Source organism: Leucoraja erinacea, chromosome 17 (assembly GCF_028641065.1).
Source record: "Leucoraja erinacea ecotype New England chromosome 17, Leri_hhj_1, whole genome shotgun sequence".
NCBI lineage: Eukaryota > Metazoa > Chordata > Chondrichthyes > Rajiformes > Rajidae > Leucoraja > Leucoraja erinaceus.
In genome coordinates this window covers 11,137,119-11,281,297 of record NC_073393.1, presented here as the reverse complement: position 1 = coordinate 11,281,297, position 144,179 = coordinate 11,137,119, and the positions used below count along the sequence as shown (strand labels likewise).

Below are 144,179 nucleotides of genomic sequence, written 5' to 3'. Positions count from 1 at the left end.
TGAATTATAATTTCATTATAAAATAATTTTGATTTGAACTGACGAAATGCGGCAAATTTACATAATGCAGTTTTTTTCATTTGTTACAATGCTTCTGTTAAAATGGTTATCAATTTAACTGCAGGTGGGGTGGAAAGTTAAGGGGCTGTCCCACTGTACGAGCTAATTCAAGAGTTCTCACGAGTTTCCCCTGATTCGAACGAGAATTACGTTAATAGCCGCTCGTAGGTACTCGGGGCTCTCATGGACATTTTCCAACATGTTGAAAAATCTTCACGAGTCTTCATGAGCTTACCGTGTTTCCCGAGTACCTGCCGTTAGCGTTACAAGCCGCTAAGAGACGTCCCATGCTCCGACGTACCCGCTACGTACATTCTACGTGCTTACCACAAATTTGATTTTTTTTTTTTAAACTCGGGAGAGCTCTTGAATTAGCTCGTACAGTGGGACAGCCCCTTTAGAGAAAAGACTTACTTCATTGTCTTTGGGTTAGTCAATGAGGTGCTTTCAATGACAAGTCCACTAATGCCAACTGGCTGAACGCTCATATTTTCACTAGTCTGGAAAATAGAGAAATAACCATTCCATTTTGAGTTTCTGCCTCTATAATAATCTTCACTAAAATATATGCTTCTTTCAGTGACCCGGAGATATTTTGTTTTTAATTTACTTTTTATTTAACATTAGTTTATTAATCCAGCATTTTTCCTTTCTCAACCTCCTTTCTCATCAACAGGGCAGCAGGGTGGCATAGCAGCAGCGCCTTACAGCGCCAGAGATCTGGGTTCGATCCGGACTCCGGGTGCTGTCTGTACAGAGTTTGTACGTTCTTCCCGTGAACTGCTTGGTTTTAAACCGTATGCTCCGGTTTCCACCCTCTCTCCAAAGACGTACAGGTTATGTAGACTAATTAGCTTGTCCCTCATGTGTGTACGATAGTGGTAGTGTACAGGGTGATCACTGGTCGGCGCAGACTCAGTGGGCCAAAAGGCCTGTTTATGCGCTGTATCGCTAGACCAGGGGCCTCCAAACTTTGCAGTACGAGGGCCAAATTATATATTTGGCACATTTTTGCAGGAGATAGGAAAAAATAAAGAAATGTCAGTTTTATCAGTTTTATCAATTTAATCAATCTCGCTCTCTCTCTCTCTCTCTCTCTCTCTCTCTCTCTCTGTAAACTACTGCGGGCCGCGTCTTCTCCAGCAGTGCGGCGATAATGTCGGGTGGGGGGGGGGGGGGCGAGCGTCCCTGGAGCCGAGGGAGGGAGAGGCCAAGGGTACCCGGAATGGTGTCTCCCCACCCCCGGATTGCAGCAAGTGCGGGGACTGGGAGCGGGGAGAGGCCGCTCCGGGTACCCTCGGCCACTCCCTTTTCCAGCTCCAGGATGCTCGTCCTCCCTGATGCAGGGCGGCGATGGCCTGGCCCGGGGTTGGGGCAGAAAAGGAAACTTACACGTGGAGCTGTCGGGTTCCCGAGGGGGAAAAAAAAGATTTTGACGCCAGTCAAGGAAAGACGGGGGAGGGGCGGTCAAGTGGGGGCACTGTTTTATCTCGCTAGCACAGAACCCACTAGCACAGAACCTGCTAAATAGCCCGCTGCACGGAACGTGTTGAGAGCTTGCTGCGGGCCGGATAAAATCGCGTGGCGGGCCGGATGTGGCCATAGTTTGGAGACCCCTGCTCTAGACTAAACTAAATAAAATCTTGGATGCAAAACAAGAACCTAAAATTAAGTCTGCCTCATATGAAGCAATTGATTACAGAACGGAGGAATATAAGGAACAATGTGGAAATCTGAAACCAATCTGAAAAAATTTTTAATGTAATAAAAAGAAACAGTAAATGCTGATTTATACCAATGATAGACACAAAATGCTGGAGTAATTTAGCTGGTCAGGCGCATCTATGGAGAAAATACATAGGTAACGTTTTGGGTCACACTGAAGAAGGGTCCCAAAATGTCACCTATGTATTTTCTTCAGAGTTGTTGCCTGACCCACTGAGTGACTCCAGCATTTTGTGTTTATCTTTGAAGAGATTATTTTCTGTTCACCTGCCATCGAACTACATCAGAACAAGAGCTGCCACTGCTCTTTTAACCCACAACAAATATTTTAATCCGCTTAACCCGATAACACACGCAAAAACTTTCTGAACATGACAGTATCTAAAAATATAAACGGCCGCACCACATTTTGGAAGACTCACACTTTCCTACCTGAAGAGACGTTGTGGGTGAAGCTTTTGGATTTGAACTTGTAGTTGGCATTGTATCGGGACTTGACTTTGGCCTTGCATTTACAGTTGGAAGCACGGGGGGAACTTCTGTTGCACGCAGTCGACGCTGGCGCATCACATAATCAAAAGTGCTTATCCGGTACCATACTATCAGAGAAGAATAGAATCCAAGTTATGTACCATCTGCAGTCACAAACTTCATAAATGCTTCATAAACCCAGCATACGACCTTACCTTTATTAAAGAAACTTTGTGAAGTTCATGCGGTAAAAGCCAACATGTTTATTTTGTTTACACCTACACCTGATACAGTGGTTTTGCATGCATGCAATGTTTTCACTGTATCCATGCTTAAAGCCTAATTTTTGTATGGCCAACCAAACTGCTTCCCACAGAAACGCTGAAGGAATCTTGATGGAATATTGTGAAGATATTTTCCAGCTCTATGCTCATGCCTGAATGACTGGTACACATGGGTCAGGGGTACCTTTTTAACTCTCTGGGATGTACTGTATAATTTAATGGACATAAAAATCACAGGCAAAACCTCAGTTAAGCCTAATTTTCATGCATATACCAATGTTGAGTGCCCCAGTTCATGACTGGAAGTCAACAAAGTGCATCTGGAATGTTGTAACTGCGAAAACACAGGAATTATACGCAGGGTTACATTCTTGAAAAGCAGTGCATAAATTCAAAAAAGAGTAAATTAAACATATACACGACTACACTGCCAGGTGTAAAATTGTGTGCATTATTCCAAAAATACAAGCGTGTAAAATAAACTTTGGTATTAAATGAAGAGCACTATTTCAAAAACACATAAAATCAAACGCCTGTAAAGCACGAGGTGCCTGTACTGTATTTGACTGTACTGGTTTGTATGGTCTGTCGTCATTTCTATGATCTATCTATGATGCAAACTACGTAATGGCAGAGATTTGATCAAGTTTAATTTTTAACAATCGTTTACATGTAACAGAATTTTTAAGAGATATTTTAATATTTGTCTTAATTTATTTAACAAAGCAGCATACAAGTGGTCGATCTTATAGCCAAAAATAGTGGAGTAGACATTTAGTACATTACTTACACAGGTAGATGTGGAAGTACAGAAGCTGAATTTCAGTTATTAGTGAACCCAGACCTAGTCCAATGGCGATCACAGTGATAGTAAGAAAAGTAGCAGTGTTCACATAAACATGAACTAGTGGGAGAAATAGAATCCAGACCTCAGGACCACCTACGGTTGCTGGAATTAAGAGTATAACATTTTAATTAGATTTAATCTCCACCAGTTTTCTCCTCCACTTACCTCTGTATGGTTCATGGTATAAGTTCTGACCACTCAGTGTAGAGGAACTTTCAATATTTCCATTCCAACAATCAGTCTCTACCCCCATTACATGTGAAGATCTTCTGCCAGATGATGCCTTGCGTTGGATAAAACCCTACTTCTTCTCCTTCCCAGTTTTCCCAGGCTAACCCCTTCAATACAGACTCAGTGCTGCCACCAAGACAATGGGCCTTTGAGTGACTGATATCTTAGTTTTAGTTCAGTTTAGTCTAGGGTGGCATGGTGTCGCAGCAGTAGAGTTGCTGCCTTACAGTGCCAGAGACCCGGGTTCGATGCTGACTCGGGGTGCTTGTTTGTACAGAGTTTGTTCACTCTCCCAGTGATCTGCGTGGGTTTTCTCCGGCTGCTCCGGTTTCCTCCCACACTCCAAAGATGCAAGGTTTATAGGCAGGGTATAATTGTAAAATTGTCCCTAGTATGTGGGGTAGTGCTAGTGTACGGGGATCACTGGTTAGTGTGGACTCGGTTGGTCGAAGAGCCTGTTTCTGTGCTGTATCTCTAAAACTAAAAACTAGAGATACAGCTTGACCTCAGACAAATTTTTAAAAATTTCCTTGCAAAATTCAGTTGATAAATGCATGGAGCCAAATAACCCATGATTGTACAATGTCAGAAATGTTCATAACTTCTAGGGGCGGAATTAGGCCAGTTCACCTATCAAGTCTACTACGTCATTCAATCATAGCTCATCTATCTTCCCCTCTCAACCCCATTCTCCTGCCTACTCCCCATAACCCCTAAGAACAGATATCATGTTACTGAAATTAAAACTCAATGAGGTAAACTTACACTCATATAGTGGGTTGGTCCGAAGAATATCTCGATTCAGAAAGTAGCCAATGAACACAAAGGACGAAAGGCATACAATTAGTAGAGCACCAATTATACCTGAGATAACACAGCCCAGAAAAAACCTACACCAGAAAGAAAGTCAAATGTTAATAATGTATGACATGATATTTATGAACCTTAAACAATACATTGTAATTAATTCAGTGCTTTGAAACTTAAAATTCCATGTGTAGGAAATAACTGCAGATGTTGGTTTAAATCGAAGGTAGACACAAAATGCTGGAGTAACTCAGCGGGACAGGCAACATCTCTGGAGATAAGGAATGGGTGACGTTTTGGGTCGAGACCCGTCTTCAGACCATGAAAATTCCATATATTGTACTCATCAAAAATGTTTTATGGATATTTTCTGTTATCAAAGACTACAGAATTAAATTGTATTAAAAGAGGTACATGTGTAACATAATGTGTAAATATAATTGCATAATCTGAATGACACATTATAAAAAAAGTAGAAGCAATGAACTGGAGATGCTGGTTAATACACAAAAGGACACAAAGAGTAACTCAGCGGGACAGGCAGCATCTCTGGAGAACATGGGTAAGGTGACGTTTGGGTTGAAGGGTCTTGACCTGAAGCGTTACCTTTCCATGTTCTCCGGAGATGCTGCCTAACCTGCTGAGTTACTCCAGCACTTTGTTTCACGTTATTAAAAAAAAAAGGACTGACTTAATACCGAATTTCCTTGCAAATAAATTTAAAATATTTTCAGTCAAAATATAAATAATTATCTTCAAAACGTGGAAGCTCTCCATGTGGAATCTAACTAGTGATCTAACTGATTCTTATTAGATCGATAAGATCTTTGATTATTGAGCTATGTTAAAAAGGTGAAAATGCCACTTTTGATTCTCTATCCCACTTTTGATTCTCCCCACTCCCCAATCTAGATTTTTCTTTATTAATGCTAGCACACAGATATCAGACTTACCAGTAATTCCTGACTCCTACGCAATTATTGAGCCATTTACAATGATGATCAAAGTTAGCTATGCATTTGTTACACATACTGCAATGCTTGGTCTTCATACCTCTGTGAATAAGATATCAAAAAAACCTATAAATATCTATGATCCTAAATTTATGACAAATAATTGAATATGTATATATATATACATATATACACACATACACACACAGTACTCTAAACATTATAAACAAACATTCAGTATATTATTGTATAGTTGTATGCAATATATTAAATATACTTTTAGCAGCACAACAGATAGGCAAGGATACTACTCTGTAAACATTTATCATGGTGTTTATAGAGTAATATGTAGTAAATATATTTAATACGTATTTAATACATGCATGCCATAATAAACAACTACAAAAAATTCAGTATACTGACCTTTTTCTGTTGTTTATTATGGCGTTTCCAGAGTACTATCCATTGTGGCAGTGCAAGAAAGGATTACATTATTCTGTTTCGGGACATATGACAATAAAACACTCTTGGCACTTACACTTCAACTTCACAGAGAAAGCAGTACTCATTTTCAATGACATGTTGATGAAGGTTGCGGTCAAACAAAGGCAGTATTCTATTATAGCGTTTGGCTCGAACTTTGACATCGGCTGGGTCAATTGTTGTTGCAAATGTGTAAAGTATGATGTGGAATGAAAACACAACACCAAACCACTGTAACAGAGTTAAGGCTCAACATACTGAATGGATGGCAATATTATATTATTTTAAAACTTTACATATCAGTTTTGAATCTTTGACATAAAACTAGACATGAAAAACGCTAAGTGGCCTTCTCCAAAATATTTAGTTGAGCAGGTAAAGATTGTCCATTTAGTATTTTAATTACTTAAATGATAACGTTATAACTACAATTATAAAAGAGTAAAAACTAAAATTAGAACTTAAACACCAATTTCCAATTTTAAAATATACCGTGTAATGAATGGAGTTGTGCACACAACAAAATACAACACATATGTAAGTGGACAAAGTCCACTTACATCATTGGTCTGCAGAACGATACAGTACCTAACAGCTACTCAGCCTGAATTACGTAAGCAAGCTCTTGGTAATATAAATCGCATATTAGGCGGAGTAACTACTACACTACAGCTACTCAGCACTACAATTGGTTAGTAGGAAATAACTAATCTACAGTACCCCATCCCTCCCCCACACACTCCTCCCCAATCACCACTTTCACACCCACTTACACTACCCACCCCCTCCTTGCTGCCCAACATCAGTCTGGCCACTTCTCCATCACTAACAATAGCAATTGAGGTGGTGGAAAAGCCATTCACGAAACAGAAAAGCCGGAAATCTCCAGAACCAGACAATGTTTCTCCTTCTACCTTCAAGCGCTGTGCCGAACAACTGGCACCAGTCTACGCAGATATTTTCAATTGGTTCCTGCAAACCTGCACCGTCCCTGCCTGCTTCAAAGTCCCCATTACTGTTCCTGTACCCAAAAAGCCAAGGACTACTGGTCTTAATACTGCAGGCCTGTCGCAATGACCTCCAAAATCACGAAGACCCTGAAAGACTTGTGCTGGCACACCTGAAAAATATCACAAATCCCTTGCTGGACCCTCTATAGTTAGCATACCAGGCAAATAGATCAGCGGATGATCAGTCAACCTAGGCCTGCACTTCATCCTCCAGCACCTAGACCGCCAAGGGACCTATGCAAGGATTTTGTTTGTGGATTTTAGCTCTGCTTTCAACACCGTTGTGCCAGAGCTACTACACTCCAAACTCTCCCACTTGACTGTGCCTGAACCCCTCTGTCAGTGGATCATCAACTTCCTGACTGACAGGAAGCAGCCGCGAGGCTGGGAAAGCAATCTCGGACCCGCAGACCCTCAGCAAGGCAGCGTACTCTCCCCTCTCCTTTACTTTCTCTACATCAATGACTGCACCTCCACAGACTCATCTGTTAAGCCTCTCAAGTTTGAGGACAACACAACCCTGATTGAACTGATCCAGGATGGGGAGACAGGAGGAACCGACACAGACAGGAACTGACACAGCTGGTGTCCTGGTACCATCGCAACAACCTGGAGCTCAATGCTCTTAAGACAGTGCAATTGAGTGTAGACTTTAGGAGAGCCCCACCACGCACCATCAACAACACCACAGTCACATCTGTGGAGCAATTCAAGTTCCTTGGAACCATCATCTCCAGGGACATTAAATGGGAGGCCACCATCGACTCCACAGTCAAAAAGGCCCAAGGGGATGTACTTCCTGCAGCAGCTGAGAAAACACAATCTGCCACAGGCAATAATGGTCCAGTTTTATACTGCCATCATAGAGTCTGTCCTCACCTTCATCATGGTCTGGTTTGGCTCAGCCACCAAGCATGACAACCGGAGGCAGCAGCGCATCATTCGCCCGAGAAGGTTGTTGGATCCAACCTTCCCCCCCATTGACGAACTGTACACTGCAAGGGCCAAGAGAGCAGGTAAGACGATCTCTAACCCCTCTCATATTGGCCACAAACTCTTTGAAGCACTTCCCTCTGCAAGGCAACTCCAGACTGTCAAAGCCACCACAGCCAGACAGCTAAAAACAGCTTTTTTTTCCACGAGCAGTAGCTCTACTCAACAGCCAAAATTCTGTAGGCTCCTTGTGCTCTAGTATTTTATTTAATTCTTCGCGTTTAAATTATGTTTTATTTTTAATTGTCTACTGTATATTGTGTTGTTACTTGTGAGCAAAGCACCAAGGCAAATTACTTGTATGTATACATCCTTGGCTAATAAAATGTATTTATTCATTGATGTTGGAATCTATTACAATCACTTCCCGTTAATCCAACACAATCTCTTACACCTTTTATATGTCGTATTATCAAATATTCAATAATGTCCCGTTGTAGTGTTATTCGATGCAAAATTATATAACTGGAAGTGGATGGCAGGTACTTGACTGGATCAATAAGAGTTCTGACTCTAATGCTCCCTGTTGCTATAACTCAGTTGCTTAATGCTAGCACAGTCCAATGCATTTTAGTGGCCAGTGGGGTCTGTAAGGGACTGAGAAGTTAAAGTAACAAGGAGAACTGCAGTGACCCAGAGATGGAGAGTAGGAGACCTGTTGTTTTACATGTCACCCTCCTTGGTTGTGGCCAGCAAGGTTTGTGGCTGCATGATCATTGATGCAAGCTGATTTAATGGAACATCCTATATAAGATTTTAGACATAACCACCTTCCTGAAGGTAAAGGGGAGCTTCAGCAAACTTTCCAGAATTGTTCCATATAGATACAAGGAATTGCAGACATCGGTTTACAAAGTCTGCAGAAGGGGCCCGACCCAAAACATCACCTATCCATGTTCTATAGAGATGCTGCCTGACCCTTCCGAGTTACTCCAGCACTTTGCGACTGTTTAGTCAGTTTTTCAACTTTCTTGATGGACAATTCTCACATCATATTTGATTTTAACATTATTAATTTGTAGTCTATTCCTGTACCCTCTTGTGCCATCTTAATTATAAAATGTTTTCAGTAGATTTTACACAAATATGACTGCCTGCTTTAAATCACCTTTTAAATTTTGAAGATTTATTATTCTATTCATGAATTAGTTTTGGTAGAAGAGGCGACTTATCAACATGCAACATTGAACTGAAAGGCTGCAGAGTAATGGCAACTACTTCCCGAAAAAGTATTTTATAATACAGTTTTATGCTTGTATTGAAAAGGATACAATGTACATAGCATACACCCAGCAAACTGGAATAACTGGGATAAGAAAGCCAAATATGGCAATAAAATCAAATAGGTAGAGCAACCAACAAAGTAGTTGATATGGATGCAGCGGCCAACTCCATCCATTCCTTCTTGATCGTTTTCTGAAGGTCACAAATTTAGGCTGCGGTTGTGATACCCAAATTTTGCTGAAATTCCTGAAGCAATTCATCTGTAATGTAATATTAAAAAGTCACACCTAAACCAACATTGATACAGCAACGTTTATGGAGTTTCACTGAGGGGGTGAAATTCAATTTACAACCATAATAAACCACAAAAAGTTTCACTTCCAACTGCTTTGTGTTAAGCACATCGTGATACTTGGCAAGGAAGAAGGTCTCGACCCGAAATGTCACCCATTCCATGTTGCTTCTGTCCCACTGTGGTACTCCAGCATTTTGTGTCTATCAAGGTATAATGTGCTCACTATAAACACTGACCCTTCAATGCAAGGAATCAATGGTTGTTTGGTACTTTGCCATGTTTAATTTTGTTGATAAACAGATGAAAATATTACCCAAGAAACTGCTTGTGGTTTTTAGAATATACTAGACCAAGTGCAGACCCATTGGGTCTGTTCCCGCAATGCGCGGTTGCGAGGGGAGGGGGCGGCCTGAGGCGTCACACACACTAACCACCCCCATTGATATTATATTAAGAAGGAAGGGAGGAAAGGGGTAGGGCCGCCCAGCAGCCGTTGGCCTCAGAGTGAGCGTCAGCTCCATGGCCTCGCATCCTCGGCGCTTCAGACCCCGAGTACAGGGGGGAGGGGGTGGGGTGGAGCGGGCGTGATGTCAAGTGAGCCTGCGGGCCGCCAGCGAGGACGGCGAAAAGCAGCGGGGAACCAGCCGATATGTGGCTTCGGCCAGCGTGACAGAGCCGGGCCGGGGGGGGGGGGAAGTGGAGGAGCGGGCCGCAGCAACCGTTATGGTCGCATGGGGCAAGCGATGAGAAGGTGGCCAGCGTGAGGCAAAAAATGAGTGAGTGGGGGGAAGGATCTTATTAAAAATGTGTACAGAAAAATGACTACATTTAATGAGTGGATTAGCGAATGTAAAAGTAAAATCGCTAGCGAAATGGTAAAAATCTCGGCATTTTTGCGTCTGGTTTTCACGGAGTAACGAATCAAAGGCAAAATAAATGACATACACCCACACACACAGAGCTTTAAAAGTATATAGATGTACTGGAATTAGATGGGTTTTTTTTAAAGAATAGAATTGTCTCAAGATGCATGCATTCAAGAAGAGATCAATTTTGATGAAGACTGGCCCATATACACACAAGCGTTTCTTGAGGTCCTCTGATGAAGCGCTGTATTTATGTATGTATTGTTAGATCTATGTACCACTGTATGTAGCACGTTAGTACCTGCACTGATGTAAATCACTTTGGTCAACGAGTTATTTTTAAATGCGCTACAGAAATAAAATTGACTTGACTTGACATACACCTTAGGATGGAAAATTTCAAAGATTTATAACCATTGGATTGAAAAGGTTGACCCATTTCCAAATGCGAGATAATTATTGCAAGAGTTCCACACAAATAGAACAACTGTTTGTGAGAGAAGAAATAAGTGTAAAATGTGAACATTAAATATTGGAGAGAAGGGCACACTACACCCTCTTCCTTCAACCTGGTCAGTTCAGCAACTGTTTTTATTGATTTGCAGCCACTTTGAACAAAATATCCCAAAACTTCTTCGCACATATGCAAAAAAATCTACAAGTAACAATATGCAATAATAAGTGACATTTCCCAAAATCTCCAACACATCTTTTTTGCGATCATAGAAGACTCCCCACTAGAAAAGCTAGGAAAACCCTTACCATCATCTTGCTTTGGCTGCCAATAACCCCACTCATTGTAAGATAGGTACAAGGGAGCTGTTGGTAATCTTGCAACAGGCAGCTTTGCATTTCCATCCTAAATACAAGGTAGTCTCAAGCCCAAACAATGAACACTGTCCTTTGGTGTATCTATCCCATCAATACATATATATATATATATATATATATATATATATATATATATGCAATATGTCAGAGTACTTTGCTATGGCACCTTGGCAACATATCCAATTCAAAGGCACCACACAAATTCCTCTTCAATAATGAACAACTGTCCTTTATACAATCTTCTAGGTAATTGCTCTACCCAATTACGCATGTCAACCGTCCGCAGATTAAAAACCAAATGACAAAATGCACCACAATTTGTTATGATCAATTTAGATAGGAATTGAACTTTTTCTTTATTGTTAAAATGATGTACTGGAAATAGTAATAATTTAGTATTGGGCCAGTAAAGCAAAAAAATGAAGGCCATCATAATTTAAAGAACTTCCACTTTCCATTGGTACATGTTCTGGTTGATAGTTATCAAGAATGTAGCACAAATATATAAGCAACATGCAGGAAAATAAGAAAACCAATTTAAACAATATAACTTAGCACATTAATTTGTGACCTGAAACATAAAATCTGCATGTATTGAGTTTAATTGCAGCAGTGATTCACATTGTAGCAATGCTATAAAGGCAAATGGAGAATCAACCAAGGCAGACCAGAAGGAATCCTATTCATAACTATATCATCTAGTTATATTTCAATCAGACTTAATAATCTTTAATAAATTCGACCTTCACAAATACTGAGAGCAAAAATTAGGGATATTTTGCAAATTAGATAAATTACCTCTTCTGTAAATGCAAGTGAAATGGGCGTTTTGAAGTTGACAAACACACTTCTCACTGAAGTTCCTTCCGTTTTACTCAAACCCCAGCAAAATAATGAAATAGCAAAAAACATCAATTTCAACTCCAATGCATGACATTTCAATATATCATGGGCATACTGTTTTCTCTATGAACTTTCCTTCGTCCTAAGGTCCCGTTTAATTTGTAATTGTTCATTGTAAACAATCCAAATTTGTCCAATGTCTCCTTCCAATACCCCTTCCTAACCCACGCTGCATTAAAAGGACTTTCTCCAATGCCTCCACATGCTTCCTATAATGGCACGACCAACTGCACACAATCTTGTCATTTAGTGTGTAACTCTTTGTCCCTTGTTTCTTTCACCTCTGTGATCTGCACCCAGGCTGAATGATGCAAAAACCCCCAAAACCCAGTGACAAATAGGTCGTGAGGAACCGCGGGACGATTATAATCATCATGAATTGGTCCCTGTGGCAAGTCATCCCGTTCCATTTAAATGTAAAAATGTACCATTGTCGTCTTCCCATCTCCAGGCCAGCCCGGACCGGCCGGGGCCACTTCCCCGCTCAGAGTTCAATGGCCGGCAGTAATTCAACGTTGCATCTCGGTGTCACCATCAGCCAACGCCACTAATATATGGCCGGAGCGACCGACCGCTGGGGCTCGCAACAACATCCCATTGCATCTGTCTTTCTGCATGGTCGCGATCAACTCGCGCGCAGCAACCCTGATTGACGCTCCGTTCCCCGCGCCATGGCAACGTCTGCCGCGACCCTAGCAACGCCGGCCGCGACCCTAGCAACGCCGGCCGCCTCTAAGATCTTTGGCGCCGTGGAAACGACCCGCTGACGTCACAAACACCTCAGTGACCCCGCAAACCAAAGTATCTTTGCTGCAAACCGCCACGACGCGCCTGCGCGGTCCACACCTAGCAGAGCGCGGGAAAAGCGCCGTCCGGGGGAAAGGGGGACTGAGGAGAGAAGAAGGGTCTCTACTCGAAATGTCACCTATTCCTTTTCTCCAGAGATGCTGCCTGATCTGCGGAGTTACTCCAGGTTTTTCTGTCTATCTTCGGTTTAAACCAGCATCTGCAGTTCCTTCCTACACAGAGTTAACCATGTGCGATCTTTCGCCTCTTGCCCCCTCACACAAAGTCCAATCTTTCACCACAGCCACGTCTGTTTTCTACCACTTATCTCAGAGGGTCCCTGGCTGTGGCCACCTTCTGCTTGTTTCCGTCTCTGACTCTGGTCATTTGGCCGCAGGAGGTCACCACTTCAATTTTCTATCTGCTCAGGTAACAAAGAAGGGTCTCGACCTGAAACGTCACCCATTCTTTCTCTCCAGAAATGCTCCCTTGGGTTACTCCAGCATTTTGTGTCTAATTTCAGGTAATAACGTACTTGCCACTTGGCTGGTCCCTCGTTTCTTCTTGCTAACTAACTGTCCTTCATTTGTTGACCAGTTGAAAATAGTTTGCACAATCATCAAGAAATCTCCACTACTGCCTTGTTATTGAAGATTCAGCTCAACATGTTAGACCCTATCCAAATTGGGCATCAATACCTGGGTTATTGGAATGCAAGTGTCATTTGACTGTGCCATCTCTCTGAGAGAAAACTGCTTGGCAAGTAATAGCTGCAACAGCTCAGCCTTGGTTGGTTGGGAAGGCAGAGGAACAACTCCAGGACTACTTGGAGTCTGTGGACTGGGCAATGTTCAGGGACTCGGCAACGGATCTGAATGAATACGCCACAGTCGTCACAGACTTCATAAGGAAATGTGTGCAGGACTGCGTTCCAACAAAAACCTTCCGAGTGTTTCCTAACCAGAAGCCTTGGATCAACCATGAGATCCCACCTGCTTTAAGAGGGCATAAATAATACCGGTGCCCAAGAAGAGTAAGTGACGTGCCTCAATGACTATCGACCAGTGGCACTAACGTCTGTGGTGATGAAGTGATTTGAGAGGTTAGTTATGGTGCACAACAACTCCTACCTCGACAAGAACCACGACCAACTACAGTTCGCAAACCACCAAACTGGTCAACGGAGGATGCAATTTAACTGGCTCTCCACTCCGCATTGGACTACTTGGACAATAAAAACACCTATGTCAGGCTGTTGTTTATAGACTACAGCTCGGCATTTAATACCATCACCAAGTTGGTTACCAAGCTCACGGAACTGGGCCTCTGTGCATCCCTCTGCAATTGGATCCTCGACTTCCTCATCCACAGACCACAGTCTGTTCGAATTGGAGGAACCACTTCATTCTCCATAACAATTAGGACGGGAGCACCTCAAGGCTGCGTGCTCAGCCCCCTGCTTTACTCACTCTACACCCATGACTGCGTAGCCAGTCATAATGCGAACTCCACCATCAAGTTCGCCGACGAGACCACTGTGGTTGGATGTATCACAGATGTGGTTGAGTCAGAGTATAGAAGTGAGATCGACCGACTGACCAAATGGTGCCATCAGCACAACAACCTGGCTCTCAACATCAGTAAGACCAAGGAACAGATTGTGGACTTTGGTAGGGGAAGGATGAGGACCCACAATCCTGTTTATATCAACGGGACGATGGTGGAAAGGGTCAATAACTTCAAATTCCTGGGCGTGCATATATCATAAGATCTTTCCTGGACCCAGCACACTGATGCAATTGTAAAGAAGGCACATCAGCAACTCTGCTACCTGAGAAGAGTCGAGATCCGGCATGTCGAAGAGGATTCTCCTAAACGTCTACTGGTGCATGGTAGAGAGCATTCTGACTGGTTGCATCGTGGCCTGGTTCGGCAACTTGAAAGTCCAAGAGCGAAAAAGACTACGAAAAGTTGTGACCACTGCCCAGTCCATCACCAGCTTTGACCTCCCCACCGTCGAAGGGATCTATCGTAGTCACTGCCTCAAAAAGGCAGCCAAAATCATCAAGGACCCACACCATCCTGGCCACACACTCATCTCACCATTGCCATCAGGAAGAAGATACGGGTGCCTGAAAACTGTAACATCCAGGTTCAGGAACAGCTTCTTCCCCACAGCCATAAGGTATTAAACACTACGAATAAGCTCTGAGCTCTGAACTGCAAAAGACTATTATTATTTGTTGTTTGCACTATATTTGTCATTTATTGAACTTTTTCTTTTCTTTCCTGTTATGTACAATGTTTACATATTCACATATTCTGTTGTGCTGCAGCAAGTAAGAATTTCATTGTCCCGTCCAGGACATATGACAATAAAACACTCTTGACTCAACAAAGCCTCTTGGTCTTAGGTTCTGAGAAACATACTAATGCATCCTCGCAAAAAGTCAACCAGCCCCACAATGTATCACTGCCCGTTTCCCAACACCAGCCTGGCCCTAGGGTTGGCGCTTGGTGAATCGACCCAGCTGTGGCCACTTCCCCGCACCACATGGTTCAATGGCGGGCAGGTCAGTTCACATTGCAGCACGATGCTGCCGTCAGCCAACACCACTAACAAGGTTTCCCTGTCCCTGTCTCTGGTAATTTGGCCAGAGGAGCCAAGTTCAATTGCGAGTTAAGATCAGGAACCTCCCTACCGCTCGGAGGCGGAAGCGTCCGACAGCTTCTGCTTGGATCACAGCATCGCCCATGGCATCCACCTTTCAGCGCGGTTGGGGTCAACTGGCATACAATCGCCTTTGTTTACAGCTACATTCCCAGTGCCACGACAATATCAGCTGCGTCACGGCAACGCCGCCCGTGTCACAAACACCCCTTTGTGACGTCACAATGCCACATGTTGCCCCTGAGAGGCCCGCAGGAAGAGTGTGGTCAGAGGGAGAAGGGGACGTAGAAGAGGAGAGTTAACAATGTATGATCCCTTCCTCCTATGCCCCACTCTCTTTGAGTTCTGCTCTTGGCCCCATGCCCACAAACTCCAAACTTTCCCCACAGTCACATCTGATCTTCATTCACTGATGCATACAGACCATCTCTGTGGCCACCTGCTGCTTGTTTCCCTCTCTATCTTCATTGATTTAGCCAGAAGAAGCCACAGATTGTATTTGTAACTCCTCAGATAATAATGTACTTGTCACTTAGCTACTCCCTTGTTTCCTCTCGCTAATTGCCCTATGTTTATATTTGCTGAGGAGTTGAAAATAGTTTGCCCAATCATCAAGATACCTCTTCACTTCTGTCTTGTGATGGTAGGAAGTAATTGAAACAACTCAAAATGTTTGGCCCTACCCAAATTGGGCATCATTACCCAGGATGTTTGGAGAGCATGTACCATTTGACTATGCCATCACTCTGCTAATAATTGACTGAAAAACAAATGGCAAGGTGTGACAACCCAGCTGACTTACTGCCATGTCACTTTAAAAGGGCTGTACTATATACAGCGACAGATCAAATCTGAAAAAGGGTCTTTACCCAAAACATGACCCATTCCTTCTATCCAGAGATGCTGCCTGTGCCGCTGAGTTACTCCAGCATTTGTGTCTATCTTTGGTTTAAACCAACATCTGCAGGTCCTTCCTACACATGCTGTACTAGGGAGAGTTCATTTTAGGATGAAACTAAGCTTAATAAAAGAGATAAAATACATGAATGTGATTAAACTGAAAAGGCACAATGGAAGGCTGCTTTCTGAGGGTAAATAGTGTGTAGGGTATAAAAAGGTATGGAAATCACTCAACCACTGACATGATGGTCATGACAATAATCAAATCCGCTTTTTTTCCTAGCTCCACTACCAAGAAACCTGAATTTTTAAATTTGTCATCTGATCTTCCAAACACTGGAATTGACATATTAGCTTGAATAAACCATCTAATACGGAACTCTGACGAGGGAAGAGTTCCATGTGTTTGGTACAGTTTTCCTACAATGCCATGGGCAAACTTCCAGCGACAATAAGCATGACGGACTCAAAGGAAACACTAACTGTGAATGTCGTTTATGGGCGGAAATCATGGCTGGGGCCTGCCCCCTGCCCCCCCCCCCCCCCCCCCCCCCGTGTTTTGAGAGGTGGGGGATAACTTCGGAATTTAACATTTAAAAAAAGTGAACGATTGGACTAGTTTCTCTTGATTCCTCTGAGATGAAAACGATTTGTTAACTACCACTGTTAGCGCTTGTTAACTGCCAGTAGTTAAGTAGCTATACAATGTGTTACCAATACATCGATATGCATTTCTCAGTGAATATAATTCTGTTTTGAGAATGTCTTAAAACTGTCATTAAGGGCTCTGGACCGCGAGCACGGGCTTCTTCCTAGCGTGCAGGTACAGTCCCTCATTCACCCACAGTTATTTAGTAATTTGTACCCATCATTTAGGGATGTTATATGTTTTTTTAAGTATGTTTATTTTTGTTAGTTTATCTTTATGTGTGTTTTGTTAGTTTGTGAAAAGTTTATGTGTGTTGTTTTCTCCCTCTCTCCCTCTCTCCCCCTCCAGTTATGTTTGCCTTTATTTGCTTCAGTTGTATTTAGTGCTATTTATTACATTGTGGTTGTAGCTTTTAAAAGATTTAAATGGGTATCGGATTTTTAAAATTCATCACAAAATGTTGGCAGGTGGGTCTAGTGATGGCCGGTTTGATGGTAAGCTGGGTCGAAGGGCCCGTTTCCACACTGTATTACGGCTGCCTCCATGCTGAAAATCTCCAGTGCCAGTGTCAAGAGATACTTTCACGTTTGACTCCACTAATGCAGTGCGGCTATGGAAGTTGGAAAACTGGCAATGACAGTGCTCACTGTAAAAGGTCAGCACCTACTAACAATGAAGGCACTATGAAACTCGGCATTAAAAATCAAAAAAGTGTTACATTGACTTAAAAACAAAAATGGTACATTTATAAATAGTTCTTGCATTCGGGAACCTGGTTAATTAAGTGGTGGGATTATTTCCCTGTCCTAACTATGCCTTTGCTTTAGCTGGTGGTTACATTCATTCCATCCCTCCCTCGCAAAGATGCGAGATTTCAGAGCACACTTGGATGGATAGATGCAAGCAGCATGTAAACATGTAAACGTCTAGCGTCTCTTCCATGCGATGAAATGAATCAACTGCCACACCAAAGATAGACACAAAATGCTGGAGTGACTCAGTGGGACAGGCAGCATCTCTGGAGAGAAGGAATGGGTGGTGTTTCGGGTCAAGACCCTTCAGACTCAGTCTTCAGGTCTGAAGAAAGGTCACCCATTCCTTCTCTCCAGAGATGCTGCATGTCCCGCTGAGTTACTCCAGCTTTTGTGTCCATTTTCGGTTTAAACCAGCATCTGTAGTTCCTTCCCACACAACTGTCACGCCGAACTAATTGTCCAGGTTGGCTTGCTGAATATTGCATAAGACACGGTCAGAAGAAGGGGGAGAATATATATATAATAATAATAATAATGTTTATTTATATAGCACTTTTCAACAAAACCAGTATTTGAACCAAAGTGCTTTACAGAGATTGATTAAAATTAATTGAACAGATTATATATATATATATATATACATGGCCGTCCGAAGGGGGGGGGGGGGGGTTGCGTTGGGTACGTGTCCAAATGTCTCTTAAACATTAGGATAGTCCAAGTCTTAACTACCTCCTCTGGCAGCTCGTTACATACACCCAGCACCCTTTGTGTGAAAAAGCTACCTCAGATTCCTGTTAATTTTTGAAATATTGGTCATAAATTTGGTGCAAAAATGGTCCAAAACAAGGCTCATAATGGATCAGAGAGCATCTAAAACCCCTGAGCTTCCAGGGCCCTTAAGCGGGCCCTGGACCCCGGCATCGAGGGACTTCACGCTCGTGATGTGTGCGCTGCACACATTATTTCACATTACGTTTTTTGTAACCCTGTCATGCCCACCCCCCCCCCCCCCTTTTTGAAAAGTTTCGTATGGGCTTGTATATATATAGAAATAGGCAACGTTTCGGGCCGAAATCCTTCAGCCGTCTGAAGAAGGGTTTCGGCCCGAAGTTGCCTATTTCCTTCGCTCCATAGATGCTGTTGCACCCGCTGAGTTTCTCCAGATTTTTTGGGTACCTTCTTTCACTACTTGACTGGTGCTCATGAGATTGATTTCAAGATGCTCAGATGATCTTCTAATGCGGTCATTGTTCCGAGCGCCAAATCCCGAAGCTACGGGTGGATTAGTAGATCTTGAAGAGGCATTGGCTTGTTTTTATGTAGAGGGGTAGAGGTAAGGTATGTGATTTGGGAGTAATATATCGTCGGCGGGCGGAAAAACAAGTTCGATTTACTCGACATGGCACTGTTAAATGCGCAAAGTTCAAAAAAACTATTGAACTGTAAATAAACAAAAAAAATACTGATTATCTGGTGTTTTATGCGTGGGGGGCAGATTGTGTGCGTTCCGCAGGCAACCAGACGATAAATAATAAATAAAATGTGCTTCTTGTTGTTAAGGGGGGGAGGAGATAAAATTGTTAGCTGTCGTGCATAACTGTCACCGGACCGCCAGGAAATTTGTGTGCCCCCTCCCCTCCCACGCTTTAAAAGCGATTTCCGCCTATGCCAAAGGTCAGTTTCGCCGCTTCCTTTTTCACTCTTTAAAAAAAAATCGAGAAAATGAAACTTTGGGAAGAACTGGACGTCGGCAGTAGATTAGCCCTCGGCTTGTATGGATTCATCACCGTGGCTCTCGGGGCAGCAGTGGTGACCTATTTCCAGAAATCTAAAGCTCGTTTCAATCTAAACCTCTTCACTTGTAAGCCGCTGCTGTGGTTGTTTATCGGCTTCGCCCTGTCTCTCAGTTACCGACCGCTAGACGCGGGGCTTGTATTTTTCACCCTATACTGTTATCTGGTTTACTGGTCCATCCGTTCCAATGCAATTCTTTCACCTGAAGGAAAGGCCGTCCTTATTACTGGTAAGCTAAACCCGAATTAGTCGCTTGCTGGTTAAATTGTCGCGATTTGTACTGCTCGTGGACATGGTGGTAAATCATTGTTTGTATTAAAAACCAACCTAACATTGTTAAATTAATAATCACCATTCATCTATTCATGCCAAATATTGAGAAGATCAAAACTAACGACATGCTGATAGTTTTCCTAACACTAAGCCGCATCTTTTGCAGTGTCACGGAGTCGAATTTTCATTGGACTGGCAACATGCCGTGCGGCATGCATTTTTTAGTTTAGTTTAGGGATACAGATTGGAAACTGGCTTTTCAGTCCAACCGGGTCCACGACGACCAATCACCACCCCGCACACTGGGGGAAATTGTACAGAATCCAGTTAACCGGCAAACCTGCAGGTCTTTAGAGTGTGGGAGGAAACGGAGCAAACCCACGCAGGTCACGGGGAGAACATACAAACTCCGTGCAGACAGCACCCGGAGTCAGGATCAAACCCGGGTGTCTGGCGCTGTAAGGCAGCAACACTGCCACGTTTGGTTGGTTACTGATTTTGGGTATGGAGGAGCAGCCTCTTGCACCAATTGACATTGACAGTGGAGAAGGGCATAATATCTTATGTGTATCTTAAGGGAACGAACGTTGAATCAGGAAAGGAATGTGACCAAGAACAACCAATGCGAAATGCCCTTGGTGAGTAGGGATATACCTCCAGCACACTCACCGCTTTCAAATCTAAAATTCCCACTCAAGGAATAGTTGAGAACACCACAGAAGCCTTAACTGCTTTTCAGTCTCTCTGCGTGAATTTTAGGGCTGGGATTATAAAGATTCTGAAGTCATGAGCTAAGACACACATTGGCAGGCGATGGGTGGACACGCGACATAGGCTGACCGGATCATTTGAGGAGAATGACGAGTTTAAGCCACACTTGCTAAACTGACACAAATGCCTAGGTGCTAATGTGAGGCAGCAGCTCTCCTGCTGTGCCACGGTGCCACCTCTGATTTTTTTGCTATATGAAGAATTAACTCGGGTTTTCCAGTCTTCCCGTGTGAACATTTCATCTCTTGCACCCAGTGGCGGACCCACATTTTTGGGGCCCTGAAGCTTGAACTGTTATGGGGGAACTGAAGCTTGAACCTTCGCAACCTGCAACGAGGTCTGGGCAACCACTGTTATCTTCTTCAATGGATTTGTTCCACGACATATCACCACGAATTTTTAATTTCTATCATAAATGTTAATACTGTTTTAAATTATTTATAATTATTTTTTATTAAATATATTTAGAATGAAACATCCTTAATTTGAACGTTTTTTCATTTACGGTTATCCTACATGATACTTTAATAAACTTAAAAAAATTATTTTAACTATTATTTTGTATTGAATTACACTATTATTAACATTATTATTATTTTTTTAAACCTTCTCATACTGCAGACCCACATTTTTCAAGCAATGTGGGCTAAGCATGATATTCACCTCCAGAAAAAAAAGTAGGAAGTATTGGCCGGGGGTCCAGGAGGCTGGATAGCCCCCTGGTGGTAGTTTACGTAACAGAAGCTTAGACTTTTTCTGACACAAACAGTAAAATATTACCCAAAAGATATATATTTCATGAAATAGAAAATAGATGCAGGAGTATGTAATTCGGCCCTGCGAGCCAGCACCGCCATTCACTGTGATCATGGCTGATCATCCACAATCAGTACCTCATTCCTGCCTTCTCCCCATATCCCTTGACTCTGCTAACTTCAAGAGCTCTATATATCTCTCTCTTGAAAGCTTCCAGAGAATTGGCTTCCACTGCCTTCTGAGGCAGAGAATTCCACAGATTCACAACTCTCTGCGTGAAAACGTATTTCCTCAGCTCCATTCTAAATGGCCACCCCTTATTCTTAAACTGTGGCCCCTGGTTCTGGACTCTCCCAGCATTGGAAACCTGTTTCATGCGTGTCCAAACCCTTAATAATCTTATATGTTTCAATAAATGGCCTCATACAGCTAAAAAAAATCTTTACAAAAAATATGTTACCTGAAATGTCTCGTTGCCTAGCACTGAGATGAGAAAAAACTTTTTCACCCAGTTGTAAATTTGTGGAATTCTCAGCCACAGAAGTCTTGTCTCCCTGCCAGAGCTCAGACACACACTTCTCCTCACCTCACCTACGCTCATTTCCCTTCCCCTCACCTACACCTCAACTAAACCCCCCGCCTCACTAAACCTCCTGCCTCGACGATACCTCACTACCAAACTTCTCCTCACACCTAAACCTCGTCTCGACTAAACTGTACCTCACTAACCCTCGCCCCTCAAATAAACCTCACACCTTAACCCCACCTCAATTTAACTAAACCTTCCACCTCGCGTCTAAACTCCATCTGACACCTAATCCGCGCCTCAACTACTCGCCACCTCTCTCCCGCTCCCACTATTTATATCCCCCCCCCCCAACAATAGACAATAGGTGCAGGAGTAGGCCATTCGGCCCTTGTGATTCAGCACCGCCATTTAATGTGATCATGGCTGATCATCGACAATCGGTACCCCGTTTCTTGGCTTCTTGGTCCTCCAAAATATTCCAAATGGAATTTAAACTGGAGGTGGTGAAGGGGGGGCTTGAGCCAGAAAGGGTTATTGGGAAGAAAGAGCTACTTTAAATGTAGTTGCTGCCTTCTCCCCATATCCCCTGACTCCGCTATCTTTAAGAGCCCTATCAAGCTCTCTCTTGAAAGTATCCAGAGAAATGGCCTCCACCACCCTCTGAGTCAGAGAATTCCACAGACTCACAACTCTCTGTGTGAAATAGTGTTTCCTCATCTCTGTTCTAAATGCTATTCCTTCTATAAAATTGTCCCTAATGTGTAGGATAGAACTAGTGTACGGCTGATTGTTGGTCGGCATGGACTCAGTGGGCCAAAGAGCCTGTTTCCATGCTATATCTCTAAACTAAACTAAACAAAACTGGCAGTCAGATTTCTGAACACCATTCTAAGTACTCACTGCTCGCTGTACACTGCTCACACAACACTGACCTCTCCTGGCATCCAAAAACGTTGCTGTGTATTAACTTGTAAAGACCATTTGTTTGCAGATGTAGTCAAAATTGCCAGGCATGGTCAATCTCCAATGAGTCTAACCACATATTCAGGCGTCAAATAGCTTGCGTACCTCAATCTGCCCTCATGACTTGCCACCCTATATTGTCCTCGTACCGCTTGGATCTGCTTTCTTCTGAACGATCAAGTAGAAATTAACCCAAGAATGGACAAGGGCCACAGAAGAAAGAGTCTTTTACAATCTAGAAACATGTGACAATTTTGAGCAGGTTTCATATGAATTCATTATGTGCTTTGTAGTGATAACAACACAAACACTCCCGTTCCTATTGTTGACTTCTCTTGACTATGTCTGGGTAAGGAAGTGAAAAATGAAAGAAAAAAAAAAATCTGCAGCCAGTTAATTTGAATGGCTTCATTCAGAGATTCATAAATGGAACAGACCCAATTTTTGAGCATTTCCATGCAGATTTGGAACTTGCTATCCTGTATGTTACATTCTGGTGCCAGCCTTGTGTCTGCTGGGGAACTGGCTCTGAATTACAAATGGCCTCCCAGGATGTTTGTGAGAGGGTCGGGCACAGGAGAAATCCTGGCATCCAAAGAAAGGGCAGAAACTTCAGTGTCTACACTGCCACCTACACTCATGAGGCACCAACATAGTTATGGATCAGTTCCAAGCTCCTAGTCACTTCTTGGATAGAATGTATGGATTAAAGTATTCAAGAGAGAGATAGATATAGCTCTTAGGGCTAATGGAATCAAGGCTCTCTGACCCACTGAGTTACTCCAGCACTTTGTGATCTGCAGTTCCTTGTTTCTTCTCCTGAGAGTTACTCCAGCACTCTGCCTTTTTAGTAAACCAGCATCTGCAGTTTCTATATTATTTATTTTACCTGATAGCTCTTCTAACCTAAACACTTCCCTTGAGCTGCCAGTATCTGAACTGGTTCTCTTACAGAACAGGCACACTGACACAATAGGGTGTTCTATTAATGTTAGGTGCATGGTTCTATAGGTCATCGCTCTTCTAGTACCTATAAGACTTCCTTTTAAAAGTGATGTAAAGTGCAGAAGTAAAACTTCTTCCCTGCGGCTATCAAACTGTACAACTCCTCCCCCTTCTGTCGTGGAGTAGACCGACTCACATCATCGCCCCCCCCCCCCCCCCTCCCCTCAATTCCCAATCCATTCTACTCGTCACTTTAATTTTATGTTTCATGTATTTAGTATTTTTATGACTGTTGGCTGATCAATTTCCCTCCTGGGATAAATAAAGTTCTGTTGTATTGTATCGTTTGGACCTGTTGCTGGTGCCTCCAAGACAACTTCAAACTGTAATGTCCCCGGGTTTCAGACCACACTGCTAAGAAAAATAGGTCTTAGTTTAGTTTAGAGACCAAGCATGGAAGCAGGCTCTTGGCCCACTGAGTCCACGCCAGCCAGCAATCCCCATGCACTAGTACTATCCTACACACTAAGGCTAATTTACAATCTTTACCAAAGCCAACTAACCTACAAACCTGTATGTCTTTGGAATGTGTGAGGAAACCAGAGCACCCAAGAAAACCCACGTGGTCACAGGGAGAACGTACAAACTCCGTACTGACAGCACCCGTAGTCCGAATCAAACCCGGGTCTCTGGAACTGTAAAGCAGCAACTCTGCCATTGTGCCGCCCATTGATTCTTGGTATTTAATTCATCTAGACTCTTCATAATTTCATACGGTTCAATTAAGTTTCTCCTCATTCTTCTCTCTTCCAGATAAAACATTTGTAGCTCAACTGATTTTCTTTTTCTCACAGTCAGTTCTTTGTCATATTCCATTCTTAGCAACATCCTTAAAAGTCTCATCTGTACCGTTTCAAGTCTAGTGCTGCACACAATAAATATTGATCAGTCTTTAACCTCTGTTTCTTTTTCCACTGATGCTGCCTGACCAGCAGAGTGTGTGCAACATTTTGTATACACCGAAGGCCAGCAGCCATGAGGTCCAGGACCCTCCTCAAATGGAGGTCAGTTGCTCTGCTCAAGTGCACCCTCCCCAGTCTAAATACTATTGAGTATTTTGAATGTTCTCTGTATTATTTCAGATCGTTTTTATAATTTTCTCGATTATTTCAGAGTCTTGTCTTCATTCTGCATCTGCATACATATAGCTGCATTCATTACAGACATCAAACAATGTCCACTGGTTCTTGAATCCCCTACGTAAAAGGTTTTGTGCATTCACTATCTACTCCCAGCTTTTATACACCTCTATAAGATCACCCCTCGCCTTCCTGTGCTCCAAGTAATGAAGGTCTAGCTTGCTCAACCTTTGGGCAGGTAGAGGAAGTGATTACTCTGCTGTATCTGTCTTCATTTGCTTTTGGATTTGTACAGCTGTAAACTAGCTTCCAGGTTGGACAATAAATTCACAATTACTCCTGTTTTATGATCCTTAAACAATTTTGCATCTATGCTGTAATTGTCATTTTTTCCCCCTGTACCTCTAAAAATGTTACCACAGGATACTTTGAAAAGAATACAAAACGGAGCATATTCTCAGTGTTCTTTATTACTTCATCAGAGCATTTAAGTCAGCAGCAGTGTGACTTCAAGGTCAACTTAGCCAAGTTGATGGATAGGTAATGTTTCTGGTCGGATCCCTTCTTCAAACTCCTTCCTTAAAGGATCGGCAATAAACATCTCAATACCAACTGAAGAAGTGACCGAGCCCGATATGTAGTAAGTCCATTCGCTCCATAGATGCTGTCAGAACTGATGAGTCACCTCAGCATTTTGTGTTTTGCTCATCATACCAGCATCTGCAGTTCCTTGTGTCAGCCAAATAGCTGTTTTTCTATACTTTTTTCCCCCCTCACATTTGTGCTTAATTATTTAGGATTTCCACGTTTTCCTCTCTCTGATTTTGTCATTTGACATGAGCAATAGCTATTGTATCAGCAACTGAATAATCACTTCCCCTTCCTGCCCAAAGGTTGAACAATCTAGGTCTTCATTCCTTGGAGTGCAGGAAGCTGAGGGGTGATTTTGTAGTGGTGTATAAAATAATGATGGGAATAGATAGAGTGAGCACACAGAACCTTTTACCTAGGGTAGGGGAATCAAGAACCAGCGGACATTGGATTAACGTGAGGTGGGCAAGATTTGATAGGAACCTGAGAAATAACTTTTTCACTTAAAGGGTGGTGGGTATGCGGAATGAGCTGCCAGAGGAGGTAGTTGGGGCAGGAAACAATTAGAGGGATATGAGCAAATTGGACTAGCTTAGATGGGGCATCTTGGTCAGCATGGATGAGTTGGACCAAAGGGTCTGTTTCCATGTTGTGTGATTCTATGTCTCCGTAAATGTATTCTTCATAAGGTCTTTTCTTTTCATTTAGGTTGTGATTCGGGCTTTGGTCACGCTTTGGCCAAGCGCCTGCATTCTCTTGGCTTTCATGTGTTTGCAATGGTGCTCCATGAAGAAGGAGATGGAGCAAAAGTGCTCAAGTCATTCCGTTCTGATCGACTCACTGTAATTCAAATGGATGTTACAAATTTGACAACCGTCCAAGAAGTCGAGAAAGAAATTGAGAAGCAGTTGGAAAACAAGGGTATGTGAAGGATCTGTCTTGGTATCTCTCAGGGATTCCAGTTGATTTGTGGGTGATATTCTGGCTTGCTAATGCAATTTGAATTGGGTATCTATGATAAGACTATTATTCATAATGGCATCTTATTCATAAGATAAGGTTTAGGAGAGTAGTTTTACAATCCACAAAAGATCTTTTAATGAGCAACTTCGGAACTTTAGTTTAGAGATACAGCTAGGAAACAGGCCTTTCAATCCACCGAGTCCGCACCGACCAACAATCCCAGTACACTAGCATTATCCTACTCACTAGGGACAATTTCCAAATTTTTTATTTTTAACCAAAGCCAATTAACCTACAAACCTGTACGTCATTTGGAGTGTGGGAGGAAACCGGAGCACTGGAGAAAACCCACATGGTCACAGGGGGAACAGAACGTGCAATGCACATACAGCACCCGTAGTCAAAATGGAACCTGGGTCTCTGATGCTATATGGCAACAAATCTGCTGCTGAGGCACCGTGCCACAACTAGCAGTGTGATTTGTGAGTTCCTGTAAACTTTGAAAGTAGATCCAACACTGAGCGGATATACAATTAATTGGGTCGGAAGGAGTAAATCCAAACGCCTCCAACATCCAGCTGAATGTCATTTGAGTTTTGGATTGTACAAAGGTATTTTTGAAATGGCAAGAAAATGTTATTACAACTATAAAAATAAACTCCCAATGGGATCATTCACTCTCATCACTGCCATATCCAAACATCATTAATGGCCCCGCTCCACGAACTGCACCTGACTGAATACCTCACACTTTATCATAGAACATCTTGCTCTATTTACAAATGAATACAATTATTATCTTTATTCTTTTATTTCCCACCTGCATCTCAGTATCAAAATCTTAAACAGCAGTGAAGAGGTTTAGGGTAGGAATTACTGAGGTTAAGGTATTGGCAGCTACCAATGGTGCAGGGAATACAATTGGGGTATTGGGGTGGAGTATTCAAGAATTGTGATACTTTGAAGGGGTTTCGCGGCAGAGACCATAACAGTGAAGGCATTATTGCAAATGTGACACGATGGCGCAGCGGTTGAGTTGCTGCCTTACAGCGCCAGAGACCCAAATTCGATCCAGACTATGGGTGCTGTCTGTACGGAGTTTGTACATTCCCCCTATGATCGCGTGGTCTCCCTGGGTCCTCCGGTTTACTCCCACACTCCAAAGACGTACAGGTTTGTAGGTTTAGTTAGCTTGGGTAAAAGATGAAAATGATCCTAGTGTGTAGGATAGTACGAGTGTGTGGGGATCACTGATCAGTGCGGACTTGGTGGGCTGAAAGGCCTGTTTCCGCTCTGTATCTCTAAACTAAACTAAATGCTTTGATTAGTTTGAATTGAGAATTAAGGGACAAAGGTTTAGAGGTAACATGAGGGGGAACTTCTTTACTCAGAGAGTGGTAGCTGTGTGAAATGAGCTTCCAGTGGAAGTGGTGGAGGCAGGTTCGGTTTTATAATTTAAAAATAAATTGGATAGCTATATGGACGGGAAAGGAATGGAGGGTTATGGTCTGAGTGCAGGTAGATGGGACTAGGTGAGAGTAAGTGTTCGGCACGGACTAGAAGGGCCGAGATGGCCTGTTTCCGTGCTGTAATTGTTATATGGTTATAGTTGTTACCAAATAAAACCAATTCTTATTCTGAGGTAGAAAAATCATCAATACAGGATTTTTTTAAATTTGAGATCTAATTATTGCTCTCTCTTTATGTAGGACTCTACGCTTTAGTTAACAATGCTGGCATTATACCTTGCATTGGTGATACCGAAATCATCCCGACAGATGCTTTTAAGCGATGCATGGAAGTCAATTTCTTTGGAGCAATTGAAGTTACTAAAACATTTCTACCTCTAATTCGTCGAGCAAAAGGGAGGATAATTAATATTTCTAGTCCATCAGGTACGTATGTTTTATATAGTAAAAGCATATTATTGTTTACACAAAACGTCCAGAAAAACTGCATGAAAGCCATCATTGTACATCCGGTGGCGCTGTTGATGGCTGCCTCCACCTACAGTCTGTTTGTCTTTTTATCTTTTTTATTTTTGGTATGTTTAAAGTATTTTTTTTTTTTGGTATTTTATGTGGGGGAAAGGGTTAGGGTAAGGGGGGAACCGTCCTACAGTCACTTCCTGGTGAGGATGTGACTATTATCCGAGACGTGTCCTCGCCCCCCTCCTCGCGACCTGCCAACTGGATTGGCGCGACCTTTCCTGCCGGGACTGGACCAGAGCTTCAGCAATGGTGGCGCAGTGCTGGATACATCACGGAGTGGGCGATGCCTCACCTGCAATCGCCGTTTGAGGCTCCGAAGTGTTGGGCCTGCTGCATCGACATCGCTGAGCTATGGGTTACGGAGCAACCAGCGCGGGTGGCGCTGACCAACACGGTGGAGTCCTGGGACCCGTTGCCGGGGGCCACCAGCATTGAATCTCTGCCCAGCTCGGCCTGTGGACTTCGGGAGCCGCGCACTCCGGTGGGAGGTGGCTGATTCAGAGGTCCAGGCCGCTGAGGATGTTCTTCCATTCGACGCCGGGTTCCATCTTCCCGGCATCAAATCAAATCAAATTAAATCAAATCAAATCATTGAGACATGGAACAAATAAATGTTAAGGACATGTAGGGACTATCTCATCATTTAAGAAGCAGTTAGACAGGTACATGGATAGGACACGTTTAGAGGGATATGGGCCAAATGCAGGCAAGTGGGATTAGTGTGGTTGGGATATGTTGGTTGGTGTGGGTAGGTTAGGCCCTGTATGACTAGGACTCTAAAATGCTGGAGTAAGGCAGCGGGTCAGGCAACATCTGTAGAGACCACGGATAGGTGACGTTTCGGGTCGAGACCCTTCTTCTGAAGAAGATGCTTGACTTGAAACTTCACCTATCCATGTTCTCCAGAGATGCTGCCAGATCTATTAAGTTACTCCAGTACTTTGTGCCCTTTTGTGTATTAACCAGCATCTGCAGTTCCTCATTTCAACAAATAACTCTTGTCTGAATAAATCACCCATTCAAGAACACTAACTAGAGATGAGGATGATAATTGTGGGGCCCTGCCAGAAGTACTTGACAGCCATGAATAAGTTACTTTGCAATAGAGAAACGGAAGACTGCAAGCACTGTAACCTTCAGCAAAAGCAAACAAAGTGCTGGAGGAACCCAGTGAGTTAGGGGGCGTCTATGGAAAGAAATGGACAGGCGATGTTTTAGTTTGGGACGCTTCTTCAGACTGTTGCAATGTTCACCTCAAAACAATGCAGTCCTATTAAAGCAAATTTCTTAAGGTGGCAGTGGTGAACTATAGTTGAAGATACAGTTTTGAATTCCAAGGTAGACAAAAATGCTGGAGAAACTCAGCGGGCGAGGCAGCACCTATGGAGCGAAGGAAATAATTCCAATTCCAAATCGAAGAATCGAAATAATTCCAATTCCAAATCGAAGTTTTGAATTCCAATGTAACTTGGGATTTTCTCAGTGCAACGAAGTCACCTACAGACTGTGTTAAAATCCAGTGCTCACAAGATACTTTGAAATCATTTACAAGTGTTGAATCTTTGTTAATGTTGCATCAGAGTGAACATTCCTTACAATAAAGATGATTAACAGGAGTATAGCAGTTACACATTATCTTTGAGTGCCAGATCTAGGGATGCAATGATAATAAAAGTGTTATTGAACCAGATGCATGGTTTAGACATTAGGAACAATATGCGTATGCTAGACAAGTGGAACTTCTGATATATTAAGGAATGACGTATTAATCTACACTTCAGCTTGCAGATTTGTCGTCTTGAACTTTCCATAAACTGTTCTCTGAGTTATTATGTAAGCAATCAATGCTGAAAATATCTCGGGATACAAAATAATGAATAGACCTTTTGTGCTGAATGAATTATAATTGTATGGGGGCTGTTTCCCTGGAGCAAGGGGTAGCTTTTCCACATGTAACCAATTAACCAATGGCAATTTCTTTTCTAATGTAGTTTGAATTACTCAAGGTCTGTAACGCTTATTTGTTCCAGATGTGGAAGTGAGTGGCATTACATTTTAAACAGTTTTCAAAGTAATATTGTAGTCGATTATTATACCAATTAAATTTCTCCCGGATTTACTGGAAATCACAGTGGATTGATATCAATAAGAATGGAAATGGTATCCAAAATAATTTTTATTTTAATTTTTTTTAATTTTATTTTTATTAGAAGTACAGTAAATTACAATAATACACATCACATATCTTAATACATTTGTTGTACTACTTTTTTTCACGCTTTAAAAAAGATAGAAATAAAAGAAATAAGGAAAGTGAGCAAGAATCGTGAAGGTGCAGGAAAGTGTTGGGAAAAGAAAGCCCCTTAGGGAAGATGTTAGAGAAGGAAGTAAAGAAAGGAAATTAGACCCTAGAAAGAAAAGAAAAAAAAGGAAAAACAATCGCTCTATTGTAAAACAAAACTCCGCAAAAAAGGATATACCAACCGTATTATTATTATTTTTTTTTTATTTATTTTATACCAGATCCAGGTACCATTTATATTTTAAATTACTATTGCACCTTATACTTGTAATAGTTCCATAAATGCAGACCACGTCTTTTGGAAGTGGTCTGCTTTGCCTGCTAGGAGGAGTCTCATCTCTTCCAAGTGTAGTGTTTCGAACATGTTTGAAATCCACATTTTTATTGTTGGTATTGGAGCATTTTTCCAAAATTTTAGTACAGGTGCACAACCTTTTATCCGAAAGCCTTGGGACCAGACACTTTTCGTAATTCAGAATTTTTCGGCTTTCGGAATGGAAGATTTTTAGCGTAGATTTTAACGGCTGGCTCAGTGGTAGAATGCTCGGCTCATATCCGCATGATCGCGAGTTTGCGCCTAGATCCCGGCAGTTACTCGATTGCGAGTTTGAGTCTTCAATGTAGTTTTTTCTTGCAGAATAGGAGAGAATAGGGAGGGTTAGGCTGGGATCATTCTCTGCGAGATGATCTTAGTGCGGGAGACAAGTGTAGGATAGGTGTACTGACTGTGTGGGCAGAACTTTGGAAGTGATTGCCCACCATTCTCAAAAGCTGCTGTGTCTCCCTGTCCCTTCAACTCCAGAGGAATCCGCTTCCCGATGGGCCGCTACGGCGACAAGTGGCAGTTCGCCCACAGCCCGAGCTGCACCACCCCAAGAACAAGACGTACCTTGCACACCATCAGCTTCTGCCCCTACGGGGAGCGTGTTCCTCTGGAGTTGGAGCGGGGCTGGGCTGGGGTTGCTGATCTGGGATCTCCGTGCTTGCAGTGGGCCTGGGGGTCGGTGTCCCGATGAGGGGGCGCAGCTCGGGCTGTGCGTGAACTGCCACATCGCCGTAGCGGCCCATCGGGGAGCGGCTTCTGGTGGTCCTGACGTCTCTCAGCTCCTGTCCAGGGGGACGGCCGGAGACGTCAGAACCAACAGGAACCCGCTCCCCGATGCGCCGCTACAGCGACAAGTGGCAGTTCGCCCACAGCCCGAGCTGCGCCCCCTCATCCGCAACCCGGGTTCCTCTGGAGTTGGAGCAGGGCTGGGCTAGAGTTGCTGCTGGCTGTGAGTCTCTGGGATCTCCGTGCTTGCAGTCGGTGTCCCGTTGGTCCTGACGTCTCCGTTCACCCCCCTGGACAGGAGCGGAGACTGGGAACTGTACCGCCCTTTACCCCTCCCTCTGCAACTGCAAACAACCCAACAGTTCCCAGTCTCAGCTCCTGTACAGGGGGGTGGCCGGAGACGTCACAGCCCGAGCTGCCCCCCTCATCCGCAACCCCAAGACCAAGACGTACCTTGCACACCATCAGCTTCTGTCCCTACGGGGAGCATGTTCCTCTGGAGTTGGAACGGGGCTGGGCTGCTGCTGGCTGTGGGTCTCTGGGATCTCCGTGCTTGCAGTGGGCCTGGGGGTCGGTGTCCCGTTGGTCCTGACGTCTCCGGTGACTGGCACTGACCTGCTGGCATCGCCGATGTAAAGACAGTGCAAAGCCCCTGCGCCGGTGCAATGGGTGGGGAGCTGGAGAGGGGAGGGAAGGGGTCACACACATGACCGGGAAGCAGAGGGGTGTAGGTGGGTTGGAACTGAAGGGAGCGACAATCTGCTGCTGCCTGCCCGCTGAGTTAAAAAGTTCCCACGCAAGACTCACGATACACTGTGTATCGTGAGTCTACCGTGGGAACTTTTTAACTCAGCGGGCAGGCAGCAGCAAATTGTCAATTATTAACCCTCCCGCGCAATATACCCTCACCTTCTCTTTTATGAATGGGGATTTAGTTCCCCTTTCTTCGAGGACCGACCGGAGGTTCCGCTGTCACCTCTGCAGGCTGCCCTCGGTGAACGTCTTCAAGGACCTTTCTTCAAGGACCGAAAAAATGTCCGCTGTTCGGAGCTTTTCGTTATTTGGAACTTCGGATAAAAGGTTGTGCACCTGTATAAGCTTTTTTCCCATTATTAGCCCGTAATTAAGTAAGTTCTTTTGAAACACGTTTAATTCGGGGTTACCTTCCGATATTCCAAAAATGATCCATTCTGCTTTTGGTACAAGTTTTATTTTAAATAATTTTGTGAAGATTTCAAATATTTAGTTCCAGAATTTTTGTATTTTTATACAAAAAACAAAAGAGTGCGCTATGGTAGCTTCTTGTGACTGACATTTATCACAAATGGGTGAGACATTGGGGAAAAGTTTATTTATTTTAGTTTTTGAATAATATAGTCTATGTAATGTATTGAATTAGAGTATGTCGTACGTTGATCGAGCATTTATGCACATATAGTAAGTGTTTATCCCAGCTCCCTTTTGAATTTTTTTATAGCTAGTTCTTGTTCCCAGTCTCTTCTAATACCATCGGTTGTAGGTATTTCTATATTTAAAGTAATGTTGTATAAGTATGATATTAGATTTGCTGATTCAGCCTTTGTCTTCATGGCTTCATCCAATAAGTCTGGGGACATGTTATGATAGTCTTTTGTGTATTTTTTCAGATAGTCACGGATTTGAAGATATTTAAAATATTGATTATTTTTCAAATTATATTTCAGTTGTAATTGTTGAAATGATAATAATTTTCCTAATTCATACGTCTCCGAGCGTTTTGATTCCCATTCTTTCCCATTGTGTAAATGATTTATCTATAATTGAAGGTTTAAACGATGGGTTATTAACCATTGGCATTAAAAGAGATAGATTTCTTAATTTTAGATTCTGTTTTATTTGTTTCCAAGTTCTAATTATGCTAAGTATCATTGGATTTTTATTATAATTTTTATTATTATTATAATTATTCAGATTCATTGGTGAGAGGAGAGTCGCTCCTGTATTACCCGGAAAGCAGTCCTCTCTCTCCATTACGATCCAGCCCACCTGCTGGGCAGAGTTGTCCAGCAGGTGAATCATATTTTTAATATTTACTGCCCAAATATAGTACATAAAGTTAGGGAGCGCTAGATCACCCATCTCTTTTGATTTACTAAGGTGTGGTCTTTGTATTCTGTGGGATTTATAATCCCATATAAAATTTGTAATGTCTGAGTCTAGTATTTTGAAAAACTTTTTTGGAAGATATTTTGGAATTGATTGAAATAAATATAGTATTTGTGGTAAAAAGATAATTTTTATAGCATTTATTCGACCTATTAAAGACATCGGGAGCGTTTTCCAGAATTTGATTAGATTATTTAGTTTCTTAAGTAAGGGGCTATAATTGGCGTTAAACATAGCATGATAGTTTCTAGTGATTTCAATTCCTAAATATTTAAATTTTTCTGTGGCTATTTTAAAGGGGAATTTCAAGAGATGTGTTGAGTCTTTCGGTTTTATCGACATAATTTCACTTTTGTTCCAGTTTATTCTGTATCCTGAGAAAGATCCAAAGTCTTCAATTAGATTTAATATGTTTGGTATACTGATTTGGGGTTTTGTGATATACAGTAATACGTCGTCTGCATATAAGGATATTTTGTTATTTGAATATTTTGTATTATAACCGTAAATACCCGGGTGTGTTCTAATTTTTTCAGCTAAAGGTTCAATTACCAGAGCGAATAACAGCGGTGATAATGAACATCCTTGTCTGTTGCCCCTTGTTAATTGGAATTTCGTAGATAGTATATTATTAGTTAATATTCTAGCCGTGGGTTTGTTATATAATAATTTTATCCATGCGATGAAGTTCTCTCCCATTTGAAATTTTTGCAATACTTTAATCACATAATTCCATTCTACTTGATCAAACGCTTTTTCTGCGTCCAATGAAATGATAGATAACTCTTGTTATAATAATTATAAAACTACTATAACAGAACTACTTCACAGGGAAAAATATAGACCAGGAAATTCTTGCACTTTGTACAATGCTTTATCCAAAATATCAACAACTAGGCAATGCATAGATTAAAAAGATCACTAAAATGCTAATATGTATGGTGAACTTGTGTACAGAGGGCCAAGATATTTAGTTTAGATGGGCACAAGGCGGGCCAGGCAGCATTTCTGGAGAAAAAGGATGTGTGACGTTTCGAGTTGTAACCCTTCTTCAGAGTTTAGTTTAGTTTACTTTTCTGTATTGTCATGTGTACAGTGCACAGAAAGACTACATATGATTACAATCAAGCCATCCACAGTGTACAAAGGTAGACAAAAATACTGGAGAAGCGCATCGGGTGAGGCAGCATCTATGGAGCGAAGGAATAGGTGACGTCTCGGGTCAAGACCCTTCTTCGACCCGAGATCGCCTATTCCTTCGCTCCATAGATCGGCTGCCTCACCCGATGCGCTTCTCCAGCATTTTTGTCTACTTTCGATTTTTCCAGCATCTGCAGTTCTTTCTTAAACATCCACAGTGTACAGATACAGGATGAAGGGTATAACGTTCAGTGCAAGAGATAGTCCAGTAAAGTCCAAATTAAGATAGTTTGATGGTCTCCAGTGAGGTAGATTGTACTCAAGACTGCCCTGTAGTTGTAGGATGATCCAGTTGCCTGATAACAGCTGGGAAGAAACTGTCCCTGAAACTGGAGGTATGCATTCTCACGATTTTATACCTCTTGCCTAATGGGAGAGGTGAGAAGAGGGAGTGTCTGGGGTGAGACTGGTCCTTGGTTCTGCTGGTGGCCTTGCCAAGGCAGTGTGAAGTGCGATGGAGTCAATGGAAGGGAGGTTGATTTGTGTGATGGTCTGGGCTGCGTATGCAGTGCATGCCATTTCTGCAAGATTCCATTGCACACACCTATGAATGACCCAGAGCACTGCTGCAGAAAGTACATCGTATAGCACGTAGCTTCAACACAACTTAATGGTGTGGCAAACAACAGAGAGCAAATGGAGGGAAATAAACAGTCTGGCGTCTGTGGAGGGAAATAAACTATTGCGTTTTGGGCTGGGATCGGAAGTCTAGAGGGTAGGTAGTCAGTATAACGGTGGGAGAGGAGAGCGGGAAGATCTATCAAACCGGAGGTGGATCCAGGTGAGGAGGGTGTCAATCGGCAGGTAACAGTCAGGTGGAGTGAAATGTGGGGATAGCGACAGAGACTGGGAGATGCCAAGTGGAGAACAAAAGGCTTCAGATTCTGGGACTCTGGAAGGAAGGAAAGTGGAGAATGGAACTGAATGAGGCGCAGTGACAGATGGGAACAACGGAGGGAGGGGTGGGCTGTAGGGGGGAGGGGGGTGATCAGTGGAAGGTGAGTGTAATGAAAGGGGGAGAAGGCAACAGTCTGATTGGGGCCTGATGGGTACTGTGTGAAGAAGTTTTAGTGTGTTGAGAGTGGATGCGAAAGTGGGGTAACATAGAATAGTGGAACAGGTGGCCAATGGTCATTGTGGACTTTGTGGGCTAAAGGACCTTTTTCCATGCTGTATCTCTAAACTAAACTAAAGTAATCTAAACTAAAGAAGGTGTGAGAGATGACCAGGATAGGAGGAAAGAGAAAGGGATCGATGGGGTGCAAGTAACTTGAAATTGGAGAATTCAATGTTCGTGTGTTGGGTTGCAGACTACTGAGACGGAATATGAGGTGCTGTTCCTCAAGCTTGCGTTTGTCCTTGCCCTAGCAGTGGACGAGGTCAAGGACAAACAGGCCAGTGTAGGAATAAGAAGGAGAATCATATTGGACAGAGCATAAGTGCTTGGCAAAACGTCTGCCTAGTTTGTGTTTGGTCTCACCAATGTAGATGAGACCACGTTAAATGTGCACAATGCAATAGATGAGGTTAGAGGAGGTGCAGGTGAATCTCCATGTTACCTGGAATGGCTGTTAAGGTCCCAGGATAGAGGTGTAAGGACTGGTGTTACAACTTCTATGCTGCGGGAAATGCCTGGGATGGGGAGGGAAGAGTAAATCAGGGTGATAAGGTGCAGTGTGTGTGTACACACACACACACACACACACACACACACACACACACACACACACACACACACACACACACACACACACACACACACACACACACACACACACACACACACACACACACACACACACACACCAAACAAACAATAATAGTGCAAAACGATAAAACCAATGCCCCTAATTCTATGTAGTTCAGAGCTTATTTGGCGATTGTAGTGTTTAGGGAAGAAGCTGTTCCTGATCCTGGATGTAAGTCAGTTCAGCTGCGCACAGTTCTAGTTTCAATACTGTTGTATAGCAGAAGGCCCAAACACAAACCATGCCTTGGCTCATTGTACCTCACCAGTCTGACATAGATCTCCTGGCACTGTATAGTTTCTTGGTCATTAGTATCATACTGTGAGAAAAATAAACTATTTTGTCTGGTCTGTGATTAATTATTTACTGGATTCCTTCCTGATGGTTGCCATTTGCTGAGAATGACATTTGATTGTTGCCTTGAGGTTTCTCCAAAATACTGAGAAAGTACATGACTGCTTGGCAAACCTGCGACATTAATTCATTGAATAGTTGTTTTAATGGGAGACGCAAATGTTTAGTATACTAATATTAAACAGGGAGTAATGGCAACAATTAAAGGGTAAGTTGAATAGTTTCTACAAATGGCAAGCAGATTATGGTGCTCCATAGCAAGTCTGCTCAACGGGATTGTTTCCAGAATGCTGCATTAAGTCTGGTGCACAAGACAAGAACACATGGGTGGCACGGTGGTGCAGCGGTAAAGTTGCTGCCTTAGTGCCAGAGACCCAGAATCGATCCTGACTCTGGGTGCTGTCTGTAAGGAGTTTGTATTTTCTCCTTGTGACCTGCGTGGGATTTCTCCAAGTTCTTCAGTTTCCTCCCACACTCCAAAGACATACAGGTTGGTAGGTTAATTGGCTTGGTATAAATGTAAAATTGTCCCTCGTGTGTGTAAAATAGATTCAGTGTGCGGGGATCGCTGGTCAGTTCGGACTCGGTGAGCCGAAGGACTTGTTTCCGCACTGTATCTCTAAAACTAAATATTAAAACATGCAATTGGGGGAGCCATATTAGCATGGATTGAAGACGTGTTATCTTATAAACAAATCCATCAATATTATTCAGGCTGGAAGGATGTGCCAGAACAGCACTGCCTTACGGTTCAAGCGATCTTGGTTTGATAATGATTTGTTTAAATTTAGTTTGGAGATACGGTGTGGAAACAGGCCTTTTGGCCCATCAAGTCTGCGCTGACCAATAATCACCCGTAAACGAGTTCTATGTTATCCCAGTTTCGCAAGTGGCAATTTACAGACGGCAAATTAACCTACAAACCTGCATGTCTTTGGAATGTGGGAGGAAACGGGAGCACACGACCACAGGGAGAACGTACAAATTCCGTACAGGCAGCACCCTTAGAGAGGATGAAACCTGGGTCTCTGGTGCTGTGAGGCAGCAGCTGTGCCATCCTGATCTTCGGAGTTGTTTGTGTGGAATTTGCACGTTCTTCCTCTGACTGCATGGGTGTTTCTCCTGGATTCCATCAACGTTCCCAAGATGAGCGGGTTGGTGGGTTGGTTAGCATCGTAACTTCCACCTCGTGTGAAGGAGAATGGTAGAATGGGGGGGTGATGGGAATGTGGGATGAGTAGATTACAGGGAGGTAAGTGGAAGAATGGAATTTGTGCTGAATTAGTATTAATTTAATGGGCTAGAATGGCCTTCTATGCTGTCATGAGATATTGTTATATGGCAAGATGGCTGAATGACTTTAGGATCAGTTTTTGCTGTTTCTATTAATGATCTGGAAGAGAGAGAAGAATATTTGGGATCCAAGTTTGCTAATGATACAAAAATAAGTGGGAGCACACGCTCTGATAAGAATATTTGGACTTTGCAATCAAGATATAGATTGGCAGGTTGGGTGATTGCGGGAAATGAGTTTAAAGAGAGAAAGAGCAGATTATAACATGAATATTGAGAGACTGAAGGGAGGACATGTTCTTGTGCGTATATCAGTAAAGATATACTAACAATGGAGGCAGTCCAGAATAAACTTACTTGGTTAGGTTCTGGGATCAAAGGGTTGTCCTATCGTTGAGGTCCAGAGGGAACTTGCTATCATTTAATTTATTAATTTTCCAGAAAATGCAGATCATTGTCAAAATTAGTTATGATTGCAAGGTATGGCACGGAGTCCACGCCAACCATCGATCACCTTTCGCACAAGTTCCATGTTATCCTCCTTTCACATCCACTCTCTTACACACTAGGGCCAACCTGTGGTGGCCAATTAACCTACAAACCTGCCCGTCTTTGGGATATGGGAGGAAACAGGAGCAATTTGAGGAAAATCATGCAGAATTAAAGCACGTTCCATGAGGAAGGAGATGAGGAATGTCTTTAGTCAGAGGGTGGTGAATCTGAGGAATTAATTGCTACAGAAGGCTGTGGAGGCCAAGTCAATGGATATTTTTATGGCAGAGATAGATAGATTCTTGATTAGTATCGCTGTCGGGGTTATGGGGAGAAGGCAGCAGAATGGGTTTAGGAGGGTGAGATAGATCAGCCATGATTGAATGGTGCAGTAAATGTGATTGGCTAAATGGCTTAATTCTGCTCCTGTCACTTATGAACTTGTCTGGTCTGAAGAAGGGTTTAGGCCCGAAACGTTGCCTATTTCCTTCGCTCCATAGATGCTGCTGCACCCGCTGAGTTTCTCCAGCATTTTGTGTACTTATGAACTTGCCTTTGGTAGTAGAGTTCGAGGGAAGGAGGGTGCTGTCATTGGAGCTTGAATGATTAACAGAGGATGGTAACACTGCAGCCACTAGTGCTGTGCTACTGGTGGAGGGAATGCATGCTTAGAGTGATTTTTATTTTAGAGTTATAGCACGGAAACAAGCCATTCAGCCCACCAAGTCCCCGCCGACCAGTGATCCCCACATTCTAACACTATCCTGCGCACACTAGGGACAATTTACAATTTTACTAAGCCAATTAACCTACAAACCTGTGTGTGTTTAGAGTGTGGGAGGAAACTGGAGCTCCCGGAGAAAACCCATGCAGATCACGCGGAGAATGTACAAACTCCGTACATAGTCAGGATCGAACCCGGGTCCCTGGCGCTGTAAGGCAGCAACTCTACCGCTGGGCCACCAGGCCACCCTTCATAATCATATGTTCTTATATCTTCTATAATTCTTGGAAAACATAAACATTGAAATAAATAGTTCTGTTAAATTCTGCAATTATTGTACAACTGGCAGACAGTGAAATACCTTCCAACTCTTCCTGCAGCTGAGTCTTAAAACGTAGCCCTGGCAGATGGCTGTAGATCTGTAATCTCACATAGTGCCAATCCATCTGCCTGGAAATCCCATATAACCAGGATACAGGGTCTGTTCTATAATTCAGTGAGTTTAGAAAGTGCAAAAGAAATTCCAAGCACATCATTAAATTGCAAGTTTCTATTTCAGTTCTAGTTGATATACGAGGCTTGGATACATTTCAATACATTCTGAATCTCTACTTCCAAGCAGACTTTCAGATGAAGCCTCATAAAAAGCTGAACCGGCCAACATTTATATAATTACGATTTGCTACAGTTGTAAATCCTTCGTAAGGAGGGAATTGTTTAAGAACCTAGACTTGAGTGACACAAAGGGGCAATCTGGTTTATTTAAAGGATTTGGCAAATAAAGCCCCCCCTAATTTTCATAGAGCAAGAGTTAGAACTGGAGCACAGATTTAATACTGCCCGGTCCAGTTGGGGAGGGTCAATTGGAACAAATCACTGGTTTACTCTTGAAATAATATGAGGTTAAATATCCATGCCTAATATTTATTACACTTGTTCAATGACACCAGATGTCCAGGGCAGCTCTGTGGCACAGCGGTAGAGTTGCTGCCTTACAGTACCAGAGACCCAGGTTCCATCCTGACTATGTGTACTGTCAATACAGAGTTTGTACGTTCCTCCTGTGACCATGTGGGCTTTTTCCGGATGCTCTGGTTTCCTCCCACATTCGAAAGACGTACAGGATTGTTGGTTAATTGGTTTCTATATATTGTCCCTAGTGTATAGGTTAGTGCTAGTGTACCGGGTGATCGCTGGTCGGCACGGACTCAGTGGGCCGAAAGGCTTATTTCCACACTGTCACTCTAAAGTCACTGACGTTGAATTGTCTTTGCCTTTTATTGTTGTTTTAAATTATCTATTCTATCTATATTATTCAATGTTCTTTCTGCACACATATTACTATCTCCCATTATCTCCTTACAGGGTTCTTTATTTCTCCCTTTAGTAACTCAAAATAGACAAAGTAATGTTGCAAAATTCTGTGCATTCTGATGTTAATCATTCCATTGTTCTACCTTCAAGCTTCCTAAACTCGCTGTAAATCATGTCTCCCTACAGCACTGAAATAGTCTTTTATCCTGTATGAACTAATCTGCAATTATACTATCATAAAACACAAGGCAGTACAGTAGAGGAACAGGCACTGCACATTCCCTGCGTATCATATTTTGTCTATTTAAAAGCATTTAAACGCCACTCAACAAACACTTTCCCCTCGCATTTCCTTTAAAATTTGACCATCTCACCTTAAATGGATGCCCTCTAATCTTTGAAATTTCCACCTGTGAGAAAAAAGGTTTGATTATCCAAATAACGAATATGCTGATTTTCTTATCGCTTTTTCTCCTTATCTGTCTTAATTTTGGTAATTAAGACTTCCCTTACACCATTTTTTTTCTTGTTTGTTTAGTGGATAAAAGATAATGAACATACCAATTATATCTTTGACTTTGCCTTCTTTTGCAGTTATTTGCCAGAACATCTATAATTACCCATTATTGTTTATTTGTGTTGATAATTGTATGGGCGGCATGGTGGCACAGTGGTAGAGTTACTGCCTGATGGCACCAGAGAACCGGGTTCGATCCTGACTACGGGTTCTGTCTGTACGGACTTTTACATTCTCCCCGTAACCATGTGGGTTATGTCCGAGATCTTCTATTTCCTCCCACACTCCAAAGACAGACAAGTTTGCAGGTTCACTTGCTTGGTATAAATGTAAATTGTCCCAATTGTGTGTAGGATAGTGTTAATGTGTGGGGATCGCTGGTCGGCACGTACTCGGTGGGCCGAAGGAAGGACCTGTTTCCACGCTGTATCTCGAAATCTCTAAACCAAACTAAACTAAAAAGAGGAAGGATCGAAGCATATGGTCTTTATTAGCTTTACACACTGCAGGGCTGCCTTTTCTGTGAACCATGATTCCAATACCTAAATGCGAGATTGATGTACAAGCCCGAGGGGACAATAAGACTCTGTGTGTGCTTGTCAGTTCCATGCCCTACTGTGTAGACAAGTAGACTTGAACTTAACTTTGAATCATTCCATTGTCGTCCCCGTTGAGATTGTTGTGTTGCCATAACTTTTGTTCCGACTATAAATGATCGATTATGACTGGTGTCGGTGGTTACTTCTATTGTTTCTTATCTGCTCTCACTGTTTTGGTGGTTTGGGGAAATGTTAGAAGCAGAGGGATGATTATCTGATTGTAGCCACTGTATCGAGGTACTGGGATCAGTTGTTGATTTCACTGCTTCGTAGTTATATTATGGTGAATGGAGGAATCCTCAAACAGCTTTTCTGTTCTTAGATCTTCCAGATAAAAATAATTTGTTTCCTAGAAGACAATGCTGCAACCAATAAGTATTTTTTTTTTTTTTTAACAAAGATGGACACAATATACTGGAGTAACTCAGCAGGTAGACAAAAATGCTGGAGGAACTCAACTGGTGGGGCAGCATCTATGGAGAGAAGGAATAGGTGAAGTTTCGGGTCAACACCCTTCTTCAGACCAAAGATCTTATAGCGAAGGTAACCCATCTTGCTTCGCTATAAGATCTTTGCTTCAGACTGATGCGGGGGGGGGGGGGGGGGGGGGGGGGGGAAAAAAGAAAGGAAGAGGCGGAAACAGTAGGCTTGTGGGAGAGCTGGGGAGGGGAAGGAGGAAGTGAGGACTATCTGAAATTAGAGAAATCAATGTTCATGTAGCTGGGGTGTAAACGACCCAAGCAAAATATGAGGTGCTGTTCCTCCAATTTGCGCCAGACCTCACTCTGGCAATGGAGGAGGTCCAGGACAGAAAGGTCGGATTCGGAATGGGAGGGGGAGTTGAAGTGTTGAGCCACCTGGACATCAGGTTGGTTAATGCGAACCGAGCGGAGGTGTTGAGCGAAGCGATCGCCAAGCCTACGCTTGGTCTCACCGATGTAGAACAGCTGACACCTAGAGCAGCGGATGCAATAGATGAGGTTGAAGGAGGTGCAGGTGAACCTCTGACGCACCTGGAAAGACTGCTTGGGTCCTTGGATGGAGTCAAGGGGGGCGGTCAAGCGACAAGTGTAGCATTTCTTGCGGTTGCAAGGGAAAGTACCCGGGGAGGGGGCGGTTTGGGTAGGAAGGGACGAATTGACCAGGGAGTTACGGAGGGAACGGTCTCTGCGAAAAGCAGAAAGGGGAGGAGATGGGAAGATGTGGCCAGTGATAGGATCCCGTTGGAGGTGGCGAAAATGTCGGAGGATTATATGTTGTATGTGATGGCTGATGGGGTGGAAGGTGAGGACAAGGGGGACTCTGTCCTTGTTACGAGTGAGGGGATGGGGAGTTAGAGCGGAGCTGTGGGATATAGAAGAGTCTGTGGGATATAGTGAGAGCCTCATCTATAATAGAAGAGGGGAATCCCCGTTCCCTAAAGAATGAGGGCATCCCTGGTCTGGAACACCTCATCCTGGGTGCAGATATAGATGGAGGAATTTGGAGTAGGGGATAGAGTCCTTACTGGAAGCAGGGTGGGAAGAAGTGTAGTCCAGATAGCTATGGGAGTTAGTGGGTTTGTAGTAGATGTCGGTCAGTAGTCTGTTGCCTGCGATGGAGATGATGAGATCTAGAAACGGTAGGGTGATGCCGGAAATGGTCCAAGTGAATTTGAGTGCGGGATGGAAATTAGTGGTGAAATGGATGAAGTCAGTAAGTTCTGCATGGGTGCAGGAGGTACCACCAATGCAGTCGTCAACTCAGCAGGTCAGGCAGCATCTCTGCCAACACATCCTTTTCTCCAGAGATTCATTTTCTCCAGAGATGCTGCCTGGCCCGCTGAGGTACTCCAGCATTTTGTGTCTATCTTTGGTGTAAACCAGCATCTGCAGTTCCTTCCTACATAGCAGATTTTTTGTCATTGTTATAAAATGATTTACATTCACAGTCACAGTCCCTTTGGAATTAGGCATTACCTGAGAATTAGGCATTACCATAGCAACTTTTAATACAGATGTGGTTTGCAAAAATCTGAATTCTTTTAACATTCCATTTGAATGTTTCAAGAATCATACAATCACAGAGGAAGCATTTTTATATATCCTTATACCTTACTGAGTCCAAAAATTTGAGGGAAAATTGTATGTTTAGTTTTTTTTTTGAGATACAGCATGGAAACAGGCCCACCGAGTCGGCACTGACCAATGATCACATGTACACTAGTTCTATCCTACACACTAGGGACAATTTGCAGAAGCCAATTAATCTACAAACCTGTACGCCTTTGAAGTGTGAGAGGAGACCGGAGCACCCGGAGAAAACCCACATGGTCGCAGGGAGAATGTACAAACTCTGTATAGACAAGCGCCTGTAGTCAGGATCGAACCCGGGTCTCCGGCTCTGGGAAGCAACAACTCTAAAGCTGCGCCACAGTGCCGCCCTGAACACTCTACAAAATAGGTGGATTGCTGTGAGTTAAAATATCATTCAGGTACAAAGAAAATACGAATCACCTGGTAGAGGAAAATATAAACCACCATCTGAGGATTAATGCAGTTCCAATTGAAGTGATATTATGTTAAATGTGAAGGCTGATAGAAACACCTGCAAGATTTATATGTTTAAGGTATGATTTACCTCACAAGAATTCAGTAAGTATATTTGCCTCGATAAGACTTGCGGAGTTTGGAAACCAAAGCCTTTGAGACATGGATTAAGAAAAATCTGTAATGTGACAACACAATCTAACCTTTTGTGCAAAACTCCCAGCTGTTGGGAGGAAACAATTCCAGTCCTTTGCTGAAATCCTTCTACCAATTAGTTTAAGTTTGCATCCCCTGTACTTTGATCCTTTTGTTAAGGAAAATAGGTCTTTTTTTTTCTCTGGATGGACACAAAATGCGGGAGGCAGCATCTCTGGAGCGAAGGAATGACTGACATTTCGGGTCGAGATCCTCCTTCAGACAGCAAAGACTTTTTTTCTTTACTCTGTCCAGGCTCTTCATAATTTTATATGTTTAATTTAAGTTCACCTTCAACCTTTTCTTTTGAAGAAAAAAAGATCAAAGAGTGTTTAAATGTCATATGTTCCGAAAATGGAACAATGAAATTCGTACTTGCAGCAGCATAACAGGCCTGTAAGCACAATACTGACCGATAACACAATAAACAAAAGAAAAATCAATAAATTAATCAAACCCCAATATTATTGCAAACAGCCCAAAGTCCTTGGTGCAACCAATGCAGTTTGTAGTTCATTGTTTAGTTAGTCATTCTAGTGTTCAAGAGCCTGATGGTTGTTGAAATAGAGGCATTGATGGGCTTTCTTTGTGATTGCATTGATGTGCTGGACCCAGGACAGATCTTTAGAAGGTACACAAAAATGCTGGAGAAACTAAGCGGGTGCAGCAGCATCTAGGAGCGAAAGAAATAGGCAACGTTTTGGGTCGAAACCCTTCTTCAGACTTCGATTTTCCAGCATCTGCAGTTCCTTCTTAAACAGATCTTTAGAGATCAGGTACTTAAGGTTGTTGACACTCTCCACTGCCGACCCATTGATGAAAATAGGTTTGTGGATCCTCGGTCTTATCTTCTAATATTCAGCTTCTTTGTTTTGCTGGCGTTGAGAGCAAATTTGTTATTCTGGCACCATTAATCTCCCATCTATCCTCAGACTCATGATTACTCATAGGTCATCTTCAATGGTGGTGTCGTCGGTGAATTTAAAGATAAAGTTGGGACTGCGTCTGACTTCCCAGTCCTGGGTATGTTAATGGGTCTCTTTATAAGGAGTTTGGTTACAGTGAATGGACCTACTGACGGCTGATGATGCCACTCCTGGCCTTCGCCTCCCCCATAACTGTCCACCCCACTCCTCGCTGCCCTTACCACCCTCTGCTGTTTCCACCCCCAGCTATCCATACCGCCCCACCCCCGGCTCGCACTACTTCCCCCGGCTCGCACTGCTCACACTGCCCCCCACCCCCAGGCTTGCACTGCCTCCCCTGCTACTTACAGGCCTGGCAGCCCACGCCACGCATGGCGGCTCACTCCACCCCCAGCTCGCATCGTCTTCCCTGCCACCAACAGGCTGCGCCTATCATCGCCACCACGACCGCCGACCCTTACTTCCACTCCAGCCCCCGCGAGCCACATTGACTCCGCCGATCCTCGCCGATCCTCCGCCGATACTAGCGCTCCAGAAAGCCTCCCCCCACTGGCCACCAATATTGGAATTGGTGGAGAGATGGAATATTGCGTTGGGTAATACTGTAACAATATTAGTCCATCTAGTTCTGAGCTTATTTGGGGGTTGTAATGTTTAATAGCCTAATGGTTGTAGGGAAGAAGCTGAACCTGAACGTTACAGTTTTCAAGCTCCTGTACCTTCTTCCTGATGGCAGAGGTGAAATGAGTTTGTGGCCAGAGTGGTGTGAGTCTCTGATGGTGCTGGATACCTATTTGAGCCAGCGACTCCAATAAATCCTTTCGATGGTGGGAAGGTCAGAACCTGTGATGGACTGGGCAGTGTTCACAACTTTATGAAGTTGGGCCGAAGGGCCTGTTTCCACACTGTATGACTATGCATGCTACAGCACATTGATCGCAATGGCAATTGATTTTACAAAACAAGTCAGTCATGTTAGGCATAAGGACCATGGGCAACACAATGGGATTTCTAAGCCTATCATTAATTTCTTGACCATAATATTTTAGCTTCTCAGAATGGGAGAGATTTAAATCACATGATTTGCAAGAGGGACTGGCCCTTAACTTGCCAAACTGACTTTGGACATCTCAATACATTTGGCGTTGGTTCATTGCATTTAACGGGTGTTTTCATATCTCAATCTTGGGTGCTTTTATGTAGGTATTAAGAGCAATTCTTCTTGAATAGGGTGAATGGATGGAGTCTTTTACCCAGCATCAGATTCAAGCACCAGAGGACATAAGTTTAAGGTGAGAAGGTAAGAAAGATTTAATTGGAACCTGAGAGGCAACTTTTTCCACTCAGAAGGTGGTGGAATTCTGGGGTTACCAGAGACCTGAATTTGATCCTGACCATGGGTGCTATCTGTACGGAGTTTGTTCGTTCACCCCGTGACCTCATGGGTTTTCTCCGGGTGCTCCAGTTTCCTCTCTCATTCCAAACACATGCAGGTTTGGAGGTTAATTGGCTTTCATAAATTGCCCCTCGTGTGTAGGACAGAACTAGTGTATGGGTGATTGCTGGTCGGCGGGGACGTGGTGGACTGAAGGGCCTGCTTACATGCTGTACCTCTAAACTAAAGATGGAACGAGCTGCCAGAGGAAGTATTTAAGAAGGAACTGCAGATGCTGGAAAATCGAAGGTACACAATAATACTGGAGAAACTCAGCGGGTGCAGCAGCATCTATGGAATGAAGGAAATAGGCAACGTTTCAAAAACGTTGCCTATTTCCTTCCCTCCATAGATGCTGCTGCACCCGCTGAGTTTCTCCAGCATTTTTGTGTACCTGCCAGAGGAAGTAGTTAAGTCGGGTACAATAAGATCATTGAAAGGACACTTGGACGGGTACATGGATCAGAAGAGTTTTGAAGAATAATGGGCCAGATGATGGGATATGGGACTATCTTAGATGGGGCACCTTGGTCGGCATGGACAAGTTGGGCTGAAGGACCTCTTTCTGTGCTGTATGACTTTATAACTCAAAGTACGCAGACTACCATTATGCTCAGTAAATCACAATGATTGCACGCCGACCTCCTCCTGGGTGCTCCCTTATCCCGAGCAAAAACCTGCAGTTGGTAGATTGCCAAAAATAATTGACAAGCAATATACACAAGGTTGGCATCAGCTCTGCAAGATCCGGTTTCAGCTCTGAGACTGTTGCCTGCCGCAGTGTAGCCCTGACTCCATCCTAATCCCTTCCTGATTCTATTTCTGCTTGATCTTGGCTGGCTTCACCGGCTGGCCTTGATAAAGAGGTGGGTGGTCTGTGAGCGGTGACATGAGATATATCGAGGATCAGGGAAAATAATGATTCACACCACTTAAGAGGGGATGGAACTCCTGAGAAATGTACAATCAGCAATGTTAGATCTTTGCCCAGTTTGCTGACACCTCACTGGGAAGAATAAACACCAACTTTTAAGAAGGAGGAATTCCATATTTGTGCCAGTTTCATTTGACAGCCAATATATATCTGGAATACTGCTTATTGGCCATTATTCTAAATGTAAGTAAGTACAGCCTGGAAATTGACCACAATTTGATTTGAAGTTTAGCTATCCAAGGTAAAATTGTCACACAAATATCAATCAGTCAAAGCAAACATTAAAAGCAATGCTTAGCAGTCGATTATATAGTATTTTTGTTTAGTTGGTCTCTTTTTCTTTAGAGCATTCGATATAGAGATATGTTTTGGTTTTGGTTAGTTTTCTGCTGTATTTTCTTTTCTCATCTTTTTCACAATGACTTCCCATTTGGGCTATTTAACTGATCAAATGTTGGTTTAGTTTAGTTTAGAGATGCAGCATGGAAACAGCCCTTTCGGCCCACAGAAATTCACGGCGACCAGCGATCACCCGTACACTAGTTCCATCCTGCACACAAGTGACCATTTATAGAAGCCATTTAACCTACAAACCTGCAAGTCTTTGGAATGAAGGAGAAAACTGGAGCAGCCAAAGACGTACAGATTTGTCTGTTAATTGAATTTGTAAAAACAATTGTAAGTTGTCCCTAGAATGCTAGTGCTAGTGTATGGGGATCATCGGTCGGTACGGATTTAAAATTATAAGGGCAGCATGGTGGCGCAGAGGTAGAGTTGCTGCCTTGCGGCGCCAGAGACCCAGATTCGAACCCGACTAGGGTGTTGTCTGTACAGAGTTAGTACGTTCTCCCCGTGACCGTGTGGGTTTTCCCCCGGTGCACGGGCTTCCTCCCACACTCCAAAGACTTACAGATTTGTAGGTTAATTGGCTTTGGTTTAAAAAAAATAGTAAATTGTCCCGAGTTTGTACGATAGTGCTAATGTACAGGGAGCGTCAGTCGATGCAGACTCGGTGGGCCGAAGGAACTGTTTCAGCACTGTATCTCTAAACTAAACTAAACCAAATCTTTCCGCCCTTTGTCCTCTGGTTCTCAATTCCGCTACTCTGAGCAAGAGACTCGATCTATTCCGCTCATGATTTTGTACGATCACCCCTCGTCCTCCTGCGCTTGAAAATTAAACACTCTTTATTGCTGCATACAAACTGCACTAAAAAGTGGGCACAACTTTTTAAAGCACCGTCGGTACACAGAGGTTTAATTTGATGTGTATCTGCCTTGGCCTCGGTCAGCTGAGCAATTGAAAGTACTTGTTGAAAACTTACAAAGCGTAGAAGGGCCAGGGCAGACCTCAACGAGGGAGTGCCATAGTGACCTCAAGTGGTCTTTCTACTTTTCCTAGTTTAAACATGCCGTGGAGAAGATGTGGGCATTCGTTTGTGTATTTTTTAGACTATGTACTTTAATTGCATGGACTGCTGGTAGTAAAATTTCTCAATTAGATAGCTAATCCCCACTCCCCAGAAAGTGAATTCTGCTTACTTTTGATTCATTTTGACAGCGTAATTACTATGACTGTTGTTGCAGGCATGGGGAACAGACTCCAGGTTTTGTGCATGTCTGACGAGAATGTCTGGAGAATTAAAATCATGCACAGATTTTAACTGCAGCTGTGAGATTTCTTGGTGTGGGGAAAACTCACTCACTGCCACTCAGAATACTGAAAAAAACATGTGCTAAAAGCTCTCAGATACAGTGCATTCAGAAAGTATTCAGACCCCTTCACTTTTTCCACATTTTGTTATGTTACAACCTTATTCTAAAATCCATTAAATTCATTTGTTTTATCATCAATCTACACACAATACCTCATAAAATAAAAGCAAAAACAGGTGTTTAGAAATATTTGCAAAGTAATTAAAAATAAATAACTGAAATATCACATTTATCTAAAGTATTCAGACCCTTTTCTGTGACACTCAGAATTGAGCTTTGGTGCATTCTGTTTCCATTGATTATGCTTGAGATGTTTCTACAAGTGGATTGGAGCCCACAAGTGGTAACTTAAATTGATTGTACATGATTTGGAAAGACACACACTTGTCCATATAAGGTCCCACAGTTGACAGTGCATGTCAGAACAAAAACTAAGCCATGAAGACGAAGGAATTGTCCGGAGTCCTCCGAGACAGGAGTGTGTCAAGACACAAATCTGGGGAAGGGTATAAAACAATTTTGGCAGCATTGCAGGTCCCGAAGAGCACAATGGCCCCTGTCATTCTTAAATGGAAGAACTTTGGAACCACCAGGACTCTTCTTACAGCTGGCCACCCAGCCAAACTGATCAATTGAGAGAAAAGGGCCATGGTCAGGGAGGTGACCAAGAACCCGATGGTCACTCTGACAGAGCTCTAAAGTTCCTCTGTGGAGATGGGAGAAAATTCCAAAAGGACAACTATATCTGCAGCACTCCACCAATCAGGCCTTTATGTTAGAATGGCCCGATGGAAGTCACTCCTCAGTAAAAGGCACATGACAGCTCGCTTGGAGTTTGCCAAAAGGCTCCTAAAAAAGATTCTCTGGTCTGATGAAACCAAGATTGAACTCTTTGGACTAAATGCCAAGCGTCACGTCTGGAGGAAACCAGGCACCGCTCATCACCTGGCCAATACCGTACCTAAGGTGAAGTATCGTGGTGGCAGCATCATGCTGTGGGGATGTTTTTCAGCGGCAGGAACTGGGAGACTAGTCACTATTGAGGGAATGATGAATGGAGCAAAGTACAGAGAGATCCTTGATGCCAACCTGCTCCAGAGCATTCAGGACTGGGGCAGAGGTTCTCCTTCCAACAGAACAATGCCCCAAAGCACACAGCCAATACAACACAGGAGTGGCTTCATGAAAAGTCTGTGAATGTCCTTGAATGGCCCAGCCAGAGCCCGGACCTGAACCTGCTAGAACATCTCTGGAGGGACCTGAAAATAGCTGTGCATCGACGCTCCCCATCCAACCTGACAGAGCTTGAGAAGATCTGCAGAGAAGAATGGAAGAAATTACCCAAATAATTGTGTGCCAAGCTTGTAGCATCATACCCAAGAAGACTTGAGGCTGCAATCGCTGCAAAAAGGTGCCTCAACAAAGTACTGAGTGAAGGGTCTTAATACATATAAATGTAATATTTAAATTATTTATTTATAACTACTTTACAAAAATTGCTAAATACCTGTTTTGCTTTTTCATTATGGGGTATTGTGTGTACATGGATGATAAACAAAAATGAATTTAATCCATTTTAGAATAAGGCTGTGACATAACAAAATGTGGAAAAAGTGAAGGGGTCTGAATACTTTCTGAATGCACTGTAAATCTTACTAACCACTCCCCAAGTTGACAAATGTTGTCAGTTCTGCTGCTGAAGTATACAGAGTACAACATTGTCACGTTTAAAAGGTGCATTGAGATTATGGTGACTTTGCTGGATCATTATCTGGCAACAGTTTACACCAAGCCACGTAAGCAGTTATGAGAATTGATAACTAAAATGTTATCCATAACTAAGCCTTAAGGGAGGAAGGCTCCAGGACTTCAGGAAGTCCAGAGGCGGCACGCACACCCCCACCCACATTAACGGGACGGAGGTGGAACGTGTTTCTAGCTTCAGGTTCCTGGGAGTCAACATCTCCGATGACCTCTCTTGGACCCACAATACCTCTACTCTGATCAAGAAGGCTCATCAGCGTCTCTTCTTCCTGAGGAGACTGAAGAAGGTCCATCTGTCTCCTCAGATCCTGGTGAACTTCTACCGCTGCACCATCGAGAGCATCCTTACCAACTGCATCACAGTATGGTATGGCAACTGCTCTGTCTCCGACCGGAAGGCATTGCAGAGGGTGGTGAAAATTGCCCAACGCATCACCGGTTCCACGCTCCCCTCCATTGAGTCTGTCCAAAGCAAGCGCTGTCTGCGGAGGGCGCTCAGCATCGCCAAGGACTGCTCTCACCCCAACCATGGACTGTTTACCCTCCTACCATCCAGGAGGCGCTACAGGTCTCTCCGTTGCTGAACCAGCAGGTCGAGGAACAGCTTCTTTCCGGCGGCTGTCACTCTACTCAACAACGTACCTCGGTGACTGCCAATCAGTGCCCGGGTCTCTGGCGCTGAGAGGCAGACGTTCTACTGCTGCACCACAGTGTTGCCCTAAAGTTTTGATATACTTAAGGACTGCCAATCACCACCCCCCCCCCCCCCCCGGACACTTATTATTTTTTATTCAAATCGTTTGCTATGTCGCTCTTCAAGGGAGATGCTAAATGCATTTCGTTGTCTCTGTACTGTACACTGACAATGACAATTAAAATTGAATCTGAATCTGAATCTGAATCTGAGGAGAAAGAGGGAGAAAGGCCAAATAAGTTTTAGGTTTTAGGTCAGCCCACCGAGTCTGTGCCGGCCACGATCACCCCTACACTAGTTCTATTATACACACATGTCACAATTTGCAGAAGCCAATTAACCTACACACCTGCACTCTTTGAAAGGTGGGAGGAAACCGGAGTTCCTGGAGTAAGCCGACGTGGCAACAGGGAGAACATACAAACTCCATACAGACAGCACACATAGTTAGGATCAAACCTGTTTCTCTGGCACAGTAAGGCAGCAACTCTACTGCAGCGCCATCGTGCCACCCCGGGGTTTGCAGAAGAAATTCCAGCCCCGGCCTGAAAGATTGCCAGTCCATTCTCTCCCCAGTCCCCACTGAGTTCCTCCAGCGTTTTGGGTATTACCGCTTGTGGTTTATTTTTCCTGAATTTTTCAATATTTGCCTGATCTGCCATCTGCCTATGCTAATCATTTTTTTAGTTTTGATGAAAGTTTTCTGTATTACTACTCTACAAATCAGGTCATTTGCCCTTCCTACTTTCTCCAACCTGTGACTTGAGTCACTTTTTCTTGATCACTCACTTGAAAATTGCCAACAAGTTGTGATATTGTGATGGTTCATCCTCAACAGTGATACAACAATATTTCAACTTATAATCATCTATCATAGTCCTTAAGGTAAGGGTGAGTCCCACACACCAAAGGTATGCAGGTTTGTAGGCTAAATTGCTTGGTATAAATGGAAAATTGTCCCTGGCATGTGTACTTACAAAATTCTTAAGCGGTTGGACAGGCTAGATGCAGGAAGATTATTCCCGATGTTGGGGAAGTCCAGAACTAGGGGTCACAGTTTAAGGATAAGAGGGAAGTCTTTCAGGACCGAGATGAGGAAATCATTTTTTACACAGAGAGTGGTGAATCTGTGGAATTCTCTGCCACAGAAGGTAGTTGAGGCCAGTTCAATGAGGCCAGTTCATTAGCTATATTTAAGAGGGAGTTAGATGTGGCCCTTGTGGCTAAAGGGATCAGGGGGTATGGAGAGAAGGCAGGGATGGGATACCGAGTTGGATGATCAGCCATGATCATATTGAATGGCGGTGCAGGCTCGAAGGGCCGTATGGCCTACTCCTGCACCTATTTTCTATGTTTCTATGTAGGGTATTATTAATGTGTGGGGATCGCTGGACAGTGTGGACTCGGTGGGCCGATGGGCCTGTTTCCACGCTGTATCTCTAAACTAAAGTAAACTAAGACTCTACCCCCCCCCTTACAGCAACTACTACCATCACAGCGTTACATGGCAATAATAGAGTACAATAAAATTGTCAACACTCAGCTATAAAGCAAAAATACTGCCAAACCACCAGAAAAGATAGAGGGAGAGTGGCAGGTTTTCTTTCTGCAAAACATCTTCATTTTAGATGAAAAAAGTTTACATTAGGGACCTGTTTATGGCTTGGGACCATTTGACCTATCAAGCTGGTTTGCCTCAAAGTACTTTACTGGGATGGCTGGATAGATTGTAACAGTTGCTCTCAGGGTTTAGTTTGGTTTATGAGGCCTGTTATGGTAAATCATGCTCAGGAAGTGCAGCCAAGTGGTTAAAATGTCTGGACCAAGAAATGTTCTCCTGACAAACCTCTAAGATTGTAATTAAGATCCAGTGCAGTGCGGTACCTCATGCAGTTCAAATGGCTCGTTAAGATTTTCACGGCTCAGAAATGTAATTCTCTCACCTCCCTTGTTCTTCTTTGTGATGTGAAAAGAAGGTGGACTCACTTCACCGATTGTGCATTAAAGCACAATTTCCCCGTTAATTATCGTGCCTGGGATTCTTCCGGGTGCTCGGGTTTCCCCCCACATCCTAAAGACATGCAGGTTTGTAGATTAATTGGCCTCTATAAATTGCCCTTACAGTGCAGAGGGTGGATGTGAAAGCGAAATAACATGGAACTAATGTGAACGGATGATCGATGGTCAGTGTGGACTCGGTGGGTCAAAGTTGATTGTTTCCATTGCTGTACCTTTCAATCAATCGTATTATCGTCAGAGTCCTTGTGTAAGTAGTCTTGAGTAAGGACAAATAATTTTGGAGTAAAGATGTGCACACAGCATTATTAAAATCCCAAATAATTTATGACAGAGCCATAAATAAGTTGGTATATTGTAGCCAATACTTTGAAAGTGTAATTTTGATCACATCCAGGAACACGTTCTTTTCACTACGTAAAAAGTTTGTAGGATTGCTGTGTTGGCCCGAAGTGACTATAAACATGCTGAACACTTGCAGGAAAGCATCTGCCTTGGTACTCACACCCGGCACAATTTGGCCGCTCTCTGCGGCTGCCAACGTGTTCATGTTGCATTTAATTAACAGAGTAATGAACAATGATTTTAAATGGCACCTGCAAAACAGATTGATGCCATTGTATCAGAGTATTGTACTAAAAACTATTGATAATTAAATACCTTCTCATGGGATCAATGTAATGAAAGGTAAAGAGGGATTGGATAATGGGATATAATGGACATAAGAATTGGCAACAGTGAACTCTCCATTTCTTTACTTACGGCTATTTTTGCAGAATGGTATAATTGCTGCATGACAAATTTGCGTGGGCATTTAGAGGATAATAATCTTGGAACTAGAACACAGCTGAATAGTCTTTTTCTACGTCATGATAGGAGAGAAAGAGAGAAAAAGACTGTTTATGAGTGATTGACTGACAGTGGCACAGCGGTTTCAAGGGTGGCAGGGTGATGCAGCAATGGAGTTGCTGCCTCACAGCGCCAGAGACCCAGGTTCAATACCTTCTATCTGTATGTAGTTTCTACGATCTATCTGTGACTGTGTGGGTTTTATTCAGGTGCTCCGGTTTCCTCCTACATTCCAAAGATGTGCAGGTTTGTAGGTTAATTGGCTTCCGAAAATTGTTCCTTGTGTGTAGGATAGAACTAGTGTATTCAGATTCAAACTTTATTGTCATTGTGCAGTGTACAGTACAGAGACAACAAAATGCAGTTAGCATCTCCCCAGAAGAGCGAACATGGAATAATGAACAATAAATATATATACGTACATACAGTCGACTGGCAATCATCGAGGTGCAGAGTTAAGTAATGTAACAGCTGCAGGGAAGAAGCTGTTCCTGGACCTGCTGGTCCAGCAACGGAGAGACCTGTAGCGCCTCCCGGATGGGTGGACGGTAAACGGTCTGTGGCTGTGGTGAGAGCAGTCCTTGACGATGCTGCGCGCCCTTCACAGACATCGCTTGCTTTGGACAGACTCAGTGGAGGGGAGTGAGGAACCGGTGATGCGTTGGGCAGTTTTCACCACCGTCTGCAGTGCTTTCCGGTCAGAGACAGCGCAGTTGCCATACCATACTGTGATACAGTTGGTAAGGATGCTCTCGATGGTGCAGCGGTAGATGTTCACCAGAATCTGACGAGACAGATGGACCTTCTTTTGTCTCCTCAGGAAGAAGAGACGCTGGTGAGCCTTCTTGACCAGTGTTGAGGTATTGTGGGTCCAAGAGAGGTCATCAGAGATGTTGACCCCCAGAAACCTGAAGCTGGAGACGCTTTCCACCTCCGTCCCGTTAATATGGATGGTATAGGTGATTGCTGGTCGGCATGGAAACAGGCCCTTCAGCCCAAATCTTTAAACTAAACGAAACTAAAGTAAAATTGGCAGTAAGTGAGTGCAGAAATTGATGGTTCTCTCAGAGTATACATGAAACACATAGTTCAATTTTATGCAGCATTTGGATGCAAAACTTCAACTAGTTCTTTCTCTCTCACAAAAGCTGCTTGACCTTCTGAGATTCTCCAGCAGTTTGTTTCTTACTCCAGATTCCAGCATTGGAAGTCTTCTATGTCTCCGCAACTTTATTTATATATATATACTAGACTAAGTGGGACCCGTTGGGTCCCATGTTCACACGGGAGGGCTGGTCCCCCGACGCAATATTCCACTTCTCCACAAATTCCAATATTGGTGGCCAGTGGGGGGGCTTTCTGGAGCGCTGGTATGGGTTCTTGGGGTGGCAGCTCAGTCCCTCAAGCCTGATCTGCTGGCAGCTCACTCACGGCTGGTGGGCTGGCAGTTGACTCATGGCTATTCCTTGAAATTCCATTTCGAGCAGGGTGCAAGGCCACCAAATTCAAGTGCAGCTTCATACCATTTCATGCAGGATGAAACCGAGATGAGAAGAACTTTTTTCACACAGAGAGTGGTGAATCTCTGGAACTCTCTGCCACAGAGGGTAGTTGAGGCCAGTTCATTGGCTATATTTAAGAGGGAGTTAGATGTGGCCCTTGTGGCTAAGGGGATCAGGGGGTATGGAGAGAAGGCAGGTACGGGATACTGAGTTGGATGATCAGCCATGATCATATTGAATGGCGGTGCAGGCTTCAAAGGGCCGAATGGCCTACTCCTGCACCTAATTTCTATGTTTCTATGTTTCTAAACCACCATAAAACCACACAAAACACCAAACGCACAGTTCAGTAGACATTCAGTGTGTTCAGTTGATTCACAGCTCAGACAGAGTCGTGGCCTCTCCCTCCCCCATCATGCAGAGACTGAGCCATACCCACACTTCCGGGTTTTATAACCCCTCACCCTCCCACCGGAAAAGGTGTGGCCTTCATTGTGTGATTGACAGGAGAGAGATTCTCAACATTTTTTAAACACTAATAACACTTTTATTTTTAATTGATGGGAAGAATTCTCTGCACCTGCTGAGCAGAGGGGGGCTGAGTAAGGTGGCCAAAAATCACAGCCGCAAGTGGTAGTGTTTTATCTAAAATCAATATACAGTGCAAACAGGAAGTAAGTGCTTTTGCAGTAGTGCCATTTAACTTCAAGCTAAAGCACTCAAACCACCATTTGCAGTAAGTAGTGCCTTTCAACTTCAAGCCAAAGCACCCAATCCGCCATTTGCAGTAAGTAGTGCCTTTCAACTTCAACCCAAAGCACCCAAGCCGCCATGCGCAGTAAATAGTGCATTTCAACTTCAAGCCAAAGCACCCAAGCCACCATTTGCAGTAAGTAGTGCTTTTCAACTTGAAGCCAAAGCACCCAAGCCACCATTTGCAGTAAGTAGTGCCTTTCAACTTCAAGCAAAAGGCACCCAAGCCACCATTTGCAGTTAGTAGTGCCTTTCAACTTCAAGCAAAAGGCACCCGCCACCATTTGCAGTAAGTAGTGCCTTTCAACTTCAAGCCAAAGCACCCAAGCCACCATTTGCAGTAAGTAGTGCCTTTTCAACGTCAAGCAAAGCACCCAAGCCACCATTTGCAGTAGGTAGTGCCTTTCAACTTCAAGCCAAAGCACCCAAGTTACCATTTGCAGTAAATAGTGCCTTTCAACTTCAAGCCAAAGCACCCAAGCCACCATTTGCAGTAAGTAGTGCCTTTTAACTTCATGCCAAGGCACCCAAGCCACCATTTGCAGTAAGTAGTGCCTTTTAACTTCGCCAAAGCACCCAAACAACCATTTGCAGGCAGTGCCTTTTTACTTCAAACAAACCATATTTTCATTTTCAAACTGCACAGTTGAGTAGACATGTGTTCAGTGTTATTCAGTGCTCAGTGAGACGTGACCCTTTGGCTTCATCCATCTTGCAGAGACTGAGTGAGGCACACCACTTCCTGGGTTTATAGTCCCTCTCCCTCCCTCCAGCAAGAGCAGCAGAGAGAATGGTGATTTTTTTAAAAACATTAATATCTCTCTGATTTGTCATCGATGGGAATAATCCTCTGGTCCAGGAAGGCGGAGGGGGGCTCTGAGCGAGGTGGCCAAAAATGACAGCCGTAGGTGGCGGCGTTCTATCGGAAATCGCAGCACAGTGGGCCATATAGATAGATAGATTGTCATGTGTTCTGAGGCTTTTGTTTGTGTGTTATCCAGTCAAAGAAAATACTATACATTAATACAATTAAGCCATCCAGAGTTCACAGATAAAAGATAAAGGGAACAACATTTATTTCCAAGGTTTGGTCTGCAATGAACACCGATTCCTTACCTCTATAATTCCAGCCTGTTGTTAAAAACTACTTTTGAGAACATATCTTTATTTTCCCTCTCAGCACAGAGTTCCAGCATCACAAGCCATGGCACCAGGTCAATGCCATGAGTAGACGGGTGAGCTGAGGCTAGCTTCAAAGGCAATGGATTATATTACCACATTTGAGTGTTTGATACCAGTGTAAATAATCTCATGATAGACACAAAATGCTGGAATAACTCAGCAGGACAGGCAGCATCCCTGGAGAGAAGGGATATAAAGCTACAGAGATACTGCCTGACCTGCTGAGTTACCCCCTGCCTATCTTCGGTTTAAGCCAGCATCTGCAGTTCCTTCCAACACATAAATAATCTTGTGACTTTTCACAGGCAATATATTTTAAGTGGCCTGTGGCTTGATTTTACATTACTGTGTTATCCTTGGCCCAGTGTTGCCATTAATGGAAGAACATGAAGTCTCTCTAGGTCTTCTGTCAAATATTTGAACATCAAGCAATGTTACCAAAGCAAATAAACTGGTCAATGTTTAATGCAGGGACGTGTTGGAGGTTGGGTGGATATCAAGAGCAATAGTGCAGCAAGGCAAAATAAATTCCCCAGAGCGCAGTTGTAATAAAATGTATGGGAACTAAGGTTGCAACACTCAATTTACACACAGGGTCATACAAGCATCAGTGAGATAATGGCTATACAATCTGTATTGATGATGTGTGTTAACAATAGATATAAGCTAGGATATAATAGAGAACTCTGCTATGTATGTAAACTAACTGTTGTAAGTCCCAGATTGCTACACCAGTCAAGAGTGTTTAATTGTCATATGGAGTCTAGGGATGCAGCGTGGAAACAGGTCCTTCAACCCACCGAGTTTGCACCAACCAATGATCAAGATAGACACAAAATGCTGGAGTAACTCAGTGGGACAGGCAGCATCTCTGGAGAGAAGGAAAGGGTGACGTTTTGCGTCGAGACCCTTCTTCAGATTGTACACTAGTTCTATCCTACTAGTTATATTTTAGAGAAGCCAAATAACCTACAAACCTGCACGTCTTTCGAATGTGGGTGGAAACTAGAGCACGCAGAGAAAACCCACGTGATCACAAGGACAACGTACAAACTCCGTACAGACAGCACCCGTAGTCGGGATCGAACCTGGGTTTCTGGCATTGTTAGGCTGCAACTTTATCACTGTGCCACCCTGGCGCCCCGAACCGAAAGGTAACAATTAAATTCTTACTTGCAAGCAGCAGTAGCAGCAGCGGCACAACAGTGACCTTAGTTCAAATGCATTTTATTGAAACTAAGCCAGGGGTATGGAGGAACATTGCTGTTTTGTTATAAAATAATGCTGTCAGAACCTGAGTGGGAGATAGAATCTAAATTCAATATCTCATCCAAACGATAGATAGGCGACTTTTTAGGCGACTACAGGAGACTATGCACTTGCCACATGGTCGCCATCTGTTCATGGTCGTGAGGAGTTCCCGCATTCTGGGAACTAGTCGCAGCCTCATTATGGTCACCGTAAATTTTTCAACATGCTGCAAAATTAGCGGCGACCAGAATGAAGCTGTCATGGAGAGTAGCGAGAATTCTCGTGCTGTAGGTGGGTCGCCAGGAGGTCCTAGTGGGTTTTCGAGGAGGTCAAAGGTTCTATTAGATTCTCGTAGGTTGTAGCTGGTGCTGACCAGTGAATTTCATTGACCCATTGGGGGGAAAAAACTTAAGCAGTAGTTTTCAGAACCAAGGATAACTGACTGGTAATGTTAATGTCCGCCGAGCTTTGCAGCCGTGTGTCTCTGGTTTCTTAAAAGTTGTCTCCATTCCATCTCCCCTCTCCCTTCCCCCCCCCCCCCCCCCCCCCCCCCCCCCCCCCCCCCCCCCCCCCCCCCCACTCTCCCATTTTTTAAAGGACTTACCATACACCGTGCTTTAGCAGTATTAATTACAGTTCATCGTGGTATGTGTCTGTGTCACATTGGCTTTGTGCCATATGAATTTCACTCAGACAGCACTCCCCCCACTTGCCCTGTCCCCCGCCTGCATAACGGGCTGGTGAAGGAAGCGATATGTGTATGTGTGTGTGTGTGTTCCACTCTGACAGTCGTCTGTTGCCAGTTTTTCAGGCGACTGCCTCGACTTTACAGTCGCCGGCATTCACCTGAAAAATCGCCTAAGTGGGACAGGCCCATAACATTTCTGTACAGAACTCAGTGTTCAATTATGTACTGGTTTCTTTAGAACAGCATTTGTACTCACAATCATCTGACTAGGAGGCACAGAGCCACTCCTCTCTGTGAAATACTATCATTAACTCTGGATTACTCTCCAGGATTGGCAGCAGTTCAAGCATACGGACAAAACCTTTTCTTATACTGTTTCAATAGGAACAGTCTGGACTTTCTTCTGTCTAGTAAGAGGATTGCACATTATCGGTTACATTTATTTACAGTTGAGGCCTGTGGCCTTTTGGCATTATTTCAGCAGTCTAGAGCCAGTCACAATGGTGTTATTTTTTACGCCTGCATTCAGCATTGTGAGCACTAAGCGTGTTTATTGAAAGTTTACTAAGAGCACTTTTTACCCACAGATTCAATCCATCAATTCATAAGGTCTAGGAGCAGAATTAGGCCATTCGGCCCATCAAGTCTACTCTGACACTCAATCATGGCTGCTCTACCTTTCCCTCTCAACCACAGTCTCCTGCCTTTGCCCCATGACCCCAGACATCCTTACTAATTAAACTACCAGTCATCCATTGGTAGAAATTAAATAAATATCAGAGGGGGGCAGAACAGTGTTGCAGTGGTAGAGTTGCTGCCTTACAGCGCCAGAGACCCTGGTTTGATCCTGACTCCGGGTGCCGTCTGTGCGGAGTTTGCACGTTACCCCGTGACCGCGTGGGATTTCCCCGGATGCTCCGGTTTTCGCCCACACTCCAAAGACATACAGGTTTATAGGTTAATTGGCTTCAGTAAAGATTGAAATTTGTCCCTAGTGTGTAGTGTCCTTTAAAACCGAGATGAGGAGAACTTTTTTCACACAGAGAGTGGTAATCTCTGGAACTCTCTGCCACAGAGGGTAGTTGAGGCCAGTTCATTGGCTATATTTAAGAGGGAGTTAGATGTGGCCCTTGTGGCTAAGGGGATCAGGGGGTATGGAGAGAAGGCAGGTACAGGATACTGAGTTGGATGATCAGCCATGATCATATTGAATGGCGGTGCAGGCTCGAAGGGCCGAATGGCCTACTCCTGCACCTAATTTCTATGTTTCTATGTAGGATAGTGTTAGTATATGGGGATCGCTGGTCGGCATGGACTGAGTGGCCTGTTTCCGCACTTTATCTCCAAACTAAACTAAACTAAAGATCCAAAGCGTAGACTGACTCGGGAGAAGAAAGAAGTTGGTTTTAGTTGAGAGGGGGAGCGTGTGATTAGGGAACAGTCAGCCCAAACAATTCTAACTCCAAGATTGTACGTTGATTTTTCAATTAGGTCTTCTGTCCAAGGCTGATAGGAATGAAACACAAAGAACTGCAGATGGTGGTTTCCAAAATGAGACACAAAGTGCTGGTGTAACTCAGTGGGACAGGCAGCATCTCTGGAGAACATTTATATATGAAGTTTCAGCCGGGATCCTTCTTCAGACTGATTGTGGTGGGGATGGAGGGGAGAGGGTGCAAGGGATAGGACTTAAAAAAAGGTGAGGGCAGGGCAAATCCTGGCAAGTGATAGTTGGATAAAGGTGAGGGGGGCTTTGATAGACAAATGGTTGGATGAAGGCAAGAGATTAAAAGACAAAAAGTGTGAGATATGGAATGGAATACTTTATTGTCACATGTGACTTGGCACAGTGAGATTATTTGCTTGTATACCCAATGAATGCAGATAGCAGCCACCTACGGCACTGACAACGTTACAAAGCACGCCGGCTCCTCCTTTTATTCTCTCCCCTCCTACATCGGTCCCCCCCCACACCTCCCCATTGTCCATTGTTCTCCTTGATGGTGCCCCCCCCCCCCTCACATGGTTTCCTCCATTGTTCATCCCCTCCTCCCTCATGGTGGTCCCCACATGGTTTCCTCTATTGTTCATCCCCCCCCCCCCCCCCCCGGCGGTCCACCACGCTCTCATCGAGAGTTGACCATGGGTCGACCCGCAAGGCATTGCCGCCGCCGCGAGGCTTCACCACCACCGAGGCCCCATCGTCACGAGGCTTCACCGCTGCCATCGCTTCATTGCCGCCGAGGCCTTACCGCTGTCGACTCCCCACTTCACGCCTCCATGGTGCTGACCCAGGCCCCAGCCACAGGGCCTGCCTCCTCTGTCCGGCCTGCGAGGCCCCGCCAGGATAGAGGATGTGTGAATTGTGAAGCAAGAGGAAGGAATATAGATGGAGGGGTCTGAGTGAGAGTGAAGGGGAGAAATGGGTGTAAATCCAGGAGGGGCACAGGGAAGATAGGGGAGGGGAAGGGGGGAAGGGGGGAAGAGTTGTTTGCCGGTTAGTTACCTAAAATTGGAGAATCCAATATTCATACAATGTTGTAAGCTACCCAAGCAGAGTATGAGGTGCTGTACCTCCTGTTTGCATGTGGCGTCACTCTGGCAAAAGGAACAGAACAGGCCCAGGGCAGAAAGGTCAGTATGGGAAGGGGAGTTCAAATGGTTCGCAACTGGAAGATCCAGCAGTTGGAATGAGGATGGACATCGGGTTTGTTCAGGAATTTGCCTGGTATGAGACTGCAGGCAGGGCAAGTGATGGGGAGAGGCTGAAGAGAAGGCATGAAAGCTCCATATATTTTCTGTGAACCCAAAAAAAACATTGGTAAGTTTTGAATCTTTATGCAAGTTCAAGATCAAGAGAGTTTATTGTTATGTGTCCCTGATAGGACAATGAAATTCTTGCTTTGCTTCAGCACAACAGAACATAGTAGGCATTGACTACAAAACACATGAATGAATAAACTGATCAAGTGCAAATAACAAATAATGGGTTATTAATGTTCAGAGTTTTGTCCGAGCCAGGTTTAATAGCCTGATGGCTGTGGGGAAGTAGCTATTCCTGAACCTGGTTGTTGCAGTCTTCAGGCTCAGTCTTCAGTCTTCAGCTTATCTGCCCCATGTCCTGAAGTGCACTAAACCCTGTTGAATTACCACTCGTGTGCTCATTGGACTACAATAGTTCTTGAGCATCCCTTAATTCTATCATTCTACCTTTGCAAACCATGTTTTAGATTCTGATGCCTTAAAGACTGTGATTCCATGTCTATGAAGGCCTGAGTTCATATTTTGTTCTTTAAAGCATGCTTTATAACTTACCTCTTTGTACAAGGTCTTGATTGCCTATCCCCATAATTAATTGATAGAAAGTTGCAGTATGGAAACATGTCCTTTAGTGCACTGAGTCCATGCCGACTATCAATCACACATTCAAATTATTTCTATGTTATCCTATTTTCTCATCCACTCCTTACATACAAAAGGCAATTTACAGAAGCCAATTAACTTACAAACCTGCCCATCTTTGCCATGTGGAAGAAACCAGAGCACCCAGAGGAAATCCACGCGGTCACAGGGAGAACATGCAAACTCCACCCAGACAGCACCTGAAGTCGGGATCGAAACTGGATCTCCTGCGCTGAGAGGCAGCAGCCCTACGAGATGTACCAACTTTAATTTCATAACCCTCCAGAGAAACAAATGGCAACATTTTCATAAATAAATACATATTGTTGTTGTTCTTGTTTCCAATAGTAAGAGAGCTGTAATGGTTCCTGTGAGGTGTTTAAAAAATGGCTGACAGGACTGAGCTACTAACAGGAGTGATATAGAGTGGTGTTGTTTTAACTTTACAACACAATGTTCTTGACAAACGTGGGAAGTCTATTATCCTCTCCTTGAGCATAGTTTTTGGCATTGAAATCAGGATTTCACATGAAATTTGGTGGTACAAAATAACAAACCTAGTAACCTCTGTCACACAACTCAAATAAGTTTCTATATTCCAAAGTTCCAGGTCATTTATATGATCGTACATCAAAATCTGCTCAATTGCATCAGAAACAATTTATTAAGTTGGTTTACTCTACTCGTAGTTTTTATTTCCCCCAAGTACAACATTACTTCTATAATGTGCACAAATCACAGAGTCTTTCTAACTCTGGAATCTTGGCCTCAAGATTGGCAGATCATCTCACTACAGGCCATATGTATTCTATGTACTTACATTTAAAAGCTGGAAATTCTTGTGTCCTTGCCTTGTGCTCGTAAATACCTTAATCTTTTGTGTATAACATTTTACTAGATTTGAAGCATACACACAGGCATGCCAATTTTTGTGTTACAATAACACTCCACCTATTAAAAAGTCTGACTACAACTCTTCTATGTTGAAATTAGTTACCTAATAAAACTGCCCAGCTTCTAATAAAATAAAATGAGTTCTTTTAGATGTGCTTCCTGTGCCAATGCAAGCAATTACCCAAATTCATTTCTGCACCACAATTGTATTTTTGTGCAATAGATAAAGAAAGTTTACTCAGTGAATAAGTTACGTTAACCATGAATAGTTACGAAGTCCAGAACAGGGGGTCACAGTTTAAGGATAAGGGGAAAATCTTTTAGGACCGAGATGAGAAAAACATTTTTCACACTGAGAGTGGTGAATCTCTGGAATTCTCTGTCACAGAAGATAGTTGAGGCCAGTTCATTGGCTATATTTAAGAGGGAGTTAGATGTGGCCCTTGTGGCTAAAGGTATCAGGGGATATGGAGAGAAGGCAGGTACAGGATACTGAGTTGGATGATCAGCCATGATCATATTGAATGGCGGTGCAGGCTCGAAGGGCCTAATGGCCTACTCCTGCACCTATTTGCTATGTTTCTATGTTAACAGCATTGTAACTTATTTGGGTGTCTTGGTCTGAATGGGCCATAGGGTCCATTTTCATGCTGTATGGCTCAAAAAGATTTCCGGTGTAGGAACAAAGAACAGCAGATGCTGGTTAATACACAAAGGGAAACAAAGTGCCAGAATAACTCAGGAGTTCAGGCAGCATCATTGGAGAACATGGATGGGTGACGTTTCGGGTCGGGACCTTACTTCAGACTGATTGTAGTGAAGGAGGTGGCGGGGAGAAGGCGGAAGAAAGCTGGAGGAGAGGCAAGACGAAGCGTGGAAGCTGATAATTGGATGCAGGCGATGGTTGGTGGGTTGGTCGGCGGATGGTTAGAACAGGCATAAAAGCAGAAGGTGTGAGACAGCATTGAAGAGTTGCGAATTGTGAAGCTAGAGGGAGGAAAGTTGCAGGCGGGGGGGAGGGAAGGAGGGAGGAATATGTACCTCTCAGCCCAACCCCTCATTGCCATCTTTCTATAATGAGCCGTGCCAGCAGGATCCAAGTTAAGCAGAAAACTGCCTGCTACCTCCACACGCCAAGACCCAGAAATATTAAATAGGAGTCCTAACCTCATAATTTGTTATAGTCACCAGCGTCAAATTGAAGTTGCATCAGTACTTTCTGATGACGGTAGAATCATTCTAACAATGATTCCACCCATTATGTGGACACAACGTTTTGGAGAGGGTGTAGAAGAGATTAATCAGAACGCTGCCTAGATTACAGGGTATTGGCTCCAAGGAGAGATTGGACAGACTTGGATTGTTTTCTTTGGAGCATTGAGCCTTGATAGAAGTATATAAAATTATGAGAGGAATACATAGGGTGGACAGGCCAGGGTGGAATTGTCAAAGTCTAGAAGGCTCAGCTTTGAGGTCAAGGGGGCAATGTTTAAAGGAGATGTACGGGATGAGGTTTTTACACAGAAGGCGGTGGGTTCCGGGAACAAATTGCCGGGGATGGTGGTAGAGGTAGATACTTCTTCTTAGGCCCCCTTCAGTCATGGCTGACCACGGGTGTCTCCAGGGTGCTATTCCCTATATGGAGGACGCCTGTGCGTTACTTTGTTTAGTGGGGAGACTGGTCTTGACAGATCTGGGTCCCAGCAGCATAGAGTCCAGGACGCCCGGGGACCCTTTTCTGCTGCAGCCTTCATCCGCCTTCCCAGCCGTGGTGACGCTCCACTAAGGTCAGCCATCGTCCTCCGCCTGTTCCACCGTTGAGGTCTTGGTTGGATTACTCTTTGTCAGAGACCTCCCCCTCGACCTTACCGCCATGTGTGTCCCTACCAGGAGCATAGCTCCAGATGGCATCGCTCTCAAGGTCTCAGGTCCACACAAGCTTTTCCACCACAACAAGGTGACAATCAATGGAAGCAGATAGGACTTTAGCTTTTAAAAGGCTTTTAGATAGGCACATGGAAATGCGGGGAATGGAGAAATATGGAACATACGCAGGCAGGTGAGATTTGTTTAGCTTCAGGTTGAGCACAAGGGTCTGTTGCTGTGCTGTCCTGTCCTGTGTTCAACATCCATTCTAAGTTGTGAATCTGAGACCGAATTTTAGTTTAGTTTAGAGGTACAGCGTGGAAACAGGCACTTCGGACCACTGAGTCTGCACCGACCAGTGATCCCCACACACTGACACTATCCTGCACACATTAGGGACAATTTACAATTTTACCAAGCCAATTAGCCTACAAACCTGTATGTCTTTGGAACGTGGGAGGAAACCGGAGCACCCGGAGAAATCCCACGCAGGTCACGTGGAGAACATACAAATTCCGTACAGACAGCGCTCGTATTCGGGATCGAACCCGGTTCTCATGTACTATAAGGCAGCAATTCTACCGCTACACAACCGTGTCACCCAAATCTCTTTGGATATTTCAAAACAGAACTATTTTGATAGGAGAAAGCTCACTAAATTTGGCAAACCTGTCAACTTATGACTATTTTCATCATTTTGTATCAATATGTTTTATTTCTGTTGCAGTTTGTTTCTAAGTCATTCATCACTTTTGTACTTCAACATTAGAACATAAATTTCAGTTATTCTTGCAGCCGTAAAATTCATAAACAGAACACGATTGGATTTGACAGCTGGATTACAGCTAGCCTGCAATGACAGTTCTTGCCTAGGGCACTTCCTGAAGTTTTGGCTGCTGTTAATGTAAAACTACTGAAGCTGATTTGGAATACATGAGTATCCATCTGCTTCCACGCACTGTGCCCTTCTCACCAGCCCCAGGACTCGAAATTAATGGTTGCCCGGGTGCCAATGGCCACCTAACGTCCGGCCGGGCAACCTAAATTGTCATTTTGCCCGGCTTGGCAAGCACCCGGGACACCTGCCGTTCAACTCTGAGCGGGTCCCCCCTCTCTATCTCTCTCTGTCACTCTTCGCCTCTGCCCGCCACCCGTATCTGTCTCCGTGTCCGGGCCGCCAGGTCTCCGCTCGTTCCTTATCCCCCGGCACGGCCAACCGCCTTGCACATGCGCACAACCACGGCCAGCACATCATCGACCGCCCTGCACATGCGCACTGCCACGGCAACTGGTCGGCGCTGGGCACTTTCTCCCTTGCTTTGAATTGTGGGAGATCTGGCCGCCATTGCTGTCTGGTCGCCGCCTCGCCACGACTGCTGAATCAACACAGAATCACTCCCTGGAGCTGGAGTAACTCCCTGGAGTACTTCTGGTTTCCTGGTCCTCCAAAAATATTCTAAATGGAATTTAAACTGGAGGTGGTGGAGGATCCATCACCAAACTCCAATCTCTGAACAATAACAGCCTATTGCATTTTATCTGTTTATTTATTTGTATAAATATGGCCTATGGTATATAAACACACTGAACTATTCTGTATTTTGTCTAGTTAAATGTAGTGTTTGGTGTTTTTTAATAGCATTTTTAAATGTGTAAATGTGGGGGGCGGGGGGGGGGGGGGGGGGGGGGGGGGGGGGGGAAACTGTTTAAATCTCTTCCCTGTCCGGGAGACCCGACTTTTTCCCTGTCGGGTCTCGGCTGTCGTTGGGGCCTAGCACCGTGGAGCGGCCTCCAGCCTGAACGACCCGGGGGCTCGGGAGACTGCGGAGCTGCGGAGCTGCGGATCTGCGGACTCACCATCGTGGGGCTGGCCGGCCTCGGAGCGTGGGGAGCGGTGGTGACTCGCCGCTGCGACTCGACTCCTGGGGCTCGGAGGCTCCAGCAACGCAGCCGCAGGTCCGGTGGACTGGGACATCGGGAGCTCGCGGGTCTGGGAGGAGAGAGAGAGACCGCTTCCCGGAGCTCCCGCAACGCGACTTCTCTAGCCCGTGTCGCGGGGTTGGAACGACCCGGACCGGGACCGTACATCGCCTGGCGCGGCTTCATGGCCGTGGGACTCACCATCGCCCGTGGGGGTTCCAACCTTGGACTTTCAGACCGGGAGCGGGGCCGTAAATCGCCCCGCGTGGCCTAAAATGGCCGTGGGACTCATCATCGCCCGCCTGGGGCTTGGACATCGGGAGAGACACGGAGAACAGGGGAGAGAAAAGACTTGCCTTCCATCACAGTGGCTTCACTGTGATGGATGTTTGTGTGAATTTAATTATGTGTATGTCTGTAAGACAGTGTCTTTGTTTGTATGGCTGTGGAAACAACATTTCGTTTGAGTCTCACTGGGGCTCAAATGATAATAAATTTGTATTGTATTGTATTGTATTGTACATATTCTGTTGTGCTGCAGCAAGCAAGAATTTCATTGTCCTATTTGGGACACATGACAATAAAACTCTCTTGACTCTTGACTTGGACTTAAGCAAAAAAGGGTTCTTGGGGAAAAAAGAGCTACCTTAAATTTAGTTGCGTCTGGTTGGGTAACTATGGTGGGGTGAAGAATATTCTATTCCATGCTTTAATTATGTGGGGGAACTCCATGGAGCAGCCAGCAACTCTGGATAGAAGAAATTGGGTGACGTTTCGGGTAAAGACCCATCTTTAGACTCCTTCTGGTTTTAGTGTTTTTAGTTTAATTTAAAGATACAACTTGAAAACAGGCCCTTCGGCCCATGCCGACCACCGATTACCTGTACACTAGTTCTATCCCACACATTAGCGACGCAAATCACGAGTCAAGAGTGTTTTATTCTCACATCCCAGTTGGAACAATGAAATCCTTACTTACAGCAGCACAACAGAATATGTAAACATAGTACTCTGTAAACAATGTTATAAACGAGAAAACAAAACGGTGTATACTTATATATGAATATATAACTATATAAATATCGATATATATATTATATAATATATATACGCACACACACACAATATCCCCCCTGGGATTAATAAAGTTCTATCGTATAGTATCGTGTGTGTAGGAATGATCTGCAATTGCTGGTTTAAACTGAAGATAGACACAAAAAGCTGGAGTAACTCAACAGGTCAGACAGAATCTCTGGACAAAAGGAAAATATTACGTTTGGGGTTGGGTCTGAAATAGGTTCCTGCACACCTTTGGAATGTGGGAGGAAACAAGAGCACCCTCAGAAACCCCATGCGATCAAAGGGGAAAGGAGCAAACTCCATACAGACAGGACTCATATTCAGGATCAATTCCAGGTCTCTGGCACTTATAGGCAGCAACTTTATGACCAATGTACTGCCCCATAGTCTTGAACTGAATTAAAACATACAGTAGCTGTAAAGGGGGACAGGGTGTCACTTGGAGATTTAAGACTGAAAATTGATTTTTTCATTTTTATTTATCAACGTATAATTTTTTGTGTGTTGGAAAATATAAATATAGTGGCACAGCTGGTGGACTTGCTGCCTCACATGCCAGAGATCTGTTCGATCCTGTCCTCGGGCACTGTCTGTGTTGAATTTGCACAGTCTCCCTGCAAGCGTGTGGGTTTCCTCCCACATCCCAAAGACACATTGGCTTTGTAGGTTAACTTGTCTCTGTAAAATTGCCCCGAATGTGTAGGGAGTGGGTGAGGAAAGTGGGATAACAGAACTTGTGTGAATGGGTAGACAAAAATGTTGGAGAAACTCAGCGGGTGAGGCAGCATCTATGGAGCGAAGGAAATGGGCGACGTTTTGGGTCGAGACCCTTCTTCAGACTGATATGAGAGTGGAGGGAGAGGAGGGGTGGCAGAAAGAAGAAAGGAAGAGGTGGAGACAGTGGGCTGAGGAGAGCTGGGAAGGGGAGGAGAAAGCAGGGTCTACCTGAAATTGGAGGTCAATGTGCATACCGCTGGGGTGTAAACTGCCCAAGCAAAATATGAGATGCAGCTCCTCCAATTTATATGTGGATCATGGGCCTATCCATGGTCACACCAGGTATGCCACCTACTGATGAGAATTGGACAAGACAGGTATATGGCCCCCATTATTGGACAGGGTTTTGTAGGTTAATCGGTAAAATTTTAAATTGTCACTGGTGTGTGTGTAGGATGGTGTTAGTGTATGGGGATCAATGGTCGGCGTGGACTTGGTGGGCCGAAGGGCCTGTTTCCGCGCTGTATCTCTAAACTAAACTAAAGCCTACCTCAGTAATGATTTTATGGCCAACAGGGGAACTACCATTTGGAAGAATGTCACCATATGGAACATCCAAAGCAGCACTGGAGTTTTTTTCAGATATTCTACGTCAAGAAATGAAACCATGGGGAGTACAAGTATCCATCATCCAACCAGGTGCCACCAAGACAGGTAAAATGCATTCCTGTTAATTAGTGTAACATACAAGGCTAACAGTAATGACTTGATTCATAAAGTCATATTATCCCAAGTGATGTGCAAAATTGTTACCAGCAAAAGAGATCGTCAAATCTTGATGTAGAAACAAGGAACTGCAGATGCTAGTTTATACCAAAGAGAGAGACAAAGTACTGGCGTAACTCAGCAGGTCAGGCAGTGGCAGCATCTCTGGAGAAAAAGGATAGGTGACGTTTTGGGTCATGTGTCAGCGTACAAACTCCTTAAAGACAGCACTCGTCAATTGTTTTACAGCATTGAAACAGTCCCTTTAGCCCACTGAGTCCATGCTGGCCACTAATTATCTTGCCAGAATCTCAAGCAGAAAGCACATTCCCAAAGATTTTAAGTGAAAAATGACTGTTGTTTAGTTTAGTTTAGAGACACAGCATGAAGCAGGCCCTTCGGCCCACCAGGTTCAGGCTGACCATCGATCATCCGTTCACACTAGTTCCATGTGATCCCACTTTCTCATCGCTCCCTACACACTAGCAGCAATTTATAGAGGTCATTTAACTTACAAACTCATACAATTTGGGGATCTGGGAGGAACCAGAACACCCGGAGGAAACCCACATGGTCACAGGGAGAACGTGCAAGCTTCAGACAGGTAGCATCTGAAGTCAGGATGGAATCCGGGTCTCGGGCGCTGTGAGTCAGCAACTCTACCAGCTGGACTACTGTGCCAATTAAGCACAGAGCTTTTATTTTATTTTTCACTACTTAATTGAAAAAATAGGGGAGGCACAGTGGCGTAGTGGTAGTGTTGCTGGCTTACAGCGCCAGGGAACCGGGTTAGATCCTGACCATGGTAGCTGTCTGTACGGAGTCTATACGTTCTCCCTGTGACCACTTGGGTTTTCTCTGGGTGCTCTGGTTTCCTCCTATACTCCAAAGACGTACTGGTTGGTAGGTTAATTAACTTCTATAAATTGTAAATTGTCCCTGGAGTGTTGGATAGTGCTAGTATCCCTGGTTAATGTGGACTAGATGGGTCAAAGGGCCTGTTTCCACACTAAAGTCTAAATGTATGATTCCCACGATTTACTACCAGCTTGGTTGCTTCGGTTATTTTTGCTTGACTGTGAATATTTCTTTCCGATCTGATCATTGCTGCGCCTGCTTATTGATGGACATATAAGGTCTTTGTGACGATAGATCACCAATAAATAATAATAATAATAATAATAATAATAATAAACGTAAACCTTTCTCACATTTTCTATTTCAGGTCAAGTTGGGAATGTTGAATTTTGGGAGAAACAATATGGGAAACTTGTGGACAACCTCTCACCAGCTCTTCTGCACGATTACGGGGAGGATTATTTTGCTGAGTTAAAGCAAACAATTAACACGTTAGGTCCTTTATTCCGACAGCACATGGAGCCAGTAATTGACATAATTGTCACCGCTCTATTAGTACAACATCCAAAGTTTCGGTACACCACTGAGTATATCATCGATGTGTTAAAAATCCTTTATTATTTCCTGCCTTCCTTCATGAGCGACGTTGTTCTTAATGAGATTTTTGTTGCACACAAACTTCTTCCGAAAGGTGTGCGACAGAGCAGTGCCAACCAGTAGGAATCTAACTTTGGACAACTGCTTATTGCTATGGTTTCATGTTACTAATTAATTATCAGTACTTTTACATGCAATATGAGTATTTGATGCTGAGCTGAATGTTAATGTAAATAACTGTGGGTGGTAGGTATTGTAAGTCTATGTCAGAATATGTGCAAGACAAGGCCATAATGTTTCCACTAGCAGGAGAGTCCAGGACCAGAGAGCATAGCCTTGGAATTAAAGGACGTTCCTTTAGGAAGGAGATGAGGAGGAATTTCTTTCGTCAGAGGGTGGTGAACCTGTGGAATTCATTGCTACAGAAGGCTGTGGAGGCCAAGTCAATTAATATTTTTAAGGCAGGGATAGATAGATACATTATTGATCAGTAAGTGTGTCAGGAGATATGGGGAGAAGGCAGAAGAATGGGTTTAGGAAGGAGAGATAGATCAGCCATACGTGCGTAATAGGTGAAACAGATAAGGAGGAAAAAGAAAGATCCAGAAGGGGGAGGAAGATGGTGAGGCTGGACACAGCTGCCGGAGGGCGACAAGCTGGGATACAAAAGCTATAGCAAAGCAGCTGTGCAGTGCTGTTTCCTCGCAGCACCAGAGGCCCTGGTTCAATCACGACCCCGGGTGCCGTTTGTGTAGAGTTTGCACATTCTCCCTGTGACTGCGTGGGTTTCCTCTGGGTGATCCGGTTTCCTCCCACATCCCAAAGATGTGCGGGTTTGTAGGTTAATTGACCCCGGTAAATTGCTCCTAACGCGTATGGAAAAGATGCAAAAGTGTGATAACAAGTGTGATAAGTGTGAGCGAGTGATCACTAGTTGGCGCCGACTCGGTGGGCCGAAGGGCTCGTTTCCACACTGTATCTCTAAAGTCTAAAGTTAAATGGAAGTTTTCTGGAGATTCATGATAATGACATTGACAATTCATGAGAATCCTAGGTATAAGAGATTGCGATTTTTTGGTGATTTGGATTTTCTGGGGCTCTCAGTATCCGTCAGACAGCAACGAACCATAGGTTGTGCCACATGGCTCCGTAGTTACACAGCTGGGATATTCCGGGGATTTCTTTGGTCACGGACCAGGGTTTACTTCTGATCCCTGTGGTTCTGACATGTGAACAGTTGCTGCAATAATATTGTGAGCAGGAAAGCCAGACCTTTAAGCACCCACTTTACTTTTCTCATCAGTGATCTCCAGTGGAATAATAGCTACAGTGAGCTGACCGGGTTGCATTGGTAACTTTGGAACCGAGATTGCTGGAGGTGTGAGAGGAGCCCACAAGGACATGGATCTTTGCTGGATAGGTCTGGTTTTGCAGTTGTAATGAGCCAGAGGGTACCCCAGTCATGCCACACCACCATAATGCAAATGAACCAAGATCTTCAAAGGAGTGCGAGGCACCCTTACAATCTGCTAGTGACTACATGTACAGTTCTCTTGAGGTTAATCCTTTTCTTTGCTAAACATAAAAGACGAAATCCAGGAAATATAAACCACTGAAACTATTTTCTCTCGGAAATATACTTTTGGATGATTTGACGTGCAGATTGACCTTGGTTTCTCTCCTGTGCTTTGATCGTTGGCTCCTGCCTTGCACCATGAACCGGCCTTTCCTGCAGGCCTCTCAGTAAAAATAAACAGGGATACAAATCAACTTGTACATGAATCTTGCTTTGTGGTAATGACTTAGTCTCACTCGAAAGCAACCCTTTGAAAGTATCCTTTCATGCCATATGTGATTAGAATCAAGTTGGCTGCATTGTACAACATGTTTATTGACACAACATTCAATATGTTCAGTTTTAGAAGAAAAATAGACAGATATTCAAAGGCTAAGTGTAAATGCTTGGAGAATTCTCTTAACTTTGTCAACTCCTTTGTTTTACAATTTGATGTGTGCAGACAGCTTTTTAGTTGGAGAAGCAAGCTCATGAGCCGCAAAGTACATGCTGTTTTGTGAATTTATCTGTAACCCATTGAACTCGCAGCAGAAGTGAGGCAGATGAGTTGAGGCAAATACAGAAGTTAAATAGAGCGAGTTCAGTAGACGGAACAGGAAGAGCACGGCAGGGAATGATGGTTTAAACTTCATTTATTTCAATGACAGGCAGATGAGGTCAGGGCATGGAATGGAATGTAGTACAAGGATATTAAAGCTATTACAGAAACATTACTGAAGGAGGGATAGAACTGAAGGCTTCATGTTCCAGGGTACAAAGGCTGCGGGAGGGATAGATGTGAAGGTTAGACGTGGGCGGCACGGTGGAGCAGCGGTAGAGTTGCTGCCTTACAATTAAACTACAAACCTGTACGTCTTTGGAGTGTGGGAGGAAATTGGAGAGCCCAGAGAAAACCCATGCAGGTCACGGGGAGAACGTACTAACTCCGTACAGAGAAGCACCCATAGTCAGGATCGAACACTCGGGTCTCTGGCACTTTGCCTTGTGTAATTTATGTGTGATTTATGTTTGTGTATGTTGTCTAAGTCTAGGTGCCTTTGATGCTGCTGTAATGTACTTGTGCCTCAACGTAATTGTGCAAATGACAATAAACTTGACGACTGTAATGCTCAATGACTACTAAATAAAATTAATGCAATTTATCGTCTGAAAATTACTTAAATTATTTTGGGCACATAGAAATTACATTCAGTGCTTTAGTATCTTTAGACTAGAGATACAGCATGGAAACAGGCCCTTCAGCCCATCAAGACCGTGCCAACCAGCGATCACCCCGTACACTAGCACCATCCTACACAATAGGGACAAATCTCCATCGGGTTGTGCAGCAGTGGCTGCCTCGCCAACAGTCTGTCTGTCCCTTCCTTCTTTGTCGGTTTTTTTTTAGTATGTGTTAAATGTATGTTTTAGTGTTCTTTAGCTTGTTTTATGGGGGGGTTGGGGGAAACTTTTTTTAATCTCTTACCTCGACGGAGATGCGATTTTTTTCCGTATCGTATCTCAGTCCGCACTGCGGCTTAACATAGTGGAGTTGGCGGCCTTTGCTGGAGACCAACTTTGGGGAGCCCGCAGGACTTAATATCGTGGAGCCGGTGGTCCCTGTCGGGGATCGACCTTGGAGCTCCAGCCGCGGGAGCTTCGATCGCCCTGACTGTGGATGGTTCGACTGCCCCAACCGTAGGAGAATAAAGAGGGAAAAAGATTAAACTTTATTGCCTTCCATCACAGTGAGGAATGTGGGGAATTCCATGTGGTGGATGTTTATGTTAACGTTTATGTAGTTGTGTGTCTTGTCACTTTTTTTTTAGTATGGCTTCATGATAATTCGAGTTTCACTGTACCTTACATTGGTACGTGTGACAATAAACTGACCTTTGGATCTTTGAATTTACAATTTCCAGAAGCTAATTAACCTACAAACCTGTACGTCTTTGTACATACGTATATAAGTGGAAACCGGAGCACAGGTCACAGAGAAAACCTACACAGGTCACAGAGAAAACGTACAATCTCCGTACAGACAGCACCCGTGGTCAGGATTGAACTCGGGTCCCTGGCGCTGTAAGGCAGCATCTCTACCACTGTGCCACTGTGCCGCCCTTAGTTAAAAACGACTTTGTAAAAGAAGATTAACAAGAGCGGGGAAAAGGCTACTCATAATATCAGACACTTTTTTTGTGGTGGTAAATATCACTGACATCTCCCAGCACCACACCTTTATTGATGATACAAATATCTCTGGCTATGGACGCATAGTGTCTTCCCCAGCTTCTCACAGTGTCATGGATACATTTAATCAGATCCCGAAGATTTAGAGTCATACAGTATGAAGACAGGTATCATTTCAGCACCTAACCATACAAAGTACTGGAGTAACTCAGTGCATCAGGCAGCATGTTGTTCAAGAAGGAACTGCAGATGCTGGAAGATCGAAGGTACACAAAATTACTGGAGAAACTCAGCGGGTGCAGCAGCATCTATGGAGCGAAGAAAATAGGCGATGTTTCGGGCCGAAACCCTTCTTCAGACTGATGGGGGGTGGGAGGGGAGAAGGAAGGAAAAATGGGAGGAGGAGGAGCCCGAGGGCGGGGGGATGGGAGGAGACAGCTCGAGGGTTAAGGAAGGGGAGGAGACAGCAAGAGCTAGCAAAATTGGGAGAATTCAACATTCATGCCATCAGGATGCAAGCTGCCCAGGCGGATTATGAGGTGCTGTTCCTCCAATTTCCGGTGTTGCTCACTCTGGCAATGGAGGAGACCCAGGACAGAGAGGTCGGATTGGGATTGGGAGGGGGAGTTGAAGTGCTGAGCCACCGGGAGTTCAGGTAGGTTATTGCGGACTGAGTGGAGGCGTTCGGTGAAACCTCCCAACCGCCGCTTAGTCTCCCCGATGTAAATCAGCTGACATCTAGAGCAGAGGATGCAGTAGATGAGGTTGGAGGAGATACAGGTGAACCTTTGTCGCACCTGGAACGACTGCTTGGGGCCTTGAATGGAGTCGAGGGGGGAGGTGAAGGGACAGGTGTTGCATTTCTTGCGGTTGCAACAGACAGTGCCCGGGGAGGGGGTGGTACGGGAAGGGAAGGGAAGAATTGACAAGGGAGTTGCGGAGGGAGCGGTCTTTGCGGAAGGCAGACATAGGGGGAGATGGGAAGATGTGGCGAGTGGTGGGGTCACGTTGGAGGTGGCGGAAATGGCGGAGGATTATGTGTTGTATTTGCCGGCTGGTGGGGTGAAAGGTGAGGACTAGGGGGGACTCTGCCCTTGTTGCGAGTGCGGGGATGGGGAGAGAGAGCAGTGTTGCGGGGTATGGATGAGACCCTGGTGCGAGCCTCATCTATGGTGGAGGAGGGGAATCCCCGTTCCCTGAAGAACGAGGACATTTCCGATGCCCTGGTATGGAATGTCTCATCCTGGGAACAGATGCGGCGTAGACGGAGGAATTGGGAGTAGGGGATGGAGTCCTTACAGGAAGCAGGGTGGGAAGACGTGTAATCCAGATAGCCATGTGAGTCAGTTGGTTTGTAGTGTATGTCGGTCAGAAGTCTGTCCCCTGCAATGGAGATGGTGAGGTCAAGGAATGGTAGGGAAGTGTCGGAAATGGTCCAGGTGTATTGGAGTGCCGGATGGAAGTTGGTGGTGAAGTGGATGAAGTCAGTCAGTTGTGTGTAGGTGCAGGAGGTGGCCCCAAAGCAGTCGTCAATGTAACGGAGGTAGAGGTCGGGGATGGGGCCCTGGTATGTATTGAACAAGGATTGTTCGACATACCCGACAAAGAGGCAGGCGTAGCTGGGGCCCATGCGTGTGCCCATAGCTACGCCTTGTGTTTGGAGGAAATGGGAGGAGTCAAATGTAAAGTTGTTGAGGGTGAGGACCAACTCCGCTAGGCGGAGGAGAGTGTCAGTGGCTGGGTATAGGTTGCTCCTCTGGTCGAGGAAGAACCGGAGGGCTTTGAGGCCATCCTGGTGGGGGATGGAGGTGTAGAGTGACTGGACATCCATGGTGAAGATGAGGGGGTGGGGGCCTAGAGAGTGGAATGCGTGGAGGCGGCGGAGAGTGTCTGAGGTGTCTAGAACATAGGTGGGAAGGGATTTGACCAAGGGAGATAGTATGGAGTCAAGGTATGTGGAGATGAGTTCGGTGGGGCACGAACAGGCAGAGACAGGCAGGATGGTTCCTGATGCGTCAGACAGCATCTCTGGAGAACATGGATAGGGGACGTTTCAGATCGAGACCCTTCTTCAGATTGAAAGTAAGGAAGTGGTAGGGGAAGAACTGGAGACAAGAAAAGACCAGGAGAAATCAGGGCCGGCAATAGATGACCACCACAAGCAGGATGGTTCCTTGGGAGGCCCATTGTTGGCCAGGGACAGTGTGATCTCAAGAGCAATACATTGTTGCAAACTGTGGAACTGGTTAAACGGAGGAAGTGGGGATGGGAGTGTTAGTAGAAGTTACTTAAAGCTATGCCCCTGTCCCACTTAGGAAACCTCTGGAGTCTTTGCACCCCACCCAAGGTTTCCGTGCAGTTCCCGGAGGTTTGTGTTAGTCTCCCTACCTGCTTCCACTACCTGCAACCTCCGGCAACCACCTGCAACCTCCGGGAACCGCACGGAAACCTTGGGTGGGGCGCAAAGTCTCCAGAGGTTTCCATTCAGGTTTCCTAAGTGAGACAGGGGCATTAGAGAATACAACGTTGTAAGCTACCCAAGCAAAATATGAGGTGCTGTTCCTCCAATTTGCGCTTGGCTTCACTCTGGTTTGTACATGTTTGGGTCTTCAGTTGGAGATGGCACGATTCACAGCTTGAGTTGGCAAGATGCAGTTGTGGGAAAGTTGCAATGCTGGCGTTTTTGGTACACTGACCCATTATTGAATTTGACACTAATCCCATTCTGGGTCCTCCTCAAAAAACGGTGGAAAAAACAAAAATTAAATTTGGAACAGCGTATGAGTATTTTACGGTCAAGCGTGCTGAAATTGAACTGGTCGGCTTTCCAGAGGGATCAAGCCCAATTGAATACAGCTTCTGTGGATTCACTGTGCAGCAAAGGAAAAAGTGGTCAGTGTTGAAACAATGCAATAACAAAATGTAAGGTTTTCACAAGATCTGTCAGGCTGAGATGCAGACCATCAATAATAAATTGTACCAAGCCATTCCAGTATTTGGATCAGGGATTCATTTATCAATTATTATAACCACTGCAGGTTGAACTCTTGCGAAGCTACCTGTGAGGGTTTATTAAGTTGCATTTGGGCTACACTGGACTACTTTGTCACAAGGCTAACAACCTTTTCTCGTAAAACAAACATGTTACGGAAAAAGCAACTGAAGGAATCAACGCTACTGGGCGTGATGGACTTCCAGGGCTATCGACAGATGCTAGGATGAATGTCAATGGTGAAAGAAGAGAACCAAACAGCATCCCAAGAATAGCCCTGCACTGGACACCGGAAGGGAAAAGGAAAAGAGAGAGACCCAAAACCACCTGGCATCAAACTGTAGTGGAGGAAATGAAAAAAGCGAGCCCAGAACAAACAGGAGAGGAGGACCTTTGTTGCTGCACTACATGCCCTAATAGGCAGTAAGTAGGTAAGTAGGTACACTACTTTGTGGACGGCTCAGTGGCGCAGCGGTAGATTTGCTGCCTTACAGCGCTAGAGACCCGGGATTGCTCCAGACTATAGGTGCGGTCTGCACGGAGTTTGCACGTTCTCCCTGTGACCGCGTGGATTTCCTCCAGGTGCTCCGTTTTCCTCCCACATTGGAAAGACGTGCAGGTTTGTAGGTTAATTGGCTTTCTGTAAATTGTCCCTAGTGAGTAGGATAGAACTAGTGTACAGGCGATTGTTGGCTGGCACGGACTTGGTGAGCCGAAGGGCCTGCTTCCTCACTATATCTGTAAACTAAACTAAAACCTGATCTATGGTGTGTGTCGGTTGTAATGAGTAGACTGTGGAAAGGATCAAATGAATTGTATTTGTTTTATAGGATGCTTAGAGAAGCACCTCTCTACCTGTCGGTCTATTTTAGCCTATATGAATACCATTTCTCTCTTTTACTGTACTGGGATGAGAATCCTCCTTGTGGTTTCAACCTCCAGATCTGGCTGCTGTTCCACTAACACTGGGTGCTATCTTCAATTCACACTTCAATGCAGTTTCGACAAACAACATAGAAAAGTAGAGCACAGGAACAGGTTCTTTGGCCCACAATATCTGTGCCGAACACAATGCCAATATAAACTAATGTCATCTGCCTGCACGTGATCCATATCTCTCCATTTCCTGTGTCTACTGGGCACATATTGCATGGTGTCTCCAGGGTATTAAAGGATGCGGAATGCGATTTTGAAGCATTCTAAAGGTCTATTTTCCAGGAATTTTCGTGTCAATGCAGCTGGTGCAGTTGGCAAGTGCAGAAAGCAGCAAGATAAATAAATAGAGCCTTAATCTCCCAAGAACCTTGTTGATGGCAGTACATTCCACTGGGAGCTCAAACAGTGTAGATTCCTTCAGAAAGGAGCCACGCATGGTTCCTGGAAACACAGCGTTGACCATTGGGAAACTCTTCATGTTGAGGGGCATGAGAGCTCTCCAGTTCATAGTAAGGTTCAGTTTACTATATGGAGCCTTATGATCACATGAGTTCACTCAAAACCAAATGGGATCAGGTAGCGCTGATAATAGCACTGCCTGAGGTTTGCAGATCAGTAAGGCATTAACTGGCTGGTGGCAGTTTCAACACAGTGAGTAGGTAAGGGCATTAGACGAACGCTGTTGATGTGTAAAGAGCACAGAATTAGAAAACGTAGATTGCCATAATTTATAAGGTATAGTTTAGTTTATTATTGTCACGCGTACCGAGGATTAGTGAAGAGCTTTTTGTTGCATGTTAACCATTCAGCGAAAAGACTATGCATGATTACCATCAAGCTGACTGCCGAGTACAGATACAGGATAAAGGGTAAAACATTTAGTGCAAGATAAAGTCCAATAAAGTCCGATTAAAGGTAGTTCAAAGGTATCCAATGTGGTAGATGGAAGAACTGGGCCACTTTCTAAGAGACACAAATTCCTGAACTAACTCAACGGGACAGGCAGCATCTCTGGAGAAAAGGAATAGGTGACATTTTGGGTGGAGACCCTTCTAGACCTCGGACTTTATTGGACTTTAAATAGAAAGTTTAAATAGAAACTAGACTACTTTCTAGTCAGTGAGAGGACGGTTCAGTCATCACTCATCTATTGAGTTGTTTGGGAGATACCCAGTGAGGAATTTGACATGAAACTAGTGTTTAACAGGCATGAAATAAAAGTCATATATTATTGTAGTAGGCAACCACTTGTTAAATAGAAGATTTTCAGCTGTCCCAACTTCTGCCCTCGTAAGATTGTGCTCATCTTAAATTGGCAGCAAATTTCAATCACCCATCCTCCCCTGGACACACTGACCTTGTGGCAACTTGTTGCTGAACACCCCGATTTTAAAATCTTCAACCTTGTGTTCAAACCCCACGGCTATTGGCTCCTCCCACTCATCATACTTCCTAAATCATGCAAACTGTCCACAAAACTGCAATCCTCGCAACAGTTTGATGCTTTTCTCATATGACTATTGACCATGACATTGGTCTCTTTGCCCCAAACTCCAGAATTCCCTCCCCAAACCTCTCCTCCCTATTCACCTCAGTGTAAACATTTGGTCATTTATCCCTACATGACCTTTTCTGGCCCAATGTCTTTAATTATGCTGTCAAATTTACTCCAGGGTTTCAACGAGGGTTTGTTCAGTAATCAGACACCTTGGCTTAAAGTATGTCTGTAGAAAGCCCTCAGTGAAAGTGTGTTAGTGATTCTGTAAAATACAACGCAATGGAATTATAAGGATTCGTTTGAGACTGTTCATTGACTTAATGAATCCTATACAATACACATTGAACATTTAAGGAATATTAAAAAGTACATATATACTTTTATATTAAACCATAAAAAGTAAGTAGTAACAACAGATAAAGTGCAGACTTTGAACCCCAGAGAGTCTCTCTTCAGTTTATTAATTGTTACCTCCCTTGATAATACATCCCATTTTGCCAGTATGGTTTAGTCAAGAACTGAATGTTCTTTGGCCCTCTATACTTGGCTTTGTTACAGATGCTCAATCCTTGATCCCCCCTTGCAATCCCAGAGTGGTGCCAAGTCATTTTAGAATGTCCAACTGTTTGCACATTACTGATTAACTCTGGGAGTTTGCAGTAAAAATCTTGTGCTTGATGTCAACGAGCTGAAACTATAGAACAGAACATATTTCTTTTGACATTGACAGGGTCTTCTGTGGGGCCTCGCCATACAAGGATGCCTTTAGTTCTCCAGTGTTCAGGTTAGTGCCATGTAAAAAACACTCACGGCCATTCTTCAACATGGCCCGCACATACCTTGTAAGCAACTCATGATACATTCGTTGCCTGATCCGATTTGTTGTCCTTTTTCGATACGCTTTATTCCCCTGTATTCAGGTAAACAGGACTCAGTCTTACGCTATTCTTAATTATTGTACCTTTGTCACCTTTCATTTCTGAAGATGACCTGAGTAGATTAACCTGCATTGATAGGATTGAGTGTTCACTGCAATTGGAAATATTAAAACTACGAAAAAAAAAAAAAAAAAAAAAAATAATCACCAATTATTTTAGCAAAAAAAAACAGAGAATTGGAAATGCTCAAAAGGTCAGGTAGCCCCAAGAAAAGAAAAATCCAGTGATAAATTTTAGATAGAAGACCCTTCATCATATCATCTGACTTCTATCTGCCTAACCTACCAAGTGCATTCAGTATTTCTGTTTGTGTTTTATATTTCAGAATCTGAGATGTTTTGGTTTTCTTGAATTAGCCTGTTGTTGCCAAAATCTGTAGTTTAGGCTCCAGTTGTCATCTGGGGAAAAAAAGCTTCAGTAAATTCGATGCACTGATAGACGAATAGTTAGCATAACTCATCGCGTTCCAAATGATATGACTTTGTTCCCCATCAGGGGCCGGTACCAGGCAGGGGGGAGGGTTCTTCTCCACAGCAGAAAAGGAAAACATACCATCCAGTCTATTGCTCTCGAACTTGTGCTCAGTCCAATCTCTTGCTAATAACTTACCAATCCAACTGCAGGAGTTACCAAAGAGTGAAAGTGGAACTCTTTCCAATGGATCAGGTTTATTTAACAATTGAAATAACAGCTTGAAGAAGAAGAGTTGCAAATTCTGCTTCATATCATTGCAGTGGTAGAATGTTTTCCCAACACGCCACCAGTGCTTTTCACCAATTTCCAGCTTCTCTACGTCACCCCAACGTTTCTGAGCCATCGTACTTAATGTTAATTCAGTACTCCATCTACTGGCCTTTTCATTTAGTGCCTGTTGCTCAAGATAGGAATGGACCTCTGCAACATTGCATCTCAGGAAGTGCTCTTATTCACTAAGCTGCTGTTACCTTCCCAGTGTTTACTAAAAAAAGTCTTCCAACGTATTCCTCTAATCTAACCTCTCGATCGTAAAATCGTAACCCAACCCCTTATTCCTCTCTACCTCTATTCCCATTCTTCGTTTTGATGCTTCCCAAAATCCACCACTCCTACCAAACCTTTAGCATAGTCATAGAGTCATACAGTGTGAAAACAGGCCCATGGACCCAACCTGTCCACACAGGCCAACATGTATCAACTAAACCAGTCCCATCTGCCTGCATTTGGCACATATCCTTCTAAACTTACCCTATCCATGTACAGTTGTTTAAGAAGGAACTGTAGATGCTGAAAAAATCGAAGGTAGATAAAAATGCTGGAGAAATTCAGCGGGTGTGGCAGCATCTATTGAGCGAAGGAAATAGGTAAATCGGGTCTCGACCCAAAACGTCACCTATTCCTTCGCTCCATAGATGCTGCCTCACCCGCTGAGTTTCTCCAGCATTTTTATCTACTATCCATGTACAGTATAATTTCTGGTTGAAAAATTACTTTCTGTGTAACAAAGGTCCTTTGAGTTTATTACTGACTACTTTATGCACTCTGGACACAAAAAGCTGGAGAAACTCAGCGGGTCAGGCAGCACTTCTGGAGAAAACTATATTTTCTCGTACATATTCTCCTACATATTTTAGGCACTAGTTTGGTTCTCTTCCACTGGTAGAAATATATTTTCTACCTCTATTGTATTCACAAACAATATGTACATTTCTTCAGCCTACGTCCTTTCTAAGGTACTTTGTGGAAGTTTTCTAATGAGGAGTGTAATGAATCTATAAAATGAAGGTAGACTCAAAATGCTGGAGTAATTCAGTGGGACAAGGAGCATCTCTGGAGAGAATGAATGGGTGACATTTCGGGTCGAGAACCTTCAATCTGATATAGGGCCTCAACCCAAAATGTCACCTATTCCTTTTCTCCAGACATGCTGCCTGACCCGCTGAGTTACTCCAGCATTTTGTGTCTATCCTTATGCAGTGTGTTGTATCCATTCTGTGCAGTTAATAATAAAGATTTAAGTATGTACATAACAACTTTGTTAGTTTAGAGCACTGGCCCATGTAATACCAATTAGGCTTCCTCAGAATCTTTCCAGCAGTAGCTTGGCAGAAACTCCATGAAACACGGGGGAAAGGGGTTTTTGAAAAGTTGAAGTTATACAGGTAAGCTATTCAAAGGTCTCCCGGTTGCTAAACATTTTAACTCCCCCTCCCAATCACCTACTGACCTTTCTGTCCTGGGCCTCCTCCAATGTCAGGGTGGGGCCCAACACAAATTGGAGGAACAGCACCTCATATTTCGCACAGACAGCTTACACCCCAGTTGTATGAACATTGACCTCTTACTTCAAGTAACCCTTGCTTTCCATCTCTCTCCCCATCCCTCCCCCATCCTAGTCTGACTGTCCTCCTGATTAAATTTTAATTTTATCTCTGTATGCTTCGTCGTCTAAATGATCTATTCTACATTTTCCTTGAACTTTGTCCCCCTTTGATGTCTTGTTTTCACACCTTACACTTCCATATCTCTGTGTCTCCCTCACACCTGACCCTCAGTCTGAAGAAGTGTCTCAACCCAAGACGTCACCCATTCCTTCCCTCCAGAGATGCTGCCTGTCCCGCTGAGTTACTGCAACGTTTTTTGCCTATATTCCAATGTATAACCAACATCTGCAGCTCCTTCCCACATTATCAAATTAAGGGTTTGCTGTTTGGGAGTCAATTATATACGAGCGTACCAAAGAGTTCAGTTCAGTTTGTGTCTTTTTTTTCTGAAAGAGATCATGCGGAGGATTTTTTTTCAGTGTCAATTGTTGCCTAATTAGTTTAACAATCTCTATGGAGATAAAACATCTTGCTCACATCCATGTGTTGAAAATGTACAGCTGTTTATTTTAATTCAAGGAGGATGTGTTACTTAACCAAGGAACTCGATTCTCCCCTTTGGGAATTTGTTGAATGGAACTCCTCACAGTGCAGTTTATTGCAAAGCCATGTTGTACTGTATGTTTAGCTGGGATTGGCATATGGAAAACTGAATTTCTCTCACTTGTTTGGCATATGGAAATTTGAATTCTTTCCAAAGCCATTCTACACCTCAGGAAATATTTTGCAGCTGATGAGATGGCAAAAGTAAATTGACTGAAATAGCAAAAAAAAATCTTGAATGTAGATTTGAAAAAAAAGCCTGTATTCTACAAATAAAAACAGGAATAATATTTTGCAGGCAGCTTCTGATGAGATGCCTCGTTTAAGGTTACAAAAAAGTAAAAACTCAGCGGGTGACTGAATCTATGGAGCAAAAAAAACGTTTCGGGCCGAAACCCTTCTAGATTTGAAAAAAAGACCTGTAGATGGCTGGGGGATGGGAGGAGACAGCAGGGGGGCTGAAAGGGGAGGAGACAGCAAAACTAACAAAATTGGGAAATTCGTTGTTCAATAATAAACGGAATATGAGGTCTGTTCCTCCAATTTCCGGTGCTGCTCGCATGGCCCAGCTTCTGTGATGAGGCGGAGTGGGAGGGGGAGTTGAAGTGCTGAGCCACCGGGAGGTCAGCTTGGTTATTGCGGACCGAGCGGAGGTGATCGGAATGCCTCTGTTCGATGACTCTTTAGCAGTGCCGGACAAGTGAGAACTAAAGGGGTCACAAGGAACTGCAGATCGTGGAATCAGGAGCAAAATACAAAGTGCTGGAAGAACTCAGCGGGTCAGGCAGTAACTGTGGAGGAAGAAGTGTGTGCTTTAAGATGTAGAGGGGGAAGGGGTGGGTGGTAAATAGTGAAAATCTATTGAGTAAGAAGACATATTAAATCTTGGGAAGAACTCAGCAAGTGGTATTGATGGAGAGAGGGACAGACTTAATGTTCTAGTTACGACTTTAAACTTTACACTTTAGAGATACAGTATGGGAACAGGCCCTTTGGCCCACCGAGTCCGTGCCGACACTAGCAAAGATCAAACCTGGATCTCTGGCACTGTAAGGCAGCAACTGTACCGCTGCGCCACTGTAATGATTAAGTACTGATGAAGCAAGCCTCACAAGTGCAGTGACGTCCTACTCCACAGTTCATGGCACAGGTATATTTGGAGCAAACTCGCAACCTGAACCTCCCATGGTGAAAGTCTGTGCATGTCAGTATGTGTGAGCAGAAATGTGAAAGACCCAGAAGGAACATCATGGGCTTCATGAATGTCAGGGCCAGTCCCCTGTTTTCCCTTACTATGTTAGTTTTAGTGCAACTGAATTGTTCCGCACCAGTTGGTTTATAACAAGTATTCTCCGACTGGGATCCTGCAGTAAGGTAGTGGGATTTGAGTAATACATGTAACAATCGTTCTTAGTCATAGAGTCATAGACAGTGGAAACAGGCCCTTTGGCCCAACCTGCCCACGTCGTCCAACATGTCCCATCTACACCAGTCCCACCTGCTTGCATTTAGTCCATATTCCCCTAAACCTGTCCTATCCATGTACCTGTCTAAATGTTTCTTAAATGTTGTGACAGTACTTGCCTCAACTACCTCCTCCGGCAGCTTGTTCCATATACCTACTGCCCTTTGCTGGGGTGGAAGATTGCAACCTTCACGTGGTCCGCCCTGTTTCAACGAATGCAATCAACCCGGCGTGCACAATCAAATAAGATCAAATAGAACAAGTTGTCCTACAACTTTAGGCTGTGCACGTCATACGCAAGAAGAAGAAGAAGCAGAAGACTGCCCTTTGTGTAAAAGCGTTGCCCCTCAGGTACCGCCCCCTCACCTTAAACCTATGGCCTTCTTCTGTTTGGTCTTTCAAGCAATTTAGTTCAGGAGGGAAGGAGAAAACGGTGGAAGAAAGCCACACTTAAAATGCACACAACGTTTAATTAAAATGTTAGATTCCCATATACTGACCAAATGGAAATTACAACACTGCTGCTGTGTGTACACTGAGCTAATTTTTGCCAGGATACATCTTTGAACATTTCAAAATGATAGCAATTTCTGACAGTCCAAAGCCGGCAGTGTAGCAACACTTCTGTTTGCTTCACTTTTCAGGCCTTGGCAGTTAATGATCTGCGGTACCAAGATTTTTATTTGTTTAGTTTGGAAATGCAGCGCAGAACCAGGCCCGTCGGCCCACCGAGTCCGTACTGACCAGCGACCCCCCCTTACACTCACACTATTCTAGACACCTGGGACCATTTACAATGTGTATTAAAGCCAATTAACCTACAAACTTGTACATGGGAGGAAACTGGAGCTCCCGGAGAAAACCCATGTGGTCATGGGGAGAACATACAAACTCCATACAGACATCACCTGTAGTCAGGATCGAACCCAGGTCTTTGGCAGTGTAAGGCAGCAACTCTTCTGCTGTGCCACTGTGCCGCCCTGAATGAAATGCCCTAATTGCAATGAAATATTTACTTATGGATCTACGGGTGGGTGCTCCATTTATCGTCTGAAGGCAGTTTAAATGCAGAATTTGTGCCTGGCTACAATCAAGCAAAATGGAGAGAGACTTTCTGGAGTCAGATTCAGGTTTATACATTTGGAAATTTTTATTTCTGTGCCAAGTGGAAACTGCTTGTTACTTTTGAATAGTGAACCTCATTTGAAGGAGTTACATAGGTAGATTAAAATGTTGATTGTTATATCGGCTGCTGCAAAGGTTGAATAACTAGAAATTGATTTCTTAATCTTTAGAAATATGAAATTCTCCTCCCTCTGACATTGATTTATTAAGCAAACGTATTTAACCTAAGAATGTGTTTCTGAAGCTGTTTCTATTTATGGTTGAATGGCATTGTAAATGTCTGATATTTTACAGTGTATGTTGGTTTTGCAGAGGCAATTATTCTGAATCACTTTGCCCAGTAAGATAATTGAAAAAATATCTAACGTGTAGCTTGTGTATTGGAAAAATGGTGTTAAGATTAAGGGCTTCCTTTTCAACCACAATTTTAGATAGTAAATGAATTTCTCCACATATTAATCACAGAAACATGAGATGATTTAATCAAAAGATGGCCATTTGAGGTCATCGCGCTGCCCCCACTCTTGTTATACTTACGTATATGGCATCAACCTACTAATTTTTTCTCTAATGTGTAGAAAGGAACTGCAGATGCTGGTTTACACCGAAGGTAGACACAAAATGTTGGTGTAACTCAGTGGGTCAGGCAACATCTCTGGAGAAAAGGAATAGGTGACATTTCGGGTCGAGGCCCTTTTGCAGACTGAGAGTCGGGGGATAGGGAAACGAGAGGTATGAAAAGGCTCAGAACAAATATTTGGTCATCGGTGCCGGCTCTGACTTGTTCTGACCCTTTTCACAGCTGTAATTTCCCGCCAGAGATCCGGGTTCGAACCTGACTACTGGTGCTTGTCTGTACAGAGTTTGTACATTCTCCCCATGACCTCATATTTAAGACTACACCATTTATAGTCATCTGCTCCATGGTACGTTTTTGAGCCATTATTTACACTCACAACATGTTTCTCTTTGATGATCCCTTATTAAGATTGGGGAAGGTGGGACCTGTATAGAAAGGATGGGTTGCACTTGAACCCGAGGGGGACCAATATCCTGGCGGGGAAATTTGCAAAGGCTACTGGGGAGACTTTAAACTAGAATGGTTGGGGCGAGGGACTCAAATAGAGAAAGCTAGTAGACAGAATGGGAGGCAGGAAGCAGAAAAGGAAAGCACTCGGGCACAAGAGGAGAAAGAAAAAAAAGGAAATAAACAGAGAATAAGAGGCGGGGGGGGTTTCTTAAATGTGCATATTTTAATGCTAAGAGCATTGTAAGAAAGGTGGATGAGCTTAGAGTCTGGATAGACACCTGGAAGTATGATGTTGTGGCGATCAGTGAAACATGGTTGCAGGAGGGCTGTGATTGGAAACTAAATATTCCAGGATTTCATTGCTTCAGGTGTGTTAGAATTGGAGGGGCAAGAGGTGGAGGTGTTGCATTACTAGTCAGGGAAGATATTACAGCAGTGCTTTGGCAGGATAGATTGGAGGGCTCATCTAGGGAGGCTATTTGGGTGGAACTGAGAAGTGGGAAAGGGGTAGCAACACTTATAGGGGTGTATTATAGACCGCCAAATGGGGATCGAGAATTGGAAGAGCAAATATGTAAGGAGATAGCAGATATTAGTAGTAAGCACAAAGTAGTGATTGTGGGAGATTTCAACTTTCCACACATAGACTGGGAAACACATTCGGTAAATGGGCTGGATGGTTTGGAGTTTGTAAAATGTGTGCAGGATAGTTTTTTGCAGCAATACATAGAGGTATCTACTAGAGGAGTGGCAGTGTTGGACCTCCTGTTAGGAAATGAGACGGGACAGGTGGCGGAGGTATGCGTTGGGGAGCACTTCAGGTCCAGTGATCACAATACCATTAGTTTCAATATAATTATGGAGAGGGTCAGAACTGGACCTAGGGTTGAGATTTTTGATTGGAGAAAGGCTAACTTTGATGAGATGTGAAATGATTTAAAAGGAGTGAACTGGGACATTTTGTTTTATGGGAAGGATGTAGAGGAGAAATGGAGGACATTTAAAGGGGAAATTTTAAGAGTACAGAATCTTTATGTTCCTGTTAGGTTGAAAGGAAACAGTAAAAAGTGGAAAGAGCCCTGGTTTTCAAGGGAAATTGGACATCTTGTTCGGAAAAAGAGGGAGATCTACAATAATTATAGGCAGCATTAAGTAAATGAGGTGCTTGAGGAGTACAAGGAATGTAAAAAGAATCTTAAGAAATAAATTAGAAAAGCTAAAAGAAGACATGAGGTTGCTTTGGCAAGTAAGGTGAAAGTAAATCCAAAGGGTTTCTACAGCTATATTAATAGCAAAAGGATAACGAGGGATAAAATTGGTCCATTGGAGAGACAGAGTGGACAGCTATCTGCAGAGCCAAAAGAGATGGGGGAGATATTGAACAATTTATTTTCATCGGTATTCACCAAGGAGAAGGATATTGAATTATGTGAGGTAATGGAAACTAGTAGAGTAGCTATGGATACTATGAGTTTCAAAGTGAAAGAAGTACTGACACTTTTGAAAAATATAAAAGTGGATAAGTCTCCAGGTCCTGACAGGATATTCCTTAGGACATTGAGGGAAGTTAGTGTAGAAATAGCCGGGGCTATGACAGAAATATTTCAAATGTCATTAGAAACGGGAATAGTCCCCGAGGATTGGCGTACTGCGCATGTTGTTCCATTGTTTAAAAAGGGTTCTAAGAGTAAACCTAGCAATTATAGGCCTGTTAGTTTGACTTCAGTGGTGGGCAAATTAATGGAAAAGATACTTAGAGATAATATATATAAGCATCTGGATAAACAGGGTCTGATTAGGAATAGTCAGCATGGATTTGTGCCTGGAAGGTCATGTTTGACTAATCTTCAAGAATTTTTTGAAGAGGTTACTAGGGAAATTGACGAGGGTAAAGCAGTGGATGTTGTCTATATGGACTTTAGTAAGGCCTTTGACAAGGTTCCTCATGGAAGGTTGGTTAAGAAGGTTCAACTGGTGGGTATAAATGCAGGAGTAGCAAGATGGATTCAACAGTGGGTGAATGGGAGAAGCCAGAGGGTAATGGTGGATGGTTGTTTGTCGGGTTGGAGGCAGGTGACTAGTGGGGTGCCTCAGGGATCGGTGTTGGGTCCTTTGTTGTTTGTCATGTACATCAATGATCTGGATGAAGGTGTGGTAAATTGGATTAGTAAGTATGCAGATGATACCAAGATAGGGGGTGTTGTGGATAATGAAGAGGATTTCCAAAGTCTACAGAGTGATTTAGGCCATTTGGAAGAATGGGCTGAAAGATGGCAGATGAAGTTTAATGCTGATAAATGTGAGGTGCTACACTTTGGCAGGACAAATCAAAATAGGACGTACATGGTAAATGGTAGGGAATTGAAGAATACAGTTGAACAGAGGGATCTGGGAATAACCGTGCATAGTTCCTTGAAAGTGGAATCTCATATAGATAGGGTGGTAAAGAAAGCTTTTGGTATGCTAGCCTTTATAAATCAGAGCATTGAGTATAGAAGCTGGGATGTAATGTTAAAATTGTACAAGGCATTGGTGAGACCAAATCTGGAGTATGGTGTACAATTTTGGTCGCCCAATTATAGGAAGGATGTCAACAAAATAGAGAGAGTACAGAGGAGATTTACTAGAATGTTGCCTGGGTTTCAACAACTAAGTTACAGAGATAGGTTGAATAAGTAAGGTATTTATTCTCTGGAGCGCAGAAGGTTAAGGGGGGGACTTGATAGAGGTCGTTAAAATGATGAGAGGGATAGACAGAGTTGATGTGGATCAGCTTTTCCCTTTGAGAATAGGGAAGATTCAAACAAGAGGACATGACTTCAGAATTAAGGGACAGAAGTTTAGGGGTAACATGAGGGGGATCTTCTTTACTCAGAGAGTGGTAGCGCTGTGGAATGAGCTTCCAGTGGAAGTGGTGGAGGCTGGTTCGTTGGTATCATTTAAAAATAAATTGGATAGGCATATGGATGAGAAGGGAATGGAGGGTTATGGTATGTGTGCAGGCAGGTGGGACTAAGGGAAAAAAGTTGTTCGGCACGGAATTGTAGGGCCGAGATGGCCTGTTTCTGTGCTGTAATTGTTATATGGTTATATGGTTATTAACTGTCTTTGATGGTACTTTATCACGCTTTGATGGTTTAATGGTTTAATGGTTCAATCGTACTTTATTTGTCACAGTGAAATTCATTTTCGTGTACAGTTTGGTACAAGTATCACTATTCTTAGATAAGCATCTCAGATACAGTACCAGTGTACCAGCAGTGCACTGAATCAGTATACAGAGTAGCCTATTTTTGGATCCATTTGGAAGTCCCAGTTGTAAGTGCATGGTTCTTAACCTGACCATAAAGCATGTTGTCCTGGCGGTGTTGCAGAGTCCGCCTGGCCTAGCGTAGCCATGGTGTCCACCACTGCTTTATTCACTAGGGAAAGGGACAGAGAATTGGTAGAGAAACCTGCAATTTATTTGAACACTGGATATTGAATTAGATGGGAGATTAATTGTACTAATTGTGGCAGTGAATCAATAAGGTGTGCCCAACCCATTGACATAGACATCAGACCTGAGTGCATCTGATTGCATGCTAACCTTTGCAACAGACTGGTTGCCAAATCCAATAAATTAATAGCTCAGTGAGTGCAACTTTCAGACGTATCTTGAACTTTGAATGTGTTCTGAACTATTACAGCAAAGCGGCATTGAAGTGCGATGAAATAACTTGTAGATAAGAATTGAAATCCCATGGCTTCAAGGAATTCAGTGAATTCTGGCTAGTTCATCATCACTTTCAACCCCTTTGCTTTGTGATGGCCCCGAGGACCTTAAGGTTCAGGGTGAGCATCTCATGAGCAGTGGCCCACACAAGCGCAATACAAGTGGCCATTGTGTTAGACACAGACTTTGGAATTTAGAGATACTGCATGGAAACAGGCCCTTCAGCTCACTGAGGCCATGCTGACCAGCAAGCACCATGTACCCCCACACTATCCTACACACTAGGAACAATTTACCATTTTTTAACAAATTCAAGTAACCTACAAACCTGGACATCTTTGGAGTGTGGGAGGAAACCGGAGCTCCCGGAGAAAACCCACGCAGTCACAGGGAGAAGGTACAAACTCTGTAAAGACAGCATCCGTAGTCAGGATCAAACCTGGGTTCCTGGCACTGTAAGGCAGCAACTTTGCAGCTGTACAACCATGCCGCCCAAACCTGACCATTATAATAAAACACCTATTTGCTTTACCATGAAACAGTTTGGGTGGCTGTTGTGGGGTTCCTACAAGCACATGGGGCCATTATCCTCTTGTCTGGACAAATAATTACCCATGATAATTGTAAATGATGTGAAACTGAAATAAAGAACGTGAATGAACGGTAATTACGCATGGTCATTTTCATTCGAAAGGGCCACTACTCCCTAATAGCAAGGTTGATGTGAGGCCACAGAGAGATTGTTCTGCTTATGAGAGAATCATCTGCTTATGAGAACAAGACTGTGCTGTGTGGCACAGTGGCATATCAGCAGAGTTGCTGCCTTACAGCACCAGCGACCCAGGATTGATTCAGACTACGGGTGCTGTTTGTATGGAGTTTGTACGTTCTCCCTGTGACCACATGGGTTTTCTCCAGGTGCTCAGGTTTCCTCCCACATTCCAAAGACGTACAGGTTTGTAGGTTAATTGGCTTTGGTAAGTTGTAAAATTGTCCCTATGTTGGTCAGTGTATGGTCGGCGTGGACTTAGTGGGCCGAAGGGCCTGTTTCCACTGTATCTCTAAAGTCTAAATCTCAAGAGCTGCCAAATGTCTTGACAGCACCCAGCAGAGGCACCCTCACCAACCTCTTGCGATTCAGTGGGGATGACTTGGTTCATAGTCCATGGATTACTGGCACAAAATAAAAGGTCATAACACTAAATGAAGGATTGGTGGTTTCTGCACATTTTTATGCGTGTGATGAAGCCTACTGTAATGTATATCTCTGGCATTGTGATTTTCATCTACCTCTCAAATTATAATCATCATGCCTTCAAAGCAGGTTTTCAGAATTCCATTCGAAGCCGCTTTCTCAGTAATCGTGGATCGCAGTTAGTCGGGCATGTAATGAATGTGCAAGAAAATTAAGCAGACATTTACTTTGGTTGCCAATCTTTCCTCGAAAGTTGTACTCCTTGTTCTCTCTCAACCCTGAGAGAAGAGGATTTGTAATAATGTGTTAATACAGAAAATTCTGAGCTTGTATGCCAAGAGTGAAACTTAGTGGTAAAGCACCTTTTAAAAAATGATGAGGAAAATAGATTGGCATAACATATCCATTTTAAGCAATCATGATAAAAGAGCATTTCTTATCTAAAGACATTTTATCAGCTTGAAAAAAATGACTATTTCTTGGAAGTGGATCAACTGAAGTGAATTAATCTTTGGATTCAAATGTTTCCCATCTACTTGAATGATCTTTGGCCTAAAAGCAACCAGATGGAATGACTGGCACTGCATAGCATTCATTTCTTGACCGGTTGCAGTTTCTTCTGCAATATAATCGGTCCACCTACAGAAGAAATGAGGACCTAATAAAGGCTGGCGTACTACATTAAGGCAAATATCTCCTTATCTGATAACAGATTGTCTGAACAAAACTCAAGCCAGTCGACTTTGACTTTACTGACTCATCAACACAACAGAACACATTTGGGGTGGAAGATTGCAACCTTGACCTGGTCCGCAATCAACGAATGCAATCAACCTGGCGTGCACAATCAAATATGATCAAATGGAACAAGTTGTCCTACAACTTTAGGCTGTGCATGCCATACGCAAGAAGAAGAACAGACACATTCTGACAAATTTACGATCAAATTAATTAAAGTCAAATCTTAACTAAATGTGACCGTTTACACTCTGGACTCAATGGTCACGATCGTTGATTGTTATTGTAAAAGTTGAGATCAGCTTCACAGTTCATCGGCATGATGAAGGGCAATCCCAACAGTTTTAGTGTAGTTTAATTTAGAGATGTAGCGCTGAAACAGGCCCTTCGGCCCACCGAGTCCGTGCTGACCTGCGATCCCCACACATTTGGCGCAGAGGTATAGTTGCTGCCTTGCAGCTTCAGAGGCCCGGATTTGGTCCCGACTACGGGTGCTGTCTGTACGGAGTTTGTAAATTCTCCCCTTGACCTGCATGGATTTTCTCCGAAATCTTTGGTTTCCTCCCACACTCCAAAGACGTGCAGGTTTGTAGATTAATTGGCTTGGTATAAATGTAAATTGTCCCTAGTGTGTGTGTAGGATGGTTTTAATGTGCGGGGATCGCTGGTCGACACGGACTCAGTGGGCCAAAGGACCTGTTTCCGCGCTGTACATATCTCTAAACTAAAACTAAACTAAAATTAATAATTAAAACAATCCCACACCCACACTAGAAACAATTTACATTAATACCAAGCCAATTACGATGAAACAATGTTCCCCGATACCCCAAAACGTTTCATCAGAAACCTCAACAATGTAACTGAGACGAACTCTAAGAAGGATCTCGACCCGAAACTTCACCTATTCCTTTTCTCCAGAGTTGCTGTCTGACCCGCTGAGTTACTCCAGCTTTTTGTGTCTGTCTAAGGTTGCAGGTCTTATTTTCCCGTCTGTCATTCAAGTAATTCAAGTGTCCCATATGTATTCAATTGACTATCTTCAGGGTAACTTGAGATAGTTTTACCTTGAATGCAAAAGAATTAACAGTATGAGAGCTCTGGCTAACTTGAAGCGATCTCTCCATTCTCTTCCCCCTCCACACACATTCCTTCCCCATGCTACACAATTCACACCTCGTCAATCCTCTGGCTTCACAATTTACAACTCTCTAATCCTTTTGTTTCACATCTTTTGTGTGTTCGCCTCCGGTGATTCTCACTGTATTTTATCTGCCACCTAGGAGAATTGACAGGGGAACCTTGTGAGTTGACCACATAGTTTTCAAAGTGTGGTTTTCTGGTAAAATGCTAAGTTTAATGGACATTTATGGTGATCTGGAGTTAGAACAGTTGGGAAACATCCTGAATCAGTATAATCAAAGTATTTCACCAGATCTTTATGATTCTTTACAGATTTATGGTTTAAAGACCCTATAAAATTACAGCCATCTGTTGGAAATGGGATACTCAGCCATAGCTACCACAGGGATTGCCCAAAGCAGTTATCTGTCAATCAAGAAGGAAGCAAGTATCATACTGTTATGCTTTGCATTCAAGGTAAAACTATCCCAAGTTATCCTGATGATAGTCAATTGAATACATATGGGACACCATTCTGTTGAGTTCACTTTGAACACGGTCCCGCATAGTATGGGGACTTGTGTGCTGATGGACAACTAGGATTATCTCAGGGTTAATGGTAATTGTGTACTTATCAGGCAGCCTGCCCAGCTTGTCGACAAAGTTTGGTAATGTGTCAGGATTTGTTGGCTAAAGTCACAAATCCTGATGACAAGCAGAAGAGTTTAAAGGGATAAAGTCCCAGATCGTGACAAGCGTTGGCACCCAGCAGAGATGACACATCCTCAAGAACAACATAGAAACTCAGGTTGTGGACATGTAAGTTAAGACAATAGCATAACTCGACTTGACCGATAGGGTGCACTGGACATCCTGCAAATGGGAGAAGGGAGGCAGTCGTAGGAGTGACAGTCTCTGTTTATCGCAACTTTTTCAACTAGACAGGTCACATTACATCTGGCCCATGTGTCAACTTTCAGATAATAGTTCTTGCCATTAACGAGCAAGGTCTAGTTGTTTGTGTATTGAGCCAGTCCCTCGGCTGCACCAGGGACTTTGTGTTTTGTTTTGTGTTTTGCACTGCAATTTTTGTATAATTTATTGACATTTTAAAATATTTGTTTACTGTAATATCTATTGAGTAGCGTGTTTACAAACCTGGTGTGCTGTTGCAAGTAAGAATTCCATTGTTCTCTTTCGCTACATCTGACAATAAACACTTCTCAGCAATCATCTTGCTTCCCGCAAGTTCCTTCCCTAACTCTCTCCATTCTTCCTGTCAGGTCTCCTCCCTTCCCTAGCCCAGCTGTTAGAACCTTTCTTCCGAAGCCACATTCATCAACCTATCTATGGGCAAACACCACCACAGAAGGCTGTGATGTCAGGTATCTCATGCTGGAGGTGGCCTCCTTAATTTTTTCTTCAAACATCTACATTGCAATTGAAACATTTCCAAAACCAACCTGGTGTATGATATGTCCAGGATGCAGCAACAATGTCTATCTAATGTTGGACAAAGTTGCTGGGTTGCTGCAAGGATGCATGTAAATGGGAAAGAGAAAGGGCAAAGATAGGGTGGTGAGAGGCTAATGGTAAAATTAGAACAATAAGTTGACACTGAACTGGATGGTGGAACTAAAACTCTGGAGGTGATAGAATGTAGAATGTGATAAAGAGTGCAGTGTGTAGAAATTAACTGCAGATGCTAGTTTATGCTGAAGATAGACACAAAGTGCTGGAGTAACTCAGCGGGTCAGGCAGCGTCTCCAGAGAAAAAGGATGGATGACGTTTTCGGTCGGGACCCTAGTCTTAAGAAGGGTCCCGACACAAAACGTCTCCCATCCTTTGTGTCCAGAGATGCTGCCTGACCCGTTGAGTTACTCCAGCACTTTGTGACTATCTTCTACAGAACAATATAGCATGGGAACATGCTCACAACGTCTGTGCCGAATATGATGCCAATACTAACTCTCATCTTCCTGCACATGATCCTGCACATAAGCCTCCACTTCCTGCAAACCCACATGCCTATCTAAAAGCTTCTTAAATGCCACTGCTGTATCTGCCTTCATCACCTGGTGGCACATTCCAGGCACCCACCACTCTGCATAAAAAACCTGCCCCGCACATCTCCCTTAAACATTGCTCCTCTCACCTTAAAGCTGTGGCCTCAAGTCTTGGACATTTCCACTGTGTGGAAAAAATCTACAGTCTACCCTATCTATGCCTCATAGTTTTAAATATAGATTATATATGGATTAGTGTGGTTATCCACAATGAATGGCTGCAGAGAGATTTAGCTGGTAGATAACGGAAAGTGCAGCATCATCATCTTTATGATTAGGGACATAAATTTGACTGAAGTAATTAAAAATGTCTTTTAATCTAGAAAATGGGCACAGCTTCAACAGAATGCATATCTGACCTGACATCTTCCTAAGATCCTGGAAAATAGTAAGTAATTTAAAACTAACATCAAGGCATGTTATTAAATAAAGAAAATGCTCAGTGTCAAGAGGCAGACACACTGAGGCAGACACACTCAGGTACTTTCCACAATAAACGTTGTTACAACACCGTCATATTATCATCTTATCCTGGTGTACTTGTAAAACAACAGATCCACCATCGATTTTCCAGCAACTGGTGGTCTGGCACCTCCTTTAATCCGGACAATATCACAAGAGGGAATTTTTAATCTTCCTCCCTCCCTCCCCGGAAGTCCCCCCGTGAGGTGGCACCTAGGCCAGGTAAGGCCAAAGATCCTGTAGCAAGCAAGATAGACCACTCCTGCTAAATGCAATGGGCTGACGTGTAGTATGCAAAGCAGCGGAACGTGGGCCTTTTTTTCATCCATTTCAGTAACCCGACCCGACCCGACTCGCAGTGTAATTAACGTTGCGGGAGAACAATTTGTGTTAATAAATTATAATTCTGAAAATGAGGAGAAAATTTTTCCCAAATAACTTTTATTTTTACGAGGATGTTTCCGTAACCGGCTTCCATCTCCGCACTAGTATCTTTGCTCCGCTATGGGATCTTTGATGCGGAGACGGAAGCCGGTTACAGAAATGGGGCCGAAAATTACCCATGAATCTGCCCATGACCGTACTACGTCTTTTTCGTCGAGTGGTCTATCTTGCTTGCTACAGGATCTTTGAATAAGGCGGTCGATCTTGATTTCCGCAGCCGGTCGTCAGGTCGAATTTGCCCCTTGCAGCCGGGGCAATGGAATTTCAGCTCCAGGAGGTCATGGAGTTCTACGGCATGGAAACAGGCCCTTCAACCCCACCTGCCCATGCCAACCAAGATGCCCCACCCGCACGCGTTTGACCCATATCCCTCTAAGTGTCTGGGCGGCTCGGTAGCGCGACAATAGAGTTGCTGCCTAACAGCACCAGAGACCCGGGTTCGATCCTGATCAGGTGTGCTGTCTGTCTGGAGTTTGTACGTGCTCCCCATGACCACATCAGGTTTCTCAGGTTTCTTCCCACACTCCAAAGACGTACAGGTTTGTACGGTAATTGGCTTTGGTAAAAATTGTAAATTGTCCTTAGTGTGTGTAGGATAGTACTAGTGTGACTAGATTTCCCGGATAGCAAAGGCTCGGTGGGCCGAAGGGCCTGTTTCCATGCCGCATCTCTAAACTAAACCTTTCTTATCCATGTACCTGTCCATCTGAACAAGAGGCTGTATTTCAACTCCCGTGATGACAGAGTGACCATCCCCCGTCTAATTGACTTCAAGGACAGGCGGGAAGTTTAGCAAGGGTCATTGGTGTCACCCATCTCCCGGGGCCTGCTGAAATGCAAAGATCTCAGCATGTGGCGAAATAAGGGGGAACTTGTAGAAAGGTGCCGGGAACTAAGCAATGGGACAGATGGTCTCGATCAGTTTGATTGAAGTGCTGGTGAGTTCTCAGGTCAGCTCAGTGGTGCTTTCGAACACTCGACTGAAGAGTCACAAAGAAAAGCAATCAGATGTGAAGGCAATGGAATTCAGGATGCGGGCTGTTATTGCATAAAGGGTTTTCGCTAATCAGCGTGTATATCTTCATCATGGGATCAGAAGCAGGTCCTTTGTGTGTTCCATGCATGACTGCGATACATTAAGAGCTACGCGCGGCTAGGTTTAAACGTCGAAAGAAGCACTCAGACTTCATTTAGTCTACAGCGAGTGAAATACCACACTAGAGTTGGAAATTGAACTAGCCGCGTTCTGCTGTGTTCCTAGGACGCAATCTTTGCTCCTGATATCACTGTACATTGTTACCCACCCCTTATTACACCCGCTCTGAGAAACCTCCCGCGATTTGGGGCGAAATACAATTGTTCCCCCGCTGAAGCTGAAACGACAATTTGAGCGCGGCGCGTTATAAGTGCATCGCTCACATTAATTAAAAGGCAGGTCGTGGGGTTTGAGTTCACCTCTCCAGGTTAAAGTGCTGACGCCTGGCATCTTTCCAACGTGAAATGGCAGCTTATACTTCCAGACCGAATCCGTCTTTTATTGAAACGTGAACGCAACAGAGCGGGAACATTTGTGAATAAGCTGGCTAGCAGCGCCTGGGGCTCTTGAGTGAATATTTGAACTCACGCTGCAGCATATATCGAACTTCATAACCAGACTGGCGAATTAAAAAAAAACGATTTAATCTAGCGCACATTTTCATAACCCCTCCCCCTTTTGTGGCTAGTCGCGCTTTTCGAATAGTACAGTATATAAATACCGTCTGTGAATCAGTCAAGTCTTGGACCTGCCGCGTCTTTCCCTGCCAGAACTCATGGAAGGTTATCCCACATCCTTCTTAGCTTATGTGTGTGCTGTCAGCGTGGTAGGCACAGTCGCTTTCCTGAGACTAGCCATGGCTGAAATACAATGGAATCACCGCCTGGTTATTTATGTGATTCTCCTTATCGCCCTGGAGAGGATTTGTTGCGTTTTCCTGGCAGGCTTTTCAGGAGTTCTAATCTTCACAGCTGCATGCTTCCTCGTTTTTCAGTCACTCTCCTCTCCCAAGTTACCTGTCCAAGGGAAGGCCGTGTTCATAACAGGTAAGGCGCATCCTGAAATGCTACTGAAAACTGCACAAATGCCAATGTGTCTGGATTTTCTTTGTGTTGTTTAAATGGATATTTGTTTGAAATAAATACAGTCCAAAACATAATTTCTTAGCACTTAAAAAAAAGGCATAATGGGCTGCAGGCAAGTGAATATCAATTCAAATTATGAATGGATTTTTTAAAAAGTTTTGATTTTCAGTTAAACATTTGGCGCCCTGAAATAATAAAACACATGCTGATCAGCCCTGCTGATTGTTATATTGTGTTTTTGTTTTTACGTCGGACCTGCAGTGGCAAAAAAAAACCTCGTGTTTGTGGTTTGGAACTGCCTTCTGATTAGGACTGCTGTATGCTGAACTGTAGCGAGCGGAACTACGTTGCTACATTCACCATATTCTGGAAGTCTGGCAGATTAATGTCTTTCAGTCACCGCTTTGTGCTCCATATCAAACTATCTAAAAAACATTTTTCTTTTAGAAGAATGATTTATGAAAGTGCTTATTTACAGTTTTAAACGGAACTCTGCAAATATTCACATTGAACAACTGATTTAGACTGCACTAAATGAAATTAGTCTGTCCTGGCTGCACTTTGCAATGAAGAGAACGTGATTGTTCTTTCAAAATAAACTGTTGTAAAATAAAATGAGTGCAGTTTAGTTTGTGCTCTTTGAAATCTGAGTACTTTGCAAAGAAATGAATGAAAGGGCGGACGAGCTTGCCTGAGCGGCGCGAAACCAAATCCTCTTCAGTGCTGGACCTGACCGTCCACTTTAACCTCTTCCTCTTCCATTCAATGCCAGCAGTGAAAACTGTCACTCATCTGTTAAATCAGCAGAGACCAACTTCAATCAATTGTGTAGTTCCTACTGTAAATTTTGAGTGTATTTTTTTGTTTTTGTTGTTTATTTTTAAATATTCCAGCTCTAGGTCATTGGATGCTTCACAAATCAGCTCTGTCCACTCTACAAGAGCTGAACTTACAGAGTGGCAGTTTCTGTAGGAAAACAAGTTAGTACCCCACTCCCACCCACCAGTCCCCCCGTCCCAACTGTGCAGTTGTCACCGTTTTAACGAAGAAGAAATAACGGTAAGAGTTTAGCCAATTTTCTGCATTCAGATCCTGTGTCACACGACGCAGAGCTTTCATGTTTGGTGTGAGAAGGCTTTCCAGGTCCTTGTGCAGGAAGGAACTGCAGATGTGTGGGAGGGAACTGCAGATGCTGGTTTACACAGAGGATAGACACAAAAAGCTGGGATAACTCGGCAAGTCAGGCAGCATCTCTGGAGAAAGGGAATAGGTGACGCAAATTGGGTGAACAGCGCCTCACATTTCGCTAAGGCAGCTTACAACCTAGGTTTATGTTTTTGATTTCTCTAACTTCAATTAACCCTTGCATCCCCTCTCTCTCCGTCCCTCTCACGCCAATCGTCATACTAGTTTCACTGTCACCCTACCCAGTTTCACTGTTTGTATCTCTCATTATCACCTTCTCCACAGCCAACAATCGACCATTGTGCCACCTTTCCCAGGCAATAGGAGGTTTTGGAATTGCGCTATGTACATGCATGTGATACCTTTTACATGAAGTGAGATATTCCAAGTTCCCTAACCTTTAAAAGACATTTGGACAGGTTCATGGATAGGAAAGGTTCAGAGGAGTACAGGCAAAATTCAGACAGGTGGGATTAGTGTGGATAGGGCATCTTGGATGGCATGACCGAATGGCATGACTCTATGACCTTTTTCCCAGGATGGAAATATGAAATGCTATAGTGCAAGGGTTTAAGATGAGAGGGATAGAGTTTAAACGAGATGTCCGGGGCAAGTTTTATTTACACAGAGGGTGGTAGGTACTTGGAACGCACTGCTAGGGTTGGTGGATGAAGCAGATACAATAATGGTATTTAAGAGGCTTTGGACTAGGCACATGAATCTGCAGGGAATGGAGGGATATAGATTACATGCACTCAGGTAAGAGTTAGTCTTGGCATCATGTTCAGCATGGACATTGTGAGCCGAAGGGCCTGTTCCTATTCTATACTGTTCAATATTGTAAGGGAGGATTTGAGTGAAAATTGGCACTAGGTTGAAAGACGAGAGACCATAAAGGGATATAAAACTTTGGTTGAAGATGCGGTGTGTGGATTTCCTTTGAGGAAATGAGAGGCAGAAGTCGGGAGTGCACTTCACAGCCTGGTGCCAAGGCAGCTGAAGGCAAAGCTGCCAATGGTAGTTGGAGCAACTGGAAACTGGTAGAGAGTTGCTTTGCAGATTGATCTGCTGCACCAAATGAAAATCAGTCTGGGTCCAGTCTGCAACGGAAACAGCGTGTGGTTGCGATTTCAAAGCAACTTTAATAGAATTAATGTTGTTCAGTTTGTGTTGTGTGGCTCTGAAATTTGAATCCTTCACATTGAAATGAATGAAAGGGCTGATGTGTTTCTTCCTGAGCAGTGGGCAGACAAATCCGAGCACCCACTCATCCTTTTAGCACTGGACGTGACTATGACCTTTCACACATCCTCTTCCTTTCACTTCCATCAATGCCAGCAGGGGAAATTGGCACCGATCTACTCATTTAACAAGGAACCGCAGCATTGGAGTAATTTTGGTGTTTACGTTCTGTGTTTTAAAATATTCCAGCTCTAGTCAATTAGACGTTCCACGATCCAACACCATCCATTCAGTGTGAGCTGAATTGAATGAAAGCCAGTTTTTGCAGGGAAAGGTTACTCCACCCACTCCTTCCCATTTGTCATTGTTATTTAGATGAACAAATATTGATCAAAGGTTGGCAATTTTTCTACGTTAAGAGTTAATGTTAGTTATAGGCTCTGTCACGCAAAACATAGCAATGGTACGTGGCGTGAGAAAGCTCATCTGAACTTTGAGCCTGTTTCAATTCAAGGCTGATACCCAGGTTTTATCAGGCAATGAATCATCCTACCACACCCAGAGAGCCGTGTTGAACAACTTTTTTTCTACCTTTTTGATGACCCTTGGACTATCCTTGATTGGCTTTACCTTGCACTGAAGGTTATTCCCTTGTCGTGTATCTATACACTGTAAATGGGTCGCTTGTAATCATGTATTATTTTTATGCTGACTAGTTAGCATGCAACAAAAGTTTTTCACTGTACCTCTGTACACGTGACAATTAACTAAACTAAAAAACGAAACTGTCTTGTAATTAAACCTTTTGGTCTCAATATAATTCTGCTGCTTTGTTACTGCATTTGAAGATCGGTGCATGTACCTCGGAGTGTCCAGGACTGTACTTTAGATCTCCAACCAGAACTTTCATCCAAATATAAAACAGCTTCCACATTCTTGCATTCACCAGGGAGACCACTCGTGGAAAATGATGCAAATGTTCCATGGCTCAGGCAGCATCTGAGTTAAAGACTATTCATCAGATCTTAGTACGTCCAACATGCAGCCTCTGTCTACGTCAGCAAGGAATGATTGATTGATACTTTTATTGTCACATGTACTTGGTAGAGTGTAATTGTTTGTTTCTCATACAATACGTAAGTATACAAAGAGTCGCCTTGTATAAGCTGTCGACAAAAGTTACAAAAAGTATTCAATATAGTTTGGATGGTCCCTCTTCTTCGCCCTCCCTCCCCCTCCCGATGCCTGGTCCTTGATTCTCAGCAACCTCCCACACTGGGCCCCTCTTTGTTCTCGGCAGCCCCCCAACACCTTGACTGGCCGCCGGTGCTCACGAAGGTGACTGCTCTCTGACGGCCTTCCACTCTCAATCGTGCTCATGGAATGTTGGGGTGTGGATCATGTGCAGACAGATGAGACTAATTTTGCTTGTTTGGCATGGACATTGGGGGCCAAAGGGCCTGTTCCTGTACTGTACCTTTCCATGTTCTATTACTGATTGGAAATGACTGGAGCCTCGCCACTAATCCCTGTGACATTCCACAAATTGCTTAATATTGCTCAATATTATAGGATTAATACTACGAAATGATAGCAAAAGACCTCTAACTCTTTGTAAGTGTTAATATAATATAATTCTACTTTCAATAGAAGTGATTCTGTGTTTAAAAAAAAAAGGTGGATATGAAATTAAACTGTAATTTAATAATGATTACGTGTTGGCAGATGCAGAAGATAAGGCCATAAGACATAGGAGCAGAATTAGGCCATTCGGCCCATTGAGTCTGCTCTGCCATTCAATCATGGCTTATCTATTTTTCCCTCTCAACCCCATTAACCTGCCTTCTCCCGGTAATCTTTGATGGCCGTAATTATCAAGAACCTATCAATCTCCGCTTTAAAAATGCCCCATTACATGGCCTCCACCGTCGTCTGTGGGAATTAATTCCACGGATTCGCCTGATGTTTACTGGGGAGATTTGTCAACTTAGAGTTTTACTGCATGGAAACAGGCCCTTCGGCCCACGCCCACACCAGCCAACATGTCCCATCTTCACTAGTCCCACCCACCTGCGTATGGTCCATATCCTTCTAAACCTATCCTACCCAAGTACCTGTCCAAAGGTTTCTTACATGTTGCCATAGTACCTGCCTCAACTACGTCCTCTGGCAGCTCATTCCAGACCCCAACCACACTTTGTGTGAAAACGCTACCCCTCAGTTTCCTATTCGATCTTTCCCCCCTCACTTTAAACCCACGTCCTCTGGTTCTGGAATAATTTGTTAAACCCAGTCACAAGTAGGGTAGTTTTTATGTATCTGTGTCAATTAACTTGTGAATATCAACCCTCACCTCACAAAACATAGTGTCTTCTGCATTCCATTGAAGTGTTGCCTAGTGGGAAGAATTCTTTAAAAAAAAAATGATGAAACCAATGTTTAAAAAAAATATGGCAGAATTTCTGGCTCCAGGTGAAGGGCAGTGGAACTAAACACCATTTGAAAATAAAGCAATGAGAAATCAATTAAAAGATTAGAGTTGTCAGTCAGATACAGCGATGGGACTTTGTTCTGGGACCTGTACACTTGCAACTGTGGTGCTTGAAGCTAAAAGAGTATTTCTGCCGTACAACTAAACAGTGAAGGAGTTAAGGTTATGATTTAAATTGTCACTTCCAAAAGAATTATTCACTTTAATCACTTGGGCTTTCTTTTTTATTTTAGTTTATTTGAGAGAGACAGCACAGAACCAGGCCCTTTGGTCCACCAAGTCCGCGCCGACCAGCACAAACAGTATCCTTCACACTAGGGACAATTTCCAATCTTTACCAAAGCCAATTAACCTACAAACCTGCACATCTTTAGAGTGTGGGAGGAAACCGGAGCACCCAGAGAAAACCCACGTGGTCACAGGGAGAACGTACAAACTCCATACAGACATCACCCATAGTAAGGATCAAACCTGGGTCTCTGGTGCTGTAAAGCAGCAACCCTGCAACTGCAGCAACATGCTGCCCTATATGACCATGGCTTTCTGTAAATGATCCATTGCATTCTCCTCCCATCATCTGCAGTGCAACAGCAGTAACAATATCATTAAGTGGCCAGTTCCTGATCGTGTTTGGCTGTCACCATATTAATAGGGGTCTTGGTTGCAGCCAAATATGGCGTGAAATACCTCAGTTTTTGAAATGCCTCTATAATTATCTCAACATTATATTTTTGTGGGAATTTCCAAATTGTGCCATCATCTGCGATGAAGGAATAACTCGCTCCATCAAGCCGAACAGATGGCTTCCAAGCTTTTCTTCTCTCTTCATTTGCTGTTGTAGTGAGTGGGTAAAACATCTTGTCCGTGCGCCATTCCTCGTGTTAGTTGAGCTGGCAAAAGCCCACAGTTGAAAACTGCTGCCGTGGCGGTTGTAGGATTGAAGTCTGGCCAATGCAATTGTCAATAGGTGAACAAAAACACAGTAGGTGGTCCCCTCAAACCTGCGGAACGAATGAATGCTTTGTCACATGTGACAAGTCACAGTGAAATTCTTTGCTTGCATACCCAGTATGCAAATAGTCACCCATAAAGGGTGCTTACAAAGTACCCCCTTTGTTCTCCACCCCCCTCCCTCATGGCAGTCCCCCCCATGAGGGGTCCTGCTAGTTCTTCCCCCTCCCTCAAGGCAGTCACCCATGCCAGGTCCTCCATTATTCCTTCCCACAGCAGCGGCGTCCTCACTTCCACATGTCCGTCATCGTTCGTGGGTCGGGGCCATCATCGTCCACCGCACCGACCTCTCCACTATAGCTGCCGGTGCCTCGCCGGACTCCGATCCAGACCCAGGCTCCGCAGACCCATCGGCCATTCTCCGCGGGCTTCATTGACTCGCGATGTTGCCTGTAATGTTCCCTTAACCAAGGCCATTAAAAATAGATTGGTTGGTCACTTCTGTGGCATTTGTGGATTAAATATTTATGCAGAATGCAATCTCCTGATTTTCACATTCATCATTTTAAATAAATAAGCACATCTATAAATAAACACCATGCCATTTTGAAAGAAAATCCCATTGTCTTAGTTTATATTCTTTTAAGCAATGAGGTAATTGTGAACTATCTAGTGTAGTTTTCATACGATGGTGGAAAAGGCAATTCAGCAATGAAAAAATACTAATACATATATTCCAATACTCCCTGCTCCCCAGTTTTACAAATTACAGATGACTTCTTTCTTAAGTTGTAAGTCTTCAACTGGCTCCCAGTGGAATATGTTCCAAATTTGTTTTTTTTTTAAAAACAATGTAAAAACACCCAGGAGGTCAAGCAGCGTCTGTGGAAAGAGAAGCTGAGATAATACTTCTGCTCCAAAACGGCAGGCCAAACTTAGTGCGACATTTTTGTTTAAATGTGATCAAACATTCTCGTTATGTAAGGTCTTTTTTTCAGGATCATTGCTGCAAAACCATTTCAATTTTTTGTCATTTCAAAATTAAAACTATATTTTATGGCAGTTAATTGTGCCCCAAAATGAACAAGATTGATCTTTTCAATGTGATGCAAATTAAATTCCAGGTTGAGTATCAGGCGAATTAGCATTACATAGACAAGTACAACACATGAACAGGCCCTTCGACCCACAGTGTCAATGCTTAACATGATGCCAAGATCAATTTAAATCTTGCTTGCACATGATCCATATATCTCCGTTCCCTGCTAATCCAAAAATCTCTTAAATGCCACTATCATATCTGCTTCAACCACCATCCCCGGCAACACATTCCAGGCACTCACCACCTTTTAAAAGAGACTTGCCCCGCACATCTCCTTTAAACTTTGCCACTCTCACCTTAAAGCTCTGCCCTCTTGTATTTGATTTTTCCATCTTGGGGAAAAAGGTTCTGACTGTTAATCCCATCTGTGTTTCTCATAATTTGATATACATCTACCAGGTCTCTCTGCAACCTCTAGATTAAGCATTTTAAAATCGATGCTTAAAAAAAACTTTTTTTTTAACCTTTGGTTTGGCGAGGGAGTGGGGAGTTGAATGGTGAGAGTGAAACTTGCTGATCACCTGAACTTAATTGAGGCAAGTAAAATAACATATAGGCTCACTGTTTTTGTGAAATTGAGCAATGGATAATTATCTACATAGTAACATGCAGCTTTGCAGGTTACAGGTGCGACAAGCATTTGGAAACATACTTTGCACTGAGGCACAAGCCAGCAGAATAGCAATGCCTGAGACTGTGGTTAAAGCAAACATCTTTCATTCATGAGACATTTGCAGTTAGCCCAGTGTTAAGCAGTGACGGTCGTCCCTCTCAGCAGCTGCCTGGGCCCTCTAGTGCAGCAAAGTTGTGTAACCTCCACCTAGTTCCAAGTGGCAGCAGTCCACGCTACAAAGCTGCCCGTAATTTTGCACTAATTGACAGAAAATTGGCCGTTTCACTCGGAGGCCACAATGATAGCTCGAGCAAGAAACGAAAATATTGTTCTAGTGCAGCAGTGCTGTGTTGTTCAAGCGTTTTCTTTGGATGTTTGACGTGGTGATAACCTGGGGTTTCATACTGTGTAGTGTATCGAAAGCAGAAATGCTGCATTCCTCAGCCTACGATCCTGCGGCACATTTGGAACTAAATTCCACAGAAGATTTTCACGAGAAAAGAGTAAAAATTCTATTTCAAACCCATATGAGACAAAACAATTGCCCCTAAATTCTTTAGTTCTATCGTTTTAGAGATGCAGCGTGGAAACGTGCCCTTTGTTCCACCATGTCCTGACCAGTGATCACCCATATACTAGTTCTATCCTACACACTAGGGACAATTTTTACAAAAGCCAATTAACCTAGAAACCTGCACGTTGTAGGAGTGTGGGCAGAGACCGGAGCACCAGGAGAAAACCCACACGGTCGCACAGAGAACGCACAAACTCCGTACGGACAGCACCTGTAGTCAGGATCAAACCGGGATCTCTGGCGCTGTATGATAGCAACTCTACCGCTGCATCATCCCTCTTAGCTGTTACTGCCCCACACAGCCAATGACCCTCTCTGCAGGGTGTCTTTTCTATAGATCAATGAGTATAGAAGTTGGGAGGTCAAGTTGCAGTTATATAAGACATTGGTGAGATATTTAGAATATCATGTTCAGTTCTGGGCACCATGTTATAAGAAAGATAATGTCAAGCTTGAAAGGGTTCAGAAAAGATTTACCAGGATGTTGCCAGGACTAGAGGGTGTAAGCTATAGGGAGAGGTTGAGTAGGCTGGGTCTCTATTCCATGGAGCACAGGAGGATAAGGAGTGATCTTATAGAGGCGTGCAAGATCATGAGAGGAACAGATTGAGTAGATACACAGAGTATTTACCTTCTTCTTCTTCTGGCATATGTCTTTTAGACCTGCAGCTCCGTTGAGGCGAGCCAGGCCAACGTTTCATTGTCCAGGTCAATCAGACCTCGTTCACCATTCGGTGGCCGGTGTTTGGGGCAACTGGTGACGATGTGCTCCACTGTCTGTGTTGGGTCCCCCACACTCGCAGGAGGCGCTGTCCACGAGGCCCCACCTCTTCATCGCTACTCCATAGCGTCCGATGCCTGTCCTCAAGCGGTTGAGGGTTATCCACTGCTTTCGGGGCAGGTCCTGGCCAGGGACATTCATGGGGTCATTGATGTAATGGTGCAGCCTAGATGGTTCCACTGACTTCCATCTCGTCTTGACCCAGGCGGCCTTAGAAGCGTCATCCTGTGTTGTGCAGAGCAGCTCTTGGGCTTGCGTGGCAAAGGGGTGCCGTGACTTGAGGCACACTCGTCGTGGTGTTTCTAGGTAAGAGTATTTTACCCAGAGTAGGGGAATCGAGGACCAGAGGACATAGGTTCAAGGTGAAGGGGAAAAGATTTAATAGGAATCCAAGGGGTAACTTTTTCACACAAATGGTGGTGGTTGTATGGAACAAGCTGTCAGCGGAGGTAGTTGAGGCTGGGACTATCTCATTGTTTAAGAAACAGTTAGATAGGTACATGGATAGGACAGGTTTGGAAGGATATGGACCAAGCGCAGACAAGTGGGACTAGTGTAGCGGTGTTGGGCAGTGTGGCCAAGTTGTGCCGAAGGGCCTGTTTCCACACTGTATCACTCTATAACTGCCTCACCTCTCTAAGAAGGTTGTTCGTTCAAGTCATTTGTAAGCAACTTGAGCACTAATCTAAACAATGCAGAGAATACTGAACGAGGTACCACCCCTTTGGAATCAGCACTTAAATCAAGAACTTCTGTTTTTGCCCTCTTCAATGAACATAAAACATTTTATGGAGACACAACGGACACCAGATGCTGGAATATTAAACAAGCACAAAGTTCTGGAGGTGCTCAGTGGGTCAGGCATCATCTGTGGAGGGAATGGACGGGTGATGTTTTGGGTCGGGATCTTTCTTCAGTTATTTCATAGCTGCCTTTGAGATCTGCCAGTTTTTGTTTTTCCGCAGTGTCCCAATAATGGTGATGTTTCACTATATGTTTGCCAAAAAAGTTGATCAAAAGTGGTTGATTTATTTACACTTCTATTGGAGACCATGATTTGATCTGCACTTTGATGCACTGAAGAATTTAGAGATATAGCGCAGAAACAGGCCCATCGAGTCCGTGCTGACTACCAATCACCCTGTACACTAGCACTATCCTACGCTCTAATGCCTCTGTCCCACTTAAGAAACCTGAACGGAAACCTCTGGAGTCTTTGCGCCCCACCCAAGGTTTCCGTGCGGTTCCCGGAGGTTGCAGGTAGTTGCCGGAGGTTGCAGGTAGTGGAAGCAAGTAGGGAGACTGACAAAAACCTCCGGGAACCGCACGGAAACCTTGGGTGGGGCGCAAAGTCTCCAGAGGTTTCCGTTCAGGTTTCCTAAGTGGGACAGGGGCATAAGGACAATTTACAATTTTATTGAAGCCAATTAACCTGCAAACCTGTATGTCTTTGGAGTGTGGGGAAAAACCAGAGCTCCTGGGGAATGCCCATGTGGTCTTAGCGAGAACTTGAAATCCATACAGTCAGCACCCGTAGTCCAGGATTGAATCTAGGTCTCTGGCACTGTAATGCAGCAAATCTGCCTTTGCACTACTGTGCTGCAAAGGACACTGGTCAGTTTACATAGTTACATCTGCATCACATATAATTTATTTTTATTTTTTTTACAGTGCATTTCTCAAATTCTTGAGTATCCCTTAATTTAATGGGTGCATGAAAAGTGATTATGCCAACAGCCAATAAAGCCCTGAGCTCCAGCGTTCCTTCGCTGACCCTCTATCTGTCATCCTCTTCCATTGCTGTTTAGTTTAGAGATACAGCATGGAATAAGGCCTGTCGGCCCACTTAGTTCATGTCGACCATCAATCACCCATTCACACTAGTTCTATATATCCTCCATTCACATCCACTCCCTGCACACCAGGGGCAATTTAAAGAGGCCAATTAACCTACAAACCCACACATCTTTGAGATGTGGGAGGTAACCGGACCACGCGCAGGAAACTCACATGGTCACAGGTAGAACGTGCAAACTCCACACAGACAGCACCCAGTGAGGCAGAAGCTCTAAGGATTGAACCTGGGTCCCTGGCCATTGTTACCTCCTTTTATCATCCGTTATAACTTGGTGCAAAGCATAACAGAGCATTTATGAAAAGTATGATGGAATCATAGTCACACAGCATAGAAACAAGCCCTTCAGCCTAACTTGCCCACAACGGCCAACATGTCCCATCTATACTCGTCCCACTTGCCTGCATTTGGCCAATATCCCTCTAAACGTGTCCTATCCACGTACCTGTCTAATTGCTTCTTAAACATTGCGATAGGCCCTGCCTCAACTACCTCCTCAGTCTGCTCATTCCATACATCTACCACCCTTTGCGTGAAAAAGTTACTCTTCAGATTCCTATAAAATCTTTCACCCTTCACCTTAAACATATGTCCTTGAGTTCTCGATTTCCCCTACTCTGGACAAGAGACTCTGTGTGTCCACCCGATCTATTCCTCTCATGATTTTATACACTTCTCTAAGATCACCTCTCAGCCTCCTGCGCTCCAGGGAATAGAGTCCTAGCTTGCTCAACCTCTCTCTATAGCTCAGACCCTCGAGTCTTGGCAACATCTTTGTATATATTCTCTGCACCCTTTCCAACTGAACAACATTTCTCCTATAATATAGTGCCCAGAACTGAACATGATACTCTAAATAACAAAGATAATTTTGAAGTTGTAAAGAGGCTACATTATTATGTTTTTTTTTGTCTAACTGACTGACTGGCATTTCTGCTCGTGTTTGTATACCACAGTGGTGCCAAGCAATTGGATTTCTGGGAAGGTAATTGGAGATGATTGGAGATCCTAGAATCATTTTCTGCCTTTTGTGACTGGAGCTGACGTCAGCCATAACCATTGACCACTGCGGTTGATAATTCCTACAGTGGGGAGAGGAATACCATGCACAATTTCTGTCGTGTTGTGCATACATGTTTGAGCCAAGATTAGACTTGGCTGTGACTCTCCCTAGAGCTGATATCATTGCTCACATTCACTTCTCATACTTGTCCCTGAAGAACAGATGCTTTAACAAGGTCAGCTAACAGCATGTACAAAGAATTAATCCCGTCACCTTCTGGGCTACGTGACACAGCTGTTTGCTGTGTAGTCCCACTGGGCAATCAGTGGAAAACCACTCAGCTGTTACCAGTCAGTCCTCCAGCATTTTGGTCTCTCCGTAACTGACCCGCGACCATCTCGTTCAGTTCAACAACACAGTGAAGAATACTTAGCTCTCAGTCCCCACTGCTTCAATGTCAGCAGCAAAACCTAACCTGTATCCCTGAGCAAGGGGAAAGGGGGAGGACGGGTAATCATGTGGAATAAATATTAATTCAAAGCTGTTGCTTGGTTAAGAGCTTTAGTGGAGAGTTCCCATCATTGCACCTCGGGTTTGTACGTTCTCCCCGTGACCGCGTGGGTTTTCTCTGGGTGTTCCGGTTTCCTCGCACATTCCAAAGACGTGCAGGTTGTAGGTTTCTGTAAATTGCCCCTGGTGTGTAGGATAGGACTAGTGTAGGGGTGATCGCTGGTCGGCCCAGAATCGGTGAGTTTTTTTTCCTTTTCATCTCTGCATGGCCCTGCAACAGTTAAATCCCTCATCGTAGCATTTCAGACTGGAACTGATAACTTTTAGGTGTAGAGTACATTTGAGGCTGGGGGCAATGTATGTTCAAATATCAAACTTCCTAACTGTCTTTGTCAAATGTTCAAATGATTTCCTGCATCATTACTTTGGATAAATTCAGCAAAGTGGAAAAAATCGAGGGTTATTTGGAGTATATAGATTTATGTATGTTTTTAGGATTAAATATATATTTGCAAATATTCTTTCAACGAATCAACGAAACTTTCCTAAGCCTGCAATACTTTTAGTTTAGTTTAGAGATGAAGCATGGAAACAGACCATTCAGCCCACCAAGTCCACGTTGACCAATGGTCACTCGTTCACAAGTTTTATGCTAGACCAGTTTTGCATCCTAGAGGCAATTTACAGAAGCAAATTAACCTATAAGTATTTGGAATGTCGGAGGAGATCCATGCAGTCGCAGAGAGAAGGTACAAACTACAGACAGCACCCTTAGTCAGGATCAAACCCGAGTGCTGGAACTGGGGAGTGAGGCTGATCAATAAACATCAGGAACTCCTGCGCATCCTCAGCTGCTTTTCAGCTTTGTTCTCTCGCTGAAGACTCTCAGCAATGTTCTTCTTGTCCCAGTTAAACCAAAACAAAGTTCACCACGATTATCAATTATCCAACAACTTTTTTTTAAACGACTTGTCCTTAATTTTGCAGACTGCATAAATTATTGGAGACACAAGGAACTGCAGGTGCTGGCTTATATAAAACAAGTACAAAGTGCTGGAGTAACTTAGCGGGTCAGGCGGCATCCCTAGAGATTGTTTCAGGTTAGGCTATGCTCAGTCTGACGAAGGGTCCCGACCTGAAACGTCGCCTGTCCATGTTCTCTAGAGGTCCTGCCTGCCACATTGTAAAATTAAATCCCAACTTCAACACTTTTTGTGGGGGGATTTATCGGCATAATTTACTGTTTGGTCTAAACTTCAGGAATATGATTTCTGAACTAATGTAAACAAGATGTGATATTTTCAGAGCAACCCTTGTTCTACTGTTGTATTATCACAACTAGTGTACGGTTACAATAGTGAACCCCCTGTCCCAACCCACATCATTTGAAGTCTACCCGACACAACCTCACGTCTGAAGAACGGTCCCGACCCGAAACGTCACCCATTCCTTCTCTCCAGAGATGTTGCCTGTCCCGTTGAGTTACTCCAGCTTTTTGTGTCCATCTTCAGTTTAAACCAGCCACACTATCCTCTCAGTTCCTTCCAATACACACCCTCACTCTAATCTACCATGTTGGACAAGAAAGACATTTTTACATTCCAGCTTGGATAGTCTGACACAATGTTCAAATTAAGCATTTTCTCCCAAATTTTAAGTAAGTTGAACATTTCAAAGGCTTTTTTCCCCCATGCATTGGATCTGGGTAGAATTTTAAACTTGTTCCCTTGGGTGAAAAGCCAGGACCAGCTGATTATCATAACAAAGAATCCACTCAGGCACTATTTCCTGGCATACACAACAGAAGTATTGTGAGAGGATACAAGGAACTGCAGAAGCTGGTTCACCAACATTCACAGTGGTGCAGTAACTCAAGCCGGGTAGCATCTCTGGAGAACATGAATATGTGACATTTCATGTTGGGGCCCTTCTTCAGAAATATGCTCTCAAAAGCAATATTGTGAGTAACTTAGGTCAAGTCACTGTTTAGAAGGATGTCACAGAGCCATACATCATGGATACTGGCCCATGCCAACTCTACACTTATCCCACCTGCCCGCGTTTGGCCCATAACCCTATCCATGTACCTACCCAAATGTCTTTTGAAACTGCCTCAACTACCTCCCCTGGCACTTTGTTCCGTACACCCACCCTCTGTGTGGAAAACTATTGGCCCTCGGGTTCATATTAATTCATTTCCTTCTCATCTTAAATCGACACTATCCTACACACTAGGGACAATTTAGTTTTACAGAAGTGAAATAACCTACAAACCTGTATATCTTTGGAGTGTGGGAGGAAACTGGAGCCCCCGGACACAGGGAGAACGTACAAACTCCATATAGACAGTACCCAGGCAGTAGTCAGGATCGAACCTGTGTCTCTGGCACTGTAAGGCAGCAACTCTACCTCTGTGCTGCCCTAATTCTGTTTCTTGATTACCCCTATTCTGAGTAAAGGACCCTGTGCATGTACCCTAATTATTCCCCTCAAGATCTTGTACACCTCCAAGATATTATACACTGCTCATCCTCCTGTTGTCTACAGAATATAGTCCTAGCCCTGCCCAACCTCTCCCTGTACCTCACTCTCACAAGAAATGGCAACATTCTTGTGAATAATATATCCAGAGAGGGTGCAGGAAGGATTATCTGGAGTGGTTCCAGGGATTTCAACCACAAGGCAAGACTGGTGAGGCCTGTTCCACTTGGAACAAAGAACGTTATGAGTGACTTGACAGAGTGATTGGATGAAGCAAATTAAAGCTATTGTGGTCAGCACATTCTGGTTGGCATATGCGGCACAGCAGTAGAGTTGCTGCCCAACACCATCCGAGCCCCAGTTCGATCCTGACTACTTGTCTGTATGGAGTTTATACGTTCTCCCTGTGACCAGGATCTTACATTTCCTATGATGTTCTTTGCAGAAATCTCATCCATCTGTCAACTGACAATGCAACGTTGATCTGGGCCCCAGACTTGCTGGCACCATCAGAAGCCTGTCCCATTTCTACAGAGAACACCATACTTGACCAAAATGGCCTAACAATGCATAAATCCTTATTAAAGTGTGGGTACTATAGCTGCTCGCTTTCAGCCAGGATTAACATTGATACACGTGACAATAATATACCAATATCAATTATATTTTGGGCTGTATGCAGCTTTCCTTCAGATTTTAAAGTTCAAAGCAACCGGGTGTGTGACTTGTGTTATAATGGTTCCTTCTTTGTCACGTGTACCAAGGTACAGTGAGATTCTTTGTTTGCATACAGATCAGTGAGATTATATCCATACATCAGTACCATCCCCGGTTAGATCATAATCCAAAGAAACAGCCCACTGAGTCTATATGCAGGAGTCTCCAGGTTTTGATACCATTTCACAGCTCCAACTGCAGCAGACCATAAAGGCCAGTTGCAGCCATCGCCCCACGATACTGGCGCCCGGCGAACCGTCGTTCTTGCCCGGCCCACATCAACCTCCGCGTCCCAGAGCCGACCTTGAAGGCGCGGAAGGTAAGTTCTTCCTAACAACTCTTGTCCAGCGTTTGCCACCGTCGGTGACTCCCTCCGCCTCCAGGTCTCCCAAGGGCGAGCAGGGGCCGGGGTTCGGGAGCTTCCCTCTCCCGGCCAGGCCTGCTGTCGAGGGCAAGGCCGCGGCTCGCCGGGTCCTTCTGTCACACGCAGCAGGCCGGGCAACAAACGTAATTTGTCTACTGGACCCTTTTGAATAGGTAGGAAATCTGTGAATGGTTGCTAGCCAGCTATTAAACACCATGTTCACTGGCTTCAAAGTTCCACCAAATGGCACGAGCAGCCAGTCGAACAAGGGTTTAAAACCTGGATGAACATCATACAAGAATCGCAAAAAATAACTAATTGGTGATGAAAGCCAACAAATCTGAAGGGACCCTGTGCAGAATAGAGTTATTTATTACTTTTTTTGCTGCAGAATACATTAGACTCTGTTGACCAAAGATGGACATTAAAGTATTAAACCAAAATGCTTGACTGAAAATATTATTTGAGGACAACTGCCTGCTGCTTCTTTCAAGTTTAAGCTGCACAGTTCAAAGTAATACATCCTCTTTGACAATGCTTCCTTTTTAAAAACTAAATCGCAACACAAAAAAAAAGTGCTTTTGTGTTGCGATTTATAAATAACTTGGTAAAAGTTCAAAGGAATGTAAAGAACCTACATTATCAGGTTTATTTGGACATGTCATTGTTTGCTATTTTTTAAATCTTTTTCGTAAGATAACATCTGTTCCTGTTGAGAATAATAAACCAAGCAGCAAGCATATCTGCCAGGCTTGGCTTCACATCTTTCCTGAGTATAATTTGCAGCCTTATTTAATGCATCTACTGCCAAATTGTGTGTTGCTTGAAAGAGAAGTATCAAATCCACATGTGCAATATGTAATAACATAATCTACAGGTAGTATCGTACAAAGCATTGCTGCACGGCTTGGTTTGGGAACAGCTCTGTTAGATTAGATTAGATTATTACTTTATTAATCCCCTTATTCAGGGGAAATTCAGATGTCCTTGCAGCACACTAATAAAAATACAACATAGCATTCAAGAAGTTTAACATTAAAACATAAAACATCCCCCCACAGAGGTTCCCACTGTGGGAGAAGGCACAAAGTCCAGTCCCCATCCTCTTGTCCACCCAGAGTCGGGCCTATTGAGGCCTCCACAGTCGCCGTTACGGGGCCCGATGTTCCCGGCCGTTCTCGCCAGGTGATGGTACTCCGGCGTCGGTAGAACCCTCAGCGGCTTGGAGTGCCAGGAACGGCCGCCCTCTTACCGGAGACCGCGGCCTCCAGGCCAACAGACCGCGCTGGACGAAGCTTCACACACTGGCGATCTCGGCGAAAGATCCCAGGCTCCGAGATGTAAAGTTCAGCGCCGCAGCTGACCGCTCCACAGAACCACGGCTCCACGATGTTTTTATCGGCGGTCCCAGCATACTGGAGTTCCAGCGCGGCGACCCAGGCAAGGCATCGCCAGCTCCGCGACAGTGCCCCAGCGCTGCGCCGCCGCCAAAGCCGAGGTTCTGGCCAGGTCCCCTCAGGAAACGTCGCTCCAGGACCCGCTGGTAGGCCGCGAGGACAGGTCGAAGGTGCTGCTCGGAGGAAGGCAGCCTCACCGACCGGGTAGGGACTTGAAAAGCAGTTTCCCCCTTCCCCCCCACCACCCCCCACACATAAAAAGATTAGACCCCCCGACTACACACTTTAACGCACTAAAAATAATAAAAAAGAAGTGAAGAAAACGGACAGCTGCAGGACAGGCAGCCGTACAGGACAGCGCCCCTACCGGTTTTGTTCAAGATCAAAATAAATTTCGGAGAGTTGAAAAGTAGACCACTCCATCACACAGACCGGACGACACACCATTGACTCCGTCCACATTTCACGCTGCTTTGAAAAAGCAGCCAACATAATCAAAGACTTGTCCCACCCCGATCATTCCTTCTTCTCCCAACTCCCATCGAGCAGAAGATACAGAGGCTTGAATGTGCGCATCACCAGACTCAGGAACAGCTTCTTCCCCTGTTATTTGGCTTCATCCACTGTTAATCTTCCACTAGGGTGGCACGGTGGCACAGTGGTAGAGTTTCTGCCTTACAGTGCCAGAGATACGGGTTCGATCCTGAATATGGGTGCTGTCTGTGCGGAGTTTGTACATTCTCTCCTTATGGGTTTTCTCCAGAATCTCCAGCTTCCTCCTGCACTCCAAAGACATGCAGGTTTGTAGGTTAATTGGCTTCTGTAATTTACTAGTGCCTAGCATAGTACGAGTGTATGGGTGATCGCTGGTTGGCGCTGACTCGGTGGGCCGAAGGGCCTATTTCCTGTATCTCTAAAAAAGAAAAAAAAAATTAAAAACAAATCAGTGGCAAATTACCTGGCAAATATCATACCGAATTAGACATGTTTTAAAAATACTGACATTCGTCCCATCTTAAGTCTGAAAAAGGGTCCTGACTTGAAACATCCGACAGGCACTCGGTTGGTACCGGAGGTTGGTCAAGAATGCACCGCAGAGAGAACAACGAGGGGCCCGGTGTTGGGGGGCCGCCGTGATCAAAGAGGACCCGTCATGGGGGGCGACAATGAAGAGGGACCCAGTGTGCGGGGGGTCACCGAGAATGAAGAGGGACTATTGGGACTACATTGAACATTTGTTGGTGCCCTATAGATGGCGACTCTTTGCATACTTTACTTATGGTATGCAAAACATAGTATTTCACTGTGACATGTCACGTGATTATACAGTATCAATCATTCCTATTCATTTATTCATTCAAAATACTTCCAGTAAAGAGCAACTTGGAAATATGTCCTGCTGAACTAAAATATTTTTGCATAATCAATAACTGGCTAATAAGCCACATGACACATGTTAAAAGCCTTAGCTTGTTAGTTGTTACAATGCAAGCAACTTGCTGATCATTTTACAAAAATCCTAATTCTTTTTAGGATGTGATTCAGGATTTGGAAAGATCATGGCTCAACACTTTGACTCGCTGGGCCTTCAGGTTTTTGCTACGGTGCTGAATACGGAAGGACCAGGAGCAAAGGAACTGTTACAGGACTGTTCGCAACAGCTTACCCTGATCCAGATGGACCTCAGAAAACAAGAAGACATTGACAAAGCCTTGCAAATCACAAAGGACAAGCTCGGCGAAAAAGGTGAGAGGACATTAATTAGTCCAAGATTCTGTTGTTTGTTTTGATAATGAAAGCAATTGGGTTCAACCAAAAATAAGACAATATCAAAAGCATTATTTTAATAAAGCAGTTCAATTTTTTGGATACGAGGAGCTGCAGATGCTGATAAAGCACTGGGGTAACTCAGCGGGTCAGGCAGCATCTCTGGAGAACATGGATAGGTAACGTTTTGGGTCAGGACCCTTCAGACCAAATTTTTGCATTGTTGAAAATATACATAACACGGCAACAACCATCAAATTACAGTTAAATGCACAAATCATGATGTCCATTAGATTTTACACCTCAATCTATATTTACTATATTTGCTGCTTGCCAGTGAAAATCGTGGATTGTATGTTCCAATGTAACTACATGTTTAATGATGTGCTAATAGCAAACAACCTCCCAGGCACTGAAAACTATCAGTTACATTTGCAGAAAAAAAGACACATAGTTCTGGGGTAATTCAGCGGGACAGGCAGCATCTCTGGAGAACATGGATAGGTGACATTTTGGGTCGGGTTCCATCAGCACCAGCATCTGCCGTTCCTTGTGTTTAGTTTTCGTTTAGTTTAGTTTAGAGATCCAGTGCGGAAACAGACCCTTCGGCCCGAGTCCGCACTGACCAGCGATCCCCGCACATTAACACTACTCTGCACACACTAGGGACAATTTTATATTTATACAATTATAACAAGCCAATTAACCTGTTCATCTTTGGAGTGTGGGAGGAAACCGAAAATCTCGGAGAAAATACATGCAGATCATGGGGGGAACATACAAACTTTTTACTGACACCATCCGTAGTCGGGATTGATCCCGGGTCTCTGGCACTATAAGGCACCAACTCTACCGTGTCTGCAGTTAAATTTATAAAATCCCTTTCACTTAGATTTGCATCTCAACCATGTCACAAATAGTCTGTGTGAAGGCACACTGCTCAAAATTGGCAGAGAGCAACCAGAGTTGGCACAAATTATAATGGGAAATGGGCTGTAAGTTAATACATGCAACTATTTAATGATGTGTGCCTGGCATTGGTACCTTATTGGGAATGCATTATAAACAGACAATCGGGGAGTTGGCGCAGCTTGTTCATTGTTTTGCTACATTGCATTACAATACCAATGATAATCATAGTAAATTGGTTTTGCACAGCCTGTAATTTTTGATCATTATCTCCACACCAGTTTCAAAGAGGATGTTCAAGTGGTTGGTAGTTGTAGCGTCTGACTTGGAACATAAGTCATAGAAGCAGCATTAGGCCATTCAGCCCATCGAGTCTACTCCACCATTCAATCATGACTAATCTATCTTTCCCTCTCAACCCCATTCTCAAGCCTTCTCCACATTACCTTTGACACTCTTACTAATTAATAATAGACACAAAATGCTGGACCAGGCTCTCGACCAGAAACGGCACTATTCCTTTCTTCCAGAGATGCTGCCTGACCCTCTGAGTTACTCCAGCATTTTGTGTCTATCTTTGGTGTAAACTAGTATCTGCAGTTCCTTCCCACACAAGTATTTGTCAATCTCCAGTTTAAAAATACCCAATGAATTGACCTTCTTAGCCATTTCTGACAATGAATTCCACAGATTCACCACCCTCTGACTAACAAAATTCCTCCTCATCTCCTTCCTAACGGTATGTGCCACAGAGCCTCACTAAAGTGATATCTACCTTTTCTTTTGCCTCAGGTTTATGGGGATTGGTCAACAATGCTGGCAAGTGCTTCAATGTTAGTGATGCTGAGCTCTCCGCCATGTCCAGCTATAGAGACTGCATGGAAATCAACTTCTTTGGCGCAGTGGAACTCACAAAGGGCTTCCTTCCATTGATACGTAAAACAAAAGGAAGAATTGTGAATGTTTCCAGTCCAGTGGGTATGTTGAACAAGCTATATTGTCGATTCAGAGAGTTAGACAACAAAGCATGTTTTTTAGAATACTTGAGTGAAACACAGAGTGCTGGAATAACTCAGTGAGTCGAGCAACATCTATGGATGCACGGAGTCCCACTATTTGTATGAACTCGTTATCACCTATCCCACAACCAACAATGGACCATTGTGGGCTCCACATTTCCTTGAATATTGTTGCTTTCTGCATATCTTCCATTAATTTGTCCTAAGTACCATCTATATCTCTCGTTCCGCTTTCCCTTGACTCAATCTGATGAAGGGTTACGACCTGAAACGTCACCTATTCCTTTTCTCCAGATATACAGCCTGACCCGCTGAGTTACTCCAGGTTTTTGTGTCTGCCTTTGGTTTAAACCAGCATCTGCAGTTCCTCCCTACGCATCTATGGAGGGAATGGACAGGCGATGTTTTGGGTTGGGACCCTTCTTCAAACGGACTCCAGCATGTTGTGTTTTGCTCAAGATTCAAGCATCTGCAATTCCTTGTGTCTCTGTTTAGAAATACCTGTTGAGCAAAAAGGGCTTTGTTTTCTGTGATTCTATCTATCCTCTTCTTCCATTTACAAGCAGTGTCTGACCACCCTCTGGCTCCATGCTGCATACCAGTAAAGAGAACTTCCTGGGACTCTCTCAAACTCACTGGGGTGTATCTGTGGGCAGATACATAAGGAATGCATCTCAGCATGGTTTGGGAACAGTTCCATCCAACGCCTGCAAGAAATTGCAGAGGGATGTGGACAAAGCCCAGACCATCACACAAAACCAACCTCCCTTCCATTGACTCCAGTTACACCACGCTGCCCGGCAAGGCCAGCAGCAGAATCAAGGACCCGCCTCACCTCCGTCACTTCCTCTTCTCCCCTCTTCCTTCAGACAAGAGGTACAAAAGTGTGGAAAAGCACAGCTCCTGATTCAGGGACAGTTTCTTCCCAGCTGTGATCAGTCAACTGAACCATCCTATCATCAGCTAGAATGCACTCCTACCATCTACCTCATTGTAGACCTTTGGACTATCTTTAATCGGACTTTACTGGACTTAATATTGCACTAAATGTTATTCCCCTCATCCTGTGTCTCTACAATGTGGACGGTCATAAGTGATGAGAGTAGAATTAGGTCATTCGGCCCACTCCGCCATTCAATCGTGGCTGATCTATCTCTCCCTCCTAACCTCATTCTCCTGCCTTCTACCCATAACCTCTGACACCTATACTAATCAAAATCCTATATATCTCTGGCTTCATTGTAATCATGTATAATCTTTCCACTGACTGGAAAAGTTTTCACTGTACTCGTGACACATGACAATAATAAACTAAACTAACCAGGAAGGTGAATCCTTTGAATAGCCTTGGGACGTAACTTTAACTTTAAAAAAAAAAAAAAACATTTTCTCCGTGTTTCATGGAGTTTCTACCAAGCTAATTCAGTACTTCAGATTCTGAGGAACCCTACTGGTGTGTAATCGGCATTGCATGGGCCAGTGTGCTAATCTAACAATGTTGGTTTGTACATTCTTAAAACATTGGCTCCAACCAGTCATGGCCTCCATACCGCCTCCAGTGCACTGGTCCATGGAATGACCCAGACAGTTATTTATGTATAAAAACAATAGTCTCTGCTGTCCTATTCTAGATGAAAGTAAAATACTAAAATTGTCCAAAATGCCCAATATCACAGTACGGTGAAATTGTATTTTCCAAGAACTCCTTGTGCAGTGTATAGGAAGTAACTGCAGATGCTGCTTTATACAAAAGATGTACACAAGTGGATGGAGTAACTCAGTGGGTCAGCCAGCATCTCTGGAGAAAAGGAATGGGTGACATTTCGATCGTGACCCTTCATCAGAATGTCACCCATTCATTCCTGGGACTCTCTCAAACTCACTGGGGTGTATCTGTGGGCAGATACATAAGAAATGCATCACAGCATGGTTTGGGAACAGTTCCATCCAACGCCTGCAAGAAATTGCAGAGGGATGTGGACAAAGCCCAGACCATCACGGTCGAAATGTTGCCCTTCATTCTGATGAAGGGTTTTAACCCAAAATATCACCTATTCCTTCTCTCCAGAGATGCTGCCTGACCCGCTGAGTTACTCCAGCATTTTGTGTTTATCCTTAAGCAATGTATTGCATTCCATTCTGTGTAATTATTAATTAAGATTTAACCAAGCTTTTTGCTATCCTTGCATCTGCAGGAGAGTTCCCGTTACCGTATTTATCAGCATATGCAGCTTCAAAAGCCGCACTCACCTTATTCACAAATATTCTGCGCTTGGAGCTCAGTAGCTGGGGAGTGAAAGTCTGCACCATACTGCCGGGATTCTATAAAACAGGTAGGTATTATTAGGTTCAAGCGGTGAAAGGTTCTTTGCATTCTTTGACTTGTTTGTACATCTATCAACTGCTGCTCTGGGACCATCGATGATCTGAAAGACCAAGATGTAGACATGAGGAACTGCAGGTGCTGGTTTACAAAAAAAGGCACAAGCTGCTGGAGTACTCAGTGGGTCAGGCAGCATCGCTGGAGATCAAGGATAGGTGACATTTTGGGTCAGGACGTCAGTCTGAAGAAGCATCAGAACTAAACATAAACCAAAACGCCACATCTTCAATTACTTACTGCATAAAACCTATTCATCAAGGTTTGAGACAAAGTACTGCAGTAACTCAGCGCGTCGGGCAGCATCTCTGGAGTAAAAGGATGGGTGACGTTTCGGGTCAGGACCCTTCCACAGACTTTTTTCTCCAGAGATGCAGCCTGACCTGCTGAGTTACTCCAGCACTTTGTGCCTTTTGTCCGAAAGACCAAGTTTTGTTTTATGAGTATGTGGAGAGGATATTGCCACTCGTGGGAGAGTCTAGGTCTAGGGACCTTACCCTCAGAATGTAAGGATGTACTTTTAGAAAGGAGATGAGAAGGAGTTTCTTTAGTCAGAGGGTGATGAATCTGTGGAATTAATTGCCACAGATTTTTGATTAGGGGTCATGGGGTGAAGGCAGGAGAATGGGGTTGAGAGGAAAAGATAGATCAGCCATGATTGAATGGTGGAGTAGACTTGATGGGCCAAATGGCCTTATTCTGCTCCTAAAACCTATGAACATGAACTTAGAAAGGACATATTAAAAAGAGTATTTAACGCATTGAATAAATATGGATAAACACACTCTGATATTGCTAAAACTACTGCAAAGTTGGCAAAGAAACGGAAGTTTAGGGTCATACTCAGTTGGTGAAAGTTTGATGTGGAGATTATGGGAGGAAGTGCTTGAGAAACTATTGGCAATCCTCGAACTGTTTGAATGAACATTCTTGGTGCCAAGATACCTTGCAGCTGCCACCCTGGCCTTGCTTTATTTGGCAGGAGAATCGATGGCAAGTGGCAAAATAAACCAAAGTTAAAAACAGCAGGAGGGATGGGAGATATTACTTCAAATCAGTAAAAGTTGTGGTCTGGAATATACTGCCTGGTTTCAGCTGTAACTTTTAAACGGGATTTGGATAAATCCACAAAGCAATACTTTGCAGTGCTCTGCAGATGGGGGAAGAAGGTGGTGATGCCTCTTCATAAGACACTAAGGGAGAATGGACTCCTTCTGTGCTTTTAAGACTTTAGTGAATGGTCCTTCCAACTACCTTCACCTAAGAAAGCTTTTAAAAATCTTTCTTTTTGCCGCTCACAGTGAATTCTGTGGGAGGGGGTTAAGCTCAAGAAAAAATCCTTCAATTTCCTCATCAATCCAACAAGTAATATTAATTCAGCGGGTGAGGCAGCATCTCCGGAGAGAAGGAATGGGCAACGTTTCGGGTCGAGGCCCTACTTCAGACTCCAGAGATGCTGCCTCACCCACTGAGTTACTCTGGCATTTTGTGCCCTCCTTTGATTTAAACCAGCATCTGCAGTCCTTTCTTACACAAGTAATATTGATTTCTCTAACTTCAAGTAACCCTTGCATCCTCTCTCTCTCTCTCTCTCTCTCTGTTCCTCCACCACCCTAGTCGTCGTGTTAGTTTCACTGTTATCCTGTTAAGTTTCATTGTCTGTATAACTCATTATCACCTAGCTCACAGCCAACAATGGACCATTGTGGGCTCCACCTTTCCTTCATAATATAATAATATAATAAATCCTTTATTTCAAACAGACTAAAAAATAAAATACAAGTATGAAACGGTATACAAAAAAAAACAAGAATATTTATAAAGTGTCATAAACAAAATGCCTGACCCACTGAGTTACTCTGGGTTTTTGTGTCTATCTGGCTTTTTGTGTCTTTGGTTTAAACCAGCACCTGTGGTTTCTTCCTATACATCCAGAACATCACAGTTGTGTGTGATTCCTTGCAATCAACGCGTCGGACTCAACCCTCACCCCACCCACCCACTGTAACCGGTAACCTGTGTTCCCTCAGACATTGGTCAGACCTCCTTTCCTAGAATTGTAGAGAGTCTGTATTGCAGTTTAGTCTGGTCTAGTGATACAGCATGGAAACAGGCCCTTTGGCTCACTATTCCCATATCAATTATAAGCCAGACTGAAGATTCTAACTGTGTTTGCAAATCAATAGGTTACTGCTCTGGTGCATTCCACTCAGTCATTTACCAATGCGGAACACTGGTCACTGTGAATCTTTTAAGTGGAAGTCGTTTTGTTTTTACTGCATGGAATTCAGGATTTTTATCACAACTTTGGGATTATTGTTTGGCCACGGACCATTCATTTGCAAAGAGCTATTTTCATAACAAAGTCATGTTAGCAGCTGGAGATGCCTAGTGACTGCCTGCCTCAGAGTAATTCAGGACTACTACTTACTTGTCTGTGGGAAAGAACTGTTAGAGTCATAGTCATACAGCATGGATAAAGGCCCTTCGGCCCAACTTGCCCACACTGGCCAACATGTCCCAGCTACACTAGTCCCGTCTGCCTGCATTTGGCCCATATCCCTTAAAACCTGTTTATCCATGTACTTGTCTAATTGTTTCTTAAACGTTGAAATAGTCCCTGCCTCAACTACCTTCACTGGCAGCTTATTCCATACACCCACCACCCTTTGTGTGAAAAAGTTACCCATCAGATTCCTATTAAATCTTTTTCCCTTCACCTTAAACGTATGTCCTCGGGTAATAGATTCCCCTACTCTGGGCAAAAGACTGTGCGTCTACCTGATCTATACCTCTCACAATTTTATACACTTTTATAAGACCCACCCGTCATCCTCTTGCCCTCCAAGGAATAGAGTCCCAGCCTACTCAACCTCTCCCTATAGCTCAGACCCTCGAGTCCTGGCAACATCCTCGTAAACTGTTAAGACACACAGAAGACTTTATATTGTGTTGAATGAATTAAGTCTACAAGGAGAATCAATGTGCTATTTATTTTTTAGGCAGAATGCAAAAACAACTTTGATCATATAAAACTGCATACAAATAGGTAATTTATTGACTACACTATCAGTGGGCACCATGTCTGCCGAGGTTGCATTGCAGATGTTAGGATGGACATGGTGGGTTCAAAGATCCAGATGTACCAATAGAGTGAAGAACCTGTCAGAAAATGTCAACATTTGATTTTCAGTGAGTGGAAAATCTCTCTGCCCTTGTGTACTGACAATAGGCAGCTTTGGCCCATGGTTGTCAATGATTTGCAGTAATCAATTATCAATCTTTTGCATTGGTGAAAGACAGGCTGCATCTCAAACAAACCCATGGGTTATGGTTCGAGTGCAGGTAAATGGGACTAGGTGAGAGTAAGTGTTCGGCACGGACTAGAAGGGCCGAAATAGCCTGTTTCTGTGCTGTAATTGTTATATGGTTATATATAAACCTGCTGGTTTTGCGATCACATGGAATCAAACTGCAGGGAAACTGCCTTTCGGCCCAACATGTCCACGCCGACCAAGATACCACCTCCGTTGGTCCCACCTGCTGTATCCCTCTAAACCTTTCCTATCCATGTCCCTGTCCAAATATCTTTTAAATGTTAATAAGTCATAGGAGCAGAATTAGATGCCAAAGTACCCATTTGCACTTTATTTCATAAATTCACACAGTATCAATAAAGCAAGTAAATAATTACTCCGATAAACAAGGAACTGCAGATGCTGGTTTACAAAAGAAAAATACTCCAGGTGCAGGAGTAACTCAATCGGTCAGGCAACATCTGTGGAGGACATGGATAGGTGACATTTCGGGTCGGGTCCCTTCTTCAGATAGTAAATAAGCTTGATTACTACGCATTTTATTGTACAGTTGCTCTAAGAAGCAGTGACAAGTAGTAACGATTTTGTACATATCACCGCCAAAGATAGCTATGTAAAAATAAATCATGAAAAGAGCCAAAAGTTATGCGTTTTCATCAATCACAGGCACATCTTGTAATAATAATGCAAAATACTACAGAATTCTTCATCAAGGCAAACGGTTAGAAATAATTTCTCCTCCAGTACTTTTATTTCAGAGCCAGTAGCCGAGTCGAAGTCTGCTATTCTGGTTCAGATTCAAAGCCACATGGAGACTTCTTACTAATTTGTGCAATGTTCATGTCACACATTATTAGCAACTTTAAATAAAGTTGCAAATAAGTGTGTGTTTTGTTATCCCAGTCTTGGTTGTGGGCAAAGAGACCACTTTGTTGTTCACTTCAGAGTATTCCTCGGTATGTAAAGGTTGAGGCAGGAATGTCCAATCCCAACACTTACTAACCTTATGGTAAAAATACAGAGTTGCCCCTCAGGTTCCGGGTAAATCTTTCCCCCAATTAATGGCTTATTCTCTCATTGCTTGACAAAAGCATTTTTTGCCCTTTCTCCAGCCTCGTAGTTAATGTACTATTCAAGAGAATGAGAGTTATGGTCAGAGGCTGTGCCATTTCCTTTGTGAAACTGATCACTGGGAGAGTTCTGTTAGTTCCCTGCGATGTTTTATCTCAAAATTCTGCGAATTCATTGTGGTAGCATCGTCTATACGGCTTTGACAGGAGGATATATATATAGCATTATGTATGGAGCTTAATGAGCCCTGTTGGAATTTTATACTTTTCTATTTGATCTTCTCTCATTTTTAAAACCTCTGAGGACAGGCGAAGCCGACTCACTCTTCCATTGTACGACAGTCCCACCTTCCCAAGAAGAAATCCACAGTCCTTCTCTTGCATGTGTATCCTTGCTTGAGTAGGGAGACCATCGCTGTGCACAATACCCCAGGTATAATTGCACTAATCCCAGTATAATTGCAGTCCCAATGAAAGGCCTTTGACCTGAAATGTTAGCTCTGTTCCTTTTCTCACAAATGCAGTCTGACCCGTTGAATGGTTTCCAGCTTTAAGACATCCATACTGTTGTAACATGGAGCCTTTTGTAATGAAGGCCAACCTTCCTGTGCTTTCTTGCTTCACCTTCATTTTTGCTTTTAGCGATTAGGTACAAGGACACCCAGGTCCCTTTGTACATCAACATTTCCCAAGCAATCAGTGTCTAAATAATACTTAACCCTTTTGCTTACCCCACTTCACATCCATTCATATTACTCTGAGGTATTCTAAAGAAGCCTTGGTGTTGGGGCATCGAGTAGCTCTGTTGTAGCCTAAAAAGGAGCAGATAATGCCCCTTGTAACCCACCCAAATGTTATTGTTATATTTTAAACTTTCTACTGTCAGAGCATCGGTAATGATTCATTTTACAGTATAAAAACATTGGATGTGGAGAGGATGAGAGTGAGACTCTAGGACTAGAGGTCATAGCCTCAGAATTAAAGGACATTCTTTTAGGAAGCTGAGGAGAAATTTATTTAGTCAGAGGGTGGTGAATCTGTGGAATTCTTTGCCACAGAAGGCTGTGAAGGCCAAGATTCCAAAATATTTTTAAGATTCTTGATTAGTACAGGTGTCAGAGATTATGGGGAGAAGGCAGGAGAATGGGGTTAGGAGGAAGAGATAGAGCAGCCATGATTGAGTGGCGTAGATTTGATGGGCCGAATGGCCTAATTCTACTCCTATTCCTTATGACTTATGACCTAAGACAACTGATTAGGTTATTGGAAGAAAGTCACTGAGCCTTTTTCCACCTCTGAATGTCGTTTGTGGCCTTTGGAATTTTCCAGTGAAAATGTCCATACAACATTTCTATTTGACTGTGGAGGGAAATAGACAGACGATGTTTGAGGTTGAAGCATTTCTTTAAGGCCTGCTGAGTTCCTCCAGCACTTTGTTTTCTGCTCAAGATTCCAGAATCTACTGTCTTAACCTACCTAATCCCCTGGTGGTTCAGCACTTGCCCTCCCATTCCCAATCTGACCTTTCTGTCCTAGGCCTCCTCCATTGTCAGAGTGAAGCCCAGCGCAAATTGGAGGAACAGCACCTCATATTTTGCTTGGGTAGTTTACACCCCAGCGGTAAGAACATTGACTTCTCTAACGTCAGATAGGCCTTGCTTCCTCTCTCCATCTCCTTCCCCTTCCCAGTTCTCCCACTAGTCTTACTGTCTCTGCCTACTTTCTATCTTTGTCCCGCCCCCTCCCCTGACATCAGTCTGAAGAAGGGTCTCAACCTGAAACGTCGCCCATTCCTTGTCTCCAGAGTTGCTGCCTCACCTGCTGAGTTACTCCAGCATTTGGCACAGCGGTAGAGTTGCTGCCTTACAACAAAATGCAGCGTCAGAGACCCGGGTTCGATCCCGACTACGGGTGCTGTCTGTATGGAGTTTGTAGGTTCACCCCGTGATCTGCGTGGCTCTTCTCCAAGATCTTCAGTTTCCACCCACACTCCAAAAATGTACAGGTTTGTTGGCTTGATAAAAAAAATGTAAAATTGTCCAAGTTGGCGATATGCAGAGCACTGCCCTGCTGACTACAAAATGCAGAAGGTTTGTGTCTACCAGCATCTACTGCCTTGTGTCTTCACTTCTGCTTGTGTCCTGGTACTTGGCGTTCAGGGGAGGCAGATGATCGCGGTGAAGGTTTGGTGAGACGATGCAGTGATCTTGAAAGTACGATGTACTGGAAATGTAATGCACTAGCAGCAGAAAGGGTGGACTGTGAAACCAGTTATAGTGGTATAAACAAACAGATGGATGATACAAAGGTTTGTGTCAGTGCCACACCCATGGCCTCCAACATCTATTATGATGGATCTCTATTTTCACTTGTATTTCCTGTCTACAATATTTATTGGAAAAGCTGCAAAACAACCATGAGCCAGGTTTCTCCGGCACTCCAGACCAAGCCAATGCCGCGACTGAAATCCTGAGGGAATTCTGGCATCAAGCTACGTCAGTCTCTCAGTACTCTCATTACTTTGGCAAAAGAGCAGTTAGTGGGATTACTTCTACTTGCGTATGGCGTGCACAGCCTAAAGTTGTAGGACAACTTGTTCTATTTGATCTTACTTGATTGTGAATGCCAGGTTGATTGCATTCGGCCAAATAGGGCGGACCACGTGAAGGTTGTAATCTTCCACCCCTTAGTGGGACTGCTGCCTCACAAATCCAATCCTGACCTCGGATGCCGTCTGTCTGGAGTCTGAATAATCTGCCTGATTATTCGGGAATAATAGAAATGTTATCCCAATTATAACAATAATTATTATAGGGATATCTATTATCCATTGTTATAATAGTTAACTGTAATAATAGTTGTAACATTATAACTGTTTATAGTTATTTATTGGGCATTATTAGAATATATAACATTGATATATGTATGACACAAAGGGTGGTACGGATATGGAATAAGCTGCTAGAGGAGATGGTTGAGGCGGGTACTATTAGAACATTTAAAAACATTTGGAGAGGTACATGGATAGGATAGGTTTAGAGGGATATTGGCAGGTGGGATGTGTAGATAGGGCGTTAGTCGGCAATTGGCAAATTGGACCGAAAGGCCCGTTTCCACGCTGTATGACTCTCAACACTCTATACATGTGCTCCGGTTTCTTCCCACAGATGAGGGCTGCTAGGTTAATTGCCCCCGCTGCGTAGATGAGTGGTCGCATCTTGGGGGAGCTGAGGGGAAATTGTGGGGACATTAATAATAGGATTAGTGCAAGTGGTTGAGTGATGGTTGATGTGAACCACGGCCTGTTTCTGCTCCGAGTGAAAATCGTAATTAATGGTGATACAGATGAGGAACCATATTCCGTTATTTGTGCCATGTGCTATCTGATGTAGTATTAAAGTGTACATTGCTTCGGTTGTTGATTATGCTGTTCAGCTTTCATTGTGTCAATCCTTCTTTCAGCTCCGTCATATAACGCTGAGTACTGGGAAAACCAAGTCCACCACCTGATAAAAAACATTTCTACAGAACTGCTGCAGGACTATGGGGAAGAGTACATGCTGGAAACAAAGGACTTGTTCCTAGAGTACAACACCACCGCCAAAGAGGACTTTAGCCCCGTGATCGAGAGCATCACAGACGCTATCCTTTCATCAAATCCAAAACCAAGATATTACGCTGGAAAGGAGATCATCATTATGTACGTCTTCCTCTGTATTTTACCCACGTCGTTAAGCGATTTAATCTTCAACAGGTTTTTCCTATTTAAGAAAGTCTTACCAAAAGCTTTACAAAAATAGACTGATGCGAGAAAAGCCCCAAAATGGACATTTTCATTCAAACAATCAGTTTTGATCGTTCTCAATATGTTGATTTGTTCATTTGATTGGAAGGTTAAGTGTGCGGACGTTGTTGGCTGAAAATGATGAGAAAGTGGATGGAGAGGACTAGAGTAATGGTCGCCTTTGTTTCTGGGTGATGATCTGATGGAGCAGATTGCCCGATCACAGGGAAATCTCCACCTGCCTGGCAGTGTTTAAATCCTCATTCCAATTGTTGGTAATGATGAAAATTACCAAGGACATGCTGCCAGTGGATTTTGTGCATAAAATGCTGGGAGCGGAAACATAGCAGGTTCCGAGTGTCTACAGGCCCAGTCAACACTTTATATGACACAACACTCAATTGTTGCTTAGATAGTGTTGGATATTATTGTACACTCTAAGGATGGGTTAGATGTACTGCATCCCATGGATTACTGCAGTGACAGGTTTAGGGTGGATGGGGTTAGAAAAGGTTCAACTCTAATGCTTTGTTGGCTGATCTACTTATGGCTGAGAGCAATTTCAAAAAAAGCATTCATAATTATGAAATCCAGCATGAATTCTAAAATTATTTATTGCACAACATTCTTATGGTGCAATCTAAATTACTAGGAAAGCCTGCAATGTTTTGGCAAGTTGTTTAAATCAGTCTGAAGAAGGGTCCCGACCCGAAACATCACCAATCCATGTTCTCCAGGGATGCTGCTTGACCCGCTGAGTCAATGGTCTTTATTGTCACGTATGCACAGCACAGTGACATTCTTACGCCACAATTTTGGCACTTTTTTTTTAAAAAGGGGGAAAAAAAATACAGGAAACACAAACAGTCTAATGTGCAAAGTCCAGTCCATGTGTTGGTCTAGTCCAATCCAGGTAAGTCTAGGTAAGCCCGACCCGACATCCCTCTCCTCTGCCAACTTCCTCGGTGTCCCGGAGGGCGCGTCCTGCAGCCGACCCAACCCAGACCTTCTCCTACTGGCCCACTCCTTGCATCCGTCACCTACAGTGGCTCCCTCTTCACTCCAGCACTTTGTGTCTTTTTTTTGTTTAAGTCTTTTGTCAACTTGTTGATATCCTGATTTTGGAGGCGTTGACCTAAAGTCCTGAACTTCACAGTCTATAAACATGTTTTTGAATAGTTAGCATAATAGCTAATAATTATGTTTAGGTGTAACAGTTGTTGCATCTCCAAAGATAAATAAATGGAGAATAAGACATAGGTAATATTTTTACAGATAATACTGAAGAGGGAATGTTCCTTTTATAATCCCAAACTATGCACATGCCTGCATTTTCAAAAGAACACCCATATTTAGACACAAATTGCATCAAAAAAGTCTAACTTTATGTACCATTGTTGCTTTGCATCATTTATTGCCACATCTCTGATGAAGGAGGTTCAAGTCAGACTTTCTACTACTCTTTTGAAATCGAAGCTTACTGGTATAAAATTAAATTAAACGTGGAATGTACAACAAAACATTATGGTGTGAAGAATGTATTGACTGTGGTGTTTTTATTATGTATACTGGCAATACATTATTTGTCATGTGTATATTGAACTGTAAACTTTTTTGTCATCTTATCAATGCCAAAGTTATGAATTTGTCATGAGTCACAATTTTAGCCCATGAAATCGTCATCACAGTGACTAACATTTCCAAGAGTTATTGATTCATAAATTGCATAATTATACTATGCCAGGGGAAGGGGGGGTTAATGTTTCTTGATGGCAGTGACAAATCTTGCATGAAAAGTTTAATGCCTTGACCTACAAACTCTGATTTATGAAAAATGTTCTGGGATAATTTTAGCTACTAGTACAGTACAATGACCTGTTCCACCAAATTTATTATTAATGCTACTTTTGTATCTGCAAGTTACATCAGAAATATAAATGAACCAATCCTTCATTTTAAAATATAGTTTTGACTAATAATAGATTTGAGATGGAACCAAAAATGGTAAGAGCTGCAAGAGCATGAAATTGCAGAAAGCAAGAGCACGTAATACAGTTTAAATTTTGTTGATTATTTCTGTTTTTAAAAAAGAAACGTGTCATGCCATTTTATAGATGTCCTGCTTATTTTTGCTTCCCAGGATGGAAAATAATACCCTGCTTGTACCAACATGTAGGTCTATAATTCATAATGTTCTTTGTAATTAATTCCTGTATGAGTTAAATATACATACCAGAACATAGATCTTCTACAGCATCTCCATCACTCTTGGGACAATACCTAGTGCAGTGAGTAAAATATACCATCAGTGGGTTGAGTGAAAATATTATATTCCATACTTGCTGATCCTAAAGGGGCTGGCCCACCTGGGCGACCTAATTGGCGAGTTTAGAAGAGATTGAAAAAATGACATGTTGAAGACCTCCTTCGACTATGTTGAAGCGCAGCTTCGACTAGCTAAGCCTAACTTTGGGAAAATTGGACACCGAATAGTGGCGAGTGAAGACGACCTCCTTCAATCTCCCTTCGACCTCGCTTTGATTATGACAAAGACTATCTATGACTACCTTCGACCAACTTCGATGACCTATGACTAACATGCCGACCTACCACGACTAAACCTACGAGTAAAAAAAGTAGCGATTTTTTCCATGGCGACCTTTTTTTACTCGCGGGCATTTTTTAACATATTGAAAAAAACGCCGCAACCTAGCTGAGGCCGCGAGTACGCGGAGACCACTCTTGAGCATGAAGGAGAGTCACGAAGACCTCCTACGACCTTGTGTTGACCGTGCTGCGAGCATGAGTCGAGGGCAAACTCGGCAGAACGAGCGGATTAGGTCGCCCAAGTGGGACAGGCCCTTAAGACTTCAAAGCCGGTCTAGCATGTATACAGTCTACTTGGCTCCGGTAATTCCATGAGTATTGGATACTAATCACAGTTTTAAAAGGCATGTTTTTTTTTTGTAGATTACCAGCACTGATAAAAAATGGCACAGTGGCGCAGCTATAGAGTTGCTGCCTTACAGAGTCAGAGACCCGGGTTCAATCCTGACTACGGGTGCTCTCTGTACGGAGTTTGTATGGTGCTCCGGTTTCCTCCCACGCCACAAAGATGTGCAAGTTTGTAGGTTAATTAGCTTCTGTAAATTATCCCTAGCGTGTAGGATAGAACGAGTGTACGGGTGCTCAATGGTCGGTGTGGGCTGAAGGGCCTGTTCCCATACTGTATCTCTAAAACTACAAATAAAAATAAATTCACTGAATCATTCTGCTTTAATGATCTGTTCAAAGATTTTATACTTGCCTGAATTGTGTTCATAAATGATGGCCTCCAGTCAGTTACGTAGTATTGGTTGCATGTAAGAATAGGACAATAGTTACATAAAGATTCCATAAAGAAGAAGAAAAGAACTTTGTAATTTACCAGAATGTTGCCCAGATTAGAGGGTTTCAGCCAGGTGGAGAGATCGGACACACTTGGGTTGTTTTCTCTGGAACGTCGGAGGTTGAGGTGAGAGTTGATAGAATATATAAAATTATGAGCAGCATAGATAGGGTAGACAGTCAAAACCTTTCTCCCAGGGTGGAAATGTCCAACACTAGATGGTATAGCTATAAGGTGCGAGAGGGTAAGTTTAATGGAGATGTGCTGGGCAAGTTTTTATTTACACATCGTGTACGTGGGGTTTGGAACCCATTGCCGGGGATGGGGGTGGAGGCAGATACTACTGTGGTGTTTAAGAGGCTTTTAGATAGGCACATGGAAGTGCAGGGAATGGAGGGATATGGATCATGTCCAGGCAGATGAGATCAGTTTAACTTGGCATCCTGTTCAGCACAAACATTGTTTCCGTGTTTGTTCTATTATTTTATGTTGAACCAAGTCCCACATTTCTGTTGTGGAGAAGGCAGTAAATGACATTTCTTACCCTGCGATTGAAATGCAAATGAATCCATTTTTTTTCCAATTTTTGCAGTCTTTCAAAATCCAGGCTATAAAATTAGGATCAGGAGTGGGCCTCTCTGTCCCGCAAACCTGCTCCACCATTTATTTTCATATCTCTGCATTCCCATCCAGCTACAGTAACTTTTCAAACCCTATTCATTCCTCCCACCCACTATCAAACATCTGTCTACCTTAGCCTTAAACATATTCAGAGTCAGCTTATGCTGCCCTTTTGAGGAAGAGAACTCCGAACACTAACAAACAATAAATTAAAAAAAAACAATTGCTTCATCCCTGCCTTAAATATGCAACCCCTTACTTTCAGACAGTGACCCTCGAGTTCAAGATGCCGCACAAAAGAAAATATCCTCCCCATTCTCTTAGGATCTTACAAGTGTGAATGCTGGTAAGTGCTAGTTTAGTTTAGTGATACACCATGGAAACAAGCCCTTTGGGCCACCAAGACCACGCTGACCATTAAAGCAACAAATCTCACGCCCTACTGCACATCAGAGACTCCGGTCAGTGACGGCTGGTCTGGATATCTCCCAAGCCCAGGCACATATTACAGTCCACGTGTTCTCTTTCCCAAAATATGACGTTCTTCCCCCTCGCTCTCTCCCTCTCGCTGTCCGAAAGTGAAGCTCCCTCAGCTCCGTCAGGGCATGCTCTTATACCATCAATGAACTCGTGTTTCTACCCTAATCCAAGAACAAATGTAGACTATCTTTTAAAACGAGCCATCCTCCTTTGTGCCAAAAACTCTAGTTATTGGTCATAATAAGCTAGTCTCGGATAGCTCTGAAAAGTTAAAATTTATCTTGGTTCTTCTGTTAGCCCAAGTATTTTTCCAAAACAACTCATTGTTTTCCTACACTAGGCTACTTGCTCGACCTGTAGTGCTGGAGATTTAGCTGAAAGACATGCACATAGCTGTTAGTGATAACTCCAGTCTATCTGATACAGTCTGTTTACCAGCCTACTAAATCCATGCTGACAAACAGGTACCAATGTATCCTAATCCCATGTACCAGCATTTGATCCATTGCACCTGTGCCTTCGTAATTCAACTGCCCATCCAAATACTATTTAGGTTTATTATTGTCACATGTACCAAGGTACTGTGAAAAGCTTTGTTTTGCATGCTATCCAAACGGATCAGATCTACCTTACATTGATACAATCAGTTCAAACTCGTGCAATAGTTGGAGCAAAGGGATACAGAGTGCAGAATATAGTTAGCATTTTGGCTCATCAGTTCCTTCGACAAAGTCCAATGTCCTCAGTGAGGTAGACGTGAATAACAGTACCCCAGGTTTTGGAAGGACCGTTCAGAAGGCTAATAATGGAGGGAAAGAAGCTGTACCTGAGTCTGGTGGTGCGTGCTTTCAAGCTTCTGTACCTTCTGCTGGATGGGAGCAGGGAGAAGAAGGTACTTGTCTGTGCAGTGGGACAAGTCATTGGCTGCTTTTCCGGGGCAGTGTGAAATGTAGATGGAGTCAATGGTGGGAAGTCTGGTCTGGGTGATGGACTGTGCTACATCCACAACTCTCTACAATTTCTTGCGGTCTTGGGAAGAGTTGTTTCCAAACCAAGCGGTGGTGCAAGCCAACAGTATGCTTTTACCTGCCCCCTCAACACTGTCCCCTCTGCCCTCCTAAAGGACGTCATTGCAACAGCTGGTCCCAGCATCCTCGCCATCTTCAACAGCTCTCTGGCCACTGGCACTGTATTTATCTGCTTCAAGGCTGCGGTGGTCCAACCACTCCTGAAAAAACCTAACCTCGACCCCACCTTGCCAGGCAACTACAGACCCATTTCTAAACTGCCTTTCCTCTCAAAAGCCCTTGAAAAGGTCATTTTAAGTCAACTTATACCTTACCTGCACCAAAACACTATCTTGGAAACTTTCCAATCAGGTTTCAGGGCTCACCATAGCACAGAGTCTACCTTGTTGAAGGTACACAATGACCTACTCCTCACCGTTGACTCCGGCAACTGTGCAATCCTGCTCCTTCTTGACCTCAGTGCAGCATTTGATACACTCGACCACACCATCCTAATTGACCGTCTCCGGTACGGGGTTGGTATTGATGACACTGCCCTGAGCTGGTTTATCTCCTACCTCAAAGGTAGGAGTTTCTCGACTAACATAGGCAACTCTTTCTCCTCCCCAGCTAATCTCTGCTGTGGGGTTCCACAAGGTTCCATCCTTGGCCCCATTCTCTTCTCCCTGTATATGCTCCCCTTAGGCCAAGTCATTGAAAGGCACGGCATTTCCTTCCATTGCTACGCAGACGATACCCAACTCTATCTCCCCCTGAAGCCCAAAAACCAATCTATCTGTTTAACCTTACCCATTGCCTCGAGGATATAAAGTGTTGGATGGCCCAGAACTTCCTCCAACTAAACGAGAGTAAGTCTGAGGTCATCCTTCTCGGCCCCTCGGACTCAATCAAAATGATAGCAGGCAGCCTTGGAAGCCTTACCCCACTACTCAAACCTCACGTCAAAAACCTTGGCGTAATATTTGACTGAGCACTGAAATTTGACAAACAAATCAATGCCGTGGTGAAAGCTAGCTTCTTTCAGCTTCAGATGATAGCTAAAATAAAACAATTCCTCCAGTTTGATGACCTGGAAAAGATCATCCACACATTCACCTCCTCCCGCCTAGATTACTGCAACTCCCTTTACACTGGCATTAGCCAATCTTCCCTGTCCCGCCTGCAACTGGTCCAAAACGCCGCAGCGAGACTCCTGACGGGCACCCGATAAAGGGACCACATCACCCCGATCCTGGCCTCTCTCCACTGGCTCCCTGTGCGGTTCCGTATAAACTTCAAGATACTCCTCCATGTCTACAAAGCCCTCAATGGGCTTGCCCCCACCTACACTACATAAAAAGTCTTCTCACCCACCACTCCACCTCCAGGCCCCTCAGATCGGCCGACTTGGGGTTGCTGAATATCCCGCGGTCTCGGCATAAGCTCAGGGGCGACCGCGCCTTTGCGGTTGCAGCCCCTAGACTGTGGAACAGCATCCCCTTTCCCATCAGAACTGCCCCCTCCATCGACTCTTTTAAGTCAAGACTAAAGACTTATCTATACTCCCAAGCCTTTCCTGACGTTCTCTGAGTGAGGGCTACATGTATATATGTATGTAGTCTGTTTTGTTTTGTTGTGCTATTCTTATAACAAATGTAAAGCACTTTGGCCAACGAGAGTTGTTTTTTAAATGTGCTATATAAATAAATGTGACTTGACTTGACTTTCTATGGTGCATCTGCAGAAGTTTGTAAGAGTCATACAAAACATGCTGAATTTCCTTGGTCTTCTCAGGACGTAGGATGTGCCTTCTCGGCTGTTACAAAAATGTGTTTGTTCCACGACATGTTATTGCTTTTATTGACCATTGACATGGTGGCCTCCACCATCCCCTCATGCAGTGCCTTCCAGATTCTAATCACCCAACCATTCTCTTCTCCATACGAATGTCAACATTTGTTTAGTTTAGTTTAGAGATACAGCGTGGAAACAAATCCTTCAGCCCACTGACCAGCGATCCCCGTACACTAACTCTATCCTGCACACACTAGGGAAAATGTAAAATCTTACCAAGCCAATTAACCTACAAACCTGAACGTCTTTGGCGTGTGGGAGAAATCCCACACAGATCACATGGAGAACATACAAAATCCGTACAAAACAGCACCCATTGTCAGGATCAAACCCGGATCTCTGGTGACATGAAGCAGACTTCCTCAGAGAAGATTCCAGCCTGTACTCCTTCCATGGATGCTACTGCCTGAGAGGCCGTCAGTGCCAGATGAGAGAAGACGGCCTCTTTTGGTTTTGATAGACTTGGTGCCTAATTGCAGTCAAACTTTCGTGAGGGCTTGACTGGCTCCATTAACATATTGTTGCCATCCAATATAATCAGTGGCAAAGCTTAGTTCAAATGTCTGAGCAGAAATGAAAACAGATAACAATATCACTCACATAACAACACAGACATTCCCACCAACACTTCCCCCATTGACAAACAATAAATGCCAGTTGGCTCACCTAACACCACCAGGAGCAGCTTGGCTCCGAGATACGTGTGGTGTTATGTCATAAGTTTATAAGTGATAGGAGCAGAAGTAGGCTCATCAAGTCTACTCCGCCATTCAATCATGGCTGATGTATCTTTCCCTCTCAACCCATTCTTCTGCCTTCTCCCCATAACCCCTGACACCCATACTGATCAATAATCTGTCAATCTCCACTTTAAAAATATCCATTGACTTGGGCTCCACAGCCTTCCGCTGCAACGAATTCCACAGATTCACCACCCTCTGACTAAAGAAATTCCTCCTCATCTTTCTAACGGTGCATCCTTTTATTCTGAGGTTATGGCCTCCGGTCCTGGACTCTCTCACTAGTAGAAACGTTCTCTCCACATCCACTCTATCCAGGCCTTTCACTATTCGGTAAGTTTCAATGCGGTCCCCCATCATTCCAAACCAAGGGTTCCCAACCTGGGGTAAATTTCGCCTACCCAGGGGGTACATTTGATGATTCTGCATTGATACTTTTTTTTCCCATTGACTGACTGTTTTTGGTTCTGGTATGCCGGTACCTGTTCATTATTAATTGTTCATAAATAAGTGAAATAACATTGTTATGAGCTATTAAAGTTGCCAAGGGGTAAACGGGACGAAAAAGGTTGGAAACCCATGTTCTAAACTCCAGCAAGTACAAGCCCTGTGCCGTCAAATGCACATAATATGTTAACCCAAACATTCCTAGGATCATTCTTGTAAACCTCCTCTGGGCCCTTTCCAACACCAGCACATCCTTCCTCAGATTTGGGGCCCAAATGGTTGGCTAAACACTTGATCTACATACCATGGCAACAATTTTTCTGAAAACAAAATAGACTGCAGATGGTGGAATCTCGAATAAAAACAGAACACTGGAAGAACTCAGTGGGACAAGCAGCATCTGTGAAGGCAAAAGGCTCCACAAATTGTTCATACGTTCATGTTCATGTGATAGAAGCAGAATTATACCATTCAGCCCATCAAGTCTACTCTGCCATTCAATTTTGTCTGATCTTACTCTCCTAACCCCATTCTCCTGCCTTCTCCCCATAACCCCAGACACCTGTCAACTAGTCAAAAATCTATCTATCTCTACCTTAAAAATATCCATTGATGGTCTCCACAGCCTTCTGTGGCAAATAATTCCACAGATTCACCACCCACCAATTGTGCTTCAGACAGTGACGTCTTCCAGCATTCTGGCTTTGTACAACATTTTTTAACTTTTTAACATATTTTCATTTCATAATGTTCAATTCTAACAAGGTTTACCTCGGCTGACATTCTGAAAAAGCAAGTTGTGTTTAACTAAAAACAGGAAATGGTCCCCATTTTGGAGGCAGTGCCAAGACTAAGAAATGTCACTCCCACCTTGCTTGTATTTATTCAGTCTCTGGCAATTAAATGAGTCGTGGGTAATTATGTGAACTATTGCCATAATTCAAACAAATCCATCATTGGACATTTTCCATTTAGCAGTTTGTTGAATCTGAAGTAAATATTATGGATTCCAACTGGCCGATTTTTATTATTTCCAGACGAGATTTTGAACTATTATTTGCCAATTACAGTTTCAGTTGTGGAGTTAGCACTGAAATAATTGTATAGGACTTAGATTGGAATGAGATCTTGTCAAATGCAATATGAGTGTGCTGTGTGAATTTTGAAGTTATACATTACCTCAGAATTTTCCGGAATAAAGGGCTTTCTTCACAAGACGATGAGAAGCATTTCTTCAAATTCCTTGATCGTGGCTTTTCTTGATGAGATGATCCTTTACTGTCACTTGTACCTAGCTCGGTGCAGTGAAATTTTGACATACAAAGTACACAAAAGAGTCGCTCACGAGCTTATATTGCTCGTGCCCTGGTACTGATTCACAGAGCCTAATGTTTCTGGAATGGACTTGCCCTACATTTATGTATGAGCAGATAGATATCTCCCACTGGGCAGCGCTTGGTGTCCACATCACAATGTGGAGAGGAAAACTGATACCTCTTTTAAAACATCCACGTCCCACATGAGGAAGTTGGAAAATATTCAAAGCCTCCAGAATAGGTTCCATTTATCTCCATTCTACTAATTTGTGGCGTAGTTGCGGTTAGCCTACAATTTCCACAGAGTCTGTATTCCCCATCAGTCTAATACATGAAGCATTCAAGCTTGATCTTCATTGAAAGGAACATTTATAACATTGGAAGCCAAAGTCATCCAGTCTCCACCACTAAAATATCTCAGTCTTGTTGCTAAGCAGAAAATATTCCTATTTCCATTGGAATAATGTAGGTAGTGATTTGGAGCTTGCAGCAGGGACAAGGAAACGTTTTCCCGATTAACATCTACCCTCCTCTCTCAGCTGACAAACCTGGACTCTGTGTCGGAAGTACTGAAAGCAACAAAGGCATAAAAGCATTCTTGATTTTGGAGGAGGACTGAAGACCATCACCACTCACCCAACTGTTCAGATTCTGAAGGACTTAGCTGTGAGAGTAGGTCTGCAAGTGAATTAGTGAGGGATAATCTATTTAACCTTGTTCTCAGCAGCTTCTCTGACAGATGTATTTGACTGTCATGCTTTGATATATGTGATTATCTCACAGTCCTTGATGGCGAGATGGGACTTTGACTCCAGGAGGAACTCTCCATCACCTCGTGTGGTGTTACGATCATTGGGTTGACTCATAACTGACCTAGCAGCTCAAAACTGGGCCCAAGAGGTGCTCTGGACTGTCAACAGCATCAGAAAGTTACATCACCAACACCTTCAACATCATGCCCAACATATTCCTCACTCAACAATTACGACAAGATAGGAGACCAATTGTGCTTCAAAGAAAGACAAAATGCTGGCGTGACCAAGCGGGTCGAGCAGCATCTCTGGAAATAAAGGTAGGGTGATGTTTTAGGTCGGGACCGTTCTTCAGTCCCGAGCCAAAATGTCACCCATCCTTTTTCTCCAGAGATGCCATTTGACCCGCTGAGTTATGCCAGCACTTAGTTCAGTCTGTATGTTGGGAACAGTAGACCACACTCAAGCACACCTTGCCGATCTAGTAAAGCTATTAGTGTTAACAGCAAAACCGATCTGCCTTAACCAAGGTTTGCTGTGCTACCACTGCCTAGTAGTGGAAGATAGAAGGCAACTGAACAGCTAACAGGGGAAGGAATTTCCACAAACTGAGCACAGATGAAGCTGAAGCATTGACAACTACGTTCAGCCAGAAGTACTAAGTGGCTGATTTGTCGACGCCTCTTCCCGCGATCTCCAACTTCATAGAAGCCAGCCTTCAGACAATGGGAGAATTTAACCAGCTACACTTTATGTTCAATGGCATTAGCATCCATCATGTTCATCATCATCACTACTGACCGGAATATCAAGCCACACAATGCTGTATCTTCAGGAGTAGGTCAGAACAGAGTATACTGCAGGGAATGACCCACCCAACATCACATGACTTTTCCA

The 144,179-nt window shown here is 43.7% G+C and overlaps 3 protein-coding genes and 1 long non-coding RNA gene across 10 annotated transcripts in view; 2 read left to right on the top strand and 2 right to left on the bottom strand.

Moving 5' to 3' along the window:
- Positions 1-12,663, bottom strand: part of LOC129705105 (probable palmitoyltransferase ZDHHC11B) — a 23,977-nt gene extending 11,314 nt beyond the window's left edge. The window contains exons 1-8 of one of the 3 annotated variants that reach the window (XM_055648503.1): positions 12,412-12,663; positions 9,136-9,348; positions 5,917-6,092; positions 5,379-5,480; positions 4,384-4,508; positions 3,331-3,489; positions 2,218-2,384; positions 475-560 (exon numbers count right to left, since the gene is read on the bottom strand). In XM_055648503.1, coding sequence (XP_055504478.1) covers positions 475-560; positions 2,218-2,384; positions 3,331-3,489; positions 4,384-4,508; positions 5,379-5,480; positions 5,917-6,092; positions 9,136-9,348; positions 12,412-12,414 — 1,031 coding nt within the window. In that variant the 5' untranslated portion in view covers positions 12,415-12,663. The remainder of the gene's footprint in view (positions 1-474; positions 561-2,217; positions 2,385-3,330; positions 3,490-4,383; positions 4,509-5,378; positions 5,481-5,916; positions 6,093-9,135; positions 9,349-12,411) is intronic. The other 2 variants (XM_055648505.1, XM_055648504.1) reach the window with 2 other exon arrangements.
- A 6,751-nt stretch (positions 12,664-19,414) lies between these two features.
- On the top strand, positions 19,415-75,458 carry LOC129705103 (11-beta-hydroxysteroid dehydrogenase type 2-like). Its single transcript, XM_055648502.1, has 5 exons — positions 19,415-19,767; positions 26,214-26,426; positions 28,178-28,363; positions 71,086-71,223; positions 72,500-75,458. The coding sequence occupies exons 1-5, from the start codon at positions 19,467-19,469 to the stop codon at positions 72,850-72,852; spliced, it is 1,191 nt and encodes a 396-aa protein (XP_055504477.1). The 5' UTR covers positions 19,415-19,466; the 3' UTR covers positions 72,853-75,458.
- A 5,685-nt stretch (positions 75,459-81,143) lies between these two features.
- Positions 81,144-100,650, bottom strand: LOC129705102 (uncharacterized). Its single transcript, XR_008724853.1, has 2 exons — positions 100,524-100,650; positions 81,144-83,236 (listed from the first exon to the last, which is right to left on the bottom strand). It is a non-coding gene; the product is annotated as an uncharacterized LOC129705102 (long non-coding RNA).
- On the top strand, positions 82,645-134,638 carry hsd11b2 (hydroxysteroid (11-beta) dehydrogenase 2). 5 transcript variants are annotated; one of them, XM_055648500.1, is made up of 5 exons: positions 82,645-82,684; positions 119,965-120,177; positions 121,900-122,085; positions 124,322-124,459; positions 132,356-134,638. In XM_055648500.1, the coding sequence occupies exons 1-5, from the start codon at positions 82,660-82,662 to the stop codon at positions 132,691-132,693; spliced, it is 900 nt and encodes a 299-aa protein (XP_055504475.1). In that variant the 5' UTR covers positions 82,645-82,659; the 3' UTR covers positions 132,694-134,638. The 5 variants fall into 5 exon arrangements, with proteins under 5 accessions (XP_055504475.1, XP_055504476.1, XP_055504473.1 ...); XM_055648501.1 differs by lacking the exon at positions 82,645-82,684 and adding an exon at positions 99,782-100,042; XM_055648498.1 differs by lacking the exon at positions 82,645-82,684 and adding an exon at positions 100,762-101,186 and having other exon boundaries at positions 119,977-120,177.
- The last annotated feature ends 9,541 nt before the right edge of the window (positions 134,639-144,179 follow it).

Bases quoted from the DNA above. Each gene is read 5' to 3' on its own strand.
- hsd11b2 (XM_055648497.1), top strand. From the start codon at position 100,916: ATGGAAGGTTATCCCACATCCTTCTTAGCTTATGTGTGTGCTGTCAGC. The intron at 120,178-121,899 runs GTGAGAGGACAT...CTTTTGCCTCAG, and splicing joins GGACAAGCTCGGCGAAAAAG to GTTTATGGGGATTGGTCAAC. The intron at 124,460-132,355 runs GTAGGTATTATT...TCCTTCTTTCAG, and splicing joins GCCGGGATTCTATAAAACAG to CTCCGTCATATAACGCTGAG.
- LOC129705103 (XM_055648502.1), top strand. From the start codon at position 19,467: ATGAAACTTTGGGAAGAACTGGACGTCGGCAGTAGATTAGCCCTCGGC. The intron at 26,427-28,177 runs GTATGTGAAGGA...CTCTTTATGTAG, and splicing joins GAAGCAGTTGGAAAACAAGG to GACTCTACGCTTTAGTTAAC. The intron at 71,224-72,499 runs GTAAAATGCATT...TTTCTATTTCAG, and splicing joins ACCAGGTGCCACCAAGACAG to GTCAAGTTGGGAATGTTGAA.